The following is a 133,208-nucleotide window of genomic DNA, read 5'->3' as shown; positions in this document are numbered from 1 at the left end:
CACAGGCAGCAATTTCCTTTGCATTCCCGTTTGGAATGTTCCCTTACTTAAATCTTACCCCACCAAAGTCACATTTTGGGTGACTTCACCAAATTAGGGATGTGCACAGCCCAGAGCTGTCCTCTGTGATCCACTGGCTGATTCCAGCCCTTGTCCATTACACAATGTTAATTTAGTCCTTGCTAAGGCCAAAACACTTCAGAGCTGGAAAGGAAAATCTGGAAGTATTTACTTGATTATTTCAGTTACATTCCTTGGAGTGTTTTCACATCCTATCCCTTCTCTCCCTGCCTTGGGTCAGTATTCCAATAACCAGCTAGATCCTTTTAAAGGGCTGGAGGAGAAAGGATGAGGAAGAAAAGGAAAGTGCCCAAGTGTGTGCTGAATGTGGGTGTGAAATTCAGTGTTTCTTTGCAACATTTGAAATTCTTGCTGTGGTTGGTTACAGAACATCAGCTTGGGTAGAAATGGAACAATGGTTTGGGTTGGAAAGGACCTTAAAATCCATTCCAGGGCAGGGACACCTTCCACTAGCCCAGGATGCTCCAGCCTGGCCTTGGGCACTGCCAGGGATGCAGGGGCAGCCACAGCTGCTCTGGGCACCTGTGCCAGGGCCTCCTCACCCTCACAGGGAGGAATTCCTTCCCAAAATCCCATCCATCCCTGCCCTCTGGCAGTGGGAAGCCATTCCCCATCCCATGTCCATGTCCAAAGTCCCTCCTGGAGCCCCTTTAGGTCCTGGAAGGGGCTCTGAGCTCTCCCTGGATCCTTCTCCTCTCCAGACAGAGCAGCCCCAGCTCTCCCAGCCCACCTTTGGAGAGCTGATATCATCTGTGCCACCTGCAGGTCCCACACTTGAACCCTTCTGTACAAATTCCCAATATTTACATGTTGGGATGCACGCTGGAATCACACACTGGGGATGATTTCCTGAAGAAACCCACAAATAGCTCCTGAATGACAACCAAAATGAGAAAATTGGGATTGGTTCACAGGCAAGTCATGAATAGAAAAAGAGATGAAATTAGCTGAATGAACTGTTCATTATGCATTATTCAGCCAGCTGTACTAATTAGTGCCTTAAGGACTGTTCCTGTTCCCACTGCAGCCAACTCTGAAACTCCTTTTGATTTCAGTGGGAGCAGGACAGAGCCCTCAGAGAATGGGCCTGGTGCCTGCTCCCTCTGCAATGCCTCATGTTTTCTTCTCCTTTTACTATTTCTTACTGATTCCAATCTTTTGTGGCTTTAATAAAAAAGCTTCTGAGGTGTCCTGCGTGGTGATCAGTTAATCACAGGGACAGAAATGTTCCCTCAGTCCCACGGCGTGTCCTGTGCCTGATGTGTTCTCTGAAGGGAAAGGTTTTTCATGTCTCCTCTTGCTTTGCTTTTATCCAGAGGAGGAGAGAAGCTTGAAAACCTTTTAGAAAACACAATCCATCCAGAAATGTCACCAGGGCAGGAGGTGCTGAATTAAATGTTTGCACTCTGAGCTCAGAAATTGCAGTTGGGCGTCTGATTTTATTTTAAATTTTTTTTCTTCTGTATATGGATAATATTTGTGGTGGTTCTTTCCCACCAAAAATTCCTACAGCTCTGAGTGTGGCAATGTTAGAAAAAAACACCAAGCTGTCTCATTGTGTCTGTGTCACATAAACAGCAGATCTCCACCAAACCACTTGCTGGGAGACAGAATAGCCTGATTTATGTCTCACTTTTCTCCCCATGGACAAACCAGCACCTTCAGGGGAAACAAACCCTCATTTTGGTGTGGCTCAGAACGTTGTTCTGCTCCCTGCTGTGTCCTGGCTTGCAAAACCAATCCCTTTGGAGAGGCACCGCAGCAGATCACCATCCACAGAGATTTTCCAGCTGGTGCTGAGGCCTGAGGATCCCAATGGATGCTCAGATCCCAGCTGGACTTGAAGGGATCACATCTCAATGAATATTCCCCTCTGTCCCTCCAGCCCAAGGCAGAGGTGTCTCCACTCAGGACTGTGTAGGGAATGTCTGGCCAGAGAAGAACTTCCCTTTTCCATGTTTTGCTGGGTTTTGCCTGTCCATCTTGTACCAGACACCTTTTCCCTCCCAGTTTTTGTGTCCCCTGGGAAGGAGCAGCAGCAGTGCCATGTTTTGCTGGGTTTTGCCTGTCCATCTTGTACCAGGCACCTTTTCCCTCCCAGTTTTTGTGTCCACTGGGAAGGAGCATTAGCAATGCAGCCCCAAGGTGCTGCTGGCGGGTTCTGCCCCAGCCTGCCCCGAGCTGGAGCTGCTCTGGGATTCCTTCCCAGCACTAAATTCACTAAAATTCCCTCCTGGGGAGAGAGAGCAGAGGATGTACCAGCAGCTCAGCCTGGAGGAATCTCCACAACCCCACTCTTTGGGCTCCTCTCCACAGACTGCCTAAAATGGGTATAAAGGAGCCTCGGCGTGGAATTTATTTTCTTCCTGAGACCATCCTTAAAATAACAAACACCAGCAAACTGGTGACACGCAGTGCATCTGTTTGAATAACATGGACCTTCTGTTTGTGAGAGAGGAAACTCCAAATAACTCTTTGATTTGTGTTTCCTTTCTTCTCCTTCCTCATCTCCTCCTCCTCACTACTGTATACAAATCTGTTCTGCCAGCTCCAAGCCACCAGTCCCCCCTCCCCTGATGAGCTGGTTTTTATGCCATGTGATGGTTATTTAATTTCCTCTTTTGCTTCCAACGCGGCCAATATTTATCTTCCCTCGTGGGATTGTGCCTTTGTTTACACGCTGATGTCAGGGGGGAAGGCCAGCACTTCTCTGGGGCCAGCAGACCGAATTCCTGCCCTCTGACTGCATCCCGAGGAATAGCAGCTTCCCTCCCGGATCAGAGCAGCAATTAGGATTAAAAGATGTGTTTAAAGTTAGCACATGGAGACATCCTTTTCCCAAAGAGGGATGGAGTGGCTGCTGTGGCAGCCAGGAGTCGGGCTGTGCTAAAACCCAGCTCAGTGTTACCTTCTGATTGCCTCCCCACAACGAGCAGGGCTGGGAAAACAACACCTAATTGCCATTTTTTCCTTCTTTTTTTAAGACAGAGCAGCGTTTCAACACAGGTAAAAGGGAGACTGTAAAGCACCACTCCCAAAAATCCGACTGAAATCAATCTGAGTGTCAGAAAAGGCAGGATCTTACCAGGAGCAGCTTTCCTTTGTTCAAAGCTGCTCTCTAAACCGAGTTAGGAACCATCTTTTCCTCATTAAATTTGTTTCCTTTCAGCGCTGAGCCTTTCCCTTCATTACCACATGCAATTTTTTTTTTTTTAAAGCCCTCATAGCTAATATCACAACTATAGATCTTGGGGTTATTTATAGCCCTAAACTCCGCAGAGAGCTGTGTGTCTTGTTGCTGTGGAAACTGGGATTCTAAAAGTGAAAAGGGTTTTGAAGGGATTTGAGAAGGGACCTGCTGAATTTCAGGACTGGCTTTCACTTCCAGGGGTCTGTGTTCCACCATGCATTAAACTCACAGGTAAAATTCACCTGAGGGGCTCAGGTGACCCTCAGGGGACACTGGGGAACTCTGGATCTGTGTTTTTTATGGTCTGGCACGTCACAGCCTGGTTTTTGCTCTCTGTGGTGAGACAAAGGATGCACAGGTGGCCATGGGAGTGTCAAACCCTCGGTGTCACCAATGGCACACTTGCCAGGCTCTGGGCAGGTTGCTTTCTTCTTTAGCTTTTGTTGGGTTTTGGCAGCCTTTTCCCAAGGGAAGTGCCACTGGAACCTCCTGCCCACTGCAGCCAATCATTGAATCATGGAATGGTTTGGGTTGGAAAGGACCTTGAGATTAAATCATTCCCATCCCTGCCATGGCAGGGACAACTTCCACTGTCCCAGGGTGCTCCAGCCTGGCCCTGGGCACTGCCAGGGATCCAGGGACAGCCACAGCTGCTCTGGGCCCCTGTGCCAGGGCCTCAGCACCCTCACAGGAAGGAATTCCTTCCCAATATCCCATCTAACCCTGCTCTCTCCCATTTTGAAGCCATTCCCTGTGTCCTGATGAAGAGCCCCTCTCCGAGGGCTCCGAGCTCCTCTCCACAGCTTTGAGCCTGGCATGGAGTAGCATTTGCTGGAAATTGGATTTTCCTGTTTTAAACAGTTATTTAAAGGATTTTATTTGTCTCTGGGTGTAGAGTGTAAAGGACAAGGGTGAGATTGATGGGCTGGGTCCTGCTTCCTACCCCTCTCCCCCTGCTCAGCAAGGGGCACACTCTCGCTTGGCAGAAATTCCATGTTTTGCCTGGGCAGGGATCTCACCGAGCCACCTATGGAAAATCCAATTCTTCCCCTGATCCACGCAGGGATCCCCAGACTGGATCCCAGCTCCTGCCGTGCCCTGCCCCCTTTGCCTGGCTGTGAGATGTTTGAGGCTGACAGGAACCCTGGGCTTGGCACCACCCCGGCTTTTTCTGTGCCTCTAAATGTCAGGTGTCCCCCCCACAGCTGGGGACAAATCCTTGGACAGCTTCCCTGGCTATGGGTGTCACTTTCTAGCTTTAAAAACACCTTGTAATTCAACCAGGAATTCTGTTTACAAACATCTCCAGAGAGCCGAGTCCGACCTGAGATCGGAGCAACTTCCAGGATGCCAAACTTGGGAAAATATCCTAGAAAATTCCACCCTATCAATCAATGCAGCCGAGGGAGAGCAGGGGGAAAGGGAAGGACAGGCAATGTAACACGATTAACCCCCGAGCATGGGCCTTAAATTCACAAACAAAGCCCAAATGTCAGCGCTGATGAGCTCTTCCCTTGCATTTCCATAAGTAAAGCAGCAATCCCCGCGTGTGCCGGGTTCCCGGGGCCGGGGGCGAGCGCCAGGCAGCCTCTCCTTCCCCAAGAGCAGCCCTGACATTTGTTCTGCACATTCTCCAGGTCCTTCCTGGCACGCCGTGCATCGTGCCTGGCTCGCAGTTATTCCTGTGATACTGGATTAAAAATAGAAAGGCAGGAGCCAAGAGTCGCAGCCCGAGACGGTGATTCAGTGACGGAGCTTTTCCATTAGAGGGTGCCAGGAACCTACTGTTGCTACAGAGCCCAGGAATCGTGGAAAACACAACTTTGGGCCGTGTATTTCGGGGCTGGGCAAAGCCATACTCATTTTTGGACCATACTCGGTTTTTTTCTGCCCTTTCTAGAGTAGAACCGTGGAATGATAGAATGCGCTGAGATGGGAGGGACACAAAAGGATGATCAAGTCTAACCCTTGGATTTGCACAGGGTGTTTCCAAGAATCCCACCACGTGCGTGGAAGCATTGTCCAAACTTCAGTGGGGGTATTTTGCAGGCAGAGATGTGTTTTCAAGAAGTGGATGTGGAGAGCAGGAGATCTCAACATTCCCAGGGAGTTCTGGGCACTGTTTGGATGTGAATAGGAAATCCTCATTAAAAAAAAGAACAAAAAAACAAAAACAAAAAACACCAAAAAAAAACCAAACCAAAAAACCCCCAAGATTTATCCACAAAAAACGTAGTGGTTCTGGTGGAAAGCAATAGTTTGTATGGCTGTCACTGGTTGTGCTCGAGGTGTAGTGGTGAGGACAGACAGTAAAGGATGGGTCCCATTCTTTTATTCCAAGTTTGCCAAAAATCATCCAACAGCCCAGTTATGGAATGGATTTTCATCTCCATCCCAGAGGAGCCTCTTTGGAGGAGCAGAATATCCTCAGCTCTGGGCTGTTTGCAGCAGGCACAGCAGATTTTCAAGTGTCCTGCTTGGTTCGGAAGCTTTGGAGAAACAAAGTTCTGTAATTTTGTGGCAGGGTTGGTGAAACTACTGGGATCAGCCATAGAATCACTGGAACCACAAATAACAAGTCAGCCATAGAATCACTGAAATCACAAATCATAGAAATGGTTTGGGTTGGAAGGGACCTCAAAGCTCACCTCATTCACCCCCTGCCATGGCAGGGACACCTTCCACTGTCCCAGGGTGCTCCAGCCTGGCCTTGGGCACTGCCAGGGATCCAGGGACAGCCCCAGCTGCTCTGGGCAACAATCCCAGGGCCTCAGCACCCTCACAGGGAAGAATTCCTTCCCAATATCCCATCCATCCCTGCCCTCTGGCAGAGGGAGCCATTCCCCATGTCCTGTCCCTCCCAGCAGTGTGGACAGCGGTTCCTCTGTGCTGCAGCTGCAGGGGGACACTGCTGCTGGCACAGGGGAAAAATGAGCTGAATCCCTGGATGATGAGATATCTGTGTCCCTGCCCTGCCTCTGGGCACATCCATCCTTGTGCATCCCTTTCCTGCCTGTCCAGCGTGGGATCTTTAGGAGAACATGGATTTCTGCTCGATGAGGGGATGGGAGCATTCCTGGGATGAGTGTCTGAAAGCTACAGGTGCCAGCAGCGAGGGAGGGGAAGGGAACGTGGCTGGATCCCAAAACCCAGCTCTGCCTGACTCTGCAGCACATCCTGACAGCTTTCCCTGTGGATCTCAGCCAAGGTGGCTCAGCTTTGGAGCCGTCTGCTCCTGTCCCAGCTCCCAGTGGGGGATCCAGAGCAGATGGGAGCAAGGGCTGACCCTGAGCCACACCAGCAGGGCTGATCTCACTCTCCTGACTGGGAGTTCAGGGCAAAGCAGGAGCAGCAGTGTCCTGACCAGCTGGGTGAGGGCTGTGTCCAGCACACAGCCGCCTCTTTCCTGCTTTTTTGGTGCTTCTGAACCCAAAAGTCAGGATCAAGCGTTGGTAATTATTTCTGGCTGACAGACAGAAAAGCAGGGGTGCTAAAGGAGCAAGAGGCTTGTGTGGGACAGCAGTTTTCCAATAAAACCACGCTTTGCCAAGTGCTGCTGTTGGCTGTGGCCACCTTTTGGTCCTGGTGGCTTCCCTGGCGTCACGAGGAGGGATTTAGTGCATCACATGTGGAGCTTGGACAGACCACAGGCTGCCCAGCCCTGGCTGTTTCCTTGCTGCTGTGGCCAAGGGACAAGAAGAAACCCTGTCTGTCCCCAGGTCTGTGGCCCCTGATCCCTGTGAGCGCCCTGATTTCCCAGGATGGGGACAGCAGGGTCTGGGGCTGCAGCCACATCCTCTTGGAAAGAGCCACCAATGGATGGTCTCATCTTCTACTGCTGGAAAGTCCTTCCCAAAATGATCCCAAAGCATTCTGGGGGTAAATATAAATATAGAGGTATCTGGGGTGGGATCAGGGCTCAGAGCGGCACAGCTGAGCAGTTTGGGATGGGAGGGGAAGGCAGGACGTGTGAGGACATGGGAGGGAGCACAGGCCAGCAGAGTGCACAGAGCAGCAACTGGCAAAGCTGGGGCTGGGCCAAGAAAATAAACATAGGAAGTACTTGAGACTGATGAGAACCACGGGCAGCCTGCTCTTGTTTAAGGAGGTTTTTTGGGGACACTGGAGCAGGCTCCTGTTGCAGGCAGAGTGAGACCTCAGCTCTGTTCAAACCTTCATTGACTTCAGCTGGGCCAGGGTTTCGTTTCAGATGGTTCTGCTTTTCCCCAGGATGTGATTTCCTCATTTTGGGATGTATCCCTCTGCCCCACAGGAATTTTGGAGACTTGTACAGAGATTTAGGGATGGATGGTGTCGGGGCTGGGTGCTGCCAGCACATCAGGAGGAGCAGAGGCTGCTCTGCAGCACTCCAGAGCTGTGTGTGAGCACTCAGGGTCGATAAATCCAGAGCTGAAGGCCAAACCTGAGTGCTCAGCAGCTCTGCTAATCAGTTGGGTGCCTGCAGGCAGATTGAAAGCCAGGTCCTTCCAAATTTGCTCTTCCAACAAATAACCTGGAGGCTTTTCACTCCCAAGTTTGACTTGGGCCCCTTACTTTAGAATTTCAGCCCCCTATGTGCTCCTGTCTCCTGATGAGCATGGGGCATTCAAGGTAAGTGACAAATTGGAGGAGGTTTTCATCTGGCACCAGCTTTCACCCTGAGATCTCCAGAATTAACCGGCCAGAATTCACAGGGTCTTGAAAATCCTGTCAAACCATGAAGGAAGTTTGAAGGGAAGGCTCGAGCAATACTGGAAATATGAGCAGAGGGTAAAAGAGGAGCTTGGGGTGGCTGTGAGAAGCAGTTCTCTCAGAGGTGGAAGCCCAGGGAAGATTGTGTTCCTGGCTGGAAGTGAAGCTGGGTATGAAGTGAAGGAGGACAGGGAATGCAGCCTCCAGCTCTGCTCCTTTTGGGGAGCTCTGTTCATCCCATCATGTCTGGGGGGAATTTCAGTCCAAATCCCAAAGTTCCCTCACTTCACAACAGGGATTTATGAGCACCTGGGCTCCTCTGTTTCTGCAGGACCAAGGTGTGTGCATCTCATGCCAGGGAAAATCCAAATATCCTCCTCTTCCCATCCCTGCTGCTCCTGCTTTGTGCCCGTGCTGGTGCCTGACAGTGAGAGCTGAGTTAATCTGGTTTAGAACTCTCATGGCTTCATTTCTGCAGGTCTCACTGTTGTAGGGTGACGTTCCTTTATCCCTCACCCTTTCTTTTCCTCCTGGATTATCCCATGTTAATAGTGCCATGTAATACAGGCTGTTATTAACTGCTCCTGAATCCTGCTTGCTGATTCCTTAAGCAGATCTCAAAACCCCGTGAATCTGAATCTGCCTTGGAGTTTTCTGAGGGTTTGTTTTGTGCTTTGCTTTTTTTTTTTTTTTTTTTTTTTTTTTTTCCTTTAAACCCAATGCATGGAATGTGTGGGATAACTTTCTGCTCTGGCTTTTGGGAAGCAAAGGAATTTCTCACGTTTGGATAGCCCAGATGTGACACTCCAGATTGAAGTGTGCATCTGTTTAAATCCCTACAAGAAGGAAACCTTGTTTGAAAACCTACATCAAATATGGAATAAATCCTTCCATAGGTATTTATCTGCCCAGAAAAAAGATCCTTGACCACTCTTGTGTGACAGAATTTCATAAGAAAAGAATATGAGTAACATCAGCTTTTTTACATCACTGTGTCTTCTTGATATACTGAGAGACATTTCTTCTTTGTTATGAATTATAAATCCCTATTGCTACAGTCCAAACAATTCTGGGAACTTCTGCCACTGGCTCTCAGAGCCCAGGGAAATCACAGTGTCCTTTGCATTTACAGTGCTCAGAGCATTTCCAAACATTCATTATTCACACAGGAATTCGTCCATCAGCAGCTCCATTAAACTGAGAGAGGGAGCCCTGCTTTCTCATCAGGTGCCAAAATACTTGGTTGAGGTTTATTTCTTCCTCTGAGAGCAGATTCTAATCCCAAGGGTCAGAGCAGCACCTTTTGCAAAGGGTTAGGCCAGAGAAGTGAGTGTGTCCTTGGTCCCTGCCTCAGTTTCCCCATCAGTGATGTCACATTTGTGGATTCAGCCCACTGGGAGCTTGAGGAAATAATTTAAAAAAAATAATCCAGTTGGCCAACACTTGTAAATCCCAGATCCCACAGTCCAGGAATTCTTAGGGATCACAGAACCCTGGAATGGTTTGGATTGGAAGGGACCTTAAAGATCCCATTTTACCCTTGCCATGGGCAGGGACACCTTCCACTATCCCAGGATGCTCCAAACCATGTCCAACCTGGCCTTGGACATTTCCAGGGATGAGGCAGCCACAACCTCAACTTCTCTGGATTATAAAAACTCCCAGAATTTTAAAAAACCTGACTTCCTGTACCTATTAAGCCAGAAAAAAACCCCAAGCTCTTGGCAGGAAATACCCCAAATGCCCTCAAAGCATAAAAAGTACCCTCCAAGTTGTTTATTTTTTAACCTCATGCAGCTTGAACTGTGTCTCAAGGCTGAGGAGGGGCAGAGGGAGCAGAAATGGCTTTTTCTCCAGATTTGGCAAAGCTCTGGGACGTGTCCCTTCCTGGGAGGGCAGGATGAGCCCCACAGCAGCTCCTCCAGCCCTTCCCAAGCCCGGGCAGGAGCAGCCTTTGGCATGCCAAGCCCTGCTCCAGAGCAGGTTTCTTCTCCTCACATGATGTCAGCATTTCCTGACAATCCCAGCAGGAGCACAGGGTGACAGATGTCCCTTAATTATCGGCAGCGTTCCCGCTCCTCGGGCTCAGACAGAGCATCCTGAGCCCTGAAATGAGGGCCCTCTTTGGCCTGGCCACCTCAGGTTTATTCACAGGCACCTTTCAGCTGTGGGAATTTGGTCACCTTGGGGTTTGTGCCCTGCCAAGGATGTCCCAGAGCCCCAGGCAGGTGAGGAGGGTGGGAAATCCAGGGGGATGGGGGTGGCTGGAGAAGCCACATCCCTGCAAATAAGGGGGTTTTCCAGCTGGGGTGAGAAGGGCAAAGAAGGGCCACTGCCTGTGTCCTCCTTGAGATGGATCTCGGGTTTATTATGGACAAAAAGATCAACACTCATTTTTTGTAGGGTGATCCAGTAAAAAGCGAAAGGGCAAATTAAGTGTGTTGGGGGGAAATCCCATTGTTTTCCCTTGGTTTAATTTTTCACCTTCCAAGATCACAAAAAATGTACCTCTGGCCCTCAGCAAACATGAGAGAGGGATGGAGAGAAGGAATAGAGGATGGGATCCCACCACCTGCACAACTATGTCCTGTTCCTCTTCTCCTTGGTTGGTATCTCCTTCAGAGCCCCTTACATGGGAGAGCAGCTTGATCTTATTGAACACAGCTGCTGGGTGTGTTCCACAGCACACAGGAACTCAAATCCATCCATCCATCCATCCATCCATCCATCCATCCATCCATCCATCCATCCATCCATCCATCATCTATCCATCATCCATCCATCCATCCATCCGTTCATCCGTCCATCATCCATCCATCCATCCATCCGTCCATCCATCCATCCATCCATCCTTGTGGAATGGCTTTTAGCTGATGGAGAGCAGGTTTAGATCAGATTTTGGGAAAGGATTCTGTGAGGGTGGTGAGACCAGAGCAGCAGTGGCTGCCCCTGGATCCCTGCAAATATCCAAGGCCAGGCTGGACAGGGCTTGGAGCACCCTGGGACAGTGGAAGGTGTCCCTGCCATGGCAGGGGTGGGATGGGATGAGTTTTAAGGTCCTTCCAACCCAAACCATTCCAGGACTGTATTCCATGCATCAGCCTCCCCTCGTGTGTCCCTTCCAGCTGATTCCAGCCCTGTTCCTTCTCTCCTGAAAGCACACCCATGCTCTGAGGAGCTCTCAGCCTGCCTGTGAGTGATTCCCACCCTCCCCTTCAGGCTGCCTGACGGATGCTGAGGAAAACCCTGCCCTGAGGGAAAAGATCCACCTGCCCACAAGGAAAAACCATCCCAACCCATTTCCTGCTGCAAACCTTTCCCTGCCATGTGCTTGGCTGATCAGGATCAGCTTCTTTGCTGCTGTTTTTGTGCCTCTTGATTTCCACACGGAAACTGGCTCTATTTTTACCCGGCTGAAGCTGATTAGATTGGCAGTAATTGGCAGGATAAACAGCCACGTCCTGTGCAGCAGGTTAATGCTGCACAGGCAGTGACCAGGGAATGCACTCAGCCCATGCCCAGCACGGGGAGCACAATTGAGGTAATTTATTGCCCACATGCCTGGAACATGCCCATTATCCAGCCCCATCCTTCCTCTCCCTGCAAACCCATTTCCCCTCTCAGGGCTGCTGCACAGTGCCAAACGTTTCATCCTTTTCTCCTCAGCTCTTCTTCTTTTTGCACAGAAAAACCCAAGGACGCACAGGAGTTTTCCTTTCTGGTTAACCCAGGTCTTGGCTTCTCCTGACCTGTGAGATTATTAGCATTGAAGCAACCACATGTTCAAAAAGAAAAATGCTGCTTACAACTCCAAGGCTGACCTTGTCCAAGTAATGTAATTTCCCACCATCTCAATCACTTCCATAAGTTCCAATCTTCTGGAAGATTAGCAGCAGTTCTGTTTGCTGCAACATCCTTCTGGGCTTTCATTGGTTTGGGGGTCATTTAGCCAGAGACCAAGTGAAGAAAGGAAAACTTAGGGGCAACATCAGGTGATGCTCCACCCCTGGAATTCAATTCACTGGGGGAGGGATGGAGCAGGAAGGAAAAATGAAAATCATTCTGCTTTCCAAAGCTGCACATTTCAATCTAATGGTGGGAGACCTTGGGAATATTTTGGCTCTTGTGCTTGGTGGTGGCTGCACCACCTGTGTAACCCCAGGAGTGGAGTGGAAAGTGAGCAATCCCCTGAAGGGTTACAAGCCCTGTTTATTCAACAACATCCATTCCTGTATCAAGTTTGAGCCCATCTCAGAGGGCTTCTCATCCCTGCAGCCGCTGCAGGATTCCACAGCCACCACTGACCCCTCCTGTGCTGCCAGAGAAGTGTTTTTTGGGGAGTCCCATTGTGCAGGGCTCTGAGCTGGAGGCAGGGAGTGAACAAACCCCTCCTTTTTCCTCCTGCCTGCTCTGAGCCCCAGCCTTTGCTTCCATGCAGGTGGCACAGGCAGGATATTGGAATCATGGAATTGTTTGGGTTAGAAGGGATGATAAAACAATCCAGTCCCACCCCCTGCCATGGCAGGGACACCTTCCACTCTCCCAGGCTGCTCCAGCCTGGCCTTGGGCGCTGCCAGGGATAGCCACAGCTGCTCTGGGCACCTGTGCCAGGGTCTCCCCACTCTCACAGGGAGAATTTCCTCCTATCATCAGATCTAAACCTCTCCTCTTTGAATTTAAAACCATTCCCCCTTGTCCTGTCACTCCATCCCAGACCTGTCCTGCTCGGCGCCTCCCTCCCTGTTCGCAGCTGAGCCTTGAGCCCTCTCACTTTTGCAGTTTAATTTATTTCATGCAGGCCCTGTTGATTTGGCATTTTTACCGATCTATCCATGGCAGAGACCGAGCCCAGGGCTCTGTGGAAGGCTGAGGAATTCCATGGTGTGATTATCTCTGCCTCACACCCCAGGTGAAAGCCAGAGCTCTCCACTGCCTCTTCCCTCAGATCCTCTTTGCCCCTCACTACACCACCCTCTCTAATTAACAATTATACCACCCCCTTTAATTACCCACTTCAGCCTTTGTGGTTCCATAATTGTCCAAGAAACCCCCCAGCCTCAAACACTTCAATCCCAGGGTGTCCTGTCCCCTTGGAACGTGGTGCTGGATTTTTCCCAGCGCTCTGAACTTTCCCAATTCTCTCCACTTTCCCAGTCCTGAACTTTCCCAATTCTCTCCACTTTCCCAGTCCTCTGGCACTTCCAGTGGCTCTTCCAAGATCTCCTGGAAACCACCATGAACCGTCCCCACAGCTCCTTGGCCACCTCCTTCACAACCAACTCAAGTTATCTGGTTTAAAACCACCGTGCTCCATCAGCTGGATGCTCCGGGGCTCTCCTGAACAGTATTTCCTTAGCATGTTGTCTTTTTTCCCACCAAACACCAGGATAAATCCCTCACTGAGCATTCCTGCCTTGGCTGTGTCATTGATAAACCTCCCATTTCCGTGCGGGATCACCCCACTGCTCAGATCTCATGGAAAATATCCTTCTGTCTTTAATTTCCCCAGCTTCTGAGGTTTATTAATTACAACCAGTTTCCCTTTTCTTCCTTTTGTGTGTTTATATTTTGTGTGTCAGTCTTGGCAGCTCTTTCCCTTCCTTTCCAAGTGGTGTTGGTTATTTTAACAAAGATTCCTGCCTGTGTTGCTGCTTTTTGGATAAAATATTCTTAAAGGTTTTTCTCTTTTCAACACATTTTCCACTTAAAGTCCTTCTCTGAATTGATCTGACTTGTAATTGTTTTCTGATTCACTTTGAAAGTGGCAAGTAAATATACAGATTTTTATACATTACTGCTTTAAGCTTTACTTCATTTGCACATAACAAATAGAATCAAGCCACAAAGGCCTGTGCCTGGTGCAGTGAGAAATCCACCCTCACCTGCTGGAGTGAGGATAAATGTGGAATTCCCTCATGCTGCAGACAATATTTTTTTCCATTAGGATATTATCTTTCCCCATTCCCCCAAAGTTCTGAGGATATTTTAATATTGGCAGCTCAGGACCTCCAGCATCCACCGCTCAGCCAGAATCCCCCAAGGATCCCCAGGTTTTTATTAGATATTATGGATGTGGCTGCTTAAAGAAGCAGAATGTGTAGAGTCCCTGCTGCAGACTCTTCTTGCCTCGTGCTTTATTTCCCAGGATATTGATCCAGAAACTCTGTGGATCATTTATTTCCTTGTTGTTAATGACTCAAAGCCAATCCCAGTGGGATTCCAGTCAGGACCTCCAAGCACGACTGGAAATCAGATGGAGAGGGTGGATATAGCACTGGGCTGCAGCATTCCAGGCAGGAAAATTCCCTGGCACCCTGAGGCTCTGGGAGCTGGGTTAAGGTGTGGATTTATTGGTTGGGCTCAGTGATCTCAGAGGTGATGGAGAGGGAGTTTATACAGGAGAAGGGACAGGGGAGGAACAGCTTCAGACTGAAAGAGGGGAGGGTTGGACGGGATTTTGGGAAGGAATTCCTAATCGGGATGGGATACCAAGAAGGTGAGGCCCCAGTGAGCAGCCCTGGGAGTCCTCTCCAGACCAGTTCACATTTCCTCAGTGCTGCTGATGTGCAGGAGGCTGAGGGAAATTCCAGATTGGATTTCACAGCAGCCCTGAATGCCAGAGGGCTTTTCCCTCCTGCCATGCCAGGTCAGGAAAGCTGGGCTGCAGGATTTCTCCAGGAGATGTGACCAATTGCAGGGATACAGATGGTGTTAGATAGGGCTGACAGGTTTTTTCTTTAAATCCCTGGTGCATGTGTGGATGAGGAGATGAGTGAGATGAAGTTTGGGATGAAAAAATAATGATGAAAAAATACAATAAAAGGCAAATCAACTTCTAATAAATTGCTGATCATGGATGGGGAAAGAAAAAGGAGGATTGGGCAGTGGGAGCAATGGGTGTTTTCCATCCATGGTGGAAATGCAGAGCTCCAAAGGAAGCAGATTGTTGGGAGTTTCTTTTTCACCAGGTACCATTGAACTTGCTGTTATTTTAAGCACCTGCTTTATGAGGAGCAGCATCCCACGTTGGTCAGAGGGGGTCACACCTTGGTGCCTGCCTCAGATCCCACCAAATCCCCCCAAAAGAACAACTGGACAATAATTAGTTGGCTAATTAACATGTTAAACGACTATAACTGTCTAAAACTACTGAGAAAGCAACAGAAGGGGACTGGGATTTCTTTTGTTCCCTGCCAAAATTTTTATATGTGCTTAAGCAACTTCAGTTCTGGTGTTTTTCTTGGAAACTTTGGGGGTTCCCACCCGAATTCTCCCTCTGTGGGGAAAAATGTGAGTTTGCAGTTGCCAAAAAATGCAGCACGTGGAGTGTGGGATTTTTGGGGAAGGAAACAATAAAGCCCCCCAATGTATAAGGAGCACAGTTCTTGCATTCAGGACTCGGTGTAGCTTGAAAAGACATTTTCTACTGGAAAGAAATGCTTCAGTGGGAAAATTTCCACCCACTCCAGTTGCATCTCTTCCCTCCAGCTCCGAGAGAGAGAGAGAGGAAGGTTTTCTTCCAGAGGAGGGTGGTGATGTGTTTCCATGGATGGACAAGAAAATGCATCGAGAGAGGAAAAAAAAAAAAACCAACTGAGTGGGAAGACACAGCCTGAAAGTTGCGGGTGGGTGGGCAGTGAGGCAGGTACCGAGCACAGGCAGCCTTTCCAGAGGGGATGCACAGCCTGAATCCCGCGGGTTTCCATCACCAGCAGTTACACTGCTTGTTTGGTTTCTTTTTTTTTCCCTTGGAGTCCTGGCCAGGCTGGGTCTGGCTCAAAACCCCCGCTCCAGTAACGCTGGTTGCAGGATGCAAATCCGAGGTTTTGGGGAAGAGCTGAGTTTTTCCTCCATCTCCCAGGTTTTGCTTTATAAGCACTTGTGAGCATCTTTGATATCGTTCTCCAGCACAGCTCCTCCTTTAATACCGGTGCATGAATCCCCTGGTGTATTAACACAAATACATCGATATTTGCAGGCACACGAACCCGCACACGCATCCCGGTGCCAAAAAAGGTTCGGCACGTTCCGATCCAGGGGGAGCCGGACCCCGCCTGCTCCGGGGGCACAACGCGAGGATTCCAGGAGAGAAAAAACCCGGGGAGAAAAAACCCAGGGAGAAAAAACCCCGATATCCGCGGAGCGGAGCGCGGAGGGCCTTCCGATGGGCTGGGAGGACCCCGGTGGGATGCGCGGTGCTGGAGGGAGGGGAGCAGCGCCCAGAGGATCCGGACCCAGCCCGGAGCGAAGCACAGCGCGGCCTCTCCATCAATAAACAACCACCAGCCCGTGCTGCAGCTGCGGCGTGCCCGGGCCGCCACCGAGCGGGCTCTGCCCGGACACCGACGCCGTTCGGCCCATCCGCGGTGTCTCCCACCCACCTGCCCACGGGGGGCTCCGGCGGGGGATGCCGGCCCCTCTCCGCCCCGCTGGGGAGAGCCGGAGGGATAAATAAAAATGCGGGAGCATCCCGGGAGGCTGCGGGGGGCTGCGGCCCTGCTGGGCTGCGAGGCGAAGGCGACGCAGTTCCTGTCTCTTTAAATCCACCCTGAGCCCGGCGCCGGGAGCCGAGGCAGAGCAGAAAGCCCAGGATCCTGCTCATTAACGAGCGGGATTTATCCCCGTAGGGAGCCGCCGAGGCAGGGCTGGGGGAGGCGGCGGGGCGAGCCCAGGCCCCCCGAGCGCCCCGCAGCCCCCGGGCTCGCCGCGAGCATCCCCGGGCCGGGATGCGGGCTGGGCCGGGCGCGGCCAGCGCGGCCCCCGGCACTGAGGTTTGCGGCGCGGGGGGGGAGGGAGGGAGGGGGGCGCGGGGCGTGCGCGGTGCGGGAGCGGCCGGGAGCCGTGCGGGAGGGCGGCGGAGGAGGCTCCGCATTGCTGCTGCTGCCGCTGCTGCTGCTGCCGAGCCCCGCGATGCCGCCGCGCCCGCCGCTGCCCCCGGCCCTGCGCCCCAGCCAGCCCGGCCGGCGGCGGGGGGCTCCGCGGGGGCTCTGAGCATCCTCCTCCCCGGGGCTGCCCAGCGCTCGCTTTTTCCCTTTTTTTTTTTTTTTTTTTTTTTCCCTTCTCTTGGCATTTGGCCTCTTTTTTTTTTTTTTTTTTTTTTTTTTTTTTTCTCCTTTTCCCCCACCCCCGTTCCCTGCCTTGGATGGTTTTTAGGTGGAGTCGTTTGCACCAAAATCCAATAGCTGCTGCTGTTCTTGCTGCTATTTTTTTTTTTTTTTAATGATCCTGTTTCCACAGCAGGGGAAGAGAGAACTGATCCTCAACATACTCCCAGAGAATGAATAATCACAAGAAACTGGCTTAAGCAGCTCCCTGGATCTGGTGCATGATTTCAATTGAGTTCGATTTGATTTAATTTTTTTAATTTTTATTTATTTCTTTTTCCCCAAGTCATCGTTCGCATTTTATTTCCTGCATTTCTTCCTATTCTTTTTTTTTTTTTTTTTTTTTTTTTTTTTCACCTTTCGGGAGATTTGCAAACCGAATTACATGCATGTCCAGTGGGGGAAGGTTTAATTTTGACGATGGAGGGTCGTACTGTGGAGGCTGGGAGGACGGAAAGGCTCATGGCCATGGAATCTGTACCGGCCCGAAGGGTCAAGGTGAATATTCGGGCTCCTGGAGTCACGGCTTTGAGGTGCTGGGGGTCTACACTTGGCCCAGTGGCAACACTTACCAGGGCACCTGGGCGCAGGGCAAGCGCCATGGCATTGGCATGGAGAGCAAAGGGAAGTGGGTGTACAAAGGAGAGTGGACCCATGGATTTAAGGGACGGTACGGGGTCCGGGAATGCACTGGAAACGGGGCCAAGTACGAAGGCACCTGGAGCAATGGATTACAGGATGGCTACGGGACAGAGACCTACTCGGATGGAGGTAGGTGATGCGTTGATCCCTTCCTGGCTGGGGCAGGTGGAGTGGAGGGTGGTGGGGAGATCCTCCCAGCAGGGTTTGGGTTGGACTCTGGGAGTTTGCAACCTGCTGCCTTGGATCACCCTGCAGGAGAGAAGGAACCAGCCCAGCAGCCCAGCTCTTTGCCACAGGTAGCCCCAAATGTTCCATGGGGTCTCTGGGCGCTGGGTCCTCCCTCCTTCCTCTCCTCGAGCAGGTTTTTGGGATGTGGAAGGGGCTGTGCTGGTGGGGGGACACCCAGCTCTGGCCCAGAGGGGTCGGAGCACGGGGTGGGCCAGGCCTTGGGGACACAACCCAAGTTGCACATGGGATTGGCACTTCTGATTGCACCACTGGAACCTGTAGGATTTGCATGGGAACAACGCGGGGCAGGATGGAGGCGAGTGTGTGTGTGGGGGGATCTGGGATGGAGAGCTCCCAGCCAGGGGTGGGGGGCTCTGCTCCTCCTCCAGCCCCTCCAGAGGCAGCCCCACTCTCAACGATGCCAGGGAAAAGACTTTAATTCAGACAAGAGTCTTACATTCCTAGTTTACGGCTTAATGCTTAGCGTAGGGGCTCAGAGGGATCACCAGGGCTCCTCTCTGCCGTCAACACGGCTTAACGAGATGCTGAGGGGAAACTGGGATTAGAGGAAAAACAAGAAAACCCAATTGGAGCGATCAAACCCAAAAAAATTGCTGGGCTAACAAGCTTTAGGGCTGAACTGGGAGAAACAGCTGGCGCCGTGCTGTAAGTGGCTGTATCATCCTCTCTCCTGGGTTGGGGCTACTTCCACAATGGGAATTGCCACCATAATCCGAGGCAGGCCTACCTGCCAGCAGCTGGGGGGCCCTGGGCTCCGCTGGCCCCTGCTTTTCCCGGGAATGGTGGCCTCCTAAAGCAGGCTCTCAGGTTATTTTTAGGATGTTATGGTTTTCCATACGGCTCCAGTGAGGAAATTGCAGCGTCGGGAGCTCCATTGCAGCCTTGCTGAAAGGTGCTGCAAGACCTTGCTCTGGAAAGCCCAGTTTGCTGCTTTGTGGTTGCACAGGGAGGGGAGGTTAAACCTCACCTGCAGCTGCTTTTTTTTCTGTGCTCTCGCAGGGAGAGGCGGAACCACCTCGGGATTTTTAATGATAATTTGGTGCCGGTTGTTTTCTCCCAGAGAAAAAGAGAGTTGCAACCTTTTGTTTCAGCTGCCTGGAAGGATGCTGGGGACTGAGCTGGGATGTGCCGGGTGTGTGTTTGGAAGCCATGGATAAATCCCAGCAGTCCTTCAGTCAAAAATAAAGCTTGGGCAGGGAATCGTCGCCGTCTCCCACATCCGAGGCGCTCAGGAGGGGCTGTGGGGGGGTTTCTGCTTGCTCCCAACGTGGGTGCTGTCTCCTCCTGGCACCCAGCCCCTGCCTGGGAGGCTTGAGGGAGGACAGACACAAGTCTGGACTAACTACAGGTCTCTGAGGGCTGGGTGTTGCAGGGCTGGCCCTGTCCCCGGCCACGCACGTGCCCCCGCCCCGGCACACTCCCCATCCTCTGCAGCGCAGCGTTTTTTAGGGAAACCTGGGCAGCATCCCCACCCTGGCGTGGCTTAGCAGCAGTTTCAGCGTTTTCTGAGAAGCTACCAGAAGGAAACAGCGTTTCCTTCCATCTTGTCAGGCCAGCCCGGCTTCCCGGCGCTCAGGGACCCAAAAGCGACGTCGTCGTTCGCGTGTTTGCGATTTCGGGAGGAGGGAAGAGGAGCAGTGCTGGGAAAGGGCAGGGTCTGTGGCAAAATGCTCCCCCTGGGACTCTGCAAACCTTCCAAGGAGGAAGGAATGCCGTGCTGGGGACATGCAGAGTGCTGGTGGCTGTGGATGCTCCTCCACACCAGCTTCCCCCACCTCAGCTGGGCCACAGCCACCTCCAAGGCCACTTTCACCAACTCAGCTCCCAGCACGCAGAGGCCACGTCCCTTTCCCTGTTGCCTGGCTCCGTTCTGGGTGGAAAACGCCAAAGCTGGGCATCTCCAGCCTTTTTGGACACCAAGCCTTGCTGAACTTTGTGTGTTTGGGTCCCAGAGGCCGCTGTGTGCAGGAGCAGCGGCACCAGGGAGGCAACTGTAGGGAAGGATGTTTCTCATTAATCTATTCCAGTTATTACCTCCAGCAAACCGAAGTACCCAAGAATCCTCGCCCCAGCATCTGTCACTTGCCACCCACAGATAAATATTCATCCCTTGCACATCATTTTTTTTTTATCTCCCCAGCCCTGGCTTGGGGAATGGGGCCCTAAATGCGCAGCCATGCTCGGGGAGCCCCAGAATCCACGGATTTGCTCCACTTTTCCCATTGCAGGGGGAAGGGCACCCTGTGCTGGGAGGGCCGTTGGTGTCACTGCTGGATCCTGGCTGTGCTGGGTGCCGGGGGTGGCACACGGTGGCCCGGGGGCTCCCGCCAGCCCCGCAGGCAGCGCTGCCCCCGCGCGCAGCTTGCCGAGCTCACACCTCCCACACCGCGCCCGCCGCGCGCCCCACGCCCGTCCCCCCACGCCCAGCAGCCCCCCACGCCCTTCCCACACACTCCTGACCCCAGGGACAGCAAATCCTGCTCCCCCAGCCCGGGGGATTGGTGTCCATCCCTGCTGCCCTCCCAGGAGCCCACGCGTCCCTGGCACGGCTGGCACGCGGCCCCTGCGCCGTCCTGCTGTCCCCATGGCCTCGCTCGCTCAGACATGCCCAGCACTGCTGGCACAGCCTTCATCTTGCTGCCAAAAAACCTCCTGGCCCCCTCCAGAGCACCTGATGTTACATAAAGCAGGCTCCCAAGGATTGCCTCGCTCGGGTGCTGGAGTTGAAGCACTTGTCTGATTCACCCCAGCTCCGGAGTGGGAGCGGGAATTGCTCCCTTGCTCCGGGGAAAGGGGCTGCATCCACCGGCATCAGCACCTCTGTGGGGCTGGGGATGCTGGCACTGGAGCTGGGGGACCTGGGGCAGGGGGCTGGAGACCTTCTTCTGCTCAGGTCAGGAGATCAGGAGACATCACAGCTGCTTCCTGCCTGGGATGCTTTGGGGATCTCAGTGGTTTCACCCCAGGGACAGCTGGAGTTGTAGCTCCAGCCTTCCCATGGGAATCCTCTGCGTTGGGTTTGGGTTGAGCTGCTGAAACCATCATGGCTTTGGTGGGGGTGGGTGTGGTGGGGTGGCTGAAGGAAGCCTCCAGATCCGTTTTTGCCCTTTCCACCCCCAGCAATGCTATTTTCCTCCTCCTCCCACCTCTTCCCAGCTGAACAACTGGGATCCTAAACCAGACAGGGGCTCTGGGATGGGACCAGCCCCATCCTGGGCACCCACTGCCCAGCATCCCTGAGGGAATGGGACAGGCTGGAGGTGGCTGCTGTGAGCCAGCCTCACCCTGTTGCCATCCTGTCCCCATCCTGAATGTGCCACCCTCCCTAAATCCTTGTTTCTCGGGAGGGCTGCCCCGACAGGGCCGGGCGGCCGCACGGTGGTGTTCATCTTGTGTAATCTCCGTGCCCACTCACCTAAAATGAATCATCCTTTGATAGGTGAGGGAAATATAATTAGTGTTTGCATTGTTAGCACTGGCTGAGTAGGCAAGTGGTTTTTCTTGGCCCGGGCTGGGAAATATTCCTGCCGTGGGGAGAGGGGAACACGGGGAGCTGCCGGGGTGGGGCCCTGCCAGCCTGTCCTGCTCCATGTCCCACTTTCCCAGCCCTGCAGTGCCACTGGTGACACCTCTCTTAGCAGGTGCACCAGGAGCTACCCACCAAATGGCTGGGGAGTGGTTGAGGAGGGGAAAAGCATGAATATTTCCCAAAAGCCAGCATAAAGTGCTGCTCCAGACGGATGGAGCAGGAATGCTGGGTGGGACCTGCCTGCCTGGGAAGGGGCTGCATCCCCTGAGCACAGCTGTGCTTTGGGATGAGCCACCACCAGCCAGGAGGGTTGGAATGGGACACCTTTAAGGTCCCTTCCACCCCAAACCATTCCCAGATTTCACAGTGCCAGCGGCCTGGTGCCTCTCCCCAGCCCAGCCTTCCCTTGAGCTCCTGCACAGGGAACCCAGGAGAGAGGGCAAATTTCCCTCAGGATCTATTCATAGCACGGATGTCAGAATTACCTTAAAAGTACCAGCTCTCCCTTGTTTTGCTGCCGGGAAGGAATTGTTGATGCACTTCAAACAGTGGGCGGAAACAAGCAAACACAAGAGCGCCCTGATCCTCGATCCTCCCGTTCCTGCAGCACCCAGACACAGCCAGGGCTGCTCCCAACAGCCCCCAGGACCTGATAATCAATTTAAAAAGTCAAGATTTTGGTGATGAAGCTTCTCACTGTCTGGGTTGGCTCTAGAAGCTGCTTGCAGTGGTTCTAGGAGGGCAAAACCGGAGACGTCAGGAGCTGCCGCGCACAGAAAAATGAATCAAAATACTAAATGAAGGTTCTGACCAGCCTCATTAAAAATAAATGCTATGAACTCATGGTAATTACTTCTCTCACTGGAACATGCTGCTTAGTTTCAGGTACAGCTCAGGACAGAGGAAGAAGGATTTTGACCTCGGAGAAAAGAACATGAGACAGAAATTGCCAGACAGGCCTCAGACCCTCACTCCATCTTCCTGAGTCTTTTATGCAGGCTGAGATTCTCCAGGGAATTGTGCAGGAGCCCAGCCCTGGGGAGCCCACCAAACCCCTCTCCCTGACCCACAGCAGAGGCTGCCTTCTGCCCTGAAGCACAGTGCTCATGTCATTGCACTGGGGTGGGTTCTCATGGCTTTGAATGCAAATCTCAGGATATTTGCATGTGATTTGATATCCCATGGGGCTCCTCGTGGTTGGGTGACATCTGCTCCTGGAGCTGAACATTTTTTTTTCCCCTTTAGAAGCTCCAGCTTGTGGAATCATGTGATTTTGCAAGATTTTCAGCTTCGGTTTGGAAGCAAGGTTTCCACCCAGGCTATTGCAGAAAAGTCATTCTTCCAGGCTTGGGAAGCAGCAGACAAGAGCTAAAAATGCCTTCTGTTTAAAAATGCCTCGATTTTAAAATGAACCTGATGAATTTTGAATGCTTTGAGTCAGGTAACGCTGACGTAGATGAATGAGCTGTATTAAAGCAGGCATGACTTGGAGATGGAGGAGCTGGGCATGGTGAGCTTGGGGATGGTCTCTTAGGGGGGAACTCTGGGGTTTAGCATCTGCCTTGGGAGATTTTTTTTTGTCTCTTTGGGTCTGGTTTTGGTGTTGATTGAACTCCTGAGCAAGAAAGGATTTTTTTGCAGGAGTTTGCAGGAGTTACAGGAGAGTTTTGATGGTCATTTGCCCCTGGATTCAGCTTGTGAATTGTGTTTATCTCACAATTAAATTATTTTTAACAAAAAAAAAAATCATGAGCTTGCAGAACACAAAACTTGAAAGGCAAATGTTTCTATTTTGAGGCTTTATATTGGCTTTTCAAAGACAGATTCTGGCCTTTGCATCAAAAATCCTTAAAAATTGCATTGGACGCATGAGCATTCCCTGAGAACAGCCACTGCTTTCCCAACATTATTCCCTGAAGAGGTTCCACTCACTCTCAGCACACGGCAGAGCATCATGAATTTTCATGAATGAGTGAACAGCCAGAGCAAGGCCCCTCATTTTGCTGATTTCCACAAGAAGATGATCGCTGCAAAGGTATTATTTCCTGCTCAGGGCATCACCTGGGGCCTGCAAGGTGTTTCCCTGGCAGGAATAAGGGTCTGGAGGTGTCCAAGGCCAGGCTGGGGGCGTTTGGAGCAGTCTGGGAGAGTGGAAAGTGTCCCTGCCCATGGCAGGGGTGGGATGAGATGAGATTTAAGGTCCCTTCCAACCCAAACCTCTCTGTGATTCCACGGTTTATTTCACAGGGAATAAATAAACCCTGCTCTTGCCTCATCCCATCCTGGAGCAGCCTCCCAGCCCTGATCCAGGGGGAGCTCAGCCCCATCCCACCCCTCTGAGCACCTCCCACACCTGGGGGGATGCAGCCCCCAAACCCAGCAGTGCCCCCAGGCTGGGAGAGGCTGGGATCAGCCCTTGCTCCTGGATCTCTGCTGGGAACAGGAGACATCCCAGAGTCTGGGGCAGGATTGGGGCAGGGGGGATGAAGGGAATCAGCACTAGCCTGATTTCACTCTGCCTTTTGAGAGAGGCACATTGGCCTTAATAAAGGTGCTGAGCAATACCCTGAAGTGGTTTGCATCCCTGGGGATAAAACCTCGTCCTGCTTTTGACCCCAGCTGAATCTGCAGGGATTCAGCTGCCCTGGGAAAACCCTGGCCCCATTTCACCAGGGGATGATGGGGATGATGCTTCCTTGACTTTCCCTCTTGACAAACCCAGCCCTTCCCACTCCCAGGACAGACAATATGAAATGTCTTTAATTGTTTATTTCCTTTTAAAAGTTGTGTTTCCCCTGACTGCAGGCCGTGGAGCTTTAAGAGGAATCACAACTGGCCTGAGAGGCACCGTGAGCCCCATCAGAATCAGTGAAGCCAAGATTTGATTGTCTTTATTGTGGGTTTTTGAAGCCTTTCCTTCAATTCTGGCTGGAAAAGGCACTTCCCAACAGGTTTGGGGAAGCAGGAGATGCAGCAGAGTGAGAAGAGGGAGGGGATGCTCAGGACAGGCTTAGTTCTTCCTGAGGAACAGAGGAACAGAGATTTTCCCCTTGAAGCAAATAGCTGAAACCCCTTGGAAAACATTCATTTCCACACAAGATTTTTTTTTAACGATTCCAGTGAGGGAGGAGCCTTCACCTGCTGCTTGCAGAGTATCCTTGGGACAGGCAATGAGGACACAAATGTGTGCCCACGTTTGGGATGGGGCTCATACTCCCCTGAGGAACATTCTTGCCACCTGTGATTTCCCAGTGATTTTCCCCAAGGAGAAGGGCTCAGCAATCCCTGTTCCATGGGATTTCAGCCAGAAAGACTTGTGTTGTTATTTGCATCCAGAGGACGAGGAGGAGGAGGAGGAGGAGGAGGAGGAGGAGGAGGCTGTAGAAATCCATCTCCTCCCTGCAGCCCCCAGCTCCTGCAGAGCTTCTGGCTGTTCCAAACCCATCCCTGCTCCCATCCCTGCCCCTTCCAGACCCATCTCCTTCCAAACCTCACCCAAACCCAGCACCTCCACTGCTTGATTCCTTTAGATGGAGGCTCCCTGCCCTTAGAAGTGCCAGCTGACCATGCTGACAGGAGCTGTAATTCTTTCTTATTTATTTATTTATATCAGATTTCATCCTGCACCCAGGCAGGAGCACAGCAGCCCCTGGCAGCCCTCATCCTCCTCATCCTCTCCTCCTTGGCCTCCCTGGCTGCCCAGGCCTGGCTGTGCCCACCCTGTCTGGATGCACCCAGCATTAGCACTGTGACTAACACCCATCACGTGCTCCTGCCTGCAGATTAGATTTGCATACTCAAAAATCCATACTTTATTCCTTCCCCTGTGTAAGCAGTTACCAGAGCATATTTTTGGCAAATTAGCAGCCACAGCAGAAGCATCTGACTGTGTTTTCAGCGTGCCTTGGTGCTGGAAAGCCTTGGCAGGGCTGGAGGGGATCATTGGCTGTGGATTCCCAATCCCTGTGGTGCTGGACACAGGCAGTGTCACTGATTCCCACATTCCCAGGTGGGCGGTGCAGGTGGCACCTCCAGCCATCCCTGCCATGCCTGTGGGGGTTTGGGGCAGGGTTTGGGGGGTGAGGGCAGCAGCTGGGCACAGGGCAGGGCACGGCAGTCACCCAGCTGGGCACGGTGGGCAGCTCAGGAGGGGGGTCCTGGCAGAAAATGTGTCCCCACGGCCATGCAGTGACCAGGGGGTTGAGGGAGGGGATTCTGCCCCTCTGAAACCCCACCTGAGATGCTTTTCCAGCTCTGGGGCTTCCCAGTGTGAGATGTGGAGCTGCTGGAGCGATTCCAGAGGGGAGCACAGAGCTGCTCCAGGGCTGGAGCCAGGCTGGGACCCCTGGGGGTGCTCACCTGGAGAGGAGAAGCTCCAGGGAGAGCTCAGAGCCCCTAAAGGAGCCCCAGGAGAGCTGGAGAGGGACTGGGGACAAGGCATGGAGGGACAGGACACAGGGAATGGCTCCCACTGCCAGAGGGCAGGGATGGATGGGATATTGAGCAGGAATTGTTCCCTGTGAGGGTGCTGAGGCCCTGGCACAGGGTGCCCAGAGCAGCTGGGGCTGCCCCTGGATCCCTGGCAGTGCCCAAGGCTGGATTGGACAGGGCTTGGAACAATCTGGGACAGTGGAAGGTGTCCCCCCATGGCAGGGAGTGGGAACAACAGGAATTTTAAGTTCTCTTCCCACCCAAACCACTCTGGGATTCTCTGCTCCGTTGCTCAGGAGTCCCCACAGAGTCAGGCAGAACATTTGGGGGCACGTTTTTCCCATCAATTCCCTGGGATGGCCAGCGAGGATGTCCCCATTGTCACAGCATCAGAGCTGAGGCTGGGTGAGCGCCCTCCAGCCCTCTCTTTTGTCCCAGGATTCTCCCCTTTAGGATGGGTGTTCCTGGGATGATTTGTGTGTGAATCCTCCTGGGCTCTGTGATATTGAGCAGCTGGAAGGGGATATCTGTAAAACTCCCTCCTCTGGTTGGAATTCAAGAGCCCAGCCTAATTATTGCCATCGGACATCTTTAATTAATATGCTGCAGAGGCCAGAGATAAGAGGGGGGCTGAGCACACCGGGAAGGATCCTCTGTGAGATAAATCAGCAATTTGTAAAACCTAATTACTTTGGCTTGGAAAAGTGGAGGGGCACTTTGGACCACGTCCCCCTCCTCGCTGGGATTTTGGGGAGCTGGGGAATGCTGCTGGTGCCCAGCACAGGAGGACCTGGCTGTGCCTCAAGGATGGGACAGAGCTCCTGCCCTTTGCAGCCTCCTGCTCCCATTTTCCAGGCAAAGCTGGGAAGCTGCTCCCCTTTTGCTGATGGTTTTATCTAACCTGGGAATATTGACCCAGCATGCTTGGGTTTTCACTCAGTGTTAGGGATGGAGAAGGAATTTTTCCCAAATATTTGTCTCGTTCTGAGGTCAGGTTGTGATAATGACACAAGTGTGTCCGCTGCCGTCAAAGAGCTTCACAACATCCCAAATTCCTGCCTGGGTGTCTCCAGATGAGGAGCTGGGAGAGGGCAGGTCTGTGCAAACCTCCCGTGGGCTTTATCCCTGTGTTTGCCAAAGGGTTCATCCTGCAGGACATGGAACCAGCCCTGTGGGTTTGGGAAAAGCCTGGGAGCAGCTGTGAAGCTTCTCCTTAATGGTGTTCCTGGAGTGGGGCCAGAGGGCCCAGTGACTACAAAATGCCAAATCTTGGGTATGGGCAGAGAGGGGAAAGAAAACACAGTCATTCCAACCCAAAAAAATTCTTATTTATATCTCCTTCCAACATCATGGAGCAGGTTTATGTCCACGTGCATGATCCCACCTCAAGCCAGAGGAAATCCCTCGTACCTGAGCAGCTCCACATCCTCCCCTTGGGCTTCCTCCTGTGCTGTTCAAACTCCAGCTGTTCCTGGGGGAGCTCCTTGGGATGTTTATTTGTTATAAAGCTGGATTTCACTGGAATGAGTGCTGCACATCCCCTTTATCCAGTGGCTGGGCATCACTGTGAGGTTTCACCATCTCTCCATAAGCAGGAAAGGATTCCAGGTCCAGGAAATTCCTGTTTGGGACAACCAATTCCAATTCCTTGGTTGTTCCTTCCCAACCATGGAGGATAAAGACCTTGTCAGTGAGAGGGAGCAGTCCTGGATCCCCACAGTGCTGTATCCCAGAGGGATGAGCCAGAGCTGGAGATTTCTCCTCCCCTCCCCAGCAAATTCCCCAAAATCTCTTTGGCAGAGGAAGGGAAATGCATGGAGAGTCGCTGTTCCTGCCTCCCGCCATCCATGGCCAAATCCTGGAGATCCAGGGTTTGAAATGTCATGAGTCAGGGAAGGAAGGAGCTCTGCTGGCTGAGGAAGGGCTCACATCCCTGACAGGAAGTGGAGCTTTGATCTGCTGGTGGCCATGAAGCTGCCCAGATGTCTTGGTGGCTGTCGGGGACACGAGTGTGGCCTCTGAGGCAATCCCTGGGGATAATCCATGCTGGGGAAGGAATGGCACCCACAGAAGGACAAGCAGGATGGAGTGGCTGGAAAATCCACCTTGCCAAGGAGATGCCAGGACTGCTCCTGGCAGCTGTGCCATTCCAGGAGCAGGTTGGGAGCCAGGCAGGGATGGGATGGCAGCATCCTGAGCACCTCAGCCTGGCTGGGGACAGGCACAGCTGCAGCTGGGACCTGCTGGGACCAATTTTCCACAAGTGCTCCAGCCCACAGAGCTTTGTTCTGCTCCCTGCCAGTCCCTCAGGTTCCAGCACAGGGCTGTGATCCTTCAGCTGCTGCAGCTGAATCCAGGAAGGGCTTTCAGCTGCACGTTTGCCAGGAGATGAGGAGGCTGAGGGACCTGTGTGGGGTCAGGGCTTGAGTGAAAGGATTCAGCCAAAGGAAAGGGAGATCAAGATTTGGGCAGGGTGGGATCTGGTGGATATCATGCAGGAACTGTTCTCCCTGTGCCCCTGCCCATACTGGCATCTTTCCCTGAAATCCCCTGAATCCATCTCCAGGAAGCAAGAGCGTGGTGTGAGGACATCCTGGGGGCTCCTTGGCAGGGGAATTTGGGGCTTTGGGGGGAATCTTTCCCCAGGCTGCTCCATTGTCCTGCTGAGATACTCTGGGACAGAGCCAGAAAGGGAAGAGAGGTGCTGCCAGGTGCCCAGGGAATGCAGGGACACCTTGGCAGGCTCTCCCCTGCCACAGCCACCATGCCAAGCATGGGGAGAGCTGTGGGTGCATGGCACTGGTTGTGTCCTGTCCTTGGGGACACCACAGGGGACAAGGCAGGCTCACTGCTCAAACCCCCCACAGGACATGTCTGCTGTGTCCCCTGAGCTGCATCTCACAGGTTGTCCCCCATCCTTCTCCCTGTCACCACCTCCTCTCCCTGCCCTGCCAGTGCCTGCCCTAATCCCAGTGCTAATCCTATAAACCCTCAGTAAATCCTGCCTGCCCCTGCCTCCCCACATCCCTTCTCCAGGGCAGGCTCTGTGAGGCCCCCAGCTTGGGCCTGCTGGTTTTTTGGGGTGCACAAAGCTGCCACCCCAATAATGCAATGCCATTGGAGCACAGGGAAGGATGCCCAAATCCTGGGGGATTTGTTCAAAGCACTGGCAGATAAAAGACAGTTGAAGAACCCCAAAATACACCCCAGAATGTGGCCAGGTGCTGGTTTCACACTCTGGGGAAGCAGTTCCTGTGCTCCAGCTGAGCAGCTGCTCCAGCCCAGATCCCTTCTCCACTGCTGAGCCCCAGGACTGGGCAGGGAAATTCCTCAGGGGGTGCTGGGGTAGGACTGGCCCCATTCACACGGGGTTCACTATTTCAGCAGGGCTGTTTAAGGCTCCCTGGGCTGGCACAAAGGGAGGTCCCACTGCAGTGAGGTGCTGTCTGTGCCCATCCCAGCCCTTCACATCCAGGAATGTGCAGGAATCACAGCATTCCAGCAGCTCCAGGGCCCAGCTCAGAGCCATCCTCGGGCTTCTCAGTCTGCCCCAGCAGGGCTCCCAGTGCATCACTGCATCTCGAGCTGCTCTGGAGAAGATTAAGCTGACCTAAGAATAAAAACAAGCCCTGCAGTTCAATGGGCTGGGATAAGGCCTGGAATTGTGCCAGCCTGCAGGAGGGGATGGGATTAGGAGCCCTGAGCAGATTACCACCCACCCCGCATTTCAGTGCACAGGGAGGGTGCTGAGGTCCAGCTGTGCCCCCCAGGGTGGGTGGGCTCCTTGTCCCCCCATTCCCAGTGCTGTGGTGGAGCCCTGTGTGTGTTTCATGCCACCAACAACCAGTTAAGAAACTCCAGGAAGTGCCCACGCAAATGTAGGAGCTCCAACAGGGGCACAATTCCAAGGGGAATATCCAAATGGATCTCTCCCTGTGAGGCCTTTGTTTCTATGGAGCTGCTGCCTTCCCCAGCACACAGGATGAGGGCTCTGTGTGTATAAATAAATTGTATTGTTATACATTATCCATCCACTGTGAGATGCCAGCAGCATGGACAGGATCAGAGTGTGCTCCTGGATAACCATTCCCCCATTCCACAGCCCTGCTCCCTTCCCTTTAGGGATGGATCCAAGGGGCAGTTCCTGGATGGTTTCTAACACCCCCATGCTGCAGCTGGAGTGCAAGCCTGCAATCTGGAATGTTCTGCCCAGGGAGGTGGTGGAGTCACCCCTGGGTGTGTTTAACAAAGCCTGGATGTGGCACTGGGTGCCAGGGTTGAGTTGAGGTGTCAGGGCTGGGTTGGACTTGATGATCTTTAAGGTCTCTTCCAACCTGGTCATTCTGTGAATTCTGTGAATCCAATCCATTTTCCCTCCCTGACACTGCAATCCTCATCCTGGAGCTGGGACTGACATCCCAGAACTTCAAAGATCTCCCAGAGGAGTTTGATGCCATGACCTCCCCCTCTATTTCCTTTTGTCTCCTCTCCGCAGGGACATACCAGGGCCAGTGGGTCGGGGGGATGCGCCAGGGTTACGGCGTCCGGCAGAGCGTTCCCTACGGCATGGCTGCGGTCATCAGGTCACCCCTGAGGACGTCCATCAACTCCCTGCGCAGCGAGCACACCAACGGCACGGCGCTGCACCCCGACGCCTCGCCCGCCGTGGCCGGCAGCCCCGCCGTGTCCCGCGGCGGCTTCGTCCTCATGGCCCACAGCGACGCCGAGATCCTCAAGAGCAAGAAGAAGGGAATCTTCCGGCGCTCGCTGCTGAGCGGGCTCAAGCTCCGCAAGTCCGAGTCCAAGAGCTCCTTGGCCAGCCAGCGGAGCAAGCAGAGCTCGTTCCGCAGCGAGGCCGGCATGAGCACGGTCAGCTCCACCGCCAGCGACATCAACTCCACCATCAGCCTGGGCGAGGGCGAGGCCGAGCTCTCGGTCATCGAGGACGACATCGACGCCACCACCACCGAGATCTACGTGGGCGAGTGGAAGAACGACAAGCGCTCGGGCTCGGGCGTGAGCCAGCGCTCGGACGGGCTCAAGTACGAGGGCGAGTGGGCCAACAACAAGCGCCACGGCTACGGCTGCATGACCTTCCCCGACGGCACCAAGGAGGAGGGCAAGTACAAGCAGAACATCCTGGTCAGCGGCAAGAGGAAGAACCTGATCCCGCTGCGCGCCAGCAAGATCCGGGAGAAGGTGGATCGGGCCGTGGAGGCGGCCGAGAGGGCGGCCACCATCGCCAAGCAGAAAGCGGAGATTGCAGCGTCCAGGTAAGGGGGTTCCTGCCCATCCTGATGTGTCTGAGATGTGATCCCACCCTGGGGGCTTGGGGTAAATGGGGTGAGAGGTTTTGTTGTAGTAGAGTTTTTTGTAGAGAGTTTTTTGCTCGTGGTGGGAATCTGCAGATTGGTGTTACATGGGATCTCATGGCAGCCTTGGGGTTGCCCAGACCTTGGGGTGCTGTTCAAAACAGGGTGGATCCGAGCCCAGTTGTCCCTCTGGTAATTCCCTGTGGTCTGGGGATGTACAATCTCCCCAAGTGAGGCAGGGAGGCCACACAGAGCAGCCTGAGCAGGGGGTGGTGGCACCTTGGTGGCTGTCACAGGCTGAGCGCTGTCTCTTAGGGGGTGCTGGGTTATTTATCCAATTTTTCCCACTCCTCTTGGATGAGCAGAAGTGCTCCTGAGTTTGCCCAATTCCTCTTCCTGACTCACAGCCAAGAGGAACCATCCCAGGACTGGCCTGTGCTGGGAGGATTCCCAGCTATTTCCATTCCCAAAAGGGTTTGGTTTTTTTTTGAGTGGAAAACCAGTCAAATATGTGGCTTCAGCCCTGGGGAGGCTCTGCTGGAAAACAGCAGATCTGGGTGCCCTATGATGCCCCTTCTCCCTGGGCAGCCCTCATGGAACTGCTCAGAGATGCAGAGCTGGGATCTGCTGAAAACCAGCAGGGGGGAAGGGAAAATGAGCCATGTCTAATTTAAATTGAAATAAGGTCCCAGCTCAAAGCAGGGCCTGCTCAAGCACCCTGGAGCTGGCTCCCAAAGGGCACCTGGAGCTCTGTGCCTTGCAGGGAGCTCCCAGACCAGCGGCGAGGCGAGGAGGAAAAGCTCCTCTGGAGAATTCAGGGCTCTTTGTATCACATTTTGGGGTGGTTTATTAGAGCATGTCATTCCTTTCTGTTTTCTGAGCAAGGGCTATATTTAGCAGCCAGGCTGGGAAAAACGGGCTGGGGTTAGGGGAAAAACCCAGGTACCTCCTCAGCCTCCTGTGCTGGATTAATTGTTGGGTCTGGAATATTTGTATGCAGGGTCACACTTGAAATCTTTATCAGCACGTCTGCCAAGGGCTTATCTGCAATATGAATGAGCCTCCCGGGCCTGCTTTGGGAGAATATTTGGGCTTGATGATGTTTTTGAGCTGATGGTTGGGAAAAAAAAATGAAAAATCCCACTAGAATGGCAGGTAGGAAGCAGACTGCAGAGCAGTGGGAAGGCAAGATCTTCCCCTGTGGTCTGGGGATGGATGGGAATGCCTCGAAAGGCTGCAATCCTGGAAATGTGGAGCTCCAGTGTGCTGTGGGATGGATGCTGGAAATGTGGAGCCCCAGACTGCCATGGGATGCTGGGTCGGAGAACCTGAGCATCCTCAATCCCCCAGTGGTGATGATCCTGGAAGCCCATAAGAGTGGGATGGGAAGAAATGCTTAATGAGCTCTTGACATGTAATATTCCACCTCTAATTATGAGAAAGAAGGGGAAAAAATGGAGTCAGGAATGCCAGTTGTGAGCAGCTCCCTGCCCTCCCAGGGAGGCCGGGGAGTGGAGGGTGGAGAGTGGAGAGTGGAGATAGATGGGATTAGGTGGGTCCAGGGAATGATTCCTTCCCAATATCCCATGTAAATCTCTGCTCTTTTACCTTAAACCGCTTTGTCTGAAACCTCCAATCCCTCAGCTCAAGCTCTCCCCCCTCACGAGGCTTTTGGCAGAGTCCCTGAGCCTGCAGAACCAGAGCAGAGCAAGGTTTTACAGACTGAGATCCAGCTGGAAAAGCTTTCTTATTAATCTTAGTCCGATTTAATTTTAAAGCTTCCTAATGAAGGAACCCTCCCCTGCAGTGCCCACACCAAACTGCATCGTCCAAATGCCACAAAGCAGAGCTGGGGGAGAATCCTGGTGCTCATTCCCGAGGTTTTGGGGCTCAGGGGTGGAATATCCCCCCTCTAATGCCAACAGGAACTCCAATTTCCCAGCACCTGGTGTGGCTCTGTGTGTGTTGTTTGTATTCTTTTCTGTCTGAGTTCACTCTGCAGCCTTTCCCTTGGTGGGGGAAAAAAAAAAAAAATATGTGCCCACCCACGGCTTTCATTAAATTTGTAAGAATTCAGTATTTTTGAAAACTCTGCCGCTCTGTCAGATTTGGTTGGAATTGGCCAACACGTTCAAAAGTTATTAGTGTGGGAGTGATGGCATATAGATATATAAACAGCACAATCACAGGAGTGAGCCCCATTTCCTGAGGAAAGTAGGCTAAAAACAGTGTGCTGGAGACAAGTAAACTGCTTTCCTAAAGTTGGTGGAGTGTGAGCAGAGCACAGGGATATCTGTACCTTTAAGGGATTTCTTTTAGGGTCAAGAGGGGATTCTCCTAAATGTTCTTTGCTGTAATTTAAATGGAAGAGCACAAAATTCCCTCTGATTCTCTGGAATTGTTCAGGTGAAGTGAGCAGGGAGGAAGGGATGGGAATGAGGGTGAGGAACTGCTGTTGGTAGCAGCTGGCCCATCCCTGGGAGGGTTCAAGGCCAGGAGAAAGTTTGGAGCAGCCCAGGACAGGGAAGGTGTCCTGCCCATGGCAGGGGTGGGACTGGATGAACTCTCACGTCCCTTCCAACCCAAATCTTTTCATGATTCCATGACAGTTTTCAGAGGGAGACAAGGAGGGAGCTCTTCCCCAGCCTGTTTAAAAGGAATGTTCAGGGTGTTCTCTGAGTGCTCTGGGAGATTTTCATTCCCTCTCCAATCAGCCAAGAGCCTTCACTCTTTCTGGAAGGACGAAGGATGCACTGGACACCCCGAGCCCCATCTCATTAGTGCTAATTGTCACCTCAGGCAAATTATCTGTAGGCTCTGGTGTGTCATCATGCACTAAAATAAAATATGCAGGTAACAAAGGTGGGCCAGGGAGCTGAGCCCAGCCCCTGGTTTTTGGCACAGCCACCTGCTGGGGGGGATGGATGCACAGGGAATGTCGGGGGAGATCAGGGCAGACCCCAGCTCTCCAGGATGGGTGATGGCAGCTCAGACAGACCCTACATCTGTCCTGCTTCCACAGTTCAGGGGTTTGGAACCAGTGTAACCCAATTGCAGGGGTTTGTAACTAGTGGCTGGGCTGGTTATGGGAGGAGGGACCATCCCTGGATGAGTCCCAGGGATGGGTGGCACATGGCAAACACTTTGCTCCTCTCCAGCATGGGGGATCTGCTGCCCAGCACCTTAAATGAGAATTCCTGGGAGCAGGCAGTGCCCTGGCTCCCAGAGGGAATGCTGCTCCCAGGTCACTCCTAAGTAATGCTCTCCCTGGCATAATTATAGCCCAGCCTTGCACCAACCAGGAGAAAAATATAATTAAAGCTCCAGAGTCTCAGGAGGAGCTGGGCCACAAATTAGCACAGTGTCATTCAACTCCAGCCAGGGAAACTGGAGGGAAATAGGAAAAGGAAGGAAATAAAGACAACCTGGCAGTGAGGAGGGGACAAGGGGGATGTTTGCACTCAGCCTGGAGGCTCCCTGAGGATGCTGCAGCCAGGGCTGATGTCGAGCAGCAAAGTGCAGGAGGTTCTTAGAGCCAAACAGCTATTTTTGTGAGAAAAATGAGAAAAATGGAAACACAGCTCGAGCAAAACCCAGAGAAAAGCAAAGCTGCAGCAGCCCTGCTCTGAGAGTCACGGGAGTCTGTAAAATAATGCATATGAAAGTGTACTTGTGTTCAGTAATGTCCCCACCGGCTCTCCCCGGCCCCGGTAATGTCCCCACCGGCTGTCCCCGGTCCCGGTAATGTCCCCACCGGCTCTCCCGGTCCTGGTAATGTCCCCACTGGCTCTCCCGGCCCCGGTAATGTCCCCACCGGCCCTCCCCAGCCCCGGTAATGTCCCCACCGGCTCTCCCCGCCCCGGTGATGCTGCTGCTTAATGCTGTGCCCGGCCTGAGCCCGCAGCTCTGCCATTGTCCAGGCTGCCTTTGATTTCGGGCTGCTGCTGCTGCTCTTTGGGTGCCTGGGGGTGCTGACCCCAATCCCGCCTCGTGCTGCCCCAGGGGCTCCTGCTGAGGATGGAGAGGGACAAGGAGGAGGAGGGGTGGGGGTTAAGGGCCCCAAAAGGGTTTTGTGTCCCCTTCCTTGGGTCAGGACAGCAGGGACACACAAAGCCTGGATGGGGCAGAGATGAGCTGGCTGCAGGGATGGGCTGAGCTGATGCCCAGGTAGGGCAGGGACTCTCACCAGCCCCTCTCTGGGCAATTTTGAGTCCAGGGAGGATTTCTCTGCTCATGGCCCCCCTTGAGAAGTGCTGCTGCTCCCTGCTGAGGCCCTGCCAGCAGCTGGAGCTGGGGATTTGCAGGAGTCACCTCAGCCCATGAGCTGGGCACTGATGGGGTCACTGAGGGCAGCACCTGGAGCCCCCAGGCCCCGATTGGGGTGAATGTGCTCCCTCCATCCCTTCCTGTCTCCCCATCCTTTCCTTGAGGGATACAAAGGGTGAGGGAGGGAAACACTCAGGGGGTGGATGGAGGTGACTCCAAGGCTGGCAGCAGTGGGGCAGGAGGTGATTCTCCTCACGGCACCTTTTCCTTGTTTCCCCAGCCCTCTCTGCCCCAGACTTCCCCTGTGCAACCCAAGAGGAGCAAAGCCTGGGCTGGCAGCCTCCACCGGGCTCTGCTGCTGCTGGAACTGAGCTTTCCCTCCTTCCCTCCCCTTCCCTGCCTCCTCCCTCCCTGCTCCTGCCCGGGCTCAGGGGATCCCATTAGGATCGGCCGTCGGTGCTGCTGGGGTCTGTCCCCTCAGCCGGGATGACAAGGACACCTGTGGCTCACTCCCACCCCCAGCCGGGCTCAGCCATCCCGAAGTGTCCCGTTTGTCCGTCCCTCCCTTCCCGCGGCGGCTCCTGCGGGACGTGATGCGATGTGAGCACCGTGACTGTTGACGTGCTCCGGCCGTGCCAATTTAATAACTTCCTGCTCAGACGGGATTTGCAGCCTTAAGCCCTTTTGTGGCCGTGTCAAAAGTCAGGAGCAGCCTCCGGGTTTGTGCAGGGCTGGCTCGGTGTGTCCCCAACAGCCACGCCACCCCGGGGTGCAGCCTGCAGGGCAGGGCCAGGCTGGACAATGAATCCCTTTTGTAGGGATGAAGATTTGCGAGGAAATCCAGCTGGGAAAACCTCCAGCAGGTCATTTGTAGTCCTGGCAGAGCAGCTCAGTGAGGTTTTGGTTTTTATTGCCCTCCCATCCCTCACCCACACCTCTGATCCCAGCTTGGCCATTCCCACCCCTTCCCTCTCCAGCGAGTTGAACGTGAACCAGAACATCCCAAATCCACGGCCCAGGTGTGTCACAAACATTCCCAAAACCATGCTCAGCTTTGCCGGGCTGTGAAGTGGCACAGACATTCCCTGGGATTCTCATTGTCCCCGTGGCTCTGTCCCTGTCCCCGCCAGCAGAGACCTCCCAAACGCGGTGCTCTGTGACAGTCCCGCGGCCGAGCACAGCTGGAGGGACGGCTCAGCCAGAGAATGGAGCAGGAAAGGGGATTTGGGATGCACGAGGGGCATTTGGGATGTAGGAGGGGCATTTGGGATGCACGAGGGGCATTTGGGATGCCGGAGGGGCATTTGGGATGAAGGAGGAACGGCTTAGCCAGAGAACGGAGCAGGAGAGGGGATTTGGGATGCAGGAGGGGCAGAGCGGTGCCAGCAGCGGGCACCTGTGCGGGGACAGCAGATGGAGGGCACGGGGAGGGTGGCACGGGCTGGCAGCGAGGCGGGGAGGACGGGAGGTGATTCAGTGCTGGCAGGCAGCGCTGCCGTGGGAGGGAAGGGGCTGCCCCGGAGCGCCGGGCAGGAGGCGAGGGCAGAGCGGGGAAAGGAGAAACTGCCGGCTCCTCTTCCTCCTCCTCTTCCTCCTCCTCTTCCTTCCTCCCTGGTATCGCACCGCAGCCCATCGCAGTGCGGATCATCCGAATTCATTTAATCCAGCCCTTCCCGGAGGGGAGCGGGGCCATTCCAGCCCCGGGAGCCTCCCGCCTGCCCGGCACAAAGTGATGGAGCCTCTCCCTGTTGCTTTGGGTGGAGCAGCCCTTCATCACACGGGGAGGGAAAGCAAAATACACCGAAAACAACAACACAAACCCAGCAGCCCCTGCTTTTCCTTTCTGCTGCTTTTCCTTTTCCTTTCTGCTGTTTTCCTTTTCTTTTCTGCTGCTTTTCCTGCTCAACAAAACTGCAGCGCTGCTTTTCCCCGGGATTTTGGGCAGGGAAGGAAAGATCCCTCCCCTGGCAGCTGCTGTCCTCTCCATCCTCATCCTCGCCCTCCCATGGGTCGGGAGGATGCTGGGACACCCAGCCCCACAGCCAGGCCGAGGGCTGGGAGGGGAAATGCTGGCAGCCCCTCCCTCCCCAAACCCCCCAGCCGTGTCCCTGCCGTGTCCCAGGGATGCTGCATCCCAAAATTTGAGGGTGGGGAACCAAGAACCAAGGGGAAGGGCTGGGGTCTCTCTGCTGCTTTCCCAGCCTGTGAGAGAGGTCTCTGTGCTTTTTTTCTTCTCCCAACTCCCATTTTGGGTTTCCTGGTTGCTCCCACCTTCTTCCCTTCAGCAACATCCCCAGCATCCCATCCTTGTCCTTCCCCACACCCTTTCCTCCCCAGGGAGAGGCAAAATTAATATCGGGAGGAAAACACAGAGCTGAGCCAAATTATTATTTTCCTTTCTGGTTTTCCTTGCTGGTTTTCCTTCCCCCAAGTTTGGGATGCTGGGGCAGCACAGGGAATGGGCTGGGCTATTCCAGGCTCTCCTCTCTCTTATTCAAGTTTGAAAAGCCCCAAGCAATGAGGTTTCTGTCACCTCCTCCCCACAGGACAAATGGCATGCTGTCCTGACTTCCTAATCCAGGAAATTAAAGGATTTGACTGTAGACCCTGCTAAGCAAATTTCCCCCCTGAAAATCCCAGGGGGATTTATCCCATGGATCTGACTGATTATCCCTTCAGAGCTGTGACTAAGGAAGTCCCAATTCCTCGGGGTGGGGGTAGGAAAAGTGAGATTTTTGGGGGGTGCAGCTGATTTTGGGGCTTAAAGCCCCATGCAGGCAGCTGGGATGAGGGAAAGGGCTCGTGCTGGGTGGGCTCTGAAGTTTGAGGCAGGCAGGAGGTGCTCGTTGCTGTGGCAAAGGGGAGGATTTATTCTTCTTCTCCCCACAGTCATCAGGGCTGGGGCCACCACTTGCCCCACAAAGGGGTGACAGAGCCCTGGGGGCACCTCCAGCCCCTCTCCCTCCAGCCTGAACCCACCAGGGCTGGGCAGGTGAGGGGAATTGGGTGATTTGTGCCCCAGGAAGGCAAAGTGACCAGGCTGGAGAGAGGCCAGACCTCGGGGGGTGCAGTGGCCCCAAAGCCACCCTTTCCCAAGGGCAATCCTGGTGTTTTCACTCACCTGCCTCCTGCAGAGCTCCACTCCAAGTGACAGATGGCCAGGGATGAGGCTCCCTCTCCAGATGTTGATTTTCTGGCCAGCTGTAGATAACACCCAGGGCATCATCTCCCTGCAAAGCCCATCAGCTCTGTCCTTGCTGGGGGCACAAAGTTAAAAGGAAGGGAAATGCAGGAATCTGCCTGGCCCTGCTTATTCCATGTGTTCCTTAGCCAGGGAGATGCTGGGAGCATCCTGGTGCCAGATGTGCCTCTGGGTACCAGCTCCACCTGGCCCAGCCTTTTAAGGTCGATGGATTTGGATTTTCTTGGCATTTTTTGCTTAGCAAAAACAGAGATAAAATAAATAAATCCTTTTGGGGATGGCGGGAATAAGGTGAGCTGGAGGCAATCCTGGCATTTGATGTTCTCATCTTTCTCCTCTGGGAATGACCCAGCTCAGGGATGTGGTTTCAGCTGTTTCTCCCTGAATTTTGGGGACATGGCCCATCCCTGTCCCCCCAGTTACTGAGACTTTGCACCTTTCCATGTTGTGAATTCGGTTCTCCAGCAAAACTCCTTCTGGCCCCTCCAAGACAAGGCACAGGACACCAGGACACAGCCTGGGATACTTTTTTCCCCCTTACTCAGATTAAAAAATGAAATTTCAGTGTACAATGGCAAAAGATCCCTCGGTGAATTCACTCCCCATTTGTAACTCCAAAAATATAAAGGTGGGGAAGGCTCTGGCTCAGGTGCCTGGAGCAGTGAGCTAAACAGGACCTGGCTCCAGCTCCATCCCCATGAATTTGGGAGACCTGGAGCATTCCATGCCCCACGAGCTCTCTCAGCTGCCTTGGGAATGATTTCCCCCTCTAAAGTGACATTTCCTGCTGTAAAACTATAGGGAAACTCGGATTTGGCCTCTTGACCACAACATTTTCTGTGCTTTTCTCTAATTTGCTTTCTTGGGCAGCAAGAAACACATTGAGGGATTTTTTTTCCCAGGATTAAAGAGTTTGAGTGTTTATTTTTCCTTAATTCTCTTGAGATGTGACATCCAGAGCCATTTTTTCAGAGCGTGCCATCACCATTCCATCCATCCCAGCCTCTCCCAGCCTTCCCTGCTGCTGCTGCTGGGAGCTTTCCTGCTCCTCCTCAGAGCCCAGGGGTGATCCATCCATGCTTCCATCCCAAAATCTCCATCTGGAGCTGCCAAGGCTGCCTCTCTCTTTGCTATGCACAGCACCTGCTCCGTGTCTGGCTGCAAAGAGCCCGAGCAGACGTTCGGGGCTGCATTACGTCATGTCAGAGGTCACATTAAGCAGCTTTTTTCCCCTTAATTAAGAATTCCAGCCATGGTTGGGGAGGGGGAGGAGTGGGGGAAACAGAGGGAAAAGCAGACGGAGGGAGCAGGCTGGGAAAAATGCCTGCGCTGAGCAGGTAAATGGGAATTTCTCCACAGCCAGCTAATTGGTGTGTCTAATATTGCACCCCCTGAGGACCAGCGCGGTGCTGCTGCCTGCACAAATCACTCCCGGAGAGCCTGCTGCAATAACAGGGAAGCCGCGAGAGCTGTGGGAAGAGCCAAGCTGGAATTAGGAGCGGGTTTTGATCGGGGTAATAAACGCCAGATAGGGAAAATAACAAACAGGTTGTTAATTGCTGCCATCTCCCCGTTCCCTCGGGGCCGTGTCTAGACAGAGGCTGGCTCCGGGCTGCGCTCATCCCGGCCCTCGGGGGATGGATGCGGGATGCGGTGCCCGGAGGAGCCCCTGGCATGGCAAAGAGAGGCAGGATGGGCACTGCAGCTGTGCCCTAAATCAGAGAGGCTCCCGCAGAGGTGGAAACCAGACAGTCTGCAGTGGTTATTAATAATTCAGTCCCAATTTGTCCCATCTAGGAGAGCACGAAGCCCAGCCAAGCCTCCCCTCCTGGCTGCCCGGAGCAGGCAGAGCCTCCCGGGGCTGTTGCAGCGATCGATCGCAGGGTTTGGGAGCTGGGCTCGCCTGTCCTGCCCCATCCCCGAGCGATCCCATATCCTCGGCAGAGCCGCAGCAGCGTCCCCAGGGCTCGGGGCCGGCATCCATCCCCCGGGGACCGGTGCTTTGTGTTCCTCGCTGGATGCAATCAGGGCTGGATCCTGCTGTGCCCCAGGGACTGGAAAACAACCCCGTGGAGCCCACACAGCCGAGGGATTCCCGCTGGGGAGACTGCACTGAAAATCTCCTTTTCCTCACCTCATCCAGCCATCCCTTCCCAGCCTCATGCCAGCCTGGGTTTTCCAGAAAATCTCTTTTTTCTCCTTCATCCAGCCATCCCTCCCCAGGACAAGGTGCATCCCAAGGCTTTCCTGACCCCGGGGTTTGGATGAGAGAGTCTCAAATGCCCTGCAAATGCTCTCTCTGAATTTTTCCTGAAGTATTTCCTTGCAGCTGGCGTGTGTTTTAATTGAATTTTGCTGTTTGAAAAATACATGAAGCTCCGTAATGGAGGGAGAGAAAACATTCCCTCCTATAGGAAGATAAAGATGCATTTAAAGAGGAAAAAAAACAGCCCCAAAGCTGCCTGATGAAGTATTGACCTGGAGACAAAGTGGATCAGATGGAGCCAACCTGGCCCCTTAGGAAAACTTGCGGCTGTTCATTAGGGATGAGCTCACTGCCAGCTTAACTCCATCCTCACCACTCCCAGAGAAACCTGTGGGAAATGTGCCAATTTCCAGGTTTTCCATGAAAATAGGAACCACGGGGTCCTTTCGTGGGGTGGAAAGGGTTTGGGACTTGTTGCAGCCTCATGGTGCTCCTGTTGGAGCTGGGATAATGGGAGAGCTCTGGGTGTGGGGAGAAGGAGGGCTGAGCATCTCCATCCCTGCACAGGATCCCAGCAGTAGAGCAGGAATTTCATCCTTCCCTCAGCCAGGCTTTGGGATCAGGGAAGTGAGAAGTTTGCTTGGAAAAGAGCAGCCAGAGCTGCCATGTGGATTTTGGGAAACAGACCTTTCCCAGAAATCTTACCCATAGGATGCTTTTTAACATTCCCAATAATGTGGATTTCTCTCTGTGTTCAGCACAGAGCTCCCTTTGACCCCAAGCATGAGTTTGCTCAGTGTCTGCTGCCTGGTTTTTATTGGAATGTATTTTCTGTACAAAAACACTGGAAAAATAGGAATAAAGGGAGCAAATCCCTCCCCTGGATGGATTCAAACAGTGAATGGAGAAGGACTAACCAATGATCCAAGTTTCTTGTGGCTCCAGGTGCCATCCTGGCAATTCTAGGTGTCACATTCCCAGCTCTGAAACCTTTCTGGGCTTCTGCAAACTTGCTCTAATTTCCAGCCTAGTTTTAAAGCACTTTGTCCCACTTGTTCTCCTGCCAAAGCGTTCCTGGAACCAAAACACCTCTAAAGCCTCACCTGGTTTGAATTTTGCCTCTTTCCTTCCTGAATCCATGAGGGTTTTGCTGGGAGTTCACCCTTTTTTGGCTAAACCAGCCCCCAGCAGTGGCTTTGCAGCAGAACCCTTGGATCCACTCTTGCTCACTCCAAGCCAGCCTGGAGTCACTGTTGGAATTCCTAAAAAGCCAAGTTCTTCCTTGCAAATCAGTTGATTCCAGCTTCTTATAGATTAGCTGGAGCTGATAAACTTGGCATTAGGAAGCAGGCCCAGGTATTATCCCTTCCCTTCTCAGCTCTGGCCAAATCACAGGAGATCTGCAAAGATTTTTGGGAATCTGGTTGGTTGGGATTTTTCCCTGCCTCCTGCCAGCTCCCCTTGCCAGTTTGACCACTTGCCGCTCATCCTCGGAGAAGAGTGAGTCAGCTTGGCAAAAAATTAATAAATAAAATATTCCAGGCCAGCCCCAGCAGGGACTCTTTGCCCTCAGACCCAAAATGGGGGCTCAAAAGCCACAAACCATCCTGGTCTTCCCCCCATTTGTCTCTTCCCAATCCCAGTCTTGGCCTGAACATCCTCCCCCAGCTCAGCTTGGACGGTGAAGCGCAGTAAAATCCTGGAACCATGGAATGGTTTGGTTGGAAGGAGTTTAAAGCCCATCCCATTCCCCCCCCACCACGGGCAGGGACACCTTCCACTATCCCAGGCTCCTGGATTCATCCCAGCTGGAGGAGGAGGCTGGGGATGCTCAGAGGTGGGAGGAATTAAACAGCTCCTCTTGCATCACTCTTCCCTCCATCCCCTCATGAGCCCACAGGAACAGGATGATCTTTAAGGTCCCTTCCAACCCAAACCATCCCATAATTCTGTTTTATGGGGAAAGCCCCAGCCTTATTTTCACCGTGGTCTCCAGCTTGGCGTCTCCATCCCGGAAAAAAATTTATGGCAGCACTTAGGGAAGGAGGAGCAGAGAGTGAGATCAGGCCCTGTCCATGTGTCAGGGAGGAAAAAAACCCCACTTTTCCAGGGAAATAAACTCCAGGCAATTAAGTGGGAATTAAGATTTAGCACACGCCACGAGCAGCAGGCGTGGAGAAAGGAGACAGCTGGTAAATTTAGGATGTGACAAAGTCATGCGAGCACTAACTGGATTACTGGCATTTATTTGGGAATACTTATGGATTTTATTATGCAATGTATGGATCTCCATAATTCTGCTTTTCACTCCTGCCAGCGTCTCAGGGAGCTTTACAAACAATTAATCAGCAGCACTCTGGGGAATCCAGTGTGTCCCTCTGCTCCAGGGAATCCAGTGTTTTCCATCCCTCCCTGAGTGTATTAGAATCATCCCTTCATTGATGTGATTGATTTTTAACCTTTTCTGAGCCAAATCTCCAAGTTTTCATTTTTTAAGTTCCCTGCACTTTCTTGGTTTATCCTGGGAGTCCATGGGGATGAGCAGATCCAGAATTCTCAGGAGTTTTCCAGGCATGGAAAAGCATCCAACCCCTAGGGGTGGTGATTTTAATCCATTTAGGTTGCACATCAGCAGGAATTTCTTCCTGGAAGGGGTGGCCAGGCACTGGAACTGCCCAGGGAGGGTTGGAGTGCCCATCCCTGGAGGTGTCCCAGGAATTCCTGGAGGTGGCACTCGGTGCTCTGGGCTGGGGACAAGGTGGTGATCAGGCACAGGCTGGATTTGGTGATCCTGGAGCTCATTCTCCATGGAATCAATGATCCCATGATTCCATCAAGGGGGTGCTGAGTGCCACAGGGAGGAAAAGAGTCATCCCAGAAGCCCAGCCCAGGGTGGTGGCTCCCTGTGGGCTCCTTCTGCTCTGCCACCACCCCCGTGTGCCCCAGCCCCTGGAAGGGCACAGGCTGCTGCTCCAGCCCCCTTCCCTGGCAGGCAGAGAGGGCTGAGCAGCTCCAGGCGCCTCTCCAGGGAGCAGCAGAGTGTAATCCTGGCTGCTGAGCACGGGCCAGGCACTCACAGACGCTGTTAATCCTCAGCTGGGCCAGCAGGGACCTGGGAAAGTGCTGCTGAGAGGCAGGGACAGCCCCAGCCCGGGCAGCTCCAGGCCAGGGGATAAATGGATGGAGGAGATTCAAATCCACGTCCCTGAGAAGCTCCCCTGGAAGATGCCAGAAGTTTAAAGAGCTCAGAGAGGCAGAATCTGAATTTTAACCTCCTGGTGGCTCTGATGGTTTAATGCACAGGTTTGATGTCCCAGTGTTTCTCACAGAGCATGCTGGTGCCAAAAATGTGGCTGGAAAGAGACCTGGAGAGGGACTGTGACAGGGCATGGAGGGACAGGACAAGGGGGAATGGCTTGAAGCTGAAAAAGGCTGGATTTAGATGGGATATTGAGAAAAAATTCCCAAGATCTGTGAGGGTGGTGAGGCCCTGGCACAGGTGCCCAGAGAAGGTGTGGCTGCCCCTGGATCCCTGGCAGTGTCCAAGGCCAGGTTGGAATAACCTGGACTAGTGGAAGCTGTCCCTGCCCCTGTCCAGGGCTTGGAATGAGATGGATTTTAAAGTATTTTCCAACCCAAAGCATTCCATTATTCCATGAAAAGCGGGAGCAATCTGGACCTCCCCTCCCAGCAATTTGCTGCAGCTCCTCCTTGGGGCATCCCTGCTCCTCCTAAAAGAGCAGGGCTGGGATACCTGACAGGGAATGGGCTGTGACACCTTTGTCCCCTCCTCTGACCCCACCTGAGTGCTGGGCAGGGAGAGCACTGGGTAAAAACCCATTTAAACCAAATATTTGGGTGCATTAATCACAGAGTACCCTCAGGACCTGCAGCAGCATCACCACAGCCCCTCCACCACCTCCAGTAACTCTGGAAAACAACTTGGATTCACTTCCAGGGCTACTCCAAAGCAGCCAGTGGCTGGGAATAAAGGATTTATTAGAGCAAAGAGACCTGAGAAGTGTCAGGAGCAAACACAGGTGACAGCACAGCCACACTCACACCCTGTTCCCCAGCCCTTCCAACCAAAGCAGGCACATTCCTGGCCCTGTTTTCCATTTTTAGGAGCCTGTCAGAAATGGCACTCCCTCTCCACGCAGATGTCGAGAAATTAGAGGGAATTCAGAGAGAGGCAGAAAAAAAATGATTAAAGGAGATGGAGGGCCTGATTTTGGAGGGAAAAGAAATCAGTGGAGTTATTTATAACCCTGCCTGCACCGGGGTGGGAGCAGGAATTTTTGAAAGTGCCTGGATAGCTCGGATTAGGGGAAGAGGGGGAAAAGCAACCTCCGGAGGATGCTCTCAGAGAAGCTGTAAATCCTGAGTGATGGGATGAAATGCCAGCCAAAAAAAGCCTCTGGGGAATCATCAGCAAGTGCAGGGGACAGTTGTTGATCCAGAGGGAAAAAGTGCCCTGATCAAAATGTGTGAAGGGATGGTGGAGGCGGCTCCAGAGCCAAGCCCCCCGCTCCTACCTCTGCTCCCAGTATTTATTTACATCCAGCATTTTACGCAAAACGTGGGGGTGGGCGTGGAAATGTTTGGTTTTTTTTTTAATCCCCCAAAAAACGGGTTTGGTTAAAAAAACAACCAAACCAGCTTTAAATTCAACCCTGGAGGCTCGTGGGAGATGCACGGAGAGGCTGCTGGGACGGGGTGGGAAATGGGATGGAGGGGCCCTGGGGGAACAAATCTGAATTTGCTGGGTGATTTCCAGGCTGAGGAGCAGCTCGTGAAGGTGTTGGAAAATCCCCCATTCCCCAGCCAGCCCCAAGCTCTGCTGGCAGCTCCTCCCTTACAGCCAAAGGGTTTTGGAGGAATCTGTGGGGGACATGTGGGGTTTCCCGTGGCAGGGAGGAGCTGCCTAACGGGGTGCTGGTGTCTCTGTTGCCTTGCAGGACCTCTCACTCCAGGGCCAAGGCGGAGGCGGCCGTGACGGCGGCGCAGAAAGCGCAGGAGGAAGCGCGGATCGCCAGGATCACTGCCAAAGAGTTCTCACCTTCCTTCCAGCACAGGGAGAACGGTCAGTCCCTGCCAGGCCCTGCCCTCGCAGCCCCGCACACACCCCAAACCCCCAAACTGCCCTGGCTGGAGGCTCAGCCTGTGCCTGCAGCTCCCCATCCCCACCGGAGCTCCTGGAGGGGAGAAGCTCCATGGAACACCAGGTTTTGGGAGATTTAGGGCAGGGCTGTCAATATCCAGCAGTTCCACCTTGTTCAGGGCTTTTTTCCTGGTATTTCCTCTTTCCTCCCAAGTTTTTAGTTCATAGCCCTTGGTGGTTGCAAAGAAAGAGCCCAACAAGGGCTCTGGATGCAAACACAGATGATCCCAGAGGTCATCACTGACTTTACACCCATGGCTTGTGCAGTTCCTGATTGCTTTGGAAAGGTTGGACCCAGTGGGACCTGACCCTTCCCTTGGCCATGCAAATCAGTCACTGGGAAAATCCACATTTGATCCTTCCTTATTTCTTTCCTTCTTTCCTTCTTTCCTTCCTTCTTTCCTTCCTTCCTTCCTTCCTTCCTTCCTTCCTTCCTTCCTTCCTTCCTTCCTTCCTTCCTTCCTTCCTTCCTTCCTTCCTTCCTTCCTTCCTTCCTTCCTTCCTTCCTTCCTTCCTTCCTTCCTTCCTTCCTTCCTTCCTTCCTTCCTTCCTTCCTTCCTTCCTTCCTTCCTTCCTTCCTTCCTTCCTTCCTTCCTTCCTTCCTTCCTTCCTTCCTTCCTTCCTTCCTTCCTTCCTTCCTTCCTTCCTTCCTTCCTTCCTTCCTTCCTTCCTTCCTTCCTTCCTTCCTTCCTTTTCACCATTCCTTGTTGATTTATTCACATTTTTCCTCACCAAAGGCTCGGGGAGGACGGAGCCAAAGCCGAGCCGGGGTCGGGCTGGGGTCTGCAGCCGACTGGGAGTGGGACGCTCCAAGTCCCCTCAGCAATAATTAACATCATAATTAATATGTGCCTGGGTTTATTGAGAAGTTTCCCAGCCCCGAGCCCTCCTCGGGAGGCGGCTGTCATTGTTCTCCCCCTCCCAGCTCAGCGAGGATTACTCACTCGCTTTAATTGCTCCAGGGGCTGCTGCGGTGACTCAGGGCTGCTCCCGAGCTCGGGGACAAGGGACCATGGGCTCTGCTGGCCCAGCCCGGCCCGGTGCTCGCCTCACCGAGCTGCGGGGGCGGCCGGGGACATGCCATGGCTCAGCTTTGGGGCTGCAGCAGCCTGAGCCGGGGCACATCCCCAGGCAGGGCCGGTCCGAGCATCCCCTGCATCCCCTGCATCTCCCGGCTGCGGGAGGAGGCTCAGCCCGCTCCAAACCCGCCCATCCCTGCTGCTGCCCGGCCCCAATCTGAACACGGCAGATCTGAGCTTTCTCTGCGTGCTCCCAGGGGCTTCTCCAGCCCTGAGATGTTCCTCATCTCCATTTCCTCCTGCCAGGAGACTTTGCTGGTTTAAATCACCTCTTGGAAAGATATTTTTAGGTAATACATTTTTTACTAGCTCCTGGACGGGGCCGTGGCGCTTCACTCGTGCTGGGGTTTGTGTGGTTGGAGCTCTGTCTGGGGGGTTGTGTGAGCCACGGGAGGGGAGGGCAGGGAAGGAAGGCGGTTCCACTTAGAGCGCATTAAAAAACAAACACAGCGTCCCAGATGTGCCGCGTGGGCTGGCAGCGCCCGCGGAGCCGCTCGGGCCGGTGATGGGTGCGAGTGGCTGTGTCACCTACAGAGCCAGCACCTCAGGCTGGGGACAGCCGGGTGGGAGCTGCCACCACCCTGCCGGCATTGCAGGGGCTCTGCGTGCCCACCGTGCTCAGGATCGTGAGTGCTGGGTGTGCCCCCATTATTCAAAATTTTGAGTGCTGGATGTGCCCCCTGCCACAGGATTACGGGTGCTGGATGTGCCCCTCATATTCAGAATTGTGGGGGCTGGATGTGCCTCCCTTCCACAGGATTGTGGATGCTGGATGTGCCTCCCTTCCACAGGATTGTGAGTGCTGGATGTGCCCCCCTATTACAGGATTGTGGGCATTGGATTTGTCACCCTTGTACAGGATTTTGGGAGGTGGATGTGCCCCCCATATTCAGAATTGTTGGTGCTAGATGTGCTCCCCTTGTTCAGAATTGGGGTGCTGGATTTGTCACCCTTGTACAGGATTTTGGGAGGTGGATGTGCCCCCCACATTCAGAATTGTTGGTTCTGGACGTTCCCTCCTCGTTCAGGACCCTGGGTGCTGGCTGTGCTCCCTTGCAGGGTGCTGCAGGTCCCCAGTGCCACCCACGGCATGCTGTGGTGGCTGCTGAGTGCCACCCACCCCCTGGGTGCTGGCTGTGCTCCCTTTCCATGGGATGCTGGGTGCTGGATGTGTTCCTGGCAGGGAGGTGGGTGTGGGTACCACCCACCTGGCACAGCGAGTGCCAGGAGTGCTGGGTGCCCCCTCAGAGGGGTCTGTGGGTGCTGTGGGACACCACAGAGGGGTCTGTGCCCACCTGAGCATCAGCCTTGGGCACCCCATGGCAACTGCAGCTCCTGGAAGGTAAAAAAACTATCCCTTTTTTGTATCCTGCCCTCTCACCCATGGTTCCCATGCCCATCAGCCATGGGCATCTCCAGGTGCCCAAAACCCCAATTCCTGCACACAGCAGGATCACCCAGGCTTGGGTGGTGCTGCAGAACCGAATCCCCCCGATCAGAGAGAGCAACACACAGAGCCAGAGGCTCCCAAATCCCAATTGTGGGTCCTCAGTCTTGGCTTTGAAGCCTCAGAGGCCGGGCTCGGCTGCCTCCATCCCGCTGGAAATCCACATTTGGTGCTCTGCATCCTCCTTCGCTCTCACAACCCTTCTTCCAGGAACATCACGTGCCCCAGGGCTAATTTTAGCTCCGGATAATTGTTGCACATCCTCGGGTGCCGAAAGGGCCCCAGTGCATCGGCGGAGTTCCTGCGCAAGGAGACGCCTCCATCCCTGCAGGCTGCGGGGCTGGGGGGCAGCACTGCCCCAGCTGTGCCCCAGCTGTGCCCCAGCACCCCCAGTCCTGCTCCTCCCACAGCCCCAGACCTTAGGGATTAACCCAGGAAAAGCAGAGCCCTCTGGATTGGGGCTGGGGAAGGTTTGGGGTGAGGGGGATTCAATGCCATCTCCCTGGTGTGGCTGTGGGGAGCATCTCTGGGGCTTCTTGTCCCCTCTCTGGGGCTCTGGGAACAGCAGCAGTGGGTGCAGCCAGGCTGTGGCTGGTTGTGGGGCTGGACATCAGCTCTGGAGGCCTTGGAGATGGTGGGAAGCTTCCAAATCCCTGGAATTCCAGCAAAATCCCTGAACTGGAGAAGATAAAGCCCAAAACCTTGGGTGAGCCCATTCCCACAGGTGGCTTTCCAGTTTTCTCACATAAAATCCTTTATTCCCTCTGTGCCTCAGCGTCCCATTTGGGATCTTGGAAGGTGGCTGGGTCAGGAATGACTGGAAAATAGACCCAAAAAATCTTGTCCTTTATCCCAGAGACAGATATTCTGCAGGAAAACAGAGGGGTGAGCTCCACCTTTGTCCTTCTCAGCAATTTCGCACCAATACTAGGCTTTTTCAGGGGCTCTGGATAAACTCCGGGAGATTCAGTCTCCCACATACAAACAGGGGAAAAATGAAGGCGGGACTATGCGAGTATCATCCCAAAAACTCGAGTCATTAGGAGACCATTTCCCATAAATTGCTTGGGTAGATTTCCAAGCAATTTCACTATTTCCCTCCCGCTCTGATGGGGACTCCAGAATTCCCTGTGTGTATCCCAACCCTGGCAGGGGTGAAGGCACATCCCAGAATCTCCCCAAAAAGATTCAAGAGAGAAAATTGCTCAGCAGAAGTGGAGAGACCTGAGCAGGCACTGCCAAGTGTTCATTTTTAAATGATGGCAGGAAAATTGAGCTCTCCCTTTTCAAGACTCATTTCTTGTCTCACCATAGCAATCACAATTAGATGCATTTCAGGGGCATTAGGCACTTAATATATTTATCAAATTATTCACCTAATTTAGCATGGCTTTAGCTGGGAATGACTGGAGAGGGGAAAAAGAGAATTAACCACTATTAGCTCACTTGAAATCGTTTGGTGTTTCATCAGTGATGAACACGTTGGAGGTTTTTGTTCAGTGTTCCTCCAGCAGCAGAACACATTCAGCCCCTCCTGAGGTGCCCATCCCCAGGGTGACCCTGCCTGGGAAGTCTATGAGCTGAAGGAATGAGGAGCCTCCAGTGGGATGAGGAGGATGGGGGGTGCTGGCCTCAGGTGGCCCTGAACAACCAGCCCTGTGCTTCCATCCCATCCTGGGGCTGAGCAGGGAAATCCCCATGTCCTGCTGGGCTGTGTGGGGCAGGATGTGAGGTTTGTGGAGTTTTTCTTGCACACCTGCTCAGATGTGGCCGTTTCCCTCCTGCACCTGGCAGATGAAAACTGAGGTGGTTCCCATCCAGGACAGGCGTGATCCCAGTGGCACTCAGGGTGATCCCAGTGGCACCCAGGGTGATCCCAGTGACACCCAGCACACCCGGAGTGGTCCCAGTCATCCAGCACACACAAACACAGAGCACAGGGTGTGCCACCAGCCGCATCACAGATTTCCCTTCCCATGCTTCCAGACTGGGAACTGATAGGAAATGTGGTCAGATGGATCCCAAAAAACCATCAGAACCTCTTCCCAGCAGTTCTGCATTGCTGGTGGCTTCTCCACACCTCTGGGGTTGGAAAACCATTCCCATACTGGTCATAGTTCTGCAGGGTGGGGCTCAGGGCAGCTTTGGTGTCACACCAAAAGCTGCTGTCCCAATCCCACCCCACTGCTCCCCACCACCCAACCCTCTGCTCCCCGTTCCATGCCACAAAAAACCCTCGGGGCACCCACGCACCAGAAATAATCCTGTTGCCTTCCCCTCTCCCTTCTCTCCTCTCCACGACTGCCCCCGAAGGGCTCGAATGCCAGCGGCCGAAGCGGCAGAACTCGAGCGATGACATCGAGGTCCTCTCCACCGGGACGCCCCTGCAGCAAGAGAGCCCCGAGCTGTACCGCAAAGGGACCACCCCGTCCGACCTGACCCCCGAGGACAGCCCGCTGCAGAGCTTCCCCGCCAGCCCCTGCTCCACGCCGCCCCTCGGCCCCTCCTGCAGGAACAAGAGCGCCCACTTCTCCAGGCAGGTCTCGGTGGACGAAGAGAGGGGCGGCGAGATCCAGATGTTGCTGGAGGGGCGTGGTGGGGATTACCTGCGTCCCAACAGCTGGAGCGAAGAGAAGGTGGGCGGGAGCCGCGCCGGGAGGAGCGGGACGATGCGCAGCGGGCAGCTGGGCTCCACCGCTGGCCCCGAAGACTACAGAGGTCGGAGCGGGGGACACAAACATTCGGCCTCCAACCACAAGCCGAGAGAGAGGTGGACAGATTCCCCAGCCACGGTTTCATGGACTTCCCACCACAGGTCCCACAACCACAGCTCAGGGAGCTCCAAGCTGCTTGAGCTGGATGAGGAGAAGATGAGCAATTACGAGATGGAGATGAAGCCCCTCATGAGGATGGATTCTTATATGCAAGAGATTCACACCCAAAAAAGACACTACAGCAAAGGGGGAGGCTGCAGGAGCGTGGCTGACGAGCACCGCGGGGAAGAGCGGGGCTTCGGGGTTCAGAGACTGAGGTCTAAGTCCCAGAACAAAGAGAATTTCAGGCCAGCTTCCTCTGCCGAGCCCACGGTGCAGAAACTGGAAAACCTGAGATTCGGGGACAAAGCTGAACCTCGGCTACTGAGGTGGGACTTAACCTTCTCCCCGCCACAGAAATCTTTACCTGTTGCACTAGAATCTGAAGAGGACAGTGGGGATGCGCTCAAATCCAGTACGGTGAGTGAGGGCACTGGGTGTGCAATTCTGGCCTGAAAGCCTGGGGCTGTTGTGGGGCTGAGTGGAGCAGGGTGGGAGGGAAATTCAGAAAATGTGAATTATCATGGATTTGTGCCTTGGATCTCCTCTCCTCCCTTCTCCCACTCTGCTGGACATTGGTGTGGTGAGTTCCCTGCAGACTGTGCTGGGAGCATTCCCTGGAGGATGGAGTTTTGCAGCCCAGGCCCTGGGCCAGCAATAAAAATCCATTATTGCTGGGAATTTGGTGGGAAAGCTGCAGGAGCAGGCAAGGCATTGGTGATGTTTCCATGGGTTATGGTTATGGCCACAGAGCTTCCTGCTGCTCCAGGACATCTCCTTGTGAGACACCCCACCCTGGGCTCCTCATTTTGGGAGATATAAGGACACTTTGGTCATGAAGTGGCTGCTGGGAAGGTGTTCAGGAGAGAAGACAGAGTGATCTTAAAAGCTGCTGCAGAGTGGAAGGGAATAATCTGTTCTCCACGAACAGAATTAATGGGCCTAAAGTCAAGGAGGGTGAGCCATTAACCATGGCTAATGAGGTGAGGGCTGTAATGAACTGCCTGGGGAGGGAGGGTCTGAGGTTGGACATCACCAGCTCAGACCGGAACTGGACAGAGCTGAACCTCCTCAGAAGGCTGAGCTGGGTGGGTTTTAGGTTTTTTGCAGTCTTGTTTTTTGAGGATTCCTGGATTTCCCATTAGAAGTTTCCTCATTTGTTGTTCCCACTGGTTGGCATTGACAGGAGAGGTGATGGGGTCTGCTGGGAGCACTGGGGAAGCCACCAGTGCCCCAAACTGTCCCTTATTGAGTCAGTGCCAAACACAGGGCAGGGCTGGAGCTGTCCCATGAGGATGCCCCAGACCTACCCAGGAGAAATGGAAAACCTGTCACGCTCAGGAGGTGACATTTCAGCAGGAAGGAGCTAAATCTCCCTGTCAGGGGAGCACAGGATGGTGCCTGGTCACGAAACTGAAATGAATTTGTCAGTCAGGCTGAAAATTCAGGCGAGAGTCATCGAGGTGTGTGAGGTGTGGTGACATTTGCCATGGCTGCAGTGTTTCTGCTCCTTCAGGACCTGCCAGCAGAGCCGAGGTGCAGAGAGAGGAGGGAGCAGCCTGGGGTGCAGGAAGGATGGATCTGCCCCACCTTCCTTGCTGGAGCTGTGATAAATCCCCCCCAGAGCAGCCTGGGATGCAGAACGGATGGATCTGCCCCAGCTTCCCTGCTGGAGCTGTGGGTAAATCCTGCCCAGAACAGCCCAGGATGCAGGAAGGCAGGATCTGCTGATAAATCCCCCCCAGCAGCCCTGGAGCTCTCTGCCTGCCCATCCCTGGGCTCAGGCTCAGCAGCTCCCACCCAGCACCGAGGGGGAGCTGAGCACGGCGGCTCCACAGGACACATCCTGCAGCCCTGGAAAACCAGAGCCATGCAGGCTGTCCTTGCCTGCCTGGGAAGCACTGGAGACATGACAGGCAGCATTAGGAGCCTGACAGGCTCCCAGAGGGGAAGAGCAGCAGCAGTAATTGCACAGACACAGCCTGGCAAGGCCGTGGGATGCGCAGATGTTCCAGCACCTCTGACAACACAACCTGGGAGACACAGGGCCCTCAGGAGGGATGAAACCACTGTTTCTCCTCGCTGAGAGCCACATGATTTTGGGGAGATCAGTGGCACAAGCAGCCCTGGGCTGTGTCCCCACCCAGCCCATCAGATGTGCTCCCACCTCCGAGCTGTCACAATAAACCTCTCTCCACTTGGCTGGAGGCAAACTGCCACCAAGACATTCCTGGCCATTCCCAGTGAGTCCTGGCCACTAAGCAAGGGCCCAGCCTGCGTGGAGAAGTGCATGGAAAAGCCATTAGGATGCACATCCTACTTTGGAAGTGCTGGAGCTGCGGAGCAGCATGTTCAGTTTTCTCACATTCATAACCGAGGGTGGAACAGATGGCGAAGGTTTGGGAGGAAGCTAATGTAATACAGAGGAAGAGATAATATGTGGATTTAAATAACCCACAATGCCAGCAACAATTTGTTCTAGCAGGAATTGCACGGTGCTAGCAGGGTTTTGTTCCAGCGGCCTGGCAGAGAGGGGGTGGCTGGACAGGAGCAGGGGAAGGTGTAGGGGAGGAATGGGAGGTGCAGGATCTGTGCTCCAACCTCCTGCCCAAACCTGTGACCTCACCTGCCATCAGAAGCATTTCAGACTTCAGGGAGTGGTGAATCCCTGAGGAGAAGGAGGAGGAGGGGAAGGCTGAGGGGGAAGGATTCATCCCACAGACCCCACATCCCTCCCTACACAGCACAGGACACTCACACACTCCATCCTGCAAACCTCCCTGCATCCTGCTCCAGCTCCACATCCCCCCACAGCAAATCAAGGCTCCCCAATCCCCCCAAAAGCCCAATTCCCCAAACTGGCCTAAAATCCCCCTTCCCTGGGGCCTGGCAGGGCAAGGCAGCTGTGGGCAGGTGTGTGAGAGCCCACACTGCTCCAGCCTCTCCCCTGGGTGCCAGCAGTGCCAGCTCCCTCAAAAGGAGGGGCTCCAAGGGCAGCTCCCAGCTCCCTCCAGCTGGGCTCCCAGACAAAGGAGCTGCCATGAGCCGAAGGATGCTCGGAGCTGAGCACGGCTATTTTTGCCCTACCTGAGGTATCCCTGAGCAGAAGCGAGGTCACCCTCACAGCTTAGCTTGTTTTAAAAATAATCTGCCCTAAACCAGCTCTGCACAAGCCATTCATGAGCCCAGGGCTTGGCTCTGTGCTGGAGTGGCAGCTCCACCTTCCAGAGGCAGCACACCTCTGGCAGTGCTGGAACAGGCTGGGGGTGCAGGTCTCACAAATACACACCCCAAAAAAATCACTGCTCCTGATTCCTGTCTGAAAAACAAGCTGGGAGCCACGGGGCCTTGAATCCAAGCTTTTCCAAAGCTGCACAGGCAGGAATGCAGACTCCACAGAGGAGTCTGTAGGAGCTGTAGGAACTTTGTTCTCCTCTGTCACTTTTCCCCAGTCCTTTAGAAGAAGCTCCCAGAACCACCCCCCTTTGTTGGGGCTGCACTCCAGGAATTGATAAATCCTCTCATAAAGGTCATTTCTTGAGGCCACGGCTCAGTAATGTCGATGAAATTCAGCACTGCTTGGTGTTGGCTCTCAGAGGATTTGGGGGTTTTGGGGTCACTGAGCCACAGAAATGGTTTAAAATGACATTTAAGGCCACCTGATCTCTCTGTGCCTCAGTGGGCACTGACCCCAGCACCCAGAGGACAAACTCAGAGCAATTGTCAGTGTCGGGGCAGAGGAAAACGGGAGCCAAGGTTCCAGGACCAGTGCCAGTGTTGTGGGATTAAGGGATTTATGGGAATGTCCCCATCCCTCCCGGCCTTAAAGGCCCATGAGGCACAAAGCCGGTGCCTGGATGCTTCACAGGAGCCTTTAAGAAGTAAAACGGGAAAGGAAAAAAGGAATTGTCGAGAGACTGGGAAGGGAAAGGATCTTTCTGAAACGCCAGCGAGCGTTTTATCCACAAACCACAGACCGTGGCAGGGCTGGGGAGGAAGAGAAGGGAGCAGATCTCGTTCCCTGTAGGTGCTGCACATCTGCCGCTTCTGGAAGGGAGGAGAAGCGCTTTGAGCACGGAGCAGCGGGGCCGTGAGGGTACTCGAGGCTCGGTCCTTCAGCACGGGGGTGTGAGAGGGGCTCCAGGCCCTTCAGCACCGGGGTGTGAGGGGGCTCCAGGCCCTTCAGCACCGGGGTGTGAGGGGGCTCGAGGCTCGGTCCTTCAGCACCGGGGGTGTGAGGGGACTCCAGGCTCGGTCCTTCAGCACCGGGGGTGTGAGGGGACTCCAGGCTCGGTCCTTCAGCACCGGGGTGTGAGGGGGCTCGAGGCCCGGCCCTTCAGCACCGGGTGTGAGGGGGCTCGAGGCCCGGCCCTTCACGGTGTCCTGTACCACTGCACCCCAGGGACGTGAGGGCAACAGCCCAAAGCCAGCCCTGGCTGTTCCCCGCAGCGTCACACGGAGCAAAATCCCAGCCCAAAGGCAAAAATTCCTGGGGAAAAAAAAGGCAGCAGAGGATCTAAAGGCATCTCCCGGCTGAGGGATCTCCGAGAGCCCCCCGTGCCCCTGCGGGGGTGGCGGGGAGGGATCCCGGCAGCCTCTCCCTCACTCCCTCCCTCCCTCCTCCGGCAGCGAGCGGCTGAGGGGCGGATTTGCCAGCAGATATTGCAGGCAGGTTTCGCTGTCGCTGGGGGAAGGCAGGAGCACGCAGCCAATCTGCAGGGAGCTGCCGGAGCCGGGGCTGCGGGCACGGGGCTGGGCACAGCCTCCCCCGGCACGGCAGCGGGGATGGAGCCCGGCACCGGCACCTCCCCGCTGGATCTCCCCGTGCTGTTGCAATCCCACACGAAATGAGCGACACTCACACGCTGAGATGTCCAAGGCAAAAGAAGGCACGTTTATTTCCTGCCTTCGATATTTATGGAATTCCAAAAGTGACGATGGATTGGAGGATGAAATTGCTACCTCTCCAACCACACTGGTCAAACCAACAGCCCATCAATTAAAGGAATGCAAAACAATCATTATTTACATGAAAAGTACGTGAGAAACTCCATTACAAAAATGTAAACCTCAGAAGGCTTAGAAGAACTTTAGAAGAACAGGGCGACACCCTTGCCAGAGCAGCCAGGTTATTCCCGAAGGGATTCATCCCAGGTGGAGATGAATTTCCCTTCCTTTTTAAGGCACCTTTAGCCCTAAAAGTCATAAAATTAGTTAGAAATAAAACCTGGGTGTTTTCTCCACCCCAGCCTGTTAGGGGTGTGAAGCTCCCACCCTGTGCATGGAGGTGTTCCCATTTGGGAACCTGGAGACTTGTTTGGCATTAACCTCCCTGGGATTAAACGCTGTGATTTATCCCTGTGGCCTCCCAGCTACAGCTTTTCCCATTTATTTCTTTTTCCATCAGGAGCCATCCCCAGGTCTCCCAACACAATCATCCCTGAGTTTTCCTTATTCCTCTCATCTCAACCAACCAGATTCACCTCAATCCCAGCTGGCAGCTGCATGCCCAGACAAACAGAAGCCATAATTTCATGGGAATAAGGAGGAAGAGGAGTCCTGTTGCCATCACAGCTCTGGAATGAGGCAGGGCTGAGCATTGCTGCAGGGGTTGTCTCTTCTTAAGACAAATAATAATCACAAACTGTTCCTCCTCTGATCCCTTTCGTGTTCAGACAACCTGAGGTAAATAATCTTCAGAGAGAAATGGGATGTTCAACTCGACAGGGTCCTTTTCAAAGCCTTTTCATCTCCGGGGCCTTTGATGTACCAGGGAGCACCTTCTTGGCTCTGCTCCTGTCACTGGCTATGGGGGTTGAGCCCAATTCCATCTCTTAGCTTGGAAAATTTGGAGCCAAACACCAGCTTTAGACTGTATTAGAACCAAATTTTGACTGCTGTTTTAGAATAAAAATCCTAAAATGAGAGCTTCAAAAATACCTAAACAAACACTGAGCACCTGGAAGGTGAGGATTGAACCAGGGGTGAACAAATGAGTCCTTTAAGAGGCTAAAGGGTCTCTAAGAGGATAACCTCTCATTGTTTAGCCTTTTTTTCCCTAGAAGGAGGTTTTTCCATCCCACCCAACTCACTTTCACTCACACAAGCACTTTTAGCATCTCCTGGGCCCCTTCCTGGAGCCACGGGAGCTGCTGCAATCCGCTAGAGAAAGCCAAGTGGCTCCCTGATGTTTCCTTTGCTAAATGCTCCTTAACCATTTCACAGAGCCTGTTCCTGGCAATGATGTGACAATTCAGCACAAATGTCACCGAGCTGCTAAGTTTGCAGCCCTTTCTGCAGTGCTGAGGCTGGAAAATGGTGCATATCTATATTTTTATTTTTTTTTTTGCTGATCCAAGTCCTTAGTAATTACACTTAATAGATCCCGGAGGGATTCCTAGGTAACCTGCACTCTGGTTTCCATGGCAGAGAGGCAGAGCTTGTACCCTGTGATAACAGATAATAATGGATTGCTAATGCTTAAATTAATTATGCCACAATTGCATTTGTAAACCAGCTGTCCGTCGTATTCCCAGAAAAACTCTGGAGTTGCTACACAACAGTTCCAGGATAAAAACAAACAAGGCAGAGGGGCAGGAATTACTCTACAGCTACAATTACTGTTATTACTCCTGTGCCATAACCATGGCTTATTCCTATTTTAGTGTTTCCATGGGTTTAGGTCTAAGTTTCTGTTCTTTAAGCTGGGAAGCAAAGCTTAAAAATCCGTGGAGATCCAGCCTGTTGATAGAGAAGGATCCTTTTGCCCAGCTGATATTGGTGTAGATTCCCATCCTTGGCAGATGTTTTCCTTCTCCTGTGAAGGACTCCAGGGATATTATTGTAAAAAAAAGTGAAATTTGGCCCCACCAAACTGTGACAGCAACAGGCAAAGCTGCAAATCAGGGGCTGTGTCTCCTCTTTTCAAAGGCTCCTGTTGGAGGTTGGAACACAGTGGGAAGGGTTTAAAAGCCACTGGTTTTAAAGCACTGGTTCTTTGCTGCAGCAAAAGGGAGTTCAGTGTCCTGCAGCCAGGCTGGGCTCAGCAAAGCCTCTCTCTCAAAGCTCAGCTCCAGCACTGATCCATCTCCTGCCCAGACACAGAGCAGGAATGATGCTCAGTGCTGTCACATCTCCCAGGCCACCCCTGCCACGGGAGGGGAGAAGGGCAAACCTTCCCCCTGAGCAGAGGGGAAGGCAGCAAGACCTCCTGAGACAGGAATCAGGCAGACATAAGCACTGAGAAGTGCCACAGGATCCATAATTGGAGCTACAACAAAAGCTTTGCGGGGGCAAAACTGCTTATCCAGCAGCAGCTGCCATTCCCTGCCATTCCCACCTGGACAGCAGCACAGGGAGGAGGGGGTTAAAAGAGGGAGCTGTAAAAAGAAGGCAGAATTTGTGAGCTGGATTTGAGCTGGTTGGTTTGAAGATCTCCCACCCCTGCCTGGCCATCCTGTTCCTGGCATGGGAAATGGGGCAGATCCCGTGCCTGCAGTGGCAAAGGAAGGATTTTCTCCTGCCCCTGCCCTGCCCATGGCTGCAGGATGCAAACAGGCCCAGCCTGAGCAGAGCCTTTGTGCACGGGGATCCAGGGGTGCCGATGTGAGCAGTTTTCCAGCTGAGGGCACAGCTTTGATGCCATGTGTGTAAATCACAGAACCATCGATCATTTACCTGGAAAATGCCCTGGAATTGAGTCCCACCATTCCTCCAGCACTGCTCCATGTCCCCAAGTGCCACATCCCCATCCCTCCGGGGATGGGGACTCCACCACTGCCCTGGGTGAAGAATTATTCCCAAATATCCAATCTGAACCTCCCTGGTACAACTGGAGGCTGATTCCTCTCGTCCTGCTGCTCTTTCTTGGGAGAAGTGACCAGTAAAGGCTGAACTCCCTCCCCAAAGGGCTGGACCTCAGCTGCATCCCATAGTGGGGGAACAGGGAATTGGAGCAGGGGCAGCACTGGCTGTGCTGTTTTGGCAGGGAATTCCTCCATGGAGCAGCCCAGGGATGGGGCTGAACCCTCCCTGGCTGCAGGGCCGGGGCAGGAGCTCATTCTGTGCCTCGGCGGGGCCGTGCCAAGGCAAACAATGACACTGATAATCGCCTGCAATCTGTTATTATATTACCAGCAGCTCAAAAACCCTAAAACCCAATAATCTTCTGAAATGCAGCTAATCCCTCCCAGCGCCAGCAAGACCGGGCTTGGCATGGCCGGGCTGGGGAAGGGAAGCAGCAGCGAGCAGGGGGTGGTTGCTGCCTTTGGAAGCTTTTCGTGACACAGGAGGAGAGGTTTGCCGGGAGCAGCCAGCCCTGGATGGGTACCTGGCTGCTCTCCGCAATCCCTGCCTTGGCTTGGCTGCCTTTGACCCTGTTGCTAAGCTACAAATATGCCTTTCCAGCAGGCTCCAGCATCCTCGCTCCCACCCACTCCCAAACGGCAGCTGAATCAGGCTGCTCGGAACAGAAACCATCCCCGGGCAGCTGGGAGCTGCTTCTTCCCGTTCCTTTTCCAGCAGCTCCGCAGAGCCACCCAGGGAAAGCTCCCAGGGGGTGCCCAGCCCTGTCCCCACTCCATCCCAGCGACGTGGGGAGCGCCAGGAGGGGGCAGGAGCCTGGGGGAAAGCGTTTGGAGCATCCCAGCCCTGGGATGCAGCAGGAATAGCTGAGGTTCCCAGCAAATCCAAGAAAAAGCAACCACCCACCTGCTGCCAGCAGCACTCGCCCTGTGCGAGCCACGCTCACACCACGGCACCAGGGATGAGGTGCCAGGGTGGATGAGGTGCCAGGGATGTTTTCCTGACCTGCCCTGCAGAAGGATGTTTTGGAGGGCTGGCTGCAGTGCCCTGATGTTGGTGGGATCCCACAGGATTGTCCAGGACGTGCTCCAGGGGAAGCAATGGATGCTCCCCAAGGGATTGAACCTTTCCTGAGATGTTCAGCCCAGCTGGGGTGGGGGTGCGCACAGGGCAGCTGCAGTGGGGTTCCTGCAATGCTTTCCAAGTGAAATCACAGAATCCTGGCATGGTTTGGGTGGGAAGGGACCTTAAAGCCCATCACATCCCACCCCTGCTATGGCAGGGACACCTTCCACTGTCCCAGGTTGCTCCAAGCCCATCCAGCCTGGTCTTGGATACTTCCAGGTGATTCCCAGGAGCTTCATTTGGTCCATATAAATTCAGGAAAGGTTATTAGAGCATTCCCAAAATGTTGCCTGAACATGGACCCCCATGTGCTGGCCTGATGTCCAGGATATCTGGAAAACAACTGTGTTTATTGGGAAATGTCCTGGACACTTCAAACCATCCCCAAACCACTCTAAGATCCCATATAATCTGATTTTTTGGGGTTTTTTTCCTTTTCATTGACCACCTAATAAACAATTTTAGTTCTGTTTTTAAGGCCAGAATTCCTATGGGAGTTGCATGGGATGATCCATCAGGGGGTTCAGCCAAATGTTTGTCTGGCAGCTTCAAAAATCCTCCAAGGGTTCCTGGGCACTTTGGGAGGTGTCAGTTGGGATCTGCTCATCCCCAGAGCTGCCTGGACACCCCAGAGCAGATTCTCCTAGATTCTCCCCAGGTTCTCCTGGAATCCCTGCAGAATTCCAAGGATCCATCTAACTCCTGTCCTTCTCTTTCTCTTGCAGGGTTCAGCTCCCATCCTGGTAGTCATGGTGATCTTACTAAATATTGGAGTCGCCATTTTGTTTATTAACTTTTTCATCTAATTCAAGACTGTCTTGTTTGCAAAAATAACAGTTACATGTATGAATGGGGTAAAAAAAACAAAAAAAACAAAACAAAAAACCAGAACCAAACAACAACAAAAAACAAACAAACAAAGGGAAAAATCATAACTCGAACTGTCCTCTGACAATTTCCAAGTCTTTTCACAGAAGAACAACAAATGATCGAGTCTCACTCACAGTTTGCCTTTTTTCCTGGGTAATGTTTTTTGGATTTTAGCCAAAATTCTTTGCTTGTATAACACTATGCTGTGTGGCATGGCAAAATGCTATCAACACTCTGCCCCCCCAACACTGGGAAGGATGAGAAGGAATCCCAACAAAAGAAAAAAACCTCGCTTCCCTTCCCCTCACCCCCCCAACAAAAGAAAAAAATTGTCTTTGTAACAACAGCAATGAACCCCAAAATGGAGATGAGACAAGGGGACCATGGGAAGAGTTTGGGTGGAGTGGGGATGGGTTCTGGGATGCTCCAGGCTGAGCTTCCCAGGGAAATCCACAACAGCTTTAATGATAAATGGGAAAGAAAAGCAGGACCAGGCTTTTCACCCTTTGGGAATGGAGGAATGCTGCTGTGAGAAGGAGGAGAGAAGGAGCACAGGGAAGGAATGAACCCTGTCTGGATGGGAAAATGGCAGAACAGGCCCCGTTCTGATCTTTGTTTTTAAAACAAAAATTGGCTTTTTGCAGAATTCCTCGGGGCAGGGGGAAATAGGGAACACGAGGTGTGAGCAGCAGCCCCAGCACCCTCCTGCCTTCAGTCCTCCTCCCCAGGCTGCTCCTCACCCATGGCAAGGCAGGAAAACCACCCAGAGCTACTTTTAATTCACAGCCAATTTCTCCTGGCTAAAAATCCCCCCAAAAACCCCCTTGGAGGCACCTCCAGCAGCACAGATCGAGTGGCTGATGGTGCTGTGCTGGTGAGGAGCATCCAGCCCATCCCAAAAAATGTGCACAGGGAGCAGGGTGGGGAGGGACAGGGGACAGAGGGCTCAATTCCAATCCACTGAGGATGACAATAAAACAAAACCAAGCAAAAATCCAACTTGTTTCTCAAAGGCACCTGGGGAGGAGCACCTGGAGCATGTCCCAGAGAGTAGGGAGAGGGTGGTGGGTTTGTCTCTTACATCTTGCTGTGGACTGTTTCAGACATCATGCTTGGGCTCTGAGCATGTAGTATTTTGCACTTTGTAATGCAGGATGTATATTCCAGCTTCCAACATGTCCCTGTATTAAAAAAAAAAAAAAAAAAAAAAAAAAAAAAAAAAAGAAAAAAAAGAAAATCAAACCAAACATCATTGGCAATGGCAGCCTCTAAGGATGTATTTTCTTTCTTTTTTTTTTTTCTATGTCACTTAATTTGTTCGTTTCTACCATCTTTGTACTATGCCTGCCTTGATTTTTGTCCCCTCCCTGTCCCCACGGATAATCTGCATACTCATTAAAGATGCGTATCCCTGTTCTGAGCTGTCCTGGTGCCGATGACACAGCGTGCTCTCAGCTCCAGCCCTGGGCAGTGGCGCTCCCAAAGCTCCCATCCCTCCCCTCGGTGCTCCCCCACCAGCAGCTCCCACGGCTCCTTTGGGATTTGGCAGGGCCAGGGACCAAATCCCACCCTCATCCCCCCCTGCAGCTGCAGCAGGAGAAGGGTGCAGGAGGGTGGCAGCTCCCGAGGGGGGTGAGACCCTCCCAGGAGATTTTGGGGGTGGGGAAGGAGGGAAAAGCCCTCCCCGACATTCACGTCCAGAGTTGTTGGATCCAGCCCGGACTCGTGGACTCAGCTTTGCTTTGCTTCTGTTTTAGCTGTTTCTCTGCTACCTTTTCAGCAGATTTCTTATTACACTGCACTGGATTGCTATATTTTTAACCAGAAATAAACTAAGGATTAGAGCATGTGCCAGTTAAATTCAGTTCTTTTCCTTACATGGTCTGATTCCCTCCTGTCACAGTTTTGCTTCCTCTTCTCCTTCCTTTCCCTTTCCAGGCACAGGGCTATGGGTGGACAGGGGAAAGGATAATTTTGAAATTCCATTTTCCACAGTAACTGTCCATCATCTTCCCACCTCTTCCTTTTTTTGTGTTGTTTTGGATTTTCCTTTTGGGTCCTTAGTCATAATTTTTTTCCCCTCTTCAAGGCTTGCTGCACACTTGAAATGAACCAAAAAAACCACATATTGGGATTGCAGCCTTGGGAATTCACCCCTGGGATTTGGATTTCTGCTTCTACTCTTTGGAAAGACTCTCGAGGACTTTTTTTTTTTTTTTTTTTTGGTGCATTTGAGTGCAGGACACAAAGGTCCTGTCAGGAGCAGGTTAAACAGAGCCCTGCAGACACAGATATTTAGATATCTGCGAAACAGCACCAGAATGCCTCTTGTTATCCATCAAATAAAAGCACTGGTGGTTTCCTGACTGGATTTCTCCCTCTGCTGCCTACCCAGTTATTCCTGCTCTTGCCCCTGGACCAGCACAGGATTTTTCAGCTCTCTGTTCCATTCAGTCAAGCTGAGGTTTGCTCAGGAGGAAAGACAGCCACAGACTAATATTAATTGGCTCCCAACCCACATGGTCCAAAATAATGATTCCTTTCTTAATCCCGGGGAGTTGAGCAATTTGTCTCAGTCTTGGGCTTTTCACATTTGCCCAAGGCCAGAAATATTCCTGAGAAGTAGCCCAGAGAGAGAGGTAATTCAGTGTATTTCCCTGTCTTATGAGCCTGGCTCTTGCAGATCTACCTAAGGCCCATTAAAATGCCCATCAAGGTGGGCCATAAATTCATGGAAATTATCCAGCCCTGCTGCTTTATGTCCAGGCTGGCAGTTGGACTTGGTCAGTTGAAGGTTTGGATCATTTTTTAAGGCTGCACTGGAATTTTTATGTTCTGCCAGCACGAGGAGGGGCTGGCACAGCAGAGCAACGGGGAAGGGGGAATTTGGGAAGGGAGATTTGGATCCCACCTGTGTGAGAGGGGCTGCTCCAGCACTGCATCCTTGGGAAAAGCAAGAAGGAAGGAAGGAAGACAAACCCCCTGTGCCACGTCAGCTGCTCCCAACCCATCTGGTGTCTGGGTGGTTGTACCCAAGACCCAGATTCCAGCAGTCCCCAGAGCCTCAGCTTCCAGAGATGCCGAGCTGTGGCAGCATCCCTGCCAGGAAAACAGCCAGACTGCATCAGAGGGGGAGGAGCGACAGCAGAAACAGGGTGGGACCCACGGCAGAGGGCTTAATTGAGACCTAAGGACTAATTACACTCGGCAGCTTTGGCAAGTGCAGGGAGCATGGAAAGCAGGGATTTTTGGAAGCTGTCACACAGACAGGGTGGCTCCAGAGGGCTGTGCTGAGGCAGGACGGAGCAGGGATGGGATGGGATCTCCTGAGCTGGGGTGAGGGCTCTGCAGGGAACAGAATCCTGACAGCTTTTCCTGCTTTAGGGAACAGCTCAGCTCCTTGCACTGCTCCTGAATAGCTGCAGCAGTTCTGGGATCATCAAATCGTGGAATGGGCTGGGTTGGAAGGGATCTTAAAGCTCATCCTATCCCACCCCTGCCATGGACACCTTCCACTATCCCAGGGTGCTCCAAGCCCCATCCATCTGGCCTTGGGCACTTCCAGGGATCCAGGGGCAGCCACAGCTGCTCTGGGCACCCTGTGCCAGGGCCTGCCCACCCTCACAAGGGGTGGCAAATCCCTCAAAACTTTGCACAGAAAGATGTGAACTTATCCAAGTGAGAGGACAACAGGGAGTGACTGAGCAAGCTGAGGGGTTCCTTCCTGGATTAACAAGAAATGCTTTGTTTTCACCTTTCCCAGACCATCAATAAATGCTCCGTTTTCTCCTCTCCCAGGTTATCAATAAATGGTTTGTTTTCACCTCTCACCTGTTATTTTGTGGGGAAGGTCCCTCCCTGCCAGCCATGTTTTCATCTCACCAATTAAAGCTCCCTGTCAGCTCTATTTAATCTTTTCTGTCCTAATGAGCCCAGCAGATCCCAGCCCTGCTCTCTGGAGAGCTGCATCCCTGGGGATGGCCCTGCCACAGCAATACCCAGGGCACCTGGAATTCCCTGCACTAGGACAGCCAGTCCTGGTGGCACCTCCAGGCATCACTTGGCTGCTGCAGCACCACTTGGATCCCATCTGCTGTCCCCAAGGACACAGCACTGCTCTGCTGGGAAGGAAGGGATGCCTTGAGGAGAGGGGCTGAAAAACAAATTCTTGGAGCAGCCCACTCCTTCCTGGCCTCAGTGAGGTCTGCAGGTGGACATTTCACTGGTCATCAGGAGGTCACCTGCAGGACAACTGGGCCAACAGGGGGAAAAACTGAACTTGGAGATTCCACAAAGGCAAAACTATACTGAACATGGAAAAGGAAGAGGTTTCTGTGAGCGCATCTCACAGGTAAGGTAGGAAGGGATTCCCAGGTTTTTCCAAGCATCTCAGAGCTGCTGGTGCACTTGACACTGCCTGCAGATGTCACAGCAGGAACTGCAATCCCTCTTCCACACCAGGAGGAAAACAAGAACACAAGCTGGGATGGGATTTACTGAGCAAAACAAGGTGATATAACCAAGTGAGTTTATTGTAGGAACACCTGGAGACACATCCTGGCCCCAGTCAGGAATCTGGGACCAGTGAACCATTGTCATGTGCAGAGTTTGTCCAGACAGACCCCAAACAACTTTGGAACAACAAAGTCAGTGTTGTACAGCCCAGAACAAGCAGAACAAGTGCTTGGACAGCAATCCTGTTCCTCAGGAGCCTTCCACAGCATTCCCAGGAGTACCAGCAGCAGATCCAGAGCATCCATCCAGGATGGTCAGCCCAGAGCTGGGAAAGGCTGGAACCAGGATGGACATGGGGCTGAGCTCAGCAGGGCTGGCCACTGTTCCCAGCACGTTCCTTCACTCCTGGAGCAGCCTCAGGATGTCTGGATGGGATCTTCATAGAAAGTCTTGGCCATGGCATGAGCCACCTTGAGCACCTTCTTGTCCTTGGCCTCAGGGCCCATGTGGCTGCGAGCCAGCCCGAGCCAGTACTGCTCTGTCCTGGCCAAGTACTGGGCCTGGGCCTCCCCAGGCTGCACTGCTGGGTGCTGCTGCTCCCCTGGGCAAAGAGAGGGACACACAGGTCACACACAGCTCACCAGGGCCACATCAGCCAGGCCACGTAGGGCTGGAGGTAACAGCCTGAAAACCTACCAGCAAGCAGGAAAATTCCTCTTTTATTCCAAGAGCAATGTGCTACGAAAGCTGCTTCTGCTGGAAACTCACCTGGATGCCAGGGAGACCTTCAGGCTCCCAGCAGAACCAGGCACTGCACTAAACCCCATTTTAGATTAGTATGGAGACAGCATTTATTAGTAATTACCTTCCTCTTCTTCACTGTCCTCTTCAGAGCTCTCCTCGTCTTCTTCCTCCCCTCCCTCTGCACCTTCCACATCATCATCCTCCTCTTCGTCTGACTCTGACTCCTCCAGCCATTCCTGGGTTTCTTTGATGAGAAAGGAAAGAGAAGAGAGGTCCAAAAAGAGAATTAAGGTCCAAAAAGCTAACCCCAAGTAATGCCCACATGCCCTGCAGGACCCAAGCCCTTCACTGCCCTGAGACACTGGGGACAGGCAAGAGCATCCCAGTTCCCTGGAGGAGTGGACAAGGCTGGCACAGCAGGATTCCCAGGATGGCCAATGCCACCACAACTCTGTTCACAGCTCTTGGATTTCCAAGTCACAGGGCAGAGCTGACCCTACAGCGACCCCCAAGCTCTGGGCCACACAGGTAAGACACTTTTTCCCATCCAGGGAAAACCTCCACTCAAAGGTTTTCCACCACCCCTGAGGAAGCCCCAGAGTTGTTTTTTCCCCCCGGTGTTGCTGCCCTGAAGGCACAGGGAGAGCTCCTAGCAGCAGAGCTTACTTGGATCCATCTCCAGCAGCACCTTCCACTGGTCCATCCTGTGCAGGTCGATGCTGTGCAGGTCACTGAGGGTCACCTGGCGGTCACCCACCTCGAACATGCCCCCGTACACGTAGAGGACCCCGTGCTTCACTGCCACCATGGCACTGGAACGTGGGCACGGCTCCACAGGCTGGCCCAGGGCTCCACCTTCTTCCTCCTCCTCCTCATCCTCCTCCTCCTCCTCTGAGCCAGACCTGTCCTTGTCTCCTGCAGCTCCAGGGATCATCTGCTTGATGGTCATGATGGTGCCATCTTCTGCCACCACCTCCTTGACGATCTCCAGGGGGCCCTGGGGAGGTGGCAGCTGCAGCTCCTCCCCTCCAGCAGCCCCTGCCTCAGCCTGTCTGCCACGCCTGCGCTTCCTCCTCTCTGACTTTGGGCCCTGAGAACAGGAATTGAAGGAGATTTTGTGGGATTGCATGCAGCTACCAGCAGTTCATACAGACAGCATGGAGGGAAGGAACAGTTCCTATTTTTCACCACAATTTAAAGTCTCAAGTGATCAGCACAGTTCCTCCTACAGCATGAGCTTCTCCCAGCCTACAACAAGGAACAGTGAAGATCCTGGAGAACCCAGAGTGTGCAATTGCTCCCTCTGTTAGGAGAGGAGCAGCTCTCCTGATCCCAGGTGCCACAAACACACAGAGGCCACTGTTCAGTGACAAGGGAAAGTACCCCACGATTTCCTGAAATCACAACAATTGCTGGGTGCTAAATTACAGCCCATTACCAGGCAGCACTCCAGGTCTTGGAAGAACTCTCTGAAAGGGCTGGAAAACAATCAGTTTGGGAAAGCTGAAGCAAGCAGCTGAGTGGCTGTTTGCCTGTTATTATGGGATTGACTTCTCCATTTGAAGAACAAAGCCAGGAAGGGGCAGGGGGAAGGAGAAGCTGAACCAGGTTTGCACCTCCTTTGGCCTGTGAGAGTGCTTCAAACACAATCAAAAAGCTGAGCTGAGCTCTGAAGCTCTTGGAGCCAAGGTTAATATTTTATCTCTTCTGGTAGCTCATCAGCACTGGGGAGAAAAGGGAGGGGTCTGATCCCAAAATCTTTTCACAGCAGCTTTGAGTGAACTCTCCTCACATCACTCATTTGGCCCGGAGAGGGCTTTCAGCAAAACACCAGAAATATGTTTTCAAGCTGCTTTGCTTCATTTTGCATTCCACAATAATGGGGCAGCCTGATTCCTGCAGGAGAGGGATTGCTCAGGTGCACCCTGAACTACCAGAAATACAGGATTCCTTTAAAGAGAGAAAAACCCTTGCTCCATCCCTGGAAGTGTCCAAGGCCAGCTTGGAGCAACCTGGGCTCATGGAAGGTGTCCCTGCCCATGGCAGGGATGGAATGAGAGAATCTTTAGGGTCCCTTCCCACCCAGACAATCTATGAAATCTCAAAGAGGCCAAACCAGCCATACAGGATGTGCCAGGTGATGAAATGAGTGAATTATTTAACCCAGACCTTGAGCTGCGCAGGGAACCAGCGGTTCTTCCCGATGTCATAGAAATAAATGTCATTGAAGAAGTCCCCCTCAATGCTCTCCTCCTCCTCCTCATCCTGCACCCCCCCAAACAGGAGGCAGCGGTTGTTGGGAGCAGCAGCCACAGCAAAGCCAGACCTGGGGCTGGGCTTCACTCCAGAGGGGCTGAGCCGACTCCAGCTCCACCTGTCTGCAAGGAGAGAACAAATGTGAGCAGCAGCAGAGGAGAATCCTGGCTGGTTGGTGTATTCCAAGGCTCTCAGAATTCCAGCAAGGAATTCTGATGCTTTGGGAAGGCTGAGCTAGAACAGAGGCTGAGCAGAGCTAGAGAATAAAGAAGGGATTTATTCAAAGGATCTCCTCCATGGATGCACCTTGGGCAGCACAAGAGCCCAGCCAGGGCTGCACCCAAGATGAACCAAAATGGTCCCAAAATGAACCCAAGATGAACCAAAATGGTCCCAAAATGAACCCAAGATGAACCCAAGATGGACACCCGGTCATGGGGTCTCTCCCTTTGATCAGTTCTGCTCCATTTGCACCTTGCAGTTCATTGTCCCATTCCAGCTTTAGCCCCTGCAGTCCCACCCTGCTTGTTTTTCTCTCTCCAGCCCACGGTGTTTGTGCTCTTGGGGCTGAGATTTGGATCATTTGTCCTTGGTGCCCAGCTGGAGCAGGAATTGTTTTGTCTCCCTGCTCTGTGCACAGAGCTCACCATCCCCTGATGTGAAGCTCAGACCCGCACACTAAAGCAGCACAGAATCTGAAAAATAGAAAAGCCAAAACCTGAGGCATCAATTCCATGCCCTGTTTTGGATATTCTCATCTTCAGGGTATTTCCAGAGCTTTCTGGAGCAAAGACACTCTTGAAAGTGTCTGCACCTTTACTGGAGGGTGAGTTCAGCCAAGGCCTGATCAGATGCAGCCTTCAAGAGCCAAAAAATGTCCCTCAGTTATCCCAAGGAGCCCTCCCACCTTCCATCAGTTCTCTTCACCTCTTCTGCCACCCTGCACTGCTGCCTTACCCCCCAAAATAAACACAGATCATCCCAAAAAGCCCCAACCAGGCTTTAAAAGAGGGCTCAGCAGCAGGACAAGACTTGTGCTCTATCCCTCTGCTTTTCTCCAATCCCTTCTACTCTGACTTCAGAGCAAATCCCTGAAATTCAGGCTGGGAGAAGACTGTCAGGCCCTGTGCTTCCGAAGGAACTGCAATCCCAGCAAGATAAAACTAAAAATAGAAATAATGCAAACAGGGCCTGGAGTCCAGACGTGCTGGTGACCAAGCCTCCTCCCCAAATCCCATCCCAGCCAGCCAGGTTTGGAGAAATCAATCACAATTTTAACATTTTAGAAATTCAGCTCCAAGAAAATTGTCCCACTGCCTGAGTCAAGGAGAAAATCTCCAAAGGGAAGTGATGGAATTCCTATTCCAATCCAAGACAACCAAAGAGCCACCATGGATCAATCTGTCCCACAAGGATTGTACCCCATGGAATGGACCCACCCTGGAGCAGGGAAAGAGCTGAGTGATTCTCCCTGTCCTTATCTCAATCCATGAGTCTCCCATTGGATTTTCTCTCCCTTCTCCAGCTGGGGAGGGAGGGATGGAGCAGCTTCAGCAGGTCCCTGGCATCCACCCAGGAATACCCCAGCACAGGAGAATTCTGCAATCCCAAAGATTTTCTGTTGTGAACAGGAAAGTGCTGATCAAAACGTCCCAGAAACAGGAATTTGGACATGTTGTTTTAATTCCCTCCCACACACAAACTGGGGAAAAAAAATCATCAAAATCTCTTTTCCTGCATTTCTTCCTGAGCCAACACTGGGGCACAGAGGTTATCACTGAGAGGTGAATTTGGTTCCAGGTTTTTTGGTGTGTTATTCCAAGGAAGGAGAGGATCTGCATTCCCAGGGCAGTGCTCACCTTCCTCCTTGCCTGTCCCTTCAGCCTTCAGCAGGAACATATCTGTGTGCAGGGTGCCTTTGTCCACATCTTTCTTGATCCTCTGCAGGGAAGGGAAACACAGAGATGCTCAGGAAACAGCTTCAGTGGCCAAACCACAGAGGGATCCAACTGGAAATGCAAACACTGGCACTGGGCAAGGAGAGGCCCCTCTGGAGCACCAGGCAGCCCCAAACCATGGGATTCAAAGCAGGGATACTCCCTGGGATGTGCCAGAATTCCTGCCTGTGGCAGCAGGAAGGGCTCTCCAGGCTGCAGCACAGATTTCTGGGGCTGTATGGAGACTATGGGATGCAGGAATTTTGGCACGCAGAGCAGAATAAATTGTCACAGAGGGGTAAAACCAACTGGTTTGCAAACAAAGGAAGGGTGGGCAGCACTGAGGAAACAGAAGAGCCAAAGGTCCTGCCTTTTACTCTGCCCCAGACAGGACCAGCTGCTCTCAGGGCTGATTTAACTCCTGTAAAAGAAGCAATTCCCAAAGTGGGACATGGCAACTTTCCAGGGCCTGCAAGGCCCTCTGGGATTCTACCCTGGATGTTGAGCAGCTCTGATGTGCAGTGACCTCATGTGGCCCACCCCTGTGACCAGCCCAGGCTGTGGGTCCCTGTCACCCCCCTGAGCCAGCACAGGGGGGGCAGAGGTGACAGCTCTGTCCCCCTGCAGCTGGCAGCTTTGCCACAGCCCTGAGCAACAGGTTCATCCTCCCAAACAGAAGCAGAAACTCCACTCCCATCCCTGCAAAAAGCAGCAGCAAGGACAAGGTGGAAGCTCAGCAGAAGCCATGAAATGCCTGATTTTCAGTGTGATTTCCCTGCTCCTCTCCCTGGATTCCAGTGCTCATGGCAACAGCAGCATCCCAAGGCAGCTCTGTGCCACACCACCACAGGAGCTGTGTAAATAATGTCATTAGCCAGCCATCCTTCCTGCACAGCTTCCTTGTCATTCCCTTCCTCCTGGGATGAGGAACTCTGCTCCCAGGATGGCAGCAATGCATCCCAGCAGTGCAGCCCAGCAGTGCAGCCCAGGGTCCAGCCCTCAGGAAGATGAGCTCTGTGGAGACCACAGGATGCAGGAATTTTGGCACCCAGAGAAGAGAAATTGTCACAGGGGATTAAAACCAAGTGGGTCCAGCCCTCTCCTGCTGCACAGCTGTACCTGGCAGGTTCTGTTGGTGCTGCAGGGCCTGGTATCCAATTCCTGGGACTGGTGTTCAGTTCTTAGGGAGAGGGAAGTGTGCTCCAGGCACTGCACAACCTCATCCAGGTGAAGTGTGAGGAGCACAGCACTGCCTGAGAGGCAGGAGAGCAACACAGAGAGAGCAGCTGGCTCCACAGCCATCCAAGCTGTGTGGAAAATCCACATTCCCTTCTCCTGAAAAGCTCCCTGTAGTAAACACACTGTGTGTGCACCATGACAAAGCTCCCTGGGCTCAGAGAACCCCCCTGAGGTGGAGTGGGAGTCAGTTTTTGTTGTCACAGGCACTTCCAGCTGCTGGAGAGATCCATCCCCTCCCAGCCAGGACAAGTCAGCCCTGAGTAAATCCTTCAATCACTCACAAGAGGTTCCTGCTCCCCCCCATCCTTGGTGCTTTCCAGTTCCAGTGTTTGTTTTCCAGGAAAAACTGGCTGGGGTACCCACAGTGGACAGCTTGTGCTTTGCACATGCAGGGACAGTGGGGAGGTGCAAGAGCTTTACAGGCATCAGCTGAAAATTCAACTCTGCTGCCAGCCTGCAAAGGAACTGAGGCACAGAGAGCTTGAGAGGTGGAATCAGGATTCTCCAAAATTGCCTGCTAGTAGATCCACAGTGTTCAAAAACATCCAAATAGCAAAAGTGTTCAGCAGGCAGAGCTACAGAGGGAACCAGTCCCACCAGACCTTACAATTCAGGCACTTCCACATCTGCCAGCAGAATCCACTTCAGCTTTGTGACAACTGCCACTAAAAAAACCTCAAAACAACAAGATCCCCACAGCCCAGCCATGTCTGGCATCCCAAAGCCCTGCCCACGTGTAACTCCAGCCCTCCCCTGGCCTGTAGGCTGCACCTGCAAGGTGGAGCAGCAGCAGCTCCAGCCCCTCTGTTGCCTAGCAATGGAGCTTCAGCCAGCCCAAAATGCAGCTCGCTGCAGCAAGCCCCATCCCCAGCACAGGGAAGGGCTGAGGACATCTTTAGGATCAGCAGGAGAGCAGGTCTGAGCTCCTCTGGGCATTGTGAGCTCTGTTCTAGGCAGGGCTGGCAGCACCCACAACATCCCCTCTGTAGGAGATGACAGAAATTGTCTTTATTATCCCCAGGCTGCTGCTGAAACAGGAACAGAGACACCATTGTGCTGAGAATCCTGCTCTTTAAAATATCAGGCACCAGCACATCAAGGCAGTCACACCCAGGGTTGGAAAGCTCCTTTTCCAATTTACCATTTGCAGCCCAGTTTGCTCAGGAAAATCCACAGCAAAGTGTGAGGGGACCAAGGTGCTGGCCCTGGCTCTGCAGGTCCTGCAGTGCCTCACACAAGTCACTCCATCTTTTCTGCCTCTATTTCCCAAGCCAGGAAAGAGACTTTTTAATCAAGTCCCATGAAGGGAATTCAGCCCTGGACTGACATGTTACTGAGAAGAGATTCTCCACATCACTTCTGCAAGTTCAGGGAATCAAAGCAGGCCCCAAAACTCTGTTCCTGCCTTCCCAGCTCCCTGCCCATCCCAGGACAGTAGCACCACCCTCCTCCAGCAATGTGACAGCCAAATGATGTCAAAAAGAAGAGCTATTATGATTTTCCTCCCCTCTTCCCTTCAAAATTTCCCATCCCATGTGTGATTTAGTCCTGCCTCTCCTTGGAATACTCTGCATTTGATGAATGGTGCTTTGCTTGGATATCTGCCTGGTTTCAGATGTAAAAACGTCTTCAAACTCCCCAAAATGTCTTCATAGCAGCCCTGACTGGAGTATCTGCCCCTGTAACTGGAGACAAGGAGTAAGTCCTCTCCTGTAGCTGCCCAACTCCAATTAAGTATTGTTTTCTCCATGTCTACCTTCTCCCAAGAGCATCCCAGGCAAACACGTTTTCTGCACTTCAAAGCAAACCCAGACACTCAGCTCCACAATCAGCTCTAAGTGAAGACACAATGAGAATTAAATAGCCACACATTAACAGAAGTGGGTCTCTCCTAGAGGGGCCATATCCTGCTGAATTTAATTTTCAGGAGCATGCTGAAGGCTGCAGAGAAAATTCTGTTCAGAGCTTTGGTCAGTTTGTGCTACAAAAGCAGAGCCTGGCAGGAATGGCCCATCAGAGAGAAGCACACAGAGCTCTCCCCATGACAAAGGAAGGAGATTTTTAACATCTGTGAGAAATGTCTTGTTTTAATGGAATGTCTGTTCTGCTTTAATGGAGTGCCTGTTCTAATGGAAAAGCTGTTTTCCAGCTGCAGAGAGCCTCCCCCAGCTCCCATCCTTGCCCAGTGCCCTGCCAAAGGCTGAGGGCAGCTTTGCATTCCCCCCATCCCTTCTCCTTCATTTTCCCCAGCTCACACCGACCCAGAGCAGCAGTGGAACAGACCCAACTGCAAACATGTGAGACTTTTACATCTCCATGGGGCACCTGGAGGCCAGCTGCTGCCAGGAGAGCTCCACAGGCAGCAGAGCATGCAGGCTCCTGCTCCCTGCCCACCCTCAGGAGTGAGCACACAGCACAGGGAAGGGAAGAGAACAAAGCCCTTCGGGTGGAGAAGGCTCTGTGTTGTTACTGCTGCTGAATCCAAGGCACATCTGATGAGGCAGAGCCTGAAGCTCAGGCCCTGAGGAGGCACAAATGCTTCTAAATATACAGAGAGACCAACTCCCTTCTCTCCCCTCTCCCTGCTTCCCTCCTTTGTTCATTTCTTCCCCTGAGAAGAACAAGGCGTCCTGCTCCCCTGCTGCCTTTCCACGGGAGCAGCAGGATCCAGGCCTCTGCCTGCATTCCCAACATGAAAAGCTTTGGCAGGAGCCTTCTGCTCAATGAAACACTTCCTTCCTGCTGCCCAGCATGGACAGGGATACCTGCTCAGTGAGGAATGTGCTCGCTGGTATAAATTCCCAGGATTAACAGAGCAAGGAGCAGAGCTGGGGGAGCCTGGTGCTTGTCAAAAGTCTTTTTTGGCTTATTGAGTTTGCTCCCTCACCTCTGCCACTGATGGCACGAAATGAAAGTCTCTTGGCAACTGCTGCTTTTAACCTGCAAGTGCTGAAGCACAAAGAAATACCTGAGAATGCTTTAAGTTGCCAAAAAAATGTCATTTCTCCCAGTTGCTTATTCCTCCCTCAGTGACATCAATTCCTTCTGTTGGATAAGAACAGCAGGGAAAATAAAGAAATCATCTGAACCAAGATTAGCCCCTCAGTCAGCAGAACTGCATGAAAATAAGGCAGAAGGAGAAGATGCCTGTTTTGGTTCCCAGCCTGTGGACAACACCTGCCAGCACAGAGTGTTCCCTACCTGCTTGGAGTAGCCCCCATAGATGATGATGTTGCCCTCAGGGGTGGGAGTCATTTGACAGCCAGACCTTGGAGCAGGCCCCATCCCTGCAGGAGCCAGCTTGCTCCAGGTGAAGGAGTCCAGGTTGAAGGCATACACATCATTGTAGTAGATGAAATCTCTGCAGAGAGCACATGGGGACACTCAGGACAGGATAAAACAGCATTTCAGAGCTCTGCTCACAACCCCCACTTCTACAAGACAAGGATCTGACAAGACTGGGAGGCCAAAAGTGCTGGACTGAGCTTTGGCTACACGGATGGGCAGCTGCTTCAGCGCTACAATGATTTCTCCCAGACCTGAAGACTTTAAATCAAGATCCTTTGTCTTTCTAACACAAAAATCCATTCAGTCCCAGTGCTGCTGAGGATAACTCTCCCATTCATACCCAGATTTCTGCTATTGGTTAAATTTTGCTGCTTTTTTTTTAGGAGGACTCAAAACACCCAGCCACCCCAGCACCCCACCTTGCACTCTCATGGAATCCTCCAAAGATGATCAGCTGCCTTTTGCACGCAACCATCCGATGTCCACTTCGTCCAGAGGGCCCTCCTGGTGCCCTGAAACACAAAGAAATTCCATTTATCTGCCCTGGTAGTGCCTCAGGCCATTTTTACTGCAGTCATTGGCAGCTGAGCTGGCTGAGCTCAGCCTCTCCTGGAAATGGGCACCACTGGGAACGTGGCTGCCTCAATCCATGGCTGCTTTTCCCCAGGACAGGATGGATGCTCTTCCAGGAACTCTTGGGACTGCACAGGCAGTTCTATTCCTAGAGATAAACCACCCTAAGAGCACCCAGAGTCTTTCCAATGATGACTCAGGAGCTGATTCTTCAGAAGAGTTTAATGAACAGCACTTCACAATTGCAGGGAAGACACTCCAAACTGAGATGTTTTCTCCAAGCACCAAGAGACAAAGCCTGGCTCTGACATCCCCCTCCCTCAGTGTCTCAGGAAATCAACACCACCTTCACTCATCCACCTGCAGTTTGGGTATGACTCCAAACCAGTGAAAACACTTCATGAATTACCCAGATTTCCTCAAGAACAAAGGCACTGCAGCAAAACAAGCCATCATTGTCGGCACGATCCCACTGATGGAGGACAGGGATAGATGGGATGTTGGGAAGGAATTCTTCCTGGCACAGGTGCCCAGAGCAGCTGGGGCTGCCCGTGGATCCCTGAAGTGCCCAAGGCCAGGCTGGACAGGGCTTGGAGCAGCCTGGGATGGTGGAAGGTGTTCCTGCCCATGGAGGGGGAGGAATGGGATGGGATTTAAGGTGCCTTCCAACCCAAACCATTCCATGACTCTGTGACTCACTCCCTGACCCTACACACTCAAAAGCACACACTCTGGTTCAGCTCTCCCAAGCTTTCCTGACCTTCTAGTTAAATGTGCAGTTTCCATTTCCAGGAACAAGCAACACCCCCTCCATGTGTCCCATCCACAAGGCCCCCGAGGAGCTGGGCAGCTGGACACCACCCCAGCATGGATTGAACCTTCCTTCCTCCTTCTTCACCCCCAGCATCACACAAGAGACAACAAAAACAACCCCAACAACTTTCCAACACAGCCAGCTCTAGGCCAAAGAGGGATTGCTGTGTGTTCTCTGCCCCCATGGATGAATCCATTCTGTTTTCCCTCACTGAGGAGTCTCCCAAAGCTCCCAGCTGGCACCACTGAGCCCACCAAGACTCCTCCACCAGGCAGCCCTAAGGGGTGGAAGTGATTGTACAATCAGAGCCTAAATAAATAAAGCTGAAAACAGCAGCAAAAGCTAAAGCCACAACCCCCTGGCCACACTTGGAGTGGCAGCAGGGAGCTGGGAATGTGGTGATGGATTTCTGTGGAGAGAGAAAATGAGGGCCCTTATTCACCACCGAAAATGACAACCTCACCCTGGTGATAATGAGAAACTCCACCAGAAGAGCAGCGTTTGGGGAAGACTGAATTAATATTGATTGCTTGGACTCTTTATTCTAACAGAGAGGAGGTTTTTCCAAGCATTTACTGGATCTTTAAGTATCACCCTGCAGAACAGCACCTCTGGTATTAATTTCTTCAAGACTTGAAATCATTATTTTCTCTTGCTGTAACAAAGCTCCCATGTCATTACTCCAGAAGATGGCACTTTTTAAATCATCTTTTTATTTTTTAAGGGGAGGATGAATTAAACCAAACATGAGCACTAAAATCCTGTTCTCAGAGAGTATCTTGTGCCTTGTTTCTCAAACAGGTTTCCTCCGAGTTTAAAATCAATAGAAGTTTATTTATTGATGTGTTTTAATAAAGCTCCCACCAATGTAGATTTAACTCCAAGGCACAAATGGCACAGTCAGGCAGGACTGGCAGTGATGCAGAACCTCATTCCCACTCCAGGAGGATTTTCCTCCAACTTGTTTCCCAAACACAAACTCTTCCCTTTTACCTGTTTCAGTGCTCCTGGTCCCAGAGAAACATTTTGGAAATGGCTTCCCAGACTTTGGGATTAATGCTCTCTTTCATGGGGTTGACACCAGAAGGCAGACATGTAGGAGGGAGCTGTAAATTCTCCAGACTTTTTTTTTTTTAATAGATGAAAAACTCTGGCTAAGGACTGGCTCTACACATGTACAGCATGAGGCTGATCTGAGCTGCCCCATAAAGAATTTTCTTTTGCCTGTGGAGTTACTCTGGGACTTGTAGTAACAAACCAGAGCTGAATTCAGCCCCCAGATTCATGGATTACTTGTCCCAGTGGCTACAGGCTGCAGGAGTTTGCCTCTTCATCCACAGGATGCTCAGGAGAAGCCTGGGAGTGCTCAATAATAATCAAAGTGGGGATGAAGAGAACATTCCATCACAGGGGCACTTGAGGACAGAGCACTTTTATCCTGCAGAGGAAGCTGAACTCAGGGTTTGTGTTGTTTTACACCAGTGGCACACACAGATCCTGTCCCCTCATGTCTGGATACTCAGGTGGAAACAGAGAAGGGAAAACACAACTTGCACAGGGCCCAAAATCCTCAATTCCAACCCTTGCAAAGTCAATCCACAGTTGTACACCCGGATCCTGATCTACCAAAGAACAAACTCATTTCTGGGCTGACAAGCTACTTGTTTTACACCAAAACACCCTTTTCTTTAAGCACCTCCTACCTGGTTTGGCAGGACCTGATTTTTCTGGTGAGCAAGGAGAGGCATCCATCAGACCCAACCCTGTGCTGGGCCATCCTCCACTGCAGGGACTGCTCCAGTTCAACAGACACTGGTGAAACTGGGAAATTTCCAGCAGCACATGCCACCAAATCCTACAGGAAGCATCACCAGCATTCCAGAATCTCAGTGAATGGAGCTGCAGAGGAGGGATGTGGCAATTCCCAAGCACAAGCCCCAGGGATGCTCCCTGCCTCTCCCTGAGGGAGGGCACTGGGACTCAGAGAGCTGACTGGGAATGTTCTCTCTAGGAAGGAATCAGGCAATTAGGTTAAAATATTGCTGCTCCAAGGCAGGGTAACAAACAGTTCATGGACTGAGGAAACCTCGAGCATCACACACAAGATAAGGTGGCTGCACTAAGTCAAAGTCAGCTGCTGGCACGGCTTCTAACGGGCTGAGATTTGCTGTGTTTGGATCATCTTTGTGCATGCAAAATGCAAGGAAAACACAGCTAAATCCTGCTAAATTTAGCAACTTTTAACTCTGTCAGGCAGCCTGGCACCACTGTGCTCTGTGCTAGGAGAAAATGGAGCTGCACTTCCTGAGCACAGGGAAGTTTTCAGAGTTAGACAAGGTTTTCTCTTCCCAAGTTTTTAAGAATCAAGCCCCTCATGGCACCAGGATGGTTTGTGGAAGGAATTGTAGGACAGGAAGGACAACATCATGGTCTGGAATCTGAACTGGGGGGCTGGAATAACCAGATTTCCTACAATTTCGTGTTTATATCACAGCAGGGTCATCTTGGACAAACCAACACATCAAACCCACCTGAAATGTGGCACTCGTGACCCTTCCCATGGGAACAGAAACAGAAACTTTGCCTCTCTTGTCCAGACATTTCTTCATGAATAATTATTTTATTACTTTATTATTTGCACTAAAATGACGTTTTCTACACCCCACACTAGTCTGTACCCCATGTGTGTCACCTGGCATTTATTCAGGTAACATTGGCAGCACAATGGATACATGGAATTATTCCTTGGTCTGTGTGAACCAAGGATGGCTCCTCACCATGATCCCAATAAATGGAAAATGCTGAAGGAAGTGAAGTGCAGCAGGTGTCATGATCAGAGTTTTAAAAGCAGGATAAAATCCCTTGTAGAACTCACCAATCACCTCTGCCCTTTCCTCTTCCCCTTTCCAAGCAGCCTCCTGACCAAGATGCTGTATGGAAAAGCAAAGAGGCAGCAGAACCTGCAGTTTTGTGCTCAGCCTGGTCAGCATTAAAACAAAACCATTCCCTCCCTTTGCCTCATTAAAGCAGCTCCAGGAGCAGCCCAAGGATGGGGAGGGGATGTGCTTTGTCTGATTCCAACACTGGGACCAGGGCATGGGTGTTCCCAAAATCCCAGCAGGGCTGAAGGACAGAGGGCCACCCAAACAAGGCAGGAAGTTCAAATGGAGAAGACTCCAAATTCCCATTGTCAGGCACTATCAATGCTCCCACTCTACAGGGAGAGGGAAAAAGGTGAGACAGGCACAGGTTGTCACTGTGAGCTCAGGATGGAGTCCCTGGCTCCATCCCTGCACAGCTCATCCCAAAGCAGCCTCAGCTACTGTGCAAGGGGAGGCAGGCACAGCTAACAGACCCCACACTCTCTAATGCTGAGCCCAGGGAAAAATTCCTGGGAAGACACCTACTTTGAACACATAAGGGTGTCAATAGGGGTTGAAATGGGATCAACCTGGACAGATTTGGTGTTCCCACCTGAAGAAAGAACATGGAGCTCCTAAGTGATCAAAAGGTGCTGCTTTTCTCAGTGCACTTTGAGGGTGATGGGGAGCTCCAGCCCACCCAAAGCTGTGTCCTGGTACAAGACAATCCCAAAGTCCAAGAGGAAGCCAATCCCAAACTCAGACCCAAAACCAATCTCCTGCCTCTCAGTCCACTGGATGTCACTAGAACTCTTCTCTCAAGCAAATACAAACAGGAGCAGCCAAAGCAAGGAGCCAAAGGTTAAAGAAACATCAACACAGGACTTTGGGCCAGTTCCACTGAAAATATTTACACTTTCACTCCTGTCAAAAACTTCTGGCACCTGTTTCCTTTGACAGGCCTGAATTACTGGCTTGTTTATCCCGAGGAATCTCAAGGCAGCAAATGCCAGGAGTGCAGTTGGGTAGATACAAATTGGCTTCTCCAGTGGTGTTAAAATGGGGAGATCCTTGCGCTGGCCTTGTACAGCCCCCACTGGAGGAGCCCAGGAAAACAGAGCAGCAGTTTTGGACATCTGCACCTGCCAGGGTTGGGAACAGAGAGCTGCTCATGATACTCTTCCCTTCAGTTAAGCAACACCAAGGCAAACCCACATCCCAAAAATCAGGTATGAAATAAAGCAGCTTTGGTCTCAACAGACTTGGAACACATCTCTCATTCCCACTTCTTTCTGGAGGTGTCTTCCCCACCCCTTTGAGCATGGGCACCTCTGTATTTAAGGGAGAGCTGGGAAATCACAGCACTGAGCCAGGAATCAAACTTGGATCACACTGGCACAGCTCCTCATGAGGCCAACACCAAAGAGTCACTGAACACCAGGATCTCAGGGATCAGAAATCCAAAATTCTTGGCAAAAGAATGGTCCAGACATGAGGTCCCAGTACTTACTTGATCTGCTCCCAGGTCTTGGTGGCCAAGTGCAGGACCCAGAGATCTTTGTAGTGGTAGAACTGCTCCCCGTTGGGAGAGGCAAACTCGCCCCCGAAGATCCAGAGCTGCCCCCCAGCCGTGGGCACCACAGCTGCCTGCAGGACAAGGGACACCTGGGTCACAGAGGACTCCAAACCAGGCACACAACTCCCCCAGTGTCAAACACACAGCTCCAAATCCCAGGGAACAGCTGCAGCAGCTCTCTGGGGCTGAAGGAAGGAGAATTTGGATTAAAAGTGTTTAGCACATCTTCCCTAGAGCAAGGGAAAGCTGGCCCAGGAGCTGGGCTCTTCCCACCTCCTGGGGGAAGTTCAAAGTGTCCTAGGAAACATCTTGGGATCAGTGTAACAAAGATTGTTCAACTCTCTCTGTTCAAAAGCAAACTAAAGGAAAACAACAACAAAAAAAAACCAAATACAGAAGGAAATGTGCAGCATTTGGACAAGAGGAGAGACTGTTACTGCTTTGATTGTGTCATAGCACAGAGGGGTTTTTTATAATTTTTTTTGCACAGAGCAGCACCAAGACACCTCTGGCACGCAAGATGCCAGTTAAAAGTAGGGAGAAGAGCAAAACTCCACTCCACTAAAGTTATCTGTGTTAGGACCAAGGAAGAAGGAAGGAATCCCAAGAAGCAAATGCTGTGGCTGTGCAAATTTCAATTTGTGTTTTCTCCAGGGTACCCATGACAGCTCAACACTGGGACAATGCTCTCCTTCCTCACAAGGCTTCATTCCCTGCCTGCCTCTCCCAGGAAAAAAAAAAAAAAAAAGATTTTTAGCCCCATAAAGGACCATGCCCTGCCATAAACCAGCCCAAACATGAAATGATTAATTAAGAAAATCCACGGTGTGCTTTCAGGCAGGATTTGTGGGAACATGTAGTTACCTAAACAAAGGGGATGTGTGCCTGAATTCCATGGGCATCCAGTGCTTAAAGCCTTAAAGGGAAGGTTTATGCAACAGCCTGCTCATACTTGTGGGTGACCCTTCCAAGAGCTGGCTTGAAATTCATGACAAAACCAAACCTTTTTCCTTGAACAACTGCCAAAACCTGCCCATAGCTCCTCTCACCTCAACTTCAACAGTGGATTGTGTGTCAGAGACCAGGGATGACAAATAAAACTAAAAACATGCACCTAGCAGCCACAGACACATCTCCTTTTAGCTCTGAGCTATGCATGAAATATAAAGCCACAAGGAAGACAAACCATTCAGCTCATGAGGCTGAACTGTCCCCTGTGAAACCATAATTAATTATCAGACAGAAACAGTGCTGAAGCAGGACTCCTCAGTTTATTGTTGTTGTAATCCAGCTGCAGCTCCTGAGCAGCTCCCTTTGGATTGAGCTGCTCGACAGCCACCTGCTGGCTGCTGGAATGTGGCCTCTGAAACCAAGCTCGACTTTAAACAGCACAAAGTAGCCTAAAAATCAAGGCAGAACCTTTCAATTCAAAGATACACAGCTCAGAGCAACACTGGCACTCAGTAACATAACAAAGGGATATGAACCTAACTGGGGTGTTGGATCTTACCAGGGAGCTTTGGGATGGGTAGGAAAAGGACATTCACATCCTGTATGGCAGCTTTGGGAACGCACCAGTCACCCACTGGCTGCAGCAGGTAAGAAAATCCCTCAGCTGGTGAGGGCCAAAGACCTGCAAAAAATACAAGTCTTTGGTCCAGGTTGTGCTGTGCAGGTGTTCACATGAAGTAAACAAACCCAAATTCCTCATCCTCACAAGCAGCCAGTGACCTGGATTTGCAGAGAGGTGCAGAAGAGCCCAAGTGCTCCCTGCTGGCAGCAGTGGCAGTGTCTGGGGTGCTCATGGATGAGGGCTGTGGCCATGAAGGGAACAATGGACTTTGGTGAAATTCCAGTTTGAAAATTCAGGGCCCCCTGGGACTATGGATTTGAGCTGGTCCTTGTACAATACAGCAAAGAATTAATTTCTGAGGAAGAATCTCCCCCCTGGCTCTGCCAAATCAACAGACACAACCCCAAATCTTCATTCCACACTGAACACTGCCAGAGGACACCCAGTGACCAGAGCACCTTGGACAGAAAAGCTGAAGTGACACCACTGGCAGCCCATAATGAGGAGAACAAAGAGAGGCAAGAAACCCTCAGGAGGTGCAAAAATTCAAGCCCTCCTCCCAAATCTCCCTCAGAACAATCCCAGCTGCTGCTCTGGCAGCCAGAGCTTTACCTGGTGAGCACAACGCCTCGGGGGTGGGTTGGGGATGTCCAGCTTGGCCCAGCTGTTCTTCCTGATGTTGTAAATGTACAGCTCATTGTACAGGTAGGTCTGTGAGACAGGGACGGAAACAGCAGCAGCTCAGCCCAGCCCAGCTCAGCTCTGCACAGGGGATTTGGGGTGAAGATTGCAAAGCACAACCCCCTCAGAGGGCAGGGAAGGAGGACAACCAGCTCCTGCACTGCACTGGGAGGCAGCAACTCTTCCACTGGGCTGGAATGTTCCTTCCCAAACCCTTGGTGAAGGCTTAAGATATGAGGATTTAAAAAGCTGGAGCTTAACACAGATGTTCAGGTTAAAGCTGCTCAACTCCAGAGCAAAGAACAGGTCCAGGTGGTAAAAAAAGCAGAATTAGTTCAGCTCATCACACTGGGTAACTCTGAGGTGGCCAAGTATCACTGCCAGGCTGGAGTTTTCCAGAGTAGTTTGTCTCCAGGAGCAAAATAACCATTTGCAACCTGCAGAAATTCAGGAAAAGAAGTGTTCCTGAGTGCAATAATTTGCTGCTGCTCCCATCTCCAAGGCAGCCAGCAGCAAAGGTGCAGAAATATCTTGTTTTGAGAAGGGCAAGAGATTCTTCACTAGTTATCCCAAATGAGGGGCAGATATGGCGACAATTAAGTCTGGAGAAATTATGAAGCCCTGAAATATTGATGCTGAGACAATCACTCCGACTCCTTAATGGGTTCCAGAGTGTCGCCTTCCTGCCAACTGCTCAGCCATGAGACAGAGCCATGGCAGAATTAAAAGGCTATTTTGCTCTCATTCAGGGACAAATACATATTTTATGACTGTGCCTTGAATTTCCCTTCAAATGAGACCCGTGCAAATTACAGGAAAAGGAGGGAGGGGGGGGAGATAAAGAAAAAGAAAATGAAGTATACATTACTTTTTGGCCATTGAAATATTCACCTCCAAAAAGGATCAGCTCGTCTCTCTCAGGGTGAGCACAGAAGGAGCAGTTCAGCCTGAAAGAAAAAGAGGATGGAAAAAATAAAAAAAAGATGTGAAAGTCCTTAAAACCCCGAACCTTGGAGCTTTTAACTCAGGCACCAGCACCTCTGCCCTCCAGCCCCAAAGGTCTCTCCATCATCTGCCAAATTACCCTGCTGTGATGTTCACCCCAGGGCTAAAAACTTCTCCAAAGAAATTAATTTCTTCCAAAACTTCCAGCAAGATGAATAGGGCACTGTCTGAGAGGCTCTCCTATTTCAGGAGCACACGTTACTCTGTGATTTAATTCCCCCTTTGACGTGAGCTCCTGAATTTTAATGCTGGGGTGACAGGAACAAAAATGACTTTTATGAGGGCACAGAACTCTGGGCTGTCTCCTCTCCATTTATCTGTGTGATTATTCTGCACTTGCTGCTGGTCACTGCTCTCCTGAACACCCCAAGTTTCTGAACCTCACTTAACAAAGTGGTTTTTACCTCATGACACCTCTTTTTGCCTCTGAATTCCCTTCAGCCCTCTAGTCCAAACCCAAAACTTCCTCTTCACTTGTATTTTCCCTCAAAGCCGTGAAATCTAACCCTGCTTTGCCTCTTTTGTGCTGATGTGATGGTTAAAAAGTGGATTTTGATGACCAAAACCAGGCTTTTGGTCTCTTTTTAACCATGAATTCAGTATTCCAGGTGTTCCATAACTCCAGATATCAGCTATACTTTCCACTCTTGGGAAATAACTTTACATAAAGAAATTTCATCAAAAGAAGTCCCAGCTGCTCTACAAGTGGCAGCCAAAGCCTCACACAAGCTCTCTCACCTGGGTGAGGGGGGTGGGCAGGATGACTCAATTACTTGGGTCTTTTTAGCATCCAAACTCTGGAATTCTGCTATCAGGGCTTCAAGATCCTCCTGGAAAAAAAAAGCCACACATGAGCAGCTTGACATGCACAGAAGCACACATGAAACCAGCACTCATTCCCACAGCTTCCCTTGTTTAAAAAGAAAAATAACTGCCCAAATATAACTGGAACCTCTTTTCTATCCAGAGAAACCTCGTGTACCTTTATTCCCCTTCAACTTCATTCAGTTAAAACAAAACACTGCCCCCCAAAACTGCTGACAGACCAAGGGCAGAAGGAGGACTGAAGCAATGGGAGGTTCTGAGCCAGGGTCTCTCCCACCACCCCACTTCAGGTCACTTTGCTGAAGCTGTGCTCCAAGCAGAGATCTCCAAAGTCTGTGAATTGTGCAGCATGGAATCAGCTCTCCCTGCAGCCAGGAGACTCCACAGGGGCACCTTCCATGCCTTGGAGCTTTGAACGAGGCCGTTAACAGCACTTTGTACCAGGGAAAAGTCACTGCTTTGAGGGTTGAACACAAGCAGCCTCTCTAGGAGTGTGAGAAATAAAGGTTCTCACCTGCTTTTAGGACCAGAAGAAATGGATGAAGGGGATGGAAAGCAAGAAGGAGCCTTAAACTGTGTTTTCCTCTCCTTTTATACCTGCTGTCACATACAAGGGATCGGAGGGGATTTAAGGAAGATTCTGCTTGGAATCCAAGAATGAGGGACCTTAAATCTCACCCATGGGCAGGGACACCTTTCACAATCCCAGCTGGCTCAAAGCCGCGTCCAACCCGGCCCTGGGCACTGCCAGGGATCCAGGGGCATCCCTGAAATGCAACTTCAAGGAACTTTGGACAAAGCTCTCAGGCACATTGGGATTGTTGTGGTATCTTCGCAGGGCCGGGAGCCAGACTTGATGATCCATGGGGGTCCCTTCCAACCCATGGCTTCACTTTCCCTGGGCAGCCCAGATTCCCGTTAGATTCTCTCCTTTGTTCCCAACGCTGCCCTCAACCTTCCCCTGCCCCAGAGCGGCCCCGCGCCCTCCCTGGCGCCCGTCACCTCCTCCTTCTTGGCTCTGCGGGACACCTTCTTCTCCATCTTGGCCAGCGTCTTCTCGGCGCCTTTCCCCTTCTTGTCGCGCTTGCCCTTCTTCCCCATGGCGGCGGTGAAGGGATAGCCCGGGATTCCAGCGGGATCACAGCGGGACGGGGTCGGGATACCCCGGGATCACAGCGGGACGGGGCCGGGGCGAGATCACACCGAGACACCCCAAGATCACGTCGGGATCGCACCGGGATCACACCGAGATACGCCGGGATCACCCCGGGATTCCAGGGGGATCAGAGCGCGACGGGGCCGGGATACCCCGGGATCGCACCGGAATCACACCGGGCCGGGCTGCGATACCCCAAGATCACGTCGGGATCGCACCGGGATCACACCGGGATACCCCGGGAACCACACCGGGATCACGCCGGACCGGGATACCCCGGAAGGCCCCGGCATGGGGTCGCTCCCTGAGCCGCGCAGCGGCGCCCCCTGCCGGCCCGGAGGACTGATGGCACTCAGGGAGCGCTGAGGGAGCTCTGCGGGCTGCGGCTGCTCCGGGCCGGCATCAGGAGCCCCGCAGGGCCGGGAGAAGGGGTTCTGCAGCCCCGCACACCGGCCGGCACAGCCCTGGCACGGCTTGGACATGGTGGGGTTGATGGCCGCCCTGAGGAGAACGTGGAGCCCACAAAATGGCCCCCTCCCCTCACACAAAATGGCCCCCCCTCAGGGGAGGGAGGCGAGGACGCGTCTTGAGGGAAGAGTCAGGCGCTGTTCAGTGGTGCCCACGGGCAGGAAAACAATAATAAACTAAACCACAAGTTCCACCTCAGCGTGAGGGTGGCAGAGCACTGGCACAGCTGCCCAGGGAGGTCCTGGAGTCTCCATCTCCAGAGCCATTCCAAGCCCAGCTGGACACGTTCCTGTGCCACCTGCTCCAGGTGGCCCTGCCCTGGGCTGGATGATTTCCCTTCCAACCCTAAATATTCCATGATTCTGTGATTAGGAGGAATTTCTTCGCAGGAAGGATGGTTAAACATTGGCAGGGCTGCCCAGGGAGGTTTGGGGTCCCCATCCCTAGATGTGTCCCAGGAATTCCTGGATGTGGCACTCAGTGCTCTGGGCTGGGGACAAAGTGGGGATCAGTCAAAGATTGGATTTTATGATCCTGGAACTCCTTTCCAACCTCAGTGATCCTGGGATTCTGTAATTTCATCACCTGAGATGAGCCAGGCCTGGGGAAGGCCCTGTGTGGAAATAAAATAAAATTAAACCACGGGCAGAGTTCCCCAGGGACTGGGGCACTGTGCAGGTGTTTTCATTTCCAGCTGCAGACCTTTGGGAATGGGGTTTATCCAGGCCACTCTCCAGATCCTGAGTTGTTGGAGGGCCAAAAGAAGTTCAGCACTGTCAGGCAATGCCAGGCAGCTGCTTTTTCCCTCAGTGGTGGAGAAGGAATAATGATGATTTATGTGGTATTTCACACAGAAGTGCTGAGCCCAGGGGAAAATTCCCAGGAAAACACCTGCTTTGAACACCTAAGGGTATAAATAGGGGGTGAAATACATCCTTTAGCTGCAAGTTCATCCCACTGTGTATCAAAATCGCCACCATGATTGTTTCTTGTGGAGCAGAAGGAATAAAATCATTATATTTTTCACTGAATTCCCACAAACACCCTCATTTCCTTGAAGCAGGGGGGGTGTTTCACCACCCCTAGTCAGCAAGGATTTCCACTAAGGTACAGTGGAACTTTCAACACCCACGGATTTATCCCAAACATCCAGCGCATGCCATAGAATTGCAGGATGGATCCTTTGCTGGGAACATCCACCTACTCTTGAACCTGGGACCAGGGAAAAGCAGAGCCCTGGAGCACGGGGGGAAGAGCTGGGAAAGTTATTTTGAGGTTGCAGACAATGCTCACCATGAGCAGCACTTTGTTTTTCTGTTTGTTCTGAAAACATTGTGGCCCCAGCTCGAGCTGCAGCGTGTCCGTGTTTATGTGCAGGAAGGGGAAGAGAAACCCTGGAGGCACCGGGGATGGGACATTGCAATTCCCAGATGTGGGAGCTCTGCCGAGTTCCCTGGCCCTGAAAACGGCCTCGGAAGTTTCCCCGCTGCTCCTTGAGCTTCAACCTCAAAGAGACATCAGTGTGTGAAAACACATCCCCTCCTGGTGTCTACAGGTCAACAATTCCTCTGCGTCCAGATCTTCCAGCACTTTTTAGGGAGACTTTGAAATGAAAAAGCTGCACTTTTAGGAAATTAACCCTCAAAGGTAACTGAGGGAGTGAGAAGTTTTTCACCTCCTGCACACCCAGCTCCGCTGACCCCCTTTTGGTGCTGCATCATTCACTGTTATTTCCATAAGTTCAGAGATTCTCTGAGCTCAGATTGCTTTCTCACCCCTCTATTTTCCATGGTTTTTTGTGCAGTTTGGGATGTGTGGGGTCATTCAGAGCTGGCTCCCACGTGAGGCAGGACATTGCTGGTGTGAGTTCTATGATCTCTTGAACTCCCCAGTCTGGCTTCTCATGGGGGATGTGAGAAAGGAGGATGGGGGACAACCAAAGCTCTGCTTTGAAAATGCAAAGCACAACAGGAGCGTGCAACAGGGCAGGAACTCCTCAGGGAATTCTGGACTCCACTATTGAGGAGTTGCTGTGTCCACAATGGTGACTTCAGGAATGAATCTTCCTCAGAAGGTCGAGGATAAAGATGACACTGAACACCTGAGAGCACCAACCTGCCCTAAAACATCAATTTAAAACTCCAGCACTGACTCAGGTGAGCTCTTTCCACAAGATTCCCATCACCCACGATGGGAAAGGCCACTCCAGGTTCCCACAGTCTCACCAACATCTGCACACAGCTGGCAGGCAGCTGTGGCTCCGGGCTGGGGCACACACACACACAGAGCTCCCACGCCCAGATGTCCCACGCTTGTTTCTGTTGTGTCTCAGGTTTGGTCCCTGCTTTGTTTGGAGGAACATAAGCTGCACTTTGGCTGTGTTTGCACATTTCGTGCTCTGAAGTCCTCCTGTGCTGTTGTCTCTGGCAGCCCCTCTCCAGCTCTAACCTATACAAAGCCCACGTGGTTCCACTTTGTTATTTTTTTATAGTCTGGAATATGCTCATTCAACAGGATGGTAAATCCAGCTGTATCAGCAAAGTAAAGAATAACAGGCGTGAGAGCCTCAGAAAAGGCTCAAAAGCTTTTTCCCACAAGTCTTCTTTGTGCTCCAACACTTGATTTATTTTTCCCTTGTTAATGCTTTCTGAAGCCAGTAGCAAGGAAGGAATTAATGCCACAGATTAAGCGGGAGGACATGCTGACAGCACAGGAACTAAATCAACCAAAAAAAGCATTGCAATGGTTGGAATTGCTGGTGTTGGAGAGTTCTGCCTCTGTCTGTGTGGAAAGAGGAGGATAAAGATAAACCCTGCAAACAGAGAGAGCTGTGGGGCTGCTGATGGGGAGTGTTTTATGGAATCATGGAATGGTTTTGTTGGAAGAGATCTTTAAAACCATCCCATCCCTCCCCCTGCCATGGCCAGAGACACCTTGCACTATCCCAGGCTGCTCCAAGCCCTGCCCAGCCTGGCCTGGGACACTTACAGGGATGGGGAGTCAAATGATGCTGGTGGATGCACTGCAGTGGGAATGGAGCACTGCCAGGGAACACAGGGGTGTCGGAGAAGTTCAGCAGAGCCAGGGCTCCAAGTGCCCTGGGACATGCCAGCATGTCCAGGAAAAATTACTTTCTTTCACTGCTGTGTGGTGAAAAACCCAGAAAATCATGGAATCATTAAGGTTGGAGCAGGCCTTTAAGATCATCAAAGCAGCAGCACATTCACTACCAGCCATGTCCCCAGTGTCACATCTACATGGTTTTTACACAATTCCAGGTATAAGGACTCCAACACTGCCCAGGGCAGCCTGTGCCAGGGCTTGACAACCCTTTCCAGGAAAAAACGTCCCCAGCATCCAAAATATCCAAATATCTAAATCTCCCCTGGCAAATCCTGAGGTCATTTCCTCTCATCCTGTCACTGGAAGCAGCTTCATGCAGGAAAACTGCACAAAATGAATCAAAATAACCTTTGGTCTCCAAGCTCAAGCTGCAATTTTCCTCCTCCACACAGATAAAATAGGGAGAAATCCACCCAAAATGTGCCCTCCAGGCTGTGGTGACAGCCAGAGTTGGTCATTTCCAAAGGCAACTCCAGGTGAGGGACAAAGGTTGTCCATAACCAGGGCTTGCTTTGAAAAAATTTGGGAATTCTTGGTTTTTCTCCTGGCTGTGCTGACAGTCCAGCAGAGGCCCCTCATTCCCTGCTTATTCCAGAGAACCTGGAGCTGGACTGGGAGCTGGCAGGTGGCTGCTGCTCCATTCAAGGCTCGTTTATAACCAGGAGCTGATAAAATCTCCCAGCCATTGAATTGGCTTCCTGGATTTTCTGTTTGGAAATCGGTGCTTTAATATCTCGAGAACAGAGGAAGCCAAGGAAGGCAGAGGCTTCCCTTGAGGGAAGTACAAAGTGTGGCCATATCCAGATACACGTCCCAAGGGACATCCATCTAAATCCATCAGCAAAGTGCCAGGCTTCAGGCCAAAAATTCCCCGTGAAGCTGTGAAAGCCCTTACTTTTGCCATTCCAGTAGGATTTCCTTGGGGTTTCTGCACTTTTTGAGAGGAAAATCAGAGCAAATAAATAAGAATGTCAGTGCAAAGGAGGCTGAGACTCCCCCCTCTCTGATCTCTGGTTTTAACTGGTTATGGATTGGGGGAAGTACAGAATTTCTGATTTGAGTAAAGCAGAGCCTGTCTCTGACTGTGCTGGGATGCTGCATGGAACACCTTCCATGCCAGAGCAGGGAGATTGTGGAATTATTTCAGCTGTTCACCAGGAGCAGCTGCCACAAGAGAGGGTGCTGCTCCCACTGTTCACTGGCTTATCCCCACCCTCTAAAGCACCCAAATCCCAAAATTCCCTTCAGAGAAAGGCTCTGATGACTCAGTCCCTGCACACGTGGGTGCTCACATCTGAGTAAGCACAGGAGGACGGGGCTCGTGGAGGAATGGCTGCTTCCATGCTGCTCCAGCCAAACTTCCTCAGGGAGCAGCCAAATTCCTCTGCATGTGTCACTGCCCTCCTTTGCTTGTCCTTTGTCAGACACCAGGGGTTGCAGCAGGGCTTGGGTGCTGTTGTTTCATCAGAGCAGCCTTGGTGAGGGTGTTTTGGATGTGCCCCTGGTGTCACTGAGCTGTGACAGGATTCACCAGCCCAGAACCGAAGCTGCTCCTGATTGAAATGCTCCAGCAGCTGCTCCCAAAGGCTCTGTCCAGCTCTTGTCACATTTTCCAGGACACTGACGCCCATCAATCTGCTCCAGCACCACAACAGCCATGAGAAAGCAGAAATCTTACACCGTCTTTATGTCTGTCCCGGATCTTCTTTAATTAGGCTGGTGAACCATTAATTAGGCTACCTAAGCTTCTTTAGAGATGCTTAATCTTCCTGGACAAGCAGGGCTCACAGTATCAGGGATGGATCCAGCTGACACCAGCTGAAACTGCTTTTCCTTACCTGTCACCAGCCTTGTTTTGCTCTGTTCCCAATTTGCTGATGAACAAGTTCTGATATTTTTCCACTCATTTATGTCCCAAGCTAACCCAGAAGCACTCCAATGCCAGTGTCATTACACAGGTCCCTGACTCACTTGGGGTCAGGGGTTTGTAGGTCCAGGAGCACAATTTGGGACTCAACCCCGTATCTCTGAACCCACTTTGAGCTAAAGAAATAATTGAGTGAATCTGAGAGAAATGAAGTGAGTGAAAGGAAGCCCCAGAAAATCAGGGGTGAGGAGTGAGAAGTGATTCCTGGCCAGAGAGATCATATTGCTCAGAGAACAAAGCAGCCAAGAACACCTTAAAATCCGCTGCCCTTACGCAAAGAACCATTTTTTTCCTCACCAATATTCAAATTCGGAGTCTGATGCAACCCGGGCTGGAGTGGAGTCAGGCTGCAGTGGCTGCGGAGCCCCACGAGGTGTCAGCGCCAGTGCAGCCCCGCTGCTGCTGCTGCTGCTGCTGCTGCAACACGCTGCCTTGCTGCTGCAGCGGCTCGCTGCGGATGCGAATATCCCGCCCACACTTGCAGTCAGGGTGTGTATTCTACAGGGATGTGGATATCCCGAATCAGGGATGTGGGTATCCCCTGGAGTCAGGATGTGGCCGATTCAGGGATGTGGGTATCCCCTGGAGTCAGGGATGTGGATATCCCCTGGAATCAGGGATGTGGGATATCCCCTGGAGTGAGGGATGTGGATATCCCCTGGAGTCAGGGATGTGGGTATCCCCTGGAGTCAGGGATGTGGGTATCCCCTGGAGTCAGGGATGTGGGTATCCGGGATTGGATGTTCCCTGGATTCAGGGATGTGGGTATCCCCTGGAGCCAGGGGTGTGGATATCTCCTGGAGTCAGGGATGTGGATATCCCCTGGAGTCAGGGATATGGATATCCCAGCTCCTGGAAGCCAGCAGGGAAGTGTTCTCCAGTGAGCAAAGCATGCTGAGATGGAGAAATCCTTTGTATTTCACTTTCTCCAGCTTCAGGACATCCTCAGGAATTCGTCAGTGGAGAAAGTATTTCCACTATTAATCCCATTGTTTTGCTGAGAACAGGTCCAACACATTCAGGGACACCTCCTCTGCCATGAGGTGCCTGCACAGCCCAGGGCTGTTTTTTGGGATACCCCATCTCCAGAAAGCTCAGGGCTGTTTTCTGGGATACCCCATCTCCAGAAAGCTCAGGGCTGTTTTTTGGGATACACCCATCTCCAGAAAGCCCAGGGCTGTTTTTTGGGATACCCCATCTCCAGAGCAGAGCCTGCAGTGGGTGCTGCCGAGGACTGGCCACAAGCCTCAGCACTGTTTGCCCTCCAAAAGCAGATATAAATTCACTTAAAGATAACCTTAAATGCTCTATGGACATCCAGTTATCTTACAGCCAACACTCAGTTCCCAGCACAAACCCTTCCTCACAGGGCTGAGAACATTTTAGAGGCGTTTCCCTTAGATGGGGAAGGAAATGCTGGGGGCAGATGGAATCAGCAGTGAGACACAGCCAGGCTGGGGCAGGGCAGGGCAGGGTTTAGTGTCCCGCTGGCTTTTGTGGCAATCCAGGAAAAATGTCCTCATCCAGGTGTTCTCCAGCACCAATTTTCCTCTGTCACTTGCTGAGGGAGCTTTAGGAGCCTGGGCTCAGTGGCTCACCTGTGTTCAGTGGGAGGGATCTCCTGGCAGGGAGGGTGAAGAGGATTGCTTATATATTATCAGAAAAAGGTTTAATTTAAACACCACAGAAAACTCAATGAGCTCCAGCACAGTGAGACATGAGAACGGTCTGGTTGTGGCATTTTCAGAGCTGTGTCTAAGCCCCTGTCAAAGAGGGCTGGAGGGAATCAAGCTGTTCTGTGGAAAGGGTGGATCTGGATCATTTCTCCCTGTCCTGCCATGCCCAGCTGAGTAGGGAAGGGACAGGGCCTGACCCTCAGTGTTTGATTTTTACAGCAGTGCCACTGTTGACATTAATTCTGGTTTATCTCCACAGAACCCACTGACCCTGGCCTGATGGGTGAGTAGGTTTTCCCACAGCTGATTGGCATTGCTTTTCCCAGTGGTGCTGTGACAACCTTTGGGATCAGATGGATTTCCTGCCCTGCCTGCTGCTGTCAAGGCACTGGACAAGGCTTTACCAGTCAGAGCAAGGCTGGGGAGGATTTGGTGAGCTCTGCTCCAGTTCAGTCTGGTTCCCTAAGCCCCTTGGCAGAGATAACTCCTTACATCTCTTATCTTGCTCAGCATTTACCCTCAGGAAACGATGACCCTGGCAAGATTCCTTGTGGTTTTGCAAAAGGAAAGAAAATATTTGTTCATTCTCAGCAGCTTAAAAAGGTACAAGTGGGTGTGTTAACCACTCTCTGAGCAGGAATGTTCTCCTAAAGCAGTAACCTGCAGGAGGAGGAGCTGCTGTGGTGGGGTCAGTGCAGGAGACATGAGGGAGCTCTCCCCCTGGTTAAAATTATCTTGAATTTCCTTTCTCACTCTTCCCCGTGAGCCCCCAAAATCTCAGCAGAACCGCTAGGGATGGGTGGCAATTTAGGGGTCATGAAATGTAAATAAAACTTCGCTTTTCCTTCCAGCAGAACACAGAGTGTCATCTACAGAGCCCCCACGTCCTCCCAGCACTGCTCCTGCATGACTGCCCACATGGATTCAAACTGCAGCAATTTAGATTTTAAAAGATGACATCACATCCACTCCTGAACACGTCTCAGGGTGTTTTTACAGACATGATGTAACAGGTGATTGTCCCATATCTCTCTATCACTGACTCAGTTTTTGAAGGAAAGGTCTAATTTTAACCTGCAGCCTCAGTTAAGTGTTTCCATCCTGTTCTCTCTGAAAATAACCACGTTGGTTTCCTGATCTGAGATGTCATTTCTGCTGCTAGAAAAGACAGAGTCACACAGGGAGGCCAGCCCCAGGTGTTGGGGACACGTCACAGCTGGGGTTTTCTGTGCTGCCTGCACAGAAAGCAGGGCTTTCATGGTGACCACATGAACAGCAGCCTGACCCACCACACTCCATCCATCCCACTGGTGAGGCAGGTGGGAATTAGATCCCATTGCAAAACCAATATTTACTCAGCTCCCTGCCGGGCAGCTCTGCCTGGCATTGCTTGGAGTGCAAACGGAGTTTCTATGGTGGTTCCTGGCACCCAGCACAGCTTCACTCTTCCCACAGGGTGAACTGGCACATCCTGGGGAGTGGGATTGGGATTGGGATTGGGATTGGGATTGGGATTGGGATTGTGGCTGGGTCCCTGGGGCTGGTGGGCTGCAGGGTGTCCATGAGGGGTTGTTCCTCTCTTCCAGGCTGTCCCCACAGCAGCCAGCAGCAGTGGTGGGTTATACTCTGTGGAAGAATATCCTGGGTTGGAGAGAATCCAGAAGGATCACTGAAGTGCAGCCCCTGGATTTTATACAGCTGCTTTTCCCTGCAGTTTCCCTGAGAGCCCAGGGCAGGCCCCTGGAAGAGGAGGACACAGGGAATGTGTTTGTGCACACCAGCTGCATCCTCCTTCATGGTGCTTTCATGGACAGGCACTTCCTTATGGCACTGGGGGATGTCAGTCCATGGAAAAGGTTGGATATTTCAGGACACCATGAAATCAAACAGCCCACACAGGGCAGTGAGTCCTTCCATATGGCACTGCTGCCATGGGACATCCATTGGAGAATCTCCAGGAAGGTTTCATGAGTAGGAATTGGTGAATATCACACAAATACATGAACCAGTGATGCTCTGAAGTGCAGAGCAGCTGTGAGGAGAGGCTGCAGCTCTGCCCAGGCACAGACTTGCCTGGAGAAGGGCTCAGTTGGAGGCAGGCATGGGCTGGTGCTGGGCTCATTCCTCCCAAATCCCTCACCTTTATCCCCTGCAGCCCCAGGGCAGCGGGGTTTGAACAGGCTGGGGGATCTTTACTGGGGAGAGGCAGTGAGTCAGGCCCAGCCAAAGCTCTGCCTGCAGCCTCACAAATCCCTTCAGCCCCAGGTGCAATCGTGGCAGCTTCACCCAGGTGCTGCAGGCACTTGGGCTGGCCTCAGAGCAGCTAAGGCTTTGCATTCCAAAGGTGGTGGCCCTGTGCTTCCCATCATCTCTTTGGGATTCTGTGTGCAGGGATTTCTTCCTCCTCCCTGCCACCAAACCACCAGCAGGGGATCTCCTCCTGACCTTCCTTTTCCTGTTTGTAGGATCAAATCCCTTTTTGGTTCCAGGCCAATTTTCCTCTTTGTCTCCAGTTCCACATCTCTTCCCAGGCCCTGTTTCTGTCACACCTGGCTGGAGCCAACCAACCCTGAGATCCATTTTGTCCTTGTTGTGTTCTCAGAGTCTCCCCCATGTCCCTCAGGGGGATGGATCCCCATCCCAGCAGGATTTTGGGAATGAGGCTGGAGCAGATCAGCCCTCAGTGATCCTTGCAGGGTCAGGCCTGGCGCCTGTGAGGCTGTGGCACACAAAGCAGCGTGTGCAGCTCCGCAGAAAAGCTGGAATTCATTTCATAAAGCCAAGGAAAATCAAATGAAAGCCTCCTGCCCTGCCTAATCCCCTGCATGAATCAACAGGGCTGCAGCATCCAAAGGCTCCAGGCTGGAGCCTTTTTCCCAGTGGAGAGCAGGCCACAACAGGCAGCTGGGAAAATCCCAGAGTTGCCATAAATTCTGTTCCTGAAGGGAATCTTCTGCAGCACAACTTCCCTTTCCTGAGACAGCTCTGCACTCAGTCCCTTTCCTCAAAAAAAAAAAAAAGGAAGGAAGAAGAATCTGTATTTTTGGGGGGAAACCAGGGCAGAGCCAACTGTTTCCTGCTGTTTTTTCTGATGCAACAGCTCTTGGCAGGGTCTTGCATCAGTCCCTGAGGATGCTGCAAGCCCATGGCCAGAATGAGGAGAGTGTCAAAGTGCTTTTCAGGCTGATTTTTCTGTGAGTGGAGGGCAGGAGAAATCCAGATGGTATTTGGCCCACACAGCAAGAAGCAAATCCCAGAGAGAATATTTTGCAGGATTTATGGGTTTATCTTGTTTGCCTTGGGTACAGGAGCTTCTCTCAGATTTGGTTTCCTGATTAAGACAGACAAAAACCTGTTTAACCTTTGCTCAGCAGTGATAGCACCTGCTCAGAAATTCCATGGGGTACTAGGAAAAAGGCTAATTTTGCTTCAATTCCATTAATTTTAATTAAATGTGGAAGATGAAGAGAGAATGGTTTGAGGCTTGCAGGATTTCTAACTGGGTAACACCAGGCTTCTGGTTTTTCTAGAAAATATTAGAGGTACCTGAAGAAAACAAAGATAAACAAGGGACAGAAGGATTTTCTGTCCCCAAATGTTCCTCCTCAAGAAGAAATTGTGACCAGCAAGAGTAATTTTTGATTATTCAGAGGGTCTGGCATACACAATGTGGCTCTAATGACTTTCTTCTGTGAGCTGGGATTTTTATTTTGACCACATTATTTCCTCTACCTGTGGAAGGACTCCCCAGTTAACAGCCCAGACTCTCCATGCAGCTGCTTCCCCAGGATCCTGCTCTCCCCTGGGAATGGGCTGCCCAGAGCTGATTCCTGCAGAGATTGCACAGCCTGAGCCATCATGTGAGAGCTTAAACTCTTTACATTGTGGGGAGCCTCTTGGAAAGCCTCTTTCAGGCAACTTTGTCAATGTGGATTATGAATTTTTTTTCCCTTAATGCAAACCCAGTGCTGGCACAGGGATAAATTCCATTTAGCAGGGGCAAAGCTGTGGACAGACAGACAGACAGACAGACAGGAGACTGCAGCCACCAGCAGGGAGCTCAGCCCTGCAATTCCTGCAGTCCACCAGGAATATCATTCAAAGATCCAGCTGCCTCCAAACATGCAGGAAAAGCTGAGACAAGCCCAAAACCTTCAGCTTCATCTTCCCCAGGAAGGTTCCATGGGCTGCTGGCTTTAGAGCCACCAGGTGATACCAGGCTTCTGGTTTTTCTAGGAAATATTAGAGGTACGTGAAGAAAACAAACATAAGCAAAGGGAAAAAGGATTTTTCCATCCCCAAATGTTCCTCCTCAAGAAAAAACTGTGACCAGCAAGAGTAATTTTTGCCCTGGTGCCTTTTGGCTGCTTTTGGAAGCCGGGGCCAGCAGGAGTCTCCTTCAGGTCCTCACAGGTTCCAGGAGTGTTTGGAGTATTCTCCACCACAGAGAGCCTGGCAGGGCTGAAATCCCAGGGACTGAGCAGGAGCTTCACCCCCGCCCTGCTGCTGGCACAGGCACCAGGGCCCCTCCAGCCATTTGAATTGTGTTTTAGCTGAGCTGGTGGCTTTGTGCTCCCAGATCCAACACGCAGCAGCTCATTGCAGCTCAGAGCTCCCAAATTCCTGAGGTGCCCAGACCTGATTTCTGTGCAGCCCAAGGGATGAGGCTCCTGCTGGTTACACAAGTGAGGAGCTGTGTGAGCAGAGGGGCAGCCCCTGCTTTTCTGGGCAAGTCAGAACAGAAATGACCTCACTGAGATCCAGAGCCAGGCTCCTGGAGATGTTGACCAAACCAGGCAGGAAATGGCTCCAAAGTGGAGCTCACCACACTCCTGGAATATTGCTACATCCCAAGGGTTTGCTTAGGCTCAGGGCTCTGTGCCTTTCATTCCTATCACTCATTTGGGGATAATTCTGGGAGGCTGCAGGATTTGTCACCAGATGCTGTGACAGTCCCTGGAGAGGTCCCTGGTGGTGCTGGCACGATGCAGACACGTGGGGTGGGAGCTGCCCGTGGAGATGGGTGAGCTTTAACCTCCAGCCCCAAGGATTCCATGATTCTGAGGGCAGTGAAGGCTGCAATGATACTGAAGGCTGCAATGAGCTGCTGCGTGTTGGATCTGGGAGCACAAAGCCACCAGCTCAGCTAAAACACAATTCAAATGGCTGGAGGGGCCCTGGTGCCTGTGCCAGCAGCAGGGTGGGGGTGAAGCTCCTGCTCAGTCCCTGGGATTTCAGCTCTCTGTGGTGGAGAATATTCCAAACACTCCTGGAGCCTGGCCAAGCGTGGCCAAAGGCACCCCCAGCCCTGAGGTGGCTCTGTGACCTGTCCCTGTCACCCTGAGGGACACGCACTGTGACAAGTGATGCCAACTCATGCAGAAAAACTGGGAGAGCAGGGTGGGATCCTGGAGCTGGACACTGCAGAGCTCCTGCCCTGGCTGCAGAAGGAGGAAGGGAACCACTTCCAAAAGGAGCTGTTGGAAAGAGCTCTTAATTAAAAAAAAAACGGAATTCTTTTCCCTACATAATGTGTCCATAACCCTGCCTGTTCCCATCTCTTGGACACTGTCCTCACTCCTGCTGCCTCCCCAGCTCCATCCCAGCTCTTTGCTGGCTGCCACAGCTCCAGGTGCTCGTTTGGATAATTGGGTTCAGCTCCCCCAAATCCAGGACAGGCTCCCCAAGGCTTGGATTGCACTGGCCTAAGGCAACAGGGACATTTTCCTGCAAACCCTCCCTGCAAACTGGATTTTGGGAACAGGGTCCTGCATGGCCACCCCAGGACAGCAGCTGAAGGACACATTCATTAAATCAGGACATTAATTAAATCAGGAAAGAGGCTCAGGCAACAGGAATTGCCATTTCTCGCTTCCCTGGTCTCTAATTCGATGGAGGGATCCAAATGTGGATTCATCTTTCCCCGTTGTGCAGCTTGGATGAAGAGCAGGGGAATTTCCAGCATTTACTGTCCCAGCTGATTGAGACAGAGCTTTCAGTCTGTTCTGGGAACATGAGCAAGACCTTTCTCAGCAGGGGAAACTGAGGCACAGCCAGGAGCATTGGTGGTTTCTGTGGATTTTCCTCCTGCCCACTCTGCTGCTTCCTGTGCCATCCATTCCCAGCTGGGAGAATTGCAGTGCAAGGCAGGCAGGAAATTTGCATCTCCAGGAATTATACAGGGGGAAAAATTCTTATAGGGATCTCTGAAAAATCCCTGTTACCTTTCAAGGTCTGGAATCAGGGAGGTGAATAGATCCTTTTGTTAAAGATCTTTAACACCCATTTTCCCAAAAATCCTGTGCTGCTGAGCTCTGACAGCTAAAAAATAAATAAATTAGATAAAAATAAATCTCCAGCAAAATCAGCTGGAGAGACACCTTTATTTCATGGCTTTGTAGGTTAAAATCAGCAACTCCTTTAAAAAATGGTAAAAAACCCCTTCAGGCAGTTCCATTGCCTCAATATTAAAGGAACAATTTTGTTGCTGGGTGTTATTTTGCTGCAAGGAAGTTTGTCAACATCAATTCTCCTTGTCTCCAATTTCCCTCATACCTGGAGCTCATTTTCACTGTAGGAATTTATTTCCCTCCGAGGATCCCTTTATTAGTTCCAGCCACAATTCCCTGTCAGCTCCTTGTTTTGATTTATCTGTGCATCCCTTGAAGCTGCTCCCAGCCCGTGTCACACCCCACCCTTCAGTGGCTTCTTCCCAACCCAAACACATTTAGGGCCTTTCATCTTCCACACAAATCTTCAAAGGAACAACAGTTTTATGGGTTTTGCAATTCCCCCAGTCCTGGGACATTCCCACCTGCTGCTCCAAGGGCTCACCCTTCCTTGGTGGCATTCCCTGTGTTCTCCACAGCCCTCCCACACAGCAGCTCCTGGGTTTGGGGAGAAAAATATCCTGAGCTTGGTCTGAGGGTGGGAAAATGTCAGCCTTGCTCCCTGTGTGTTCTCCAGAGGGATGTGCTGCCCTCTCCCAGCACCCCCAGTCCCTGGGACAAACCCAGCAGCCACAAGAGCAGAGCTGGGGACGTGTCTGGACAGTGCTGGGGCCACATGTGGCTCCCATTCCAGGAGTCCTTCCCAGGAAAAGCCCTCCAGGAGCCTTCCTCTGCCACACTGGCACCACTGCTGAATCCATGTCTGTTCTCTGCTGTGGCTGCTCCATCCCTGGGGGTGTTCAAGGGCTTTGGAGCAACCTGGGCTAGTGGGAACAAGATGAGCTTTAAGGTCATTCCAGGATTCTGAGGGCACAGTGGCACCAGGGAAAGGTCAGCTGGGGGAGCCAGGAGCCAAAGGGCCCAGTCTGGTGAGCAACAATGGTGATCTGTAGGGAATGTGTGCAGCAGGAGTGTGATCCCACCCCAGGTTTGCCCTGAACTCACAGAGTGTCCCCCAGATGAAAAACCCTTTTGTCTGTGCTGTGGGAACTTCAATGCACAAAGCAAAGAGGTCTGAGCACAACCCCAGCCCCAGGGTGAGCAGACACTTCCTGCCTTTGTGGGATGTCCAGGTCCTCTCCTGCTCCCACCCAGAGCCCAGCCCTGGAGGGGTCACTGCTGGGGTGGGCAGGGGCTGGAGCAGCATCCCACAGATCCATGGGGATTGCCCACATCCAGTGGGATTTCACTCCCTGGCTCTGAATTTCCTCATTCTCCAGCCTGTCCATCTCCTTTTCCAGGCCCCATGTGCAGGAGATGATCCCTGGGTGAGCCCTGCAGGGCTCCCTCTGTTAGTAACTGTTTCTATCAGTGCTCCCTGTCTCCCAAACAAGAATTCCCTTTTCCAAACCCCAGGGGAAGCTCAGTGAGTCCCTCCTTGTCATACCATACCTGTGGAATTTGTGTGACATTTGCTCAGCCCATGTGGCACCACTGAGGTCCCACTTCACTGGGATTTCTCCACAGCTTTTCCTGCCCATTTCTTCCTCTGGGATGTGTTTGTGTCCCGAGGGAACAGCCCCAGCACCACCCTCTCCTTTAGGAAGGAAAACCTTGGGAGTTCTGCCCTCTGCAACCCAAAATCAAATCCTCCACCAACCCCTGGGAGCCTGAGCATCCCTGCCCTGCTCCTTTCCCACTGGAACTCCTCTTCTGCAGCCTGGAATGGGCAGGGAAGAGGAACTGCAGCACTTCTCCCATAAAAACATGGTCCCTTCCTACTGCTGGACATTCATTCTGCTGCACAGAACTATGGACACACCCTGGGAATTGGGATATTCCTCCTCTGCTCCCTCCTCGTGCCCAAAGCTCTCCCACTTCCCCATTCCCTTAGTTTCAACCCCAGGAAAATTATCTAGGATTTAAAAAGGAGGATGGAGATGGAAGCATGGATGCTCTCCAGCTCCTAAATCCAGCTGGCAAGAGGAATATTGGGAAACCCAGCTGCTGATGGATGTGGGGTAATCATGGAAAAAGGAAACTTTTTGAGGCAAAGACCAGCAACCAGAGTGTTGTAATTCAGCTTTCTTTGTTAAAAAAAACAAAACAAAACAACCCAAAACATAGAACAACCCAAATATTGAACAGATTTGTTAAACCACAGACATAAAAGAATCAAGAAATACTACCCAAAAAAAAAATTACATTGCAAGAGACATCTTGTTGTCCAAGGCCATTGGATTCAGGAGCTGCTGGCTGCCCAGCCCTCAGTCAGTGGAATTGCTGTGCTGCCAGGAACACAAACATTGGGAATACACAGCACTTAGTGGAGAAGAATTAAGACTAAAAGATATTTACCCCTTTCAAATAAATATAGTGTCATCTACAGATATATTTAAATTAGTAAAACAGGTTTTTTAAAGCAACCAAATATAACAAAATTGTAAATCAGGTTCAGGTTTTCTTGTGTGTGTTAAGAGCTTTCATTTTTTCTGTGTTTAAAAAAACCAACAAAAATACAAAGCAAAGTGTCTGAAAAGTCAGATTCTCCACAGGGAGTGAAGGTCACCCTCCCTTTGTTCTGAGGGTGGGAGCGAGGTCTGGGAACCACTCAGGATCCTCCCTCTCCAAGGATTTTGGTGGGACATGGACCTGCCCCATCCTCTGAACAAACCAGGAGGTGTTTCCCCTGCCTGCCGTGGATCCAGCACAGCCACACCCCGGGATGAGGGAGCCCCTGTGCTGGGCTCAACGTCAGCCCTGGGGAGGAACTCAGGTGTAGCTATAAAGTCTCTTTTAGGCAGTTTAGAAATTAATTCAGTGTTTAAAAAAATACTTTTTATTTTTACTCATTACCACTTCCACAGCTGGAGGAAGCAACACCCCATCTCAGGCAAGGAATAATCCTCTGGACATGGGATCCTTTGGGATCACCGACCCCGAGCCACGTTTCCTACCACTGCATCATCAAATGGGAGCTCAGCAGCATCCCCCACACGTTCCCAACCCAGTTCCAGTTCCAGTTCCAACTGGGAAGAACTCGAGCCCAGGCAAAGCCAGCACAATCCTGGGTGTAACTCCTCAAGGAGACACCCAGAATGAGGAGCCCCTGGAGCTTCCCTCAGCACCGAGGTCTCCAGGATGTTCTGGCAGGGATGAGGAGCAGATTCCCATCCCTGCAGGGATGGAGGAGCAGATTCCCATCCCTGCAGGATGGAGGAGCAGATTTCCAGCCCTGCAGGATGGAGGAGCAGATTCCCAGCCCTGCAGGATCTCCCTCCTTGGCACCAGGCGTGGCTGGTTCTGGCTGAGGCACAGGCTGGGATTCAATCCCTGGGGTCCCAGCCAGGGCACCAGCCTGGAGCCACCCTGCCCTGGGGCTGCCCTTTCCCAAGCTCCAGGAGCTTCTTTGTTCCAGCCATTTCCCAATTTCACATCAGGAGGTTGCAGAGTGGATGGAGGAAGAGCTGGCATCCCATGGGAGCAGCCCAAGTTGTGTAAGGACAACCGATTTGGCAATTTCCTCAAGGATTTGTTTTGCAATTGGATTTTCTATTAAAGCCCGAGAGCTGAAGGCACAGGTACCTTCCCAGACTGAGTGGAAACATTCCCTGGGATTCCCTGCAGCCAGACCAGGACTCTGCCACTGGGAATATCCCTCCAGGGTTGGGAAGTCACAGCTCCAGGGAACAGCCCCACTGCCCCTGCCTGGACTCACCACGGAGCAGCCCCTGGAGGAACCCAATTTACTCCCTTGCCTGAGCCACCCACTGGGAGAGGACTTGGACAGCAACAAAGCCACTTCCCAGGAGTTCCAATCCAGCTGAAGGGCCTTTAAAGTTTGTTCAACTGTGGCAGAGTCCCTTTGAACTCTGTGACCACCAAGGGGGCCGTTCCAAACAAAAGCCTGTTTACCAGAACATGGTGTCTGAGATGGAAACCACTGCAAATTCTGCAGGAAGTTTTAAAAAAAAAATCATTAAAAGTCCATCACGATGACATAAATCCCCCTGGTTCTTGCAGGGCTGGTTCCCCTCCCAGCTGGAGGAAGGGTTCATTTAGAAAGAGGAACCCAATGGGTATGGAAGTGCCTGGCCAGCAGCTCCTGCTCTGTTTAGCAATCCCTGCGGGATGCAATTCTGTGAACAGCCCAAACAACATCTGCCAGCCTGGGAGCCTGAACTCAGAACGACTGGAGGGGAGCAGGAATTGGAAGCTGGGGCCAGCTCAGGAGCACAGGATCACAGCACAGCCATGAGATCCATGACCTGCAAGGTCTTTTCCAACCTGAATTCCATGGACAGAGCAGCCCCAGCAGGACTTGCAGGGAGCTGCCAATGGAACAGATTTCTGTGGAACCTCCTGTAGGTCACTGTGGCTGCAGGATCCTGGTGGGGGGGTTCATCTCCCTCCCTGCCTGACCACAGGCTCCAAAGAGCACAACAGGGAAAATCCCACCTCCGGTGCTGGCAGTGATGGGAAACTGGGAACTCTGTCACTCCCCTGCCCTCCCTGACACATCTCACTCCATGTCTGAGGAAAACAAGCAGCAAGGTCTTTCCCAGGGGTGAATTCTCCCTTTCCCACACCCAAACCCATCAGAACAGCAGAAGCTGGGGGCAGATGTTGCTGATCCAAGGGAAAAGCTGCCAAGCAGACAGCAGAGGCTGTGGCAGCCATTTCCATGATAGCAGAAACTACTTGTGGCCTTTTCTTTCTAAAATGAAATTCAGTTTTACCCCATTCCTCAGGATCTCCCAAACCTCCAGGAAAAACCAACCCAAGCTCTTCCAGCCGTGCCACCAAGCTCTGGTGGAGGGCAGCTATGGGGGATCAATGACTCCAGGGTGAAAGAAATCAGCTTTTTGGCAGATCAACTTTGAGATGTGAGCTGTGGCTGACCAAATTCAGCCTTTTTATGGCTCTGTGCTGGTACCTGGTTCAGTTTCTTCCTAAACCTCTACTGCCAAGGAGATGCTGATGAGGTGCCCAGAGGTGGGATCAGAGCCTCAGGTTAATACAAGAGAAAATCTTCAGCAGCAAGTGAGAAATTATGGAAATTCACGAAAAGCAAAGCAAGCCAGTTAAGGATTTAATTAAAATCCGTTGATTGCTTAAAAAATACTTTTTAGTGTGACAGCTCCTCTTTCAAAGCAGTGTGAAAGGGTCACCAGGAGGACACTGTGATGGTCATCACCTGATGGACAATGTGCCCCAGCCAGCCTTTGGGAGGCCTGGCCCCATACCTGAGCTCTCTGTGGAGGGAGCTGACTTTGGGTTGAGGTGGCCGAGATTCCAATGCCTTTGCTTTGCATCCCAAGGAATTCTGCTGGTGGGTTTTGACACTGAGAGCCCCCACGCTGAACCCAGGCCCTGCAGGAGCTGCCCTGAACCTCACAGCCAAAAAAACCTGCACCTTGAGTGGCAAGTGACAGATTGAGGTCCTCTCTCCATGGAGCAGGTCCAGCAGGAGCTGTGATTTCCCATCACTGCTCAAAACCATCTCAGCCTTCAGCTGGAAGAAGCCAAAACTCGAGTTCAGGTTTTGTGATTCATGACCTTATTTATGCCAAAGCCTCTCCACTGGCATTGGATCTGAGATGCTCCAACTCATTGCACCGGCCAAAAATCTTGGGGTCTGCCCCCTGGATATTCCCAAAGCAGCTGCAAATCCTCATGGATTAACTCAGCTCCCAGAGAGCTGGACTGGGAATCTCCACACTGACACTGAGAATCTCCACACTGTCACTGAGCTGGATTAGGAATCTCCACACTGTCACTGGATATCTCCACACTGTCACTGAGCAGATTTGGGAATCTCCACCCCAGCTGCCATGGAATAAAGAGCTGATTGTCTCCCCTGTTCCTGCCTCGGAGCAGGACACGGGGCTGGCAAAGTGGGAGTGTGGAGCTGCACCTGGACACGGCCACAGAGCTGGGCAGGAGCTGCCCCTGCCCCAGCACAGCTGCAGAACTTCCCAGCACAAAGTGAGTGAGCACCAGGGTGTCCTTAATGCCCCTTCAACCCACAGAACTCTGCTGCAAGGAGAATCCAGTGGGAAGTGACAGCTCCTGGAGCACCCTGGCTTCCCAACGGCCAAGATTAAAACAAAATGGGGAATAGTTCACCAAGCCACCTGCACAAAGCACGAGCACAAAGATCTGCAACAGAGACAGCAAAGCAGCTCCAGTGGGGAAAGATCAGAATTCCAGGTGATGTCAGAGCACAGAGGCACAATGAGCAAATGGTTCAGGAACTGCAGCTTTCCAAAAGGTGACACTTTGGAGCAAAGAAAGCAACGTGTCCCTCGGGACAGTGCTGACTACTTGGGAACTACAGGAATTCTGAGGTGCTCAGGGATGGGATGGCACCACCCACAACAGCAAACCAGGATTTCACATGCAGACCATGGATTGTGCTCAGGGATTGCTCCTGGAACAGGAGGGTGGTGCTGGGATCTCATCAAGCCAGACCTGATGCACAAAGGAGGATCAGGCCCAGGCCCTGCTCCTTAGAGCAGAGCTAAATCTCATTACTCAGAGGTGGGCAGGTCCTGGCACAGGTGCCCAGAGCAGCTGTGGCTGCCCCTGGATCCCTGGCAGTGCCCAAGGCCAGGCTGGACAGGGTTTGGAGCAGCCTGGGACAGTGGGAGGTGTCCATGGCAGGGGTGGCACTGGATGGGCTGTAAGGTCCCTTCCCACCCAACCATTCCATGATCTCCAGCAGCCCGAGGAGGCTCCAGCCAGCCAGGACATCTGTCCTTCTCCACAGCCCAGAGCCAGCTGGTCCCATCTCCGTGACACATTCCAGAGGAAACACAGCAGGACAAAGGGAACAGTGCCAGCAGTGCACAGAGAGACCCCAGGGAATGTCCCACCCCTTATTTCTCTCTGCAGGTGATTTAGGGGCAAACATGGCTCCCTGAGCAGAGCCATGAGAGAGAGCACAGAGCTGCTCATGCCATGCTGGATGAAAGCCTGGCACAGAAAAGCATGGAATGAGCAAGCCAAGGACTTGGATGCTGACTGCAGCTCCTGGGGTTCTCAGCAGGAACTCCCCCCTCAGTGCTCACTCCCAGGGATGGGCACTGTGGGGAAGAACATCCTGCAGGACTGGCTCAGCAGCAGGGAGCTGCCTTGGATCTGAGAGTGGTGACCCAGATCCAAAGGGTGGCAGGGCTCTGAGTGAGGAGCACAGTGACACTCAGAGTCCCCCACGTCCAGTGTCCAGCAGCACATGGGGGTGTGACTTTGGGGGAATGAGACAACATCAGCCAACCTCTGCTTCCCACCCCCACCTGGGCCAGGTAAGGCAGCTCAGGACCCCCCCAGGGCTCTGTGGCAGCCCCAGCCCCCCCCAGGCACTCTGAACACTCAAATCAGGCTCCAGCAGATCCCAGAGCCAAAGCAAAGGAGCCCCCAGAGCCAAGCACAGCCCTCACACACACTCAGAGGGCACAGGCAGCACGCCCCTGGAAGTGCCCTTTGGAATTCCTCCTCCTGGCTCGTACCAAGGACTTCTGGCTGCTCTGCAGGGCTGGGAGGCGCTGGAGGGGCTGCAGGAGGTGAGCAGAGCCTCGGGGCAGTGGTGGCAGCAGGAGGCAGCTCTGGTGCCTGGGACTGGGGAGTGAGGGGTCAGATCCTTGTGTCATCTCAGAATAACCTTGTGCGTTTCCTCGAGCTCAGAGTCCCTGCTTGTCCTGCCTAGGATTCCTGAGGAACCACCTCCATCAGCTTCTGGCACAGCACGGTGGTGGAGACTGCAGAGAAAGCAAAGGAGAGGTCAGGGATCACCCCCAGCACAAACCTGGGTCCATGAGGGAAGGGCTGAGCCCTCGGCCTCCCCACCATGAGTCCAAGTACAGCTGAAGGCTTGAAATATTCCAAGAATTCCAATCCATTCCATTTATTCAATAAATCAGTTTTAAAGTTCCTGTGTTTCTCACTGGACATTTGCAGAATTATAACAGTCTGTTCCCAGAATATTTTCAATATTCTCTTTACAATCCTTTGGTGGAGAAAAACAATGAATATGGTAATTTACTACCCAGGCATTGCAAAAATGGCTTTTCCAGGAACTGAGCCTAATACCCAGGATAAAAAAGTGAGTGTGGGACAGAGGAACAGACAGAGACAGGGGGAAAAGAAGAATAACAAGTGCTGAGTGCTGCTGAAAGCTTTTCTCTTCCTCATGAAACACCCAGCTAAGGCTGGGCACTTCTCCTTGCCTGCTTTTCTAGGTCAGCCCCTTGCAGGAGAGCAGGGAAGCAGCTGCTGAGCTCAGTTACTTGGGCAGCAGGGATTGACTTTCTGAGCTCAGTTGTTGAGGTTCTGTGTGCCAAGCACAGCCTCTCCATCCCACCAAACACACCCTGGCCTTGTGAGAGAAAACATCCAGGGGAGCTTCCCTTCCCTCTGCTCTGCTGCCACAGGAGGATGGCAAGGAAAGCTTTGTCTGGATCCCAAATGTCAGCACTGCCTAAGCCATGGGTTGGGACTAATTGTGGATTTTCAGCTGTCAAACTGAGGCCAGCTGTGCTCAATCCTTCCTAGACCACTGGGAAAGGATTCTTTGCTGAGCAAAGCCTTGGCTCTGAGCTTTTCTAGGAGCAGGGAATTCTGCTCTGCTGCTAACAACCTCTTAGGCAGGATTAAACCCCCCCCCCACAAAACATGATATTGGTCCCAGACTTTGCCATTATTGCAAATCAGGATGCATTTTGGATGCTTGGCACACATGGCAATCATCAGGATTAACTTGTTCCCATGAAAGAAGAATGGAGCAGAGCCAGGATTCTGGAAGCTTCTCCAGAGGGAGCAGAGCCTGCACTGCAGCACAGCACTGGGAAATCTTTTGGGAGCCAAAGCTGCTCCTCCCTGGAGATACTCACAGATGCCTTGGAGAACCCACTTGGGCTTGTTTTGCCACCAGACCCCGAAGAAGTAAATGGGGATCCCACTGAGGATGATGGCAAAGCCGATCCCACACTCCTTGGGCGTCATCCAGAAGGAAACGGCGATGAGGAACAGGCAGGCCAGGATGAAGAAGATGGGCAGGCAGATGTTCACCTGAGCAGGGAGCAAGGGACAGCTTAGGAGATGTGCCAGAGCTTATCCAGCCTGGGGAGGAACAGAATTATTGTCTCCCCATGGCCAAGAGCCTTTCTCAGCACCTTTTTGGACCTCAGTTCCATAATTCCATACCCAAATCATCACTATCAAACTCCAAAGCCAGCAGAGGCACAGCACAAGCTGTGGCTGTTTCCCAGGGGACTCCAAGCAGGGCACCCACCAGAGCAGCCCAGCTTTGAGAAGAAAACCCCAAAAGCTAAGGGAAGAGCCAGCACAGATTCCCTTTGGGAAGGCACCAGTCCAGGCCCGTGGGTTTGTTTCCCTGTGGGTGCTGCTGCCTGGCACGGACCCGAGTGTGCTGTGGGATGGGGGAGAAACAGCTTTTGGGGGAGAGGCACTGGGGGCTGACAGGATCTTGGCCTCCCCCCAGATGGGACATGGGGCTGCCAAGCTGGCCAAGGACACTGGGGACAGAGCTCGGCACGGGGCCGGCTGCTTTAGCAGAAAACTATTTTAGGGGAATTCCACGGGGGTACAGAGTGTTACACTGAGAGCCACAGCCTGCGATCTGTCCTGGCACTCATGGAGAGTAATCCCACCCTGTCCCTGTTGCCCAGAGCTCCCTCACTGTGCTGTCCCCAAGGCAGCTCTTTGTGCTCCTGCAGGGATTCAGCAGCAGGGACATCTCCTTTAACTCTACAACACAACATTTCCCTGCAGTCCCAGCTCCATTTCCATGCAGGACCAGCAGCTGAGCCTCCCCTGGTGCTGGGAAGGAGCTGGGGAGGGGTCCCCTGGCACTGCCCACCCCATTCTCACCTTGATGGGCCTCTCCAGCTCTGGCTTCTTGTAGCGCAGCCACATCATCCCAATGATGGCCAGGGCCACACACAGCCAGTTGAAGAAGCTGAAGAAGTTGATGACTGAGAAGATGTTGTTGGAGAAGGCATAGAGCAGGGTCATGACACACTGAATCCAGGGAAAAGGCCATTAGGAAAGGGAGCAGGCAAAACCACCTATGTTACAACACTAAACAGGGGTATTTAGGGGAAATACCTGCCAGAAAAGGGATCCCACTGACTATTTTTAACTTATTTAAGCTATTTTCAATTGGTGCCTGGAACCATTTCATAGGATCATGGAATGGTTTGGGTTGGAAGGACCTCAAAGCTTAAAGGACCTCTAGTTCCAACCTCCTGCCAGGGGCAGGGACACCTTCCCCTATCCCAGGTTCCTCCAGGCCTTGTCCAGCCTGGCCTTGGATACTTCTAGGGATGGCAAGAATTCAAGCCAGAAGTGGACAATGAAGACACGATGGGAAGGGTCCATCTCCTGCGGGCACATGCAGGAATGGCTGTGGCTCCATCCCAGTGGGATCCCAGCCCTGCTCCATCCCCCCAGGGCTCACCGTGAACACGAGGGACGGGACGGGGGTGAGCAGCCGGGGGTGGATCATGGACAGGATGGAAGGCAGGTGCCCCTCTCGGGATCCCACGAAGAACAGCCTGGCAGGGGACACAGAGAGAGAGGGGACACAGCCCAGTCACAGGGGCTCTGTGCTCAGCACAGAACTAGTGGGGCCAGCCCGAGCTCAGCCCTGCTGGCCCCGAGGCAGGAGTGGAACACAGGACTGAACAGCAGGCCCTGCTCACCAGGGACATGGCCAAGGAATGCAGGAAGGATGGATTGCTACCCTGCTCTCCAGGGACAGCAGTTAAGTGACTCCTCAGGCAACCCAGGGATGTGTCAGAGCCGGAACCATCTCAGTCCTGCCCCTGCCCAGCCTTTCTCCCTTTCCCGAGGGATTCTCAGCCCTCAAGTTTCCCAACTTTCTGCTTCTCATAAAATGCACTTTCTCAGCAGCCCCAAGCCCTGAGCCTGTGTCTGGTTCTGTTTATTGACCTCACCAGGACTTTGCCTGAGGAACAGAAGATTGACACTACTGAAAGGTTGCCTTTAATCTGGTTTGAAGTCTGACTTTGTCTTCCTGCATTCCCCACGTGGCCTCCAGGCCCTCCAGACTTTGTGTCTGCCCAGAGCCATTCTCTGGAGGAGAACTCCAAAGGGTGAGGAACTGAGCACAGCTTGTAAACAAAACCCACAGGATTGAGCAAGGAACCTACCGGGAAGAAGTGAAAAGAGATCCATTGACAGACCCAAAGCACGAGAGCCCAACAAAGACAGGGATGATCCAGGACATGACACCGAGGTGGTAGTTCCCAAAATCCTAAATGGGGGACAACAAGAGACATTTCACATTCACAATGTCCCAAAAAACTCAGAGCTGCCTACAAAGAGTATTTGGAGAAATCCCAACAAATGCCACAGCTCAGTGCTGGAGCTGTGACGGAGTTTCCCATATTCCCATGTGCTGCTCCCCTTTCCTGAAAAAGCAGATTGTGGAATTGCTGAAACACATTGGCAGCCAGCCCTTCCCTCGGGGCCAGGACACGACATTTACCCACCAGCTATCAGAAAGTTCAAGACCAAACGGAAACTGTGAGGAAACTCAGACAGCAGCTCCTGCCAAGTGCTGAGGCAGGAGCTGGGAGCCAGCCCTGGGGACACACAGGGACCTGGCCCTGCAGCTTTTTGTCACAGGCTGAGCCTGTGCTGCTCCACTGCAGGTTTGCAGCAACAATGCAGGATTGATTTCCAGCCTCTGCTGTTCCAGTTCCAGGCTGCTTGGAGAACCTGGGATAGTGGAAGGTGTCCCTGCCCATGGCAGGGGGTGGGATGGGATGAGCTTTCAGGTCCCTTCCCACCCAAACCATTCCAGGATCTCCTGCAGCACAGGCTGTGGCTGGAGCAGGGTCTCTGTCCCAACCCAAAGGATGGAGCAGTGTCACCTGAGGGGCTCAGCTCATCCTGGGCTGGGAGACTCCCCCTGAAGGACTGAGCAATCCTGGTCAGGCTCAGACTGCAAGGTCTGCTCCCTTCTGAAGCCACCAGGGTTCCTGACCACACTGGCATTTTAACTAACAGAAGTATTCTTTTTCTCTCTTAATTAAAACAAGGAAGACACGGAGAGAGAACAATCCAGTTCAGTGTTGACTGAGTGACCTTTCTCCATAAATATCAAGCTCTGGTAACTGATGGGCAGTCACAAGGCCAGCAGCAACCTTCCCTAGCTCAGAAGGAAAAGCAGCACTGAGTGCCACCCTCACTGCTGCCCAGGATAATCCCCTCAGGATCACGCTTTTCTTCCCTGCTCCTTATCTCCTGCTCAACATCAGGGTTTCAGCAAGCAGCCCTGAGCAGCCTGGAACGAAGCAGGAGATGTGTGCAGTGATTCCAAGGCTGATTCCACCTGCCCTGGGATGAGTCAGGCTGGAGCAGAGGGATCTTACCACGGCCACGGCCTCGGACGTCAGCATCTGCTCGGTGCTCAGCGTGGTGAAGTAAGCCAAGTTGGTCAGCACATACACCAGCGTGACCACAGGCAGGGAGATGATGATAGCCAGGGGCAGGTTTCTAGGGAAAAAAACATCCATTGTCCTGGAGCAGCTCTGAGGAGGGATTCCCAGCCTCCTGAGCTCACTTTGAGCTGCTCTGTTCTGCTGTGCAGTGTCCCAGGCACACACTGCTCCCATGGGACAGGGGATATCCACATGGGAACAGGCTGCCCAAGGAGTGGGGGACTCCCCATCCCTCAAAAACACATGGATGTGGCACTTGAAGCCATGCTTAGTGGTGAACATGGTGCTGGTTCACAGCCTTAAAGGTCTTTTCCAGCCCCAAGGACTGAGTGGCCCCTGAACTGCAGATGGAGAGGGAAGGATGATGGCAGAAGGGATTTTTTGCATGGAGAGGCCCTGGCTGCCTGGGCAAGCAGGAATCCAAGATCATTTTTAATTAAAAATACCCAGTGGCACCAGCACAGGGATTCTCTCCGGACAAAAGGGCTCCCTTGTCCTGGGGGGATTCCTGGGGGAAATGGGAATTTCAGGGGTGCACTGGGCAGTTTTAGGTTCTACCTAAACTCAGCTGTTTGGACTGAGGGAACTCAAAGGAAAGGAGCTCAGGCACAGCCTAAGTGGGTCTGTGAACAGCCTACATTGGTACAAATTTGCCTTTCTCAACAGTTTAGTTTCATTTGTGAAGGGAAAGTGTAACAGGAAACCCTGCTTGGTGCCACTCTAATTGCTCCAGCAGAGCTCCAAGCTGCAGGAGCAGAGTCAAATACCAGGATTGCATCCAGCAGACATGAAAATAATTGCAAAATGCAGCCCCCCTTTTGCTGTTTCTCTGGGAGGGGGTGGATCCAGCCCTGTGCTTCCCAGCAGGACCAAAGCACCCCCAGGGGCAGCCAGGATGGGCTCTTGCACAAGTGCCCCCAAGCTCTCAGCAGCTCCCAGGCACCTTCCCAGGAGCAGAAGGGATTTCTCAGCACTGTCCTGCTCTGCTGAGAGCCCCAAATAACCCCGAGAGGCACGGGCAGAGCAGGAAGCAGCTCTTGCTCAACAGGATGGGAAGAGCACGGGACCAACACATGGAGAGCAGCACAAACACATGGACAGCAGCACAAATGCTCAGTGGGAGTTGAACCAAGGCAGCAATAAAGCCCTGAGTGCTCTTTCCTGGCCCATAACTCACAGAGGTGTCAGGCCAAGGAAGCAGAGATTTCTCCCAGTGCTGATAACACGGCACGGGAGAGCAGGGAAAACAGCAGCCCTGCTCCTGCAGGGGTTTTTGTTCCATTTCCCTGATTCCAGGGAGGTGGAAGGTCATTAATTCATCTTGTTTTCTCTTTTTCCAGATGAAGACCTTGGCTTCCTCCTCTGTTAAACACACGAGGAAGGGGCTTCCCCAAAACAGCAGCTTTTCCCCCAGGGAAGTCATGCCAGGACTCACACCTACCTGTAGGGATTTATCATCTCTTCTGTCACAAAATTCAAGTAATTCCTGTAATTTCAAAAGGACAGAGGTTAATTCTGCTTAAATAACCCCTCCAGTTTAACTCATGTGCACAGGGATTCCAGGAGGGGCACAGGCACTGATCCTGTGGGAAACTTAGGATGGCTGACGTCCAAGGCCAGGCTGGACAGGGCTTGGAGCAACCTGGGGTGGTGGGAGGTGTCCCTGCCCACTGGATGATCCTGAAGGTCCCTCCCAACCCAAATCATTGCATGATGAGGATGGCTACAAGTGGCCTCTTTTCACAGCAAATCGAGAGCAGGTGCTCAGAGGACTGACAAAGGAGCCCTGCAGGAGCTTCAGTTTGGAATAATTGGAGCTGGAATTGAGCTCAGTGTGGCCGGGAGAGAAGAGAGGGCTGTGCCTTACCATCCTCCATAGGCAAAGAGGCCGCTGTACAGAGCCAGCACGATGTTCCCAACGCCCACCTTGGTGCCCTCGAAGGATTTCTCAGGGGTCAGGTTTTCCACATCACCTGCAGGACACAAACCCTGCTCAGTGCCATGGGCTCTGAACCCCAAAGGCCTCCAGAGAAACCTGGAGGCAAGAGCTGCTCTTAGGATGAAATTATTTTCATTATCTCCCTGCTGCTTTTTGGGATATGCTGAGCACGGGGCACGTTTTCCCTCCAGTTTTTCAGGGATCACTCCAGCTGCGTTCATCCCCACATGATGACCCCAAAACTCATCTCAAGCAAGGACTGACTCCTCCAAACTTTCTCACACCGCGACGTGCTGTCACCAAGGTGATGCCCCAGGGACATCCTGGGGACCTTCCTGCTGGAAGATGCTTTGCAAACAGAGATTGTCACATTGTCCTCTCAACTCCAGGCTGCTGGCCTTCGATAAAGCCCCAGGATTTCCTGCACTTCCACCAGCCACCCAAACCCCCAGAAACCCAGGATTTCCTCCAGTCCCACCAGCCACCTGATAAAGCAGAGGCCTGTGGCAATCCCTTTGATTGAGGGAAGTCAGGTTCTGGGGGTTTGGATATCAGAAGTCACCTTCTTTAGGGCTTGATGATCAAAAGTTCCTGTTGTGGATCTGCTTTTGAAAGAAAACGCCAGAAATAGAAGATTTGATTGTGCCTCTGGTCCCAGCTCTCCCCGAGCAGCCCCAGGTTTATTTATTTTGCTTTCAAATGCTCTGCAGTTGTTTTGTTCCCCGTCTTTGACGGAGGGGCTGGCTGTGGGACAGGGATGGCAGAGCCACGCTCCCAGACTGAGTGCAGGGAACTGCGGTGGGATCCAGAGGGGCACCTCTGCACCCAGGGGGAGCCCATGTGATTCCTCTTAGGGCACAGAGCTCTCCTAATCACCCCAGCAACTGCATCACAAGGCAGTCAGCAGAGCCTGCAGCTTAACCCTTCATCCCTCGGCACTGGGCACCCAGGAGGTGCTGCTGGAAAAGCTCAGGGATGCTCCACAAAGCTCAGGTGTGCAAGGCTCCTGCCCAGATCCCAGTCCCAAATGTTCTCTGCTGGAGTCACCTCTTTCCCAGCAGCTCCTTGCACCAGAAAGGTCTTCCCTGCATCTCCCTTGGGATGTGCTGGATGTGTTTGATCCTCCTCAGCAAAATACACCAATCCTTTTTAAAAACAAATCTGAGTGCAAGAGGAGAGCCAGGAAACGCAGAGACTGATAAAAGGCTGAGTTTAACCTCAATTCCTGCCTTGCAGGTTCTGCACAGAATCCCAATTTAGCCCAGGTGAATCAAAGGGCTGAGCAGGAGGGGTGGAATGTGATCCCCTGCATCCCTTGGGCTCAGCTTTCCCCACCTCATTTTCTGCCCTTCCTGAATAATTACCAGTCTGGTTCTTTCCAGGCCTTTTGTTATGGGAATAAGAGACACATTTTGTTCACAGTGCCTGCAATTAGCTACTGCAACAGCACATGGATGGACTGGGAGAGCAGGAGGCTCTCCAGCATTTCAAACACCCCTCAGATATCTCTTCTCAAAGGTTCCAGGCTCTCCATGTTCCCACCCTGATCATGGACCATCACCTTCACCACCCAGGAGGATGCTCCCACCTGGGAGCAGCACGAGCATCACTCCATTTCTTGTCCACAGCTCTTCCAAATTCCTCCTTGTCTGTCACAGGCAAAACCCTCTCAGGCCAAATGTTCCTTCTCCTGAGGCAGCCAACACCTCACTGCCCTTCCCACCTCACCTTTGGAGAGCTGGAGCTCCCCAAAACCTCCCAGTGAGTTATTAAATTTCCCATTTCTGTGCCCCAGGGTCAAATGGATTTATCTCACTATCCACAGCATAAAAGAATTCTTCCTTGTAGCTAATCTAAACCTCCCAGTTTAAAACCTCATCCCCTCAACAAGCCCTGCTAAAAAATCCGGGAATTATTTAGGTTTGATCCTAATTTGGACCTTTGATCCAGCCCCACCTCGTGAAGCCGGGGTGTGCTGTGGGTGCAGGGAGAGCGGCTGTGCTGCACCATCTCCCAGGCACTCCATCCTTCAAGCCTCGACAATTCCAGCCCCAGGCTTTTGGATCTGCCTGAAATTAAGGTTACAAATGTGCAGGTGAGGCTGCCAAGCACGGCCTTGGGGCATCCCCGGCTCATCCCGGGCTCCAGGCACTGCCCTGCCCATGCCCGGCACCCCGGAGAGCCCGAGCCCGGTTTGAACCGGCTGTTCCACCGCACTCTGCTCTACAATTAACCAAATTAAGGTAACGAGCTGTGACACAAAGCCCATTTGCGGCTCCTCCAGCTGCCAAGACTGCGGTAATTGTGCCGGGTCAGCCGGGCCCTGCCGCGGGAGGGCTGAGGGAGGGCCCGTGAGGCACTGCGTGTCTGTGCCCGGCCCTCCCTTCAAAAATGTTCATTTGCTCCCCGGTCATGTCTAGTCTGGTTTTAATAGCACAGCAATCTTCTCCTGCACAAAGCTTTGCAGGATAATTAAATATTTTCAACTTGCCCCAACAGCGAGGAGAGGGAACACGGCCATGGGGAGAGGGAGCCCTCAGCACGGGGTGTCTGTACCCAGAGCCCCAAAGGAGGAGGAAAACCAGGGACAATTCAGGGAACTGAGTCAGGAAAAGAAGCGTTTGACACCTGATTAATCTGATTAATCTGCAGCAGGAGGCTGCTGTGATTTACAGGGGCAGGGTGAGGCAGCTGTCCCTGCTGCCAGGGAGGATGAGGAAGGAGCCTCCCTGAGGAGCTCTATGCTGGAGAAGCATGGCAGGCGGTGGCATTTGGGGTGCCAGGGGACAGCAGCAGCAGGGAATGCTGTCCCTGCCATCCTCCTGTGCCCTCAGGATGTCCCCTATCCATTTGGAGGATTCCTGGTGGGAGTGAGGTGTGGGCTGGGTGAGGACATCCCCCTGCTCGGGGCTCCAGACTTCCCTCACAGCTCCAGCCTTGCGCCAGGAGCCCTGGCTGACCACGGAATCCAGGACTGCTTTGGGTTGAAGGAACCTCAAAGTTCCTCCCATCCCATGGCAGGGACACCTTCCACTGTCCCAGGCTGCTCCAAGCCCTGTCCAGCCTGGCCTTGGGCACTTCAGGGATGCAGGGGCAGCCACAGCTTCCCTGGACACCCCAGCCAGCTCTACCACCCTCACCCCAATACTGCTTGTAAAAAGCTCTTTGAAGGTAATATTGTGGCTGGAAATCCAGAACTCTGCTGGTAGGGTTCTGAAAGTACCAGAAGGAAGATTCAGATCTTCAGTGAGCAGAGCTTGGCTCTTAAAATGCCATTTTTAGTACTCCAGGTGCAAGGAAACGTCTGGCACTGTGGGGTTGAGACATCTGGGCGCTGCTTTCACTTATCAAATCCCTTTTGCCACAAAACGCCCCTTTGGCCTCTATATTTCTCCCTGGGGGTTATTTTGGTAGCTCCCAGTCCACATTTTTTCCCTGTCTTTTTTTTTTTTTTGGTGAAGAATCCCATGATTAAGAGAGGGAAGGAAAACTGAGTCTCTCTTTCTTTCCTCCCAGGCTTGGAGCACCCTGGGACAGGGGAAGGTGTCCCTGCCCATGGCAGGGGTGGGACTGGAGGAGCTTTGAGGTCCCTTCCCACCCAAATTATTCCATCATTCTGCGAAAAAACAAAAACCCAAAACAAGCAAACAAACAAAACCCACTCAAAATTAAAGTCCAAACAAAAAAAAAAACCAACCAAAAACAAAACAAAAAATCGAACAAACAAGCAAAACAAAACAAAACAAAAAAAAAGCCCAAATTAAACCCAAACCTCCTGCCCAGCCTAAGCTCTGCTCTGGAGTTAAACCTGCCTGCTCTGTCCTTAATTGACCCTGAGCTGCTCTGGCAGATGCAGCTCTGCATCCCTGACAGCCCAAGGGAGGGAGGTAGGGAGAAAAATGCTGCTGCCACCAAACAGCTCCTGGAGGCACCACAGACCAGGAATTTCACAGCCAGGATAAAGAAAAGGGACAATAAATCCAATAAAAGCAATTCAATAAAATCAGCGTTAAATTCTATTTCTCCAAGTCCCAAAGGCCCAATTGCAGGTTTTTAAGCAGAGCTGCTGGTGAGAGATCACAGCAAGGGCTGGAGCTGCATCCCTGCTCCAGCTGCCCAAGGGCACAGAAATATTCCAGAAACCCTGAGGCATCATCCACAGGAAAAATATAGATATCAAACATGTCTGTGATATGTTTATTTCTAGTTTTTTGACATCAAAACCTTTCCTGAACTTCCTCACCTGTAAAAAGCACAAGGGTGTCCTTAATAAATCCCAGATTTTTTGATCATTTCACACCTCAGTCAGTTTTAAGGGAAATTTTAAAGTGTGGGTACGGAGAGGACAGAACCATAGACCTCTGTGTCACATCCAGGGCAAAAATATCCCTCAGACCTGCTGTCCAAACCTCCTCCATGATCCAGCCCCAGGTATCCCACTCCCCAGCTGAGGAATACTGCCAAAAACACCCAGTTGGACAGAAAGCAAACTGAGAGAGCTGGGAAAATAAGAGAACCACAATAAATCTTGTTTTCATAATACTGGAGTGAAAAAACTCTGATCCTCTCTATGTTTTAAGTTATTTCTATTATTTAAGTAAGTTATTTAAATAAGTTATTTCTTTCAATTTAATTAATTTATTTATATTGTTTGCAGGCTATTATCTGGGGGCCATACACAAGATTTTACAAACCAATACCCAAATCCACGCATTTCCAGCCCCAAAAAGGCTTTTAAAAGCTTCACTCTTGGATTAATAAAATAATTTCATCCCAAGCAGCTCAGTTCCACTGAGTCAACCTCCAAGCACTTGAAAGGCCGAGTAGGAAACCAACTTCAGGCTCCTCCTTTGGAAAGGGCAGGGAAGGAGTGATGGGAAACAGCTGCTGACAGGGAAATGTTCTTTTGTGGGCAAAATTGCCACAGAGTCCTTTGTCCTTGAGAGATCCCTGCTCTTCTGCAAACCAGGAAAAGAGCCAAGGAGAGGATAAAAAGAGAAAAAGCAAAGGCTGAAGGTGGGAGGTTAATGCAGAGAGATTTTCTGTGAAATCACAGAAATTTCCACATTTGAGCAAAAAATGTGGTGCTGCTCCTCTGGGCTGTTTATGGATACTGGGAACACAAACCAGCAGTGGGACAGGAACCAGTAAAACCAGTTCATTGTCCAGAACATCCCAGGAATACACAACCCCTGAAAACCAGCTGGGTGCAGATCTCACCCCAAAACTGCTGCCAGCTTGGATGGGGTCACCCAGCTGCTGGTGGGAAGAGTCTTGGTCCAAAAAAAACACCACTGGAATGGGCACAGGGTGTGGAAATGTGGGACAAAGCTGGAGGACAGGGCAGTGCTCTCCCATTGTCACTGAAAATGGGAATTTTTGTGCTTTTTTGAATTAAAAAAATGAAGAAAAAAGACAATTTCTTGCTTTATCCCTGCTAAAAGCACAGAGTGACCTGGAATGATTGAAAGGAAAATGGAGCAAGGTGCAAACTGCAGGTGGGAGCTGAGGAAGGGACAGGAAAGGAGCTTGCACATTCTTAGGGACTTAGCAGAGAGCCTGGAAATTCCCAAAGGAGATTAATAAAATCCATGCTGGAGCCCAGGCAGAATCCCAGCTGTGGGATTCTGGACAAGCAGGAATGGGCACTTGGGACAAAGTGGGAGCCAGGATCTGCTGTGGATCCTGAGAATCCCACTCTGATCCTGTCTGGTTTGAGGGCTGGCTGCTCAGACAGGGAGAAAAGTCTTTGCTTACAGGTGTCACTGTCCAGGAATTGCTTTTGATCTCCCTGCCAGGTGGATCAGCAGGAAAATAAATCACATGGAATTCTCTGCCCTGCAAGGTCTGCACAGCCACAACCACCTGAAACTTCAAAGGAAGGAAAACAACTCCTGGGACACAGGAGGGGAAGGGGGGTTTTATTGTAACTAGGCAGAAATCCCTTCTAGGTTACAAAGAAATCAAGGGAAATCTCATGGATTTCCACCTGAGGAAGGAGGGCAGAAAGTGGCTCAGCCTCTCCAAAAAGGCCAAAAGAACTTCACATTCTGAAGATGCAAATTAAGATTCTATCTGCAAACAAAGCCCAGTTGTAAAGATCTTCATGGTAAAATGTTAACCAGCTAGAAGAGATTTATCCTGATTTATCCTTTTCCTCCTGGGAGAGAATCAGGTCCAGCAGAGCAGGCTGGGGAGCTGGGCAGAGGGAGGAGGTGTGTTTTCTGATAAGCCTCAAACAATGTCCCTGTTGAGTGTCTGCACTGAGCTGGAAGAAAATAAAACCTCTGACAAAGCAAGAAATTCTGCAAAGACAGCACTGGCTCCCAGAGCTGAGACAGGAATTAGAGACCCACGAGCACACAGACTCACCCCTGTGCAGGGACACGATTCCCTGGAGATTTTATCCCCTTTCAGCAAACAAGGACAGGACTGTTCCCCCAGACACATTTATTCCCACAAAACTTGCACAAAAAAGCCACACTTTGGTTTAACTGTGAGTTAATCAGGTTTGGAACAAACTCAGATGGGTTTGGAACAAACCATCTCCCTGCTCTGAGAAGATTTTATGGGTGCATGAAGCAAACCAGCAGAACCACCAGAAAATCTGCTTTATCTTCCCATTTTTGTCTCCTTTTCCAGGTGCCAGTGCCAGCTGAGAGCTCCAATCTCTGCTCCTCGTGGGCTCTGTGGCCCTGGGTGACCCAGAGCTGGCCTGAGCCACTGCACACCTGGAACAGGATGAAGGGAAATGTGCAGGGGGAATTTGTGGAAGGATTAAGATGACTGGGAGTGATTTGCACATGCAGACAATTCTCTGTGAGCAAAATGTTACAAAAGAGATTTCCCAGTGCAGCAGCACCGACATTTTCACTCCCAGAGGGAGAAATCACTGTCTCTGTGGGAAAGACTTCAAGTGGTTTCAGGAGCATGAAATCAAGCCTGGCAGTGATATAAAATATAAAATCCCACAAATAAAACACAAAACCCCGGCCTTTGGCAAAGCTGCGAACATCCCCCAAGCGCGTGAGAGAAAGGGGAGGTTTGTAAAGCTCTGGAACACCTGGGGTTGGACTCCTGGGCTTTGCCCCTCATCCTGCTTTACCCAAAAGGAGAAAAAGGAGCAGCACTCACCCTTTGCCAGCTGCACGAAGCCCAGGATGATGATGAGAGCCAGCGCCAGCAGCTTGGCCGCAGCAAAGGCGTCCTGCACACGGGTGGCAGCTTTGACACTGTAGCAGTTCACAGCTGTCAGCAGCACTGAGGGGACACAAGGGACAAGGTCAGCACCCAGGAGACATGCCAAATGCACCAAAAATCACAAGGAATCTTTAGGTGAGATACATGGAAGGAATTCTTTCCTGTGAGGGTGGGAAGGCCCCGGGCACCCAGAGTAGCTGTGGTGGCCCCTGGATCCCTGGCAGTGCCCAAGGCCAGCTTGGATGGGACCTGGAGCAGCCTGGGATAGTGTCCCTGCCATGGCAGGGAGAGGATGAGATGTTCTCCAAGGTCCTTCCAACCCAAACCAGTCAGTGATTTCCTTTTGCTAAAAGAACCAACCAGAGCCCCTTCCCAGAAGAGAAACTCACTGAGAGCTCTGCAGCCTCACACTTCTCAATTGCACCTTTATGTTGGCAGTAAGTGTTTTGAATAATGCCTGTGGTCCTTGGGACATGAAATGGGATTGCTCCACTGGAAAACACTCCTGAGGGCTTAGCATTTGTTTGCTGAGAAGCTCCTGCTGCCCACAAGTTGCCCTGTGGTTAATGCAACTACTGGGTTTACTTCCAACACTTCTTTGCCACATTTCCCCCAGCTCCTCTGCATCCCACTCCTGCCAGCGTGACATTCCTGCCAGGCAGGGCACAGCCTGAACCAGGCCTTGATCAAAGCCTCTGCTCCAGGCTGAGCTTCACCTGCTGCAGAGCAAATAATGGCAAAGCTCTGCTGCCCTCACAAATCACTGACTATTTTGGTGCCCTGCTCCCTCCCCAGAGCCTGCTGCTTGCTATGGACACAGCAAATGTCACACTGAGGGTGGCAGTGCCCACGTGCTGGATGCCCTCCCTCCAGCCCAGTGACCCCTCACTGTCCCCTGGCCAGCCCCAGCCTGAGCTCTCACCAGCAGCTCAGGGAGGAGCAGATCCCAAACCTCCTCCTGGAGCTGGAGGCTTTTCCCTGCAGGATCCTTTCCCAGCTCCCTCTGCCCTCGTGCAAAAGCTCCTTCCCAGAGCCTGCAGCTCCTCTTCACAGCAGCTCTTGATCAGAGCCAAGCAGCTGCTCCCCAAAACATCCCAGTCCCTCTCCTGAGGGTGTGAGCTGGAGCTGGAGCCCACTTTAGAGCCCAGAGCTGATCCCAGAGTGGGTGGGCTTGGAAGGATCTCACAGATCCAATCCCACCCCTGCCAAGGGCAGGGACACCTGCCACCATCCCAGGGTGCTCCAAGCTCTATTCAAGCTGGCCTTGGGCACTGCCAGGGACCCAGGGGCAGCCTGTGCCAGTGTCCCAGGACCCAGGGGCAGCCTGTGCCAGCATCCCAGGACCCAGGGGCAGCCTGTGCCAGCATCCCAGGATCCAGGGGCAGCCTGTGCCAGGGTCCCAGGATCCAGGGGCAGCCTGTGTCACAGGATCCAATGGCTTCCAGGATCATTGCCTCCTTCCCCCACCCTCCCATCTCCAGGATCTGCTGCCATTCCAACACAGGAGCAGCTCAAGTGTGGAGAAGTGAGAGCTGCGTGTGTCGGGAAGGAAAGCACAGGATCCAAGCCATCCCACAGGGGTGACAGCCAGCATCCCACAGGGGTGACAGCCAGCAGCCCACAGGGACTGGAGATGGATTTTGTGCCGTGCCCTTGGAGCTCCTTTGGGAGCGTGGCTGAGGCTGAAATGACCCTGAGCTGTTTCTGGGGAAGCAGAGCCTTGCTGGGCTCTGGCCAGGAGCAGGGGTGAGTGACTGTGGTGACAGATGTGCCACACCACTGTCCCTGTGCCAGGCCCCTCCAGGAGATACAGGACAGGGACAGGTCTGGACAGTTCCCAGCCCCTGGAGCAGCCCTGTCCTGTGGGGTCACAGCTCTGTCCCCACAGAGTGACACTGGGACACGTCTGCCTCTGGGGACAGGGCAAAGGGACACGGTCAGACAGCAGCAAGGAGGAAACACAGCTTAACCAAGCGACCTCAGAGTGCTACAGGGGACAAGGAAACACAGGGGATGTCTCCCAGCAAAACTCCCAACTCAGCCAGTGAAAGCACCTTCAGTGAGTCCTCAGGGCAGCAGGCTCTGGAGCAGGATTCCCTTTGACCAGCGATTATGCTAAAAATAAATCTGCCCTTGTTTACAGAGGGATATTTAGAGGATGAGCTCACCCATCTAGGACCACACTGCTGCTGCCATGGTGAGGAGAGCCCTGAGAGGTGTGACAGTGACATTCCCTGCCCCATTTAGGCATTCTGTGACTGTGACAATAAATGCTTCACCCCCACTTCAACACTGATTTTTAGGGGCTATTTTCCCTGCTCTGGCCCTGTACAGAGTCCCCTGGAGGGTGGTGGTGAAAATGAAAGGCAAAAGTTTCCTACACTTTGGGATCAGAGAATAAACAGGGCTGCAAGTTTCTGCCGTGGTCATCAGCCCTGCCAGTCACATTTCCTCAACTTTGCTTTTCCCCCTTTACAATAATATTTGTCTTTCCTAAAGGAGCACAGTAGAGTTACACCACTGAATCCTCCAGTCTCGCCCATCAGGAAGAATCCTACAGACAACAAACAGGATGAAAGTTTTTCCATAAAACTCCAGGACAAATTCCAGTGGCTGCTGAGCTTCTCAGGAGGCTGGGACTTCTTAGGGCAGCAAATCTGATTGCTTTGATCTCAGATGCTGTCCTGGCAGGCAGGGGCTGTGGGATCCTCCTGGCAGCGCTCCCTCACCTCAGCTGAATCACTCCAGGAAAAACACAGCAAAGCTGCACAGCTCCACCACAAACCAGGGCACTGATACAGAGAGCAGGCTGTGCTGCCCTAATTCCTGCAGTGTTTTCCTAAGGCTCCAGCCCCTGTCAGCCAGCAGCCAGGCAGAGCTTTGGAGTGACCCATCAGGGCTGTGCTGGGGAATCATTCGAGGAACGAGGATTTCAGCGTGACCTGACGTGCCACGGCCCAGCTGAGCCAGCAGCCCCTCTCCAAAGCTTTACATAATTGGGATAATAAGTGTTAGAAAGCTGAAGGATGGCAGATGGACAGGGGGTGACTTTTCAGAGAACCCCAGACTGGTTTGGGTTGGAAGGAACATTAAAGATCCTCTTGTTCCAATCCCATGGGCAGGGACAATTTCCACCATCCCAGGTTGCTCCAAGTCCATTCCAGCCTGGCCTTGGGCACTGCCAGGATCCAAGGGCAGCCACAGCTGCTCTGGGCACCTGTGCCAGGGTCTCCCCACCCTCACAATAACAGAAGTTTCCCCTACACCTAATGTAGCTCAGGTGATTAATTACTCACGACTCTGGCAGGAGAGACCCTGATTTTTGCTCTCCAGGTGTTGTTCATCCCTTCACCCCCCAGGGACTACTCCAGCCTCATTCCAAGGCAACTCAAACACCAGCAGGTCTGGCTTCAGTATTTCTTCTGTCCTGCAATCCCTGCTGGCTTCAGGCATCTCACTGAACCTGCTCCACTGGCACTCACCTGCACAGCGAGGCAATTCCCCACTCCTGATAGGAACAAGGACAAACTGATTAATGTGACACCAGACCCAGGACTTTACCCACAGTTCCCATTTTATGGCTGTATGCCTCTGAAGTTGCCTCCCAAGCTCTCTCCCAGACACAACTCCTAGAGGACAACAGGAAAAACTGCAGACAGATAAATGGATCAGTCCCTCCCAGAACACATCCATGGAACAACAGCTCCTGTGTGTCCAGGGAAAGGCAGGATGGGGAGAGAGGCTGTGCCCAGAGCAAACAGTGGGAATGGAGCAGACAGAGCTGAACCTGGGCTGCCACTTCTGATGCAAGAGCCTTGGCATCACTCCTGTCCAACAGGCACAGCTGCAGCTCTCCCAGGACAAGGGACAGGGACAAAGATCCAGTTCCCACATGGAACTGCCTGGGGGTGACAGGAGCTTGCTCAGCCCAAGATCCTCCTCAGCAGCTTTGCAGGTGAAATCTCTGGAATGAGCACAGGAATGAATTCCCAAGGTACTGGCACAGCTGCCTGTGGGGTCACACACACTTGCACAATGTCCCTTTTGTCCCTGATTTCACCTCCTGGGCCCCACCTGTGGTGCTGGCAGTGTGATTCCATGTACACCTCCGGAACATGGATAAATGTGTGGAAGTAGCTGCCTTTAAGGGACTAAACTCATTAACTTGCTCTTAATTCCCATTCCTGTTTGTGGTATCACAGGACCCAGTGATAACACACAGCAGGTTGGGAAGTTGTGGAAAATAAAGGGAAATTGAAGGGAAAATGAAGAGAAATCTCCTCCATCAGCTTCCCTGCCAGCAAAACAAGGCCTGTGAACTGTTCTGTCATGCATGACTCTGTCTGTAACCCACATTTCCAAAGTGCCTGGCCCTTGCCACTGTAAGATGATGCTCCCATTTACCATCTGCCACTGGGTGATGTTGATTTTCCCTCACAATTACTCCCAGAACATTCCTTTCCCCATCCCACAGCAAAGGCTGCTCCTTTCCCTCCTCACGAAGTGCAGGTGACAGTTAATCCACACAGGACAAAGCAAAAATTAAGTTATACTGAGCAGAGTGGATTAAACCCAAGGGAAAATCAATTCACCAAGGCAAAACCACCCCACCAATTTTATATTCCAGCGGCTGGGATGTTACAGTGTCTCCCAAAAATCTGTGGTAACTGTTTCCAACTGCACACGCCAACATGGGACAGGCAAGGTCACAGGCAGAAAATGATTCAGGATATTTCAACTTGGCAGGTATTGACTGAAGACTTTTGTGCCCTGCAAGGTGGGGAAGGGAAAAAGCAGAGGGAAAAACTTTGCAGATATTTCTGCAAGGACAAATCCCTGGAGAAACTTAACACCCAGAGCAGTCAGTCCTGGAAATGGAAAGGCCTGGGGGCACATGAGGCTGTTGGAAAGCTCCTGGCCCCAGAGCAAATGTGTCTATACTAAAATCTACTTATAATAATCAACATCCCTGGCAATGCTTCCCAGTTCTCTTTTCATTCCTCTTTCCAAAACAGCAATCAGGGAATGGGTGCATCAACAAAGGAGAAGGCAAACTTGCCCTACCAGGGGGTTTAAAAAAGGCATCATCTCCAAACCCACACTGAGGCCAGGAGCCCTGGATGTCCCAACAAACAACCCCAGGCACCCTGACCAGGTCAACACCCCTATCCCATAGTAACAGCAGGACACTGACACAGGAAAACTCCAAAGAATTCCTCCGTGTTGGGAGAGGTGGCTCCTATCTAGGGGCAGGAGTTGCTATTTTGGCTCTTTGGAAGAAAGTTGTGATTTACTGCCAAGGTTTCCAAAGGACATGACACAGCAATTCCACCAACAGGACATTTTACCTCAGGAAAACAAACAAAATACAGGGAGAAAATACATGGGAAAGCTCTTTCTCCGTAATTCTCCCATTCCCAGCAAATTAACCATTCCAAAATAACTCCATGCTCACCTCACAGAAGCATCTTCCCAACAGGGAGCAGCACCTGCTGCTATCTTATGTGCACAGAATTCAGCTTTGCATCCTGGCTGGAAAACCTGAATTCCCCATCCCTCAGACTGGACCTGTGGCCACATCTGACCCTGGGAATATGGAATTCTTGGAATACTCAAATCAAGGGATGCTGCTTTGAAAGAGGCTGACCCTGGAGGGGTTTTCTACAAAAACTTTCCCAGTTTGTTCATGCCAGAGCAGAAAGACTCAGAATGATCTCAGTGATAACATAAATTATTCAAACACAATAACATTTAATGGGGTAATGGTTGTGAGAGCCAGGAGAGGGGTGCTGGAATTGCAGTGGCTGCTCCCTGTGTGTTTCAAGAGCACTCCAAGCTCTCATTGATTTCTGGAGAGTCCTGTGAGTGTCAGAGCCTGTTTTCATTAATGCTGCTCTAATTAAACACAGATTAAAAAAGCAACCTCAGCCCTGCAGCCTCTGCCATCCAGCAGGGGCTCCACAGACCCCTTCCTTCCACTCCACTCCACCAAGGGCAATTTGCTGATGGAGCTTTAGTCCCTTAATCTACTTTTCTGGAGGAGGAAAAAGAAATCTTCAAAGCTTCACACCCAGCTTGTTCTGGCAGATTAATTAAAAGCAGCAACGCTGCAGAAGGAACCCATCTCAGGCAGACAGGCTCTGGGTGTGTTTTGTGCTTGCTTTTCACCAGTTAATTCCTGATGAGGTGAAAATCCACACACCTGTAAAAGAGCTGAGCCTGGCAGCAAAACCTTGCTCTCAAATAAAGATTCCTGCTCCCCACAGGATCTGGGATTTCTGCGTGGAATGCTGACACTGGATATTCCCTCCTGGACAGCCTGGCAGCTACCCTTGCTTGGATTCCTTCTCTCACGAGTGTCAGGCACTTCCACAGGACAAGGGCTCCCAAACCTGCCTCCTGCTCATCCTTCCACCCTCTGGCTGCTCAAAACACAAGAGACAAATGAGGAGTTCATCAGCATTCCCTGGAATTCCAGCCCGGCAGGAGGAATGCCCAACAGCAGAGCTCAGAAACAGTGAAGGAAGTTTAGATAAATTCTGAGGAAGATTTAAATTCCCTGGCTTTGATATTGCTGTGCTAGGTTTATTAGTGCCAGATTTGCATATCTAATTAACAAGTGAGATACAAATTCAGAAGCAAACTGTCAAACTGCTGATCTGAGGAGAAAGAAAAAATTAAAACAACAGAATATCCTGAGCTGGAAAGGATCCACAAGGATGAATTATCGAGTCCAATCCCAGTTTTCCACCGTGGAGAAGATTTTCTTGTCAGGAAATCAGGGAATTCTAGAAGCTGTGTGTGGCTCCCAGGGTGTGAGGATGTGTGGGATGAACAGTTCAGGCACTTGTGGAACACCAAGATCCAGCTCAGGGCTGGCAGCAGCTTCATTCCTGTCTCCCTGATGCACAGGGAATGAATTTACTGCACCAGACCTGGGCAGGTGCCTCTGTGCAAGCAGGAAATCTGCAAATTAACAGTGGGAAATGAGGAATAGCCAAGGCATCTTTAATCAATCAGTTTAACACTTTCCACCCCTGAGCCCTCTCTGGAACACACAGGGTGTACTGGTGATTTTTACTGATTTTTGTTAGGATTTATTAACTTGAAGTGTTCACACAAGTGGCAGCAGGATGGAAAGAAAACCTGAGCCCTTCACATCTGAGACAGAGCACAGGATCCAAGGTTTAATTCTTTGCCATGTCCAATATTGACACTGTAATGTAGATCATCAGATATGCAAATTCAGCACCTAATAACTGTCCCCCCACCCACTACAGAAGAGGTAAAACTGGTTTAGCTCAGAAGTGAGAGAATTCAAATTATTCCCGTGTTTTCACAAGCATGCACAAACTCTGTTTCCCGAACCTCCACTTTTTGTCTACCAAACATGGATGCATTTTGTGTTATGAGTTTTAAAGTATCAACCATCCAATCTCACAGCTAAAAGAGATGCTGAAGCTTGTGAATCACCCAAGTAACCTGCAGCCTGCAAAGTCTTCAGCCAAATTTTTTGGGGAACATGAAATGAGCTGGGCTAAGGATGAACAGCCTGACCCCTCCTGCTCCAGGAAGATTTCCCTGCAGTGGATTCCCAGCTTTTATTTGTGGCAAACACCACAGGCACTCCCTGTGCCCATGAAAGAAGCCCTGCATACCAGCTGTGTGTAGATTACAACCTCCAGGGCAGAAAATACCTATTTGTAGGGAAATTCTCCTTACCACCCACCTTGTTTTCCTCAGCACCTTCCAGGGGAACAGAATTCCCTCTTCCAACCATTTTTTCCTTTCATTCAAGCCTATGATTTAAGTTCTCTTAATGCATTAATTCACTCTCTGAAGTTCATGGTGGCAAATTCTGAACAACACACGATTTATTCAACCCTTCAGCAGCAGCAAAGTGGAAACAAATAACTTCAGTTATTCCTCCTCTTACTACAAACTGTGCAGCCAAGTGCATTTTGTGTGGAGATACAAACTCTGCAAGGAATAGAGCTGGGACTGTTCTGCAAGGCTGGGTTTTGGCTACTGTACTCCAGCCCCAGGTCCCAAATTCCTCTGCTGCTTCCCAAGCTGCTCTCTCCCATTTTGAGGTAACTCATTCATGTATGTGCTACAGCCTATGCACAAATAGGTCATTTTTTTTCTACTCTAGAGCTTTTGAAAAGACTAAAAAAGTCTCTCTCTGTGCAGTTTCTGTTTGAACAAAGCTGTTTGTGAGTCCCCACAAGTGTTGTGTGGCTGCCTGAGCCCCTGGAGCAGATTTATTTCGTTCATTGTTCCTGGGTCACGGTGTGGTTTTGGCACCGGGGAGATGAAAAGCTGATTCCAAAATTCTAAGTTCCAAAAATCAAAAGTTCCCCAAAGCTGCCCTGCTGAAGGCGCTGCAGGATGAACAAACCTCTTGGAGCAAAGGAGACAACCCCAAAGTTAACCCAAAGCATAAACAAACCAAGAGCCAGCAGTGCAAGGGGGAGCAGAGCTTAAAGGAGAAACACATGGGGATGATGCAGATTTGGAGAACTCCAAACCTTTCCCTTGGCAGTTCAGGATAAAGGTTCAAGAACAAATTCTGCCCCAGGGAAATCCTAATTGTTACCAAAGGAAGGTTGGAGACTTTTCTTGGAGGAGCATAAACAGGAATGAGAGCTGGCTCCAAGGAGTTTCATGCTGTGAACAAATCCCAACGTGGACAGGTCTGTTTAACCCTGCCCTGGGCTTTGAGCAATAAAATGGGAACAGAGACCCCTTTTGGGAATGATCCTGAAGATGAAAAGTCACTTTTGGTTAGAAACACGTCCTCAAAGGCTTTGCCAGCTCCATCTGCGCTTGCACGGCAAAACTTTGCCATAAGGCAGCAAGAAAACCTTAAATTACATCCTAATTCCTTGGTTTTTCAGCAAGGAGCAGAAAGAGCACATGAATCCCTACCCCTCTCCTGAGAAAACCACAGTGCAGACCAGCAGCAAAGCTCGAAAATCAGATTTCCAAAAGGCAGCACACCCATCAGCAGGACTATTCCCTGACCACCTTACAGCTCTCTTAGTTTAATTACTAAATTTCCCTAATAAACATTCTCCACACTGTAAAAGATTTGGATGGAAACCCACATGCCTGCCCAGGTACCTTTATATTCCTAAAAATTCAGCTGGGGACTGAGAAGTTTCAATCTTACCTGAAGAAATCACAAGCCAGTGGCCTGCCTGTTATCAATCCTATAATCAACCATATCATTTACCTCCAACAGCCCGGGTCAGGCTGGCTCTGAGACATTTCCAGACAATCTATCTTCCCATAACGACCATGTGCTGCAGCTTTGGGATGCCTGAGATCCTCGGAGGGGGAAGGAATCTCACACAATCCTAGCAAAGGGCAGCACCAACGAGCAGCTTCCTCCTCATCACTCAAAATGCAAAAATACAGAGATAGCTGGCTGTGATTTTGTACAGTGGATAAATGATTTATAAAGCCTTCACAAAAGGTGTATCTTTTCCCAACAAATATTTTTATAAAGGCATTAAATTCCAGTGGAGCAGAACAGACTGAATGGGAAATGAGGAGGGAAGGGGGCATGGTCCTGTATTTAAAGGATTGGGAATTTGGATGGGGTGACTTTGCAGTCATCAGAGAAACAGAAAATAGTATTTAAATGGCAAAACTGCAGACCCCAAAAGAGCAGAGGTGATAAAAAGTGCATCAGGAGAGATCTGAGAGCCCTGGCAGGGCTCTGTGTGCCCAGGCTGGCATCCCTGGCCCTGAATTCACCCCACCGTGAATTTACCCCACCACTTCTCTGCCAGGCACCGCCCCAGAGACAGACAGAGAGACAGAAAGAGATAGAATATTTGCTGGCAAAAAGAAACCCCACAAAAGCAGGTTTTCAGCACGACATCAGCGCACACAGAGGCGGGAAACATCTCCTCTCACATCTGGTGCTGAAAGCAGCTCAGGGGCGTGTTCAGCACCAGTTGCTGGTGACAGATAATTGTTATCCTCACCCAAAGCCGCACACCAACGTCCACAGGGCCCTGCAGAGCCTGGGGACAAGGGGGCTTTACCCTGCATGATCCTGTGGGAAAGCACAAGAAATCCCATTCCAGCTCCCAGGAAAAACGCACGCTGCATTTATGACACGCTGCTTGGGAATCAGAGAGCCTCACTAGCCCACAGCTGCCATTTGGGGAATTTTCTGCTCAATTTATTACGGGTGGAGACACATTTTCTGCTGTGGCTATTCAAAGTAGCCAAAAAAACCCCCCAGGATGCAGCCAGTGTAGCACAGGAGGGATGGTGCAGATCTTCAGGGGAAGGTGATGGGGAGTGAGGAACCACGTGGAGTAGGACAGCGGGGACCTGCAGAGGGTCACTGAACCACGGAATGGTTTGGATGGGAAGGGAATTTAAAGGTCATCCCGTCCCATGGGCAGGGACACCTTCCACTAGACCAGGATGCTCCAGCCTGGACACTTCAGGGATCCGGGGGCAGCCAGAGCTTCCCTGAGCACCATGTGCCAGGGCCTCCCCACCTTCCCAGGGAGGAATTCCTTCCCTAAACCCCATCTACCCCTCCTGCCTGTCACCTGAACGCCACTCGCTGCTACTTACGGACACACAGACAGGCCACCAGCTTGGCAGCCTCGTCGGGCACGGGGCAGGTAGGGAAGATGGGCTTGAGCAGGTAGGTGGCGAACACCAGAGCCACGATGTACTGCGAGGAAGGCCGGATGATGAGCAGCTCTATCCAGAGCTTGAGGAAGGCGGGCAGGGAGCCGTACACCTCCAGCATGTAGGCGTAGTCCCCCCCGGACTTGGTGATGGTGGTGCCGAGCTCGGCGTAGCACAGCGCGCCCACGATGGAGAAGGCGCCGCACACGGCCCAGACCACGAGCGAGAGCCCCGGCGAGCCGGCCTCCCGCAGCACGCCCGTGGGGGTGACGAAGATGCCGGAGCCGATGATGGTGCCCACGATGATGGCCACGCCGTTGAGCAGGGTGATGTTCCGCTTCAGGGTCACCCCCTCCGCCGAGCCGCAGGGCGATGGCGAGCGGGCACAGCCGTTCTCCTGCGCCCCTTCCAGCATCTTCTCCATCGCCTGCTTCTCCTCCTCCTGCGGCAGCGAGGCGGCCGAGCCGGCCGGGCTCCGCTTCTTCACGGCATTGCCGGGGGAGCTGCCGCCGCTGGCGGACATGGTGGCGGAGCGACGGGAGCAGCGGGCGCGGCCACGCCGCCACCTTCGGCCGCCCCTTTTGTTCCGGCGGCGGTGGGCCGGGCTGCTTTCCGGGGGGAGGAGGAGGAGGAGGAGGAGGAGAGCGGCAGGAGGAGGGCAGCAGCGCCAGGGGATGCTGCAGCGCCCCCGGGGTGCCCGCTCGGGCCCGCATCTCTCTCAGCCCGGGCCCCTCCGAGCCCCAGAAGGGGACAGAGGGAGGCAAGGGCCAGCCCGCGGTTCGGCCCCGGTGGCACTCGGTGCCCGCAGGGGAGGGGTGTTAGCGGCGCTTCTCCGCCCGGCATGGGCGCTGGGTGTCCGGTGTGCTCTGTAAGGGAGTTCCTGCAGAGGAGAGCGCGTCCCTGTGAATGTAAACATGTATACACACACGTATGTATGATATACGGGATATACACACATGTATGTATGATATAGAGGATATACACACATGTATGTATGATATAGAGGATATACACACATGTATGTATGATATACAGGATATACACACACGTATGTATGATATACAGGATATACACACATGTATGTATGATATAGAGGATATACACACACGTATGTATGATATACAGGATATACACACATGTATGTA

The 133,208-nt window shown here is 52.2% G+C and overlaps 3 protein-coding genes across 4 annotated transcripts; 1 reads left to right on the top strand and 2 right to left on the bottom strand.

The window, feature by feature from the left end:
• The first annotated feature begins 17,095 nt into the window (after positions 1–17,095).
• Positions 17,096–62,433, top strand: JPH3 (junctophilin 3). The gene is made up of 5 exons (XM_030956336.1): positions 17,096–17,838; positions 30,414–31,191; positions 45,863–45,987; positions 50,905–51,824; positions 61,058–62,433. The coding sequence occupies exons 1-5, from the start codon at positions 17,457–17,459 to the stop codon at positions 61,136–61,138; spliced, it is 2,286 nt and encodes a 761-aa protein (XP_030812196.1). The 5' UTR covers positions 17,096–17,456; the 3' UTR covers positions 61,139–62,433.
• Positions 62,434–65,727: 3,294 nt separating this feature from the next.
• On the bottom strand, positions 65,728–86,459 carry KLHDC4 (kelch domain containing 4). 2 transcript variants are annotated; one of them, XM_030956377.1, is made up of 12 exons: positions 86,032–86,459; positions 84,943–85,034; positions 84,068–84,146; positions 83,131–83,229; positions 80,880–81,016; positions 75,541–75,633; positions 75,035–75,194; positions 70,517–70,598; positions 68,571–68,779; positions 67,068–67,491; positions 66,523–66,645; positions 65,728–66,258 (listed from the first exon to the last, which is right to left on the bottom strand). In XM_030956377.1, the coding sequence occupies exons 1-12, from the start codon at positions 86,128–86,130 to the stop codon at positions 66,074–66,076; spliced, it is 1,782 nt and encodes a 593-aa protein (XP_030812237.1). In that variant the 5' UTR covers positions 86,131–86,459; the 3' UTR covers positions 65,728–66,073. The 2 variants fall into 2 exon arrangements, with proteins under 2 accessions (XP_030812237.1, XP_030812238.1); XM_030956378.1 differs by lacking the exons at positions 84,943–85,034; positions 86,032–86,459 and adding an exon at positions 82,456–82,578 and having other exon boundaries at positions 84,068–84,094.
• A 15,366-nt stretch (positions 86,460–101,825) lies between these two features.
• On the bottom strand, positions 101,826–132,692 carry SLC7A5 (solute carrier family 7 member 5). Its single transcript, XM_030955834.1, has 10 exons — positions 132,004–132,692; positions 121,333–121,458; positions 114,127–114,232; positions 113,701–113,745; positions 112,191–112,314; positions 110,964–111,067; positions 110,249–110,345; positions 109,660–109,809; positions 108,660–108,837; positions 101,826–107,528 (listed from the first exon to the last, which is right to left on the bottom strand). The coding sequence occupies exons 1-10, from the start codon at positions 132,584–132,586 to the stop codon at positions 107,473–107,475; spliced, it is 1,569 nt and encodes a 522-aa protein (XP_030811694.1). The 5' UTR covers positions 132,587–132,692; the 3' UTR covers positions 101,826–107,472.
• Positions 132,693–133,208: the final 516 nt, after the last annotated feature.

This window comes from Camarhynchus parvulus, chromosome 11, assembly GCF_901933205.1.
Source record: "Camarhynchus parvulus chromosome 11, STF_HiC, whole genome shotgun sequence".
NCBI classification, from domain to species: Eukaryota; Metazoa; Chordata; class Aves; order Passeriformes; family Thraupidae; genus Camarhynchus; species Camarhynchus parvulus.
Note: the sequence above shows the minus strand (reverse complement) of the source record. Positions and strands in the feature narration are given on the sequence as shown.

What these genes read in the sequence shown, in the direction of transcription:
- JPH3 (XM_030956336.1), top strand. Translation starts at nt 17,457, where the DNA reads ATGTCCAGTGGGGGAAGGTTTAATTTTGACGATGGAGGGTCGTACTGT. An exon ending in AGAGACCTACTCGGATGGAG is followed by an intron (nt 17,839 to 30,413) that starts GTAGGTGATGCG and finishes TCCTCTCCGCAG; the next exon opens with GGACATACCAGGGCCAGTGG. An exon ending in ATGCGCTCAAATCCAGTACG is followed by an intron (nt 51,825 to 61,057) that starts GTGAGTGAGGGC and finishes TTTCTCTTGCAG; the next exon opens with GGTTCAGCTCCCATCCTGGT.
- KLHDC4 (XM_030956377.1), bottom strand. Translation starts at nt 86,130, where the DNA reads ATGGGGAAGAAGGGCAAGCGCGACAAGAAGGGGAAAGGCGCCGAGAAG. An exon ending in GGATTCCATGAGAGTGCAAG is followed by an intron (nt 75,195 to 75,540) that starts GTGGGGTGCTGG and finishes TGCTCTCTGCAG; the next exon opens with AGATTTCATCTACTACAATG. An exon ending in AGGGACAGGCAAGGAGGAAG is followed by an intron (nt 68,780 to 70,516) that starts GTGAGCACTGCC and finishes CTCTCCTTGCAG; the next exon opens with ACAGGTGGAGCTGGAGTCGG.
- SLC7A5 (XM_030955834.1), bottom strand. Translation starts at nt 132,586, where the DNA reads ATGTCCGCCAGCGGCGGCAGCTCCCCCGGCAATGCCGTGAAGAAGCGG. An exon ending in GAGATGATAAATCCCTACAG is followed by an intron (nt 112,315 to 113,700) that starts GTAGGTGTGAGT and finishes TTTTTTCCCTAG; the next exon opens with AAACCTGCCCCTGGCTATCA. An exon ending in GTGGGTTCTCCAAGGCATCT is followed by an intron (nt 107,529 to 108,659) that starts GTGAGTATCTCC and finishes CTTTCTCTGCAG; the next exon opens with TCTCCACCACCGTGCTGTGC.